Genomic DNA, 101,210 nt, shown 5'->3' with positions numbered 1-101,210 from the left:
CTTTATGGTACTCAGCGTTCTGTAATTGTCTTTATTTTTTTGTTTGTATGGATGGCAGCCCTGTCTCCCCCAGTGGGCAGAGCTGATCACCCCTGTGGGAAGAGGAGGCGGTGGGGAGGGGAGTTCCAGCGCAGAGTCCTCCAGGAACAATGCTCATCAGGGCAGTTCTGACTTGTGTGACCTGGCAACAGGGGTGGGAAGCGAGCTGCAGCAGAGGGTCCCCAAAGCAGGATTGGACGTCTGCCTTGACCCCGAGACCCAGGAGCAGAGGAGAGGCCTGGTGGACAGAGCCACCTAGGGTACCCACGAGGCCGCTTGCAAGGCAGCGGCAATACAGTCGCTCTGCGGGGACTCCCGGGGCTCCACCCCGCGCCCCTCCCGCTCGGCGCTCCCCCTTGTGGCCGCGAGGGGGCGCCGAGCAGCGCTCCTTCGGGGCCGACCGCCAGGCGCACGGGCGGGCTGCACCGGGATCTGAACGGGCTGCGGGCAACGGGCAGCGCCCCGGGTCTGCGGCCCCGCGGCTCTCAGCGGGCGCGGCGGGCGCTGCCCGTGGGCCGGGCCCGGGCTTCAGGCGTGCCGGGAGCCGGTGAGTGGTGGCGCGGCCAGGCGGGACACCTGGTGCTGCGGACAAGGGCGCGAGGTTCGCGGGCGCAAGGGAGGGGCTGCAAGCGGCGGTGGGGCGCGGGGTGCGGGAGAGGTCGGGATGCTTAGGTGAGGGGCGGCGATCTGGGCGTGGATGGCTGGCATCCAAGCAGCTGGCGGGGACGCTCTGGTCTGACCCAGGGCACAGGTGCGCGCACGGGTGACGGTGCGCGTGGCCGGCGGGCCGGCGGGGCCCGGAACCGCGGCGCGCTTGAGTGTGAGGCCCGCGCGGCGAGGGGTGGACCGTGGAGGGGCTGCGAGCTGCGTGGGAGTGTGCCCGGAGGGGCAGGGGTGCGCGTGGCGGGGTGAGCAGGGGCCGGGACGCTGGGACTGGAGATGCAAGGAGGAATAGCGGAGGGGACCAGCTTAGGGCACGCCCCCTAGCCCGTTGAGAGAGACGGGTTTCTGCCGTGAGTCCCCCGCCGCTCCACTCTGCGTGAAGAACGAGCTCCCTTCAGCCACTCGGGTGGCAGGAAAAGCCAGTCTTCACCCCGCACTGGACCTCAGTTTCCCCACCTATGAAATGGGGCGGCACAGCTTACTTGTAGGGAAGAAGGGAAAAGGGCCTTATCCTTGGAGGAAGAGGGTGTTGTCACAGAAGCTGGAATCGGATTTGAAAAATGTATCAGTGCTACCATCAGAGGGCCTTCAGGACGGTGGGAGCTGCTTGGGGGCTCTGGGTGTGTCCCCCTCGCTGTGAGAGCGTGCACGAACAAGTGACCACTTCGTTTCTTCTGTTTAGATTGGGATAAGGAGGGCTTCATGCTCAGCATGGAAAAGACCAACCTGGGGCGGAGGCGGTGAGGCTCCCCACCAGCTCTTACCTACTGCTTCCTGAGACTATGAGGCGGGTGTTCTGCTGAGAGAGAGGGTTCTTGGAAAGGTCTACCTGTCAGATAGATGCTGTATTTCCATTTCATAGCGGACATACTGAGGCTTAGAGAATTGACAAGATTTGTTCAGTCTCGGGGCCATGAAGTGGCAAAGGTGAGGGTCCAACCTACCGACCTGGGGAGCCCTGGGGTTTTCCATTCACTTGCCTAGAGTATTCATTGAGCACCTTCTGTGTGCTGCCTACTTTCTGCTCCAGTAAGTGCTCTCTCCAGCTGGTGTAGAAGGGAGGAGGCCATCCAATTACAATTATCAAAGGAGAATCCCACCAGATGTGATAGTACATACCTGTAATCCCAGCTATTGGGAAGCTCAGATGGCAGGATTGCAAGTTAAAAGTCAGCCTCCACAATTTAGCGAGACCCTGTCTCAAAAAATAAAAAGGGTTGGGAACATACTATAGTGATGCAGCCACATCAATGTTTATAGCAGCTCTATTCACAATAACTAAGCTATGGAACCAACCTAGGTGGCCTTCAGCAGATGAATGGGTAAAGAAAATGTGATACATACACACACACACACACACACACACACACACACATAATATATATATAATGGAATATTACTCAGCCATAAAGAAGGATGAAATTATGGCATTTGCTGGTAAATGCTGGAGACTATCATGCTAAATGAAATAAGCTAATCTCCCCCAAAACAAAGGCTGAATGTTCTCTCAGATAGGTGGATACTAACACACAATGGAAGAATGAAAGCTCTTTGGATTAAACAAAGGGGAATGAAGGGAAGGGGATAGGAATGGGAAAGATAGAATGAATTCCTGTGTTCATATATGAATACATGACCAGTGTAACTCCACACCATGTACCATAGCAAGAATTGGATCCTAATTAGGTCAAGTATGTATGTATAATATGTCAAAACGTACATCACTGTCAAGTATACCTAAAAAGAACAAATTTCTAAAAATTGCTGTGGATGTAGCTCAGTGGTAGATAGCTCTTAGGTTCAATTCCCAGAACCAAAAGAAAAAAATAAAAGGGAAATTGGAGGTCAATGTCAGAGAATAGTGCTAGGAAGAAAAACAATAAAATGAGGCAGATGGGGGCAGCTACTTAGCCTGTTCAGGGAAGATGTCCCTGAGCGGTGACCTCTGACCATGCTGTGAATGAAAGGATGGATCTCATGGGAAAAGTCTAAGGGAACAGCAGATTCAAGGTCCCTGAGGCAGGTACAGGTGGTGGACAGCAGGAGCTGAACCAAATAAAGCCAGTGAGAGGAGCTGGTGGAGTTTGGATTTACATCTAGGTGCAGGGGGCAGACCTCAGAAGGTTTGGAGGTTGATTATTGAAAGGGTGTTCCTAATGGCTGTGGAGAGGTCTCCAGGAGGCAGGAGAGGGAGGAGCCTACTGGAGTCAACCTGGCAGAGATGGGACTGGGTCGTATAATCATGAGATAGATAGATACTTGTGAGGAGGATCCAATAGGCTCTGAGATGTGCCATCCACCCTCTTGGGCCACAGCCACAAGGAGGCCTGGGTCCGGGAAGGACCTGCAGCATGAGTTCAAGCACTGCCCCACTCCCTGCATTCACCAGGGTGTATCACTGCCAGTCTCCCATCTCCCTATGCCCAGTGGGGGATGAAGTGTAGTTGATTTAATCACACTTTCCATTTATTAGATCCAGATTTTGAATCAGAGTTGGAAAAACATTTCCCAGCTCAACTTGAAGAAAGTCATTCATGTCTTCTAATACTTGTTTGATGTTTCAGTTAATGTACAGACCTAATCTAAACTTTTTCCAAATGTCTGTCCCTCTATTCCAACTCCCATTTATTAAAAAAATCCATCTTCTCTCTAGTGATTAAAAATGTACCTTTATCACATGCTAAACATCCAAAAGCACTGGGTGTGTTTCTAGTGTCTTTCACAGGTGTGTTTATTTGTGTGCTGGTAAAAGCATTACAGTGTGTGTGTGTGTGCGTGTGTGTACACGTGTGTGCGCATGGGTGCACTCCAAAACACGTGTGTATTTAAAGACAAGAAAGGCTTTATTCAAGACTATTGCAATAGCCTTGTTGTATTTTGATACCTGATTGGGTTGGTTTCTTACATTTATTTATTATTTCAAGAATTTCCTACCTGTTCCACTGTGTAGCTAGTATTTGCAAGGAATCATATTAAGTTTATGTTTCAGGAAAATGAACATCTTCATGAGGTTGTGTCGCCTCATCCAGAAACAGGAAAATGTCTTTATACGTGTTCAAGGCTACTTTGGGGAGTGATTTACGGCTTTCCTCTCATAGGTCTTTCACATTCCTTGTTAAGTTTACTCATGAGTATTTTGTCTTGTTTGCTGTAACTGTTTCTTAAGCTATGTCTTCTAGCTGGATATTGTTTCTATATGTGTAATTTTATGTCTTCCCACTTTACTAAATTTATTTATTGTTAATTTTATCATTGATTCTTAGATAGTTCAGGTATTCTGTCACCTGCAAATTCAAATAGTTTTTCTTTACTGCTTTTCATACATTCACTGCTTTATTTTGTCGAATTAAATTGGCCAATGTTTTCAATCAGTGTTAGAAATTGGATGGACCTTGTCCTTGACCTTAGTGAAGAAGGCCATTGGCACTTTCCCCATTTAGAAAGATGATGACTATAGAATGGGAAGAAATGGGTAGAGGGAGGGATGGATAGGTAAAATATTAAGGGAGTGTCTTAGTCCATTTTCTGCTCCTTTAAGAGAATACTAAAGACTTAATAATTTATAAACAATACTTTATTTGGCTTATGCTTCTAGAGATGAAGTCCAAGATCAAGGGTCATATCTTTTAATAACAACCCACTCTCAAGATGACTAACCCAGTGCCACAATAATGACATTAATCTATTGTTAGGCCGTACCTCAACACTGTCACATTGGGGATGAAGTTTCCAATACATGACTTTGGGGGACACATTCAAGCTATATCACAGAGTATCCATTGATTCCCATTTTAGTGGAAATATTTAATATTTGTGGAAGCAGTATATAGAAATGATCATGTCATCTCTCCTTAGCGCTATTAACGTAGTGAATAATATTAGTGGATTTCCTTGTGTCAGGTCTGGGACTAGAGGGAGGAAAACAATAAGAAAAATATAGTAAAAATACTAAGCTATTCTTGCATTCAGGAAGCCAAACCCACTTGAGCATGATTTATTCTGTTTCAGTATGATTATATTAGTTATCAGTTGCTACAGAACAGGTTATCATCAACTCAGTGGCTTGAAGCAGCACAAGTTTATTATCTCACACTTTCTATGGCTCAGGAGTCTACACAGGGCTCGGCAGGGTTTCTGCTGGTGTTAGACTAAGTTCCCACCAACCAGGGAAGAATTTGCTTTTCTACTCACTGTTTCTGTTGGCAGCATTTAGTTCTTTGAGGGTGTAGGACTGAGAGCTTAAATTTTTGCTGGCGGTTGGCTGGATGTCACTTTCAACTTTTGGAGGAAGTTCCTAGGGACCACCTCCAGTTCCTTGCCGGGTGGGCTTCCCCAGTGTGGCTGCTTACTTCATTAAACCAGCAAAGAGAAACTCTAGAGCAAATGTATTAGCAAATCAGTCACAATATAACACACCATCTTTCCTGCCCCCATCTCCCCTCCATTATGGATCAGCATCCACTTATCAGAGAGAACATTCAGCCTTTGGTTTTGGGGGTTTGGCTTACTTCCCTTAGTACAATATTCTCCATCTCCATCCATTTACCTGCAAGTGCCATAATTTTATTCCCTTTTAATGCCGAGTTATATTCCATTGTCTAACACTTTCTTCTGTGATTCTCTTCACTATTTTGTTTACTTGTTTTATGGCTGATTTCATTCATTTTATTAATGACCATTATTAAATTCTTAGTCAAATCTATTCTCCTTAAGAGATTTTCTAATTTAGTTTCTGGCTGATTCTGACTTTTCCTTATTTTCTTTGCCCAGTTCAGACAACTCTAATTTCACATTCACCTATTTTTTGTCCATTTTTGTTGAGGTTATGAATTTATAATTTAGGGGTTTTAATATGTACATATGTATGATTGTTTTCTTAGAGTGTCTTATTCAGGTTACCATAACAAAATACCATAGTATCTAGGTGGTTTGAAAATGACAGAAATTTTTTCCTCACAGTTTTGGAGATTGGGGTGTACAATATCAAGGCACCAGAATATTAGCCATCCAGTAAGGGCCCACTTTTTGGTTGATAGACCACATTCTTACTGCCACTTCCCATGAGGGAAGAGATCTCTGGGGTCTTTTTTAAAATAAAGACATGAATTTCATTAGTGAGGGCTTTCCTCTTAGACCTAATCACCTCTCAAAGGCCCCATCTTATCACATTGGCCATTAGGTCTCCACATATGAATTTTAGGGAACACAAACATTCAGTCTGTAGCACAAGGCAATTCAAGCCAGAGTTTGGGTTACATTTTTCCCTTTGTAAATTGGTTTATGGGGATTATGTTGGCTTTGTATGGATATTGTCTGTCATTGTCTGTTAACTTAGAAACATCTTTCATACCAGTGTGGTCTCTGGAGCCAGTTCTGAAGGTTGGAATTTTCTTTCCTCACTCACACCAGTTGGAAGCATGAAATGTCCTGTCTCTTCTTCACGCAGGGGCTGAGGGTGTGGGTGGTTACATTAGCTCTCTTGGTTGATCTGTATTGGCTTTTATCATAAAGAGATTTAGACTTAGGTGGCTGCTATTACCCTGGGGAATTAGAAATGTCACCAACCTTATTACTTGCAAAAGCTTCATAAAGTACTGTGTACTCTGTAAAAATTCATCAGTTTTTCACAATTGGAACATTTGCAATATCTTACTGCTCCTATTTTGGTAAACCATAAAAAAGTAAGTTGCAGGGATTGTAGTATCAGCAACATATTGAAATAACCTAGATATCATACTCAAGAAATTAAACATTAATTACAATTTTTTTCTCCTATACAGTTCATATTCAGCTTTTTTTCAGTTGCCCCTGAATGTCCTTTTGGGCCTTATTTTTAAAATGAAGAATCTAATCAGTGGTCAAACATTGTGTTGGCGTGTCATGTCTTTTAAATTCTTTTAATTTGCAATAATCCCTCCATTTTTTCCCCATCTTTCGAAAGCTCTGTATCAGTTTTCTCACATGATCTGGATCTGTTAGACTCTATGAAAAACAATAAAAGTTGTTTCAGGCCAAACTCACTTTAAGATTACCAAATGTGAGACTTGTTTAAAATTATAGAGTGTGTGTGATTACAGGGTGTGATACCAGTGCCTTCCCCTAGCTTGTGTCCCTCTGGGGTAGGTGATATCTATCAGCAAATGTGGAAAGTGGGTAAGGAGAGGAGAAGTGTTATACCTTCGCCTGAATAGCCACTGGGGAGGGCCTTGGGCCAAAGGCTGTACAAGAATGTTCTGTGATACCTTGGGGATTCTGCCTCAGTATCCCTTCCCACAACTTGAGTGTCCTTCCCAGTCCTCTTCCATATCACTGCATCCTCCCAGGGGACTGCCTCCTATTCCCCCACCTGTGGACCTGACCCTGTAGGTCCAGCTCTGCCTCACTGGGTTTCCCTTTCAGCAAAGGTACCTGCCGTGTTCATAACATGCAAGTCACCCTAAAGGATTCCATGAGCAATTAAATGTGGTAGAAAGCACCCAAGTCACTGCTCTGCTCAGAATGTGTACCCCCAAATTCACAGCTGAAGCTCAATCACCAAGATGATGGCATTAAGAGGTAGAGCTTTTAGGAAGTGATTAACTCATGAGGTTGGAACCCTCGTGAAAAAGGTTAGTGAACTTATAAAAGAGGTACAAGGAGTTGTTTGCACCTTCTTCCATGTGAGGAAGCAGCAACAATATACCATCTATGGAGCAGACCGTGAGGCCTCACCAGACATCAAATCTGCTGATCTTGATCTTAGACCTCCTGGCTCCAGAACTCTGGGAAATAAACTTCTATTATATATAAATTGTCCAGCCCAAGCATTTTGTGATAGCCCTAAGGACGGACTAGCACACACCACCTCCTCACTGCTGACTCCTATACTCCCAAGACACTAATGGGGCTAATAATGCCAAGGGTTGGAACAGAGCAGGTATCCACTGTGCATTCATTTCCTTCCCTTCTTGGGGGAGCCAACATGTGTCCCTCATTTTCAGAAATGATAACCTAGGAACCTGACATTCCTCAGCCCAGAAGAGTTCCCTGGGGCCAGAGTCTCCAGAAGGAAGCCCTTTCGTGTTCTGCAAAAAGATACTAGTGTCCTATTGACTTCCATGGTTTCCTTAGGGCATTAGTATCCGATACTCAGCTGCCAAGGATGCCCCAAACTACTGAGCCCATTAACTTGGCCAGGAAGAGCCCTGTCAACTTATCTGTGAGAGACCCATGAGTACAGGGTAGGGAGTGCTCAGTTTCACTATTTTTGAATAAAGCTAACACAGGCTCTAGTGTTACCAGATAAAGGCCTTTGCATCCTGCACCAAGGACCATTCTGACTGGCAAATTCCTGCTTTCCATACAATGATATGCTAAAGGCCAAGAAGTAGTGCAACTTCTTGGAATTAGTAAAATAATGCCCCTGCTGAGTAAATATTTACTTGGTTTATTCGTCGTTAGCCAGCTCTCTGGCACTGTGACAAAATACCTTAGAAAGGACCAAAGAGAGTTAGCAGGAGATTGGATATAGGGCTGGCCACAGGGACTCCACCAGTGAGAGGAATCTGCCTTGCCAGGGAAGGTTTGAGGAGAGCCTCACCTGCCTCAGCCTTGGGGCTACACACTTGGTTCTACTTTTTGGGTTGATGTTGGATCTTTGAAAGCCTTAAATTGTTTGGGTCTCATCATCCTGATGTTACTCAGAAATGCTTGTGGTTAAATGTTGCTTTGTAATACACAATAGTTATTATATGTATTATATATATATTTATTTATATATATATATATATTTATAATTTGTATTACACAATAGTTATTACAAGCAGGGTGGGCCAAGTTCTTTATGAACATTATCTCCTGAGACTGGACATAAACAAAACAGAGAACAAACAATAGAGGAAAAACCCTTTGGAAAAGGTGAATAATGTTGATGAACTGTTGCAAGACTGACTAATACAAAGAGAGAGAGCAAGAAACACGAGTGACCAATTTCACAATGAAAAAGGAGACGACATTGCAAATTCCACACACATGAAAAGGAGAGCAAGGGATTTTTATGAAGTCCCAATACATTTGATACTTTAGATAAAATGAACAAATACTTTGAAAGATACAACTTACCAAATTAACATAAGAAGAAATAGAAAACCTGAACAATACTATTTCCATTAAATAAATAGAGTTTATAATTACAAAACTTTCACAGACAGAAAGTCTCATGTCTGAGAGACTTCTCCAGTAGATTCTGTCAAATATTCCAGGAAGAAATACCAGGGAACACTCATTCAGTTAGTAGAAATTCATATGTCTGGCAATAACAAACATGAGAGAAGATGTGAGATAGAAACCCTTGTCATCTTTATGTGGGAGTGTGAGATAGTACAACCAGTTTGCAAAACCACTTTTAGAATTATCTAGTAAAGTCAATACTTGCCACACATCCTGTAAAAAAGCAGCTCCCCATCAGCAATATATGAGTGTACCTTCCCCCCCCCCCCCCCCCCGCATCCTCGCCAACAGTTATTGTTGTTTGTCTTCATAATAGCTGCCATTCTGCCTGGAGTGAGATGAAATCTTAGAGTAGTTTTGATTTGCATTTCTCTATTTGCCAGAGATGATGAGCATTTTTTCATATATTTGTTGACTGATTGTATATCCCCTTCTGAGAAGTGTCTGTTCAGGTCCTTGGCCCATTTATTGCTAGGGTTATTTGTTTTATCGGTGCTTAGCTTTTTGAGTTCTTTATATACCTTAGAGATTAGTGCTCTATCTGATGTGTGAGGGGTAAAGATTTGCTCCCAAGATGTGGGCTCTCAATTCACCTCACAGATTGTTTCTTTTGCAGAGAAGAAACTTTTTAGTTTGAATCCATTCCATTTATTGATTCTTGGTTTTAATTCTTGTGCTATAGGAGTCTTACTAAGGAAGTTGGGGCCTAATCCCACATTATGGAGATTAGGGCCTACTTTTTCTTCTATTAGATGCAGAGTCTCTAGTTTAATTCCTAGGTCTTTGATCCACTTGGAGTTGAGTTTTGTGCATGGTAAGAGATAGGGGTTTAATTTCATTTTGTTGCATATGGATTTCCAGTTTTTCCAGCACCATTTGTTGAAGTAGAAAGCAGTATGGAGATTTCTTGGAAAACTGGGAATGGAACTACTATTTGACCCAGCTATCCCTCTTCTTGGTCTATACTCAAAGGACTTAAAAACAGTATACTACAGGGACACAGCCACATCAATGTTTATAGCAGCACAATTCACAATAGCTAAACTGTGGAACCAACCTAGATGCCTTTCAGTAGATGAATGGATAAAAAAAAGTGGCATATATCACAATGGAATTTTATTCAGCAAAAACAGAGAATAAAATCATGGCATTTGCAGGTAAATGGATGGCATTGGAGAAGATAATGCTAAGTGAAGTTAGCCAATCCCAAAAAACCAAATGCCGAATGTTTTCTCTGATATAAGGAGGCTGACTGATAGTGGGGTAGGGAGGGGGAGCATGGGAAGAACAGACAGAGGGGAGGGAGGGAAAGGGAGGGGGCAGGGGTTAGCAATGATGGTGGAATGTGATGGAAATCATTACCTAAAGTACATGTATGAAGACACAAATTGGTGTTATCATACTTTATATATGACCAGGGATTATGAAAAATTGTGCCATATATGTGTAATAAGAATTGTAATACATTCTGCTGTGATTTATTTTTTAAAAAAAATCAATTAAAATTTTTTAAAAATAAAAGAGTAGTTTCACCCTGGGGTGTTCCTAAGAGAATTTTATGTACATGAGCTCTGGAACTCTGCTCTTGGTAAGAGAAACTGGAACCAACCTAAATTACATTGGAGGAAAATGGAAAAGGAAATGTGACACACTCACATCATGAACCATCACACCACAGAATCTCAGGGACATCATGAAAGTAAAAGAAAAATGTACACAGGATGATGTCATTTTCATAAAACACAAAAACAAGCAAGCTATATAACATGTTGTTTAGGGATACCTATTTCTGAAATAAAAATGTTTTGCAAATGAGTGTTTTTAAAGTTCCACAAAACAATGATTAAGTATGTGAAATGATGAATATTTTGATTAGTTTGATTTAGCCATTTCACAATATATACCTCTATTGAAACATCTTGTTACTCACCATGAATATATACACTTTTTATTGGTCACTATTATATAAAAGGTATATAATTATACCTTTTAATTTATTAAAAATAAATTTTAAATTGATTCCAGACAATGTGGATTGGGCTGAGGGAGCGGGGAGGAGGGAGGAGGAGGATACAGATAATTAATGGTATTCTAGAGCTTAATTGGCCGCACGGGCTCCAGGTATCTAATTTGTTATCATGCTTCTTGACATATATGCTGCCAGTCTTTTTATGTAGCGAATATTGCATAACAACCATTTTCAACAAGTACAGCCTTTGTCCAAAATGCTTGAGGCAGGAAGTGTTTCTGATTTCTGATTTCTTCAGATTTTGGAATATTTGCACATGTACATAATAAAATATCTTGGGCATGGCACCCAAGTCTAAACATGAAAATCATTTATGTTTTATATACAATTTACACACATAGGGATTTGGGGATTTCAGAATACAGATTCTCAATCTGTAATAAAAGACTGAGAGGACATTCCCCCCACCACCATCATCTCTCTATCCTCCTCTTGTTGGTCTGTTTTCCCTTGGGAGACCACTAATTAATCAAGCCACATAGTTATCAGGGCGCACAGTGACCCTGAGTTCATGTGTGTGAGGGCTGCAGTTGAGGTCAACTCAAAGGGACCTTTCAGAATGATGGGATGCTCAACTGCTCTTGAAGGTCAAACAGGAGTCAGGCAAAATGTATGTGGCTGGAGAAGGAGAGGAGGGATGAGCAAGTGTCAAGGCCCCAGCATGAGAGACTCTGGTGGCTCAGTGCTTGCCCTCTGAAGCCAGTCATGGACTACTCCATTGTCACCTTACTGCACAGATCCTTCTTTCTTTTCCTTTTCACTTAAAAGTTTTATTTTTAATTGACATATCAGAGGCTAAGGCAAGAGGATTGCAAGTTCAAAGCTAGCCTCAACAACTTAGTAAGGCCCTAAACAACTCATTGAGACCCTGTCTCTAAGAAAGAAAAAAAAAATATATATATATATGTGTGTGTGTGTGTGTGTGTGTGTGTGTGTGTATGTATATGTGTGTGTGTGTGAGTGTATATATATATTATGAGCTGGGGATGTGGCTCCATGCTTAAGCACTCCTGGTTCAATCCCCAGTACCCGCCTCCACGCAAAAAAGTACTTATTTATAGGGAATGGTGTTATAATTTCATACTTGTATATATGTATAATGATCAAATCAGGGTAATTTGCATTTCCATCTCCTCAAATATTATCATTTCTGATATGTTGGGAGCCATCAAACTTTAGTTATTTAGAAAAGTGTAAGTAATTGTTGTAGACTATAGTTACTGCAGTGTCATAGAACTACTTCCTTATCACCTCGCTGTATTTTGGCACCCAATGTCCACCCTCTCTTTTAACCAGCAACTTCCTAGTTTTCCTGGCAATCTACAGCAAACCTCATGCACCAGAAAGAAAGGTAGAGGAGCAAAGAGATGAGGCCAGAACAAAACAGGAACAGGCTGGGGGCACCCTTGGAGAGGAGGGTCACCCTGCACACTCAGCTACTGGACCCTGAACAGTTAGCGTGTGGATTGGGGACATTGGGTTGAATGAAACCCCAGAAATTAATCACATGCCAGGGGCCCTGTAGGGAGCTGCAATCTACTTATGACAAATTTCCACCAAAATGGTTTAACTTCCCAGTACTTTAATGTTTGACCATTCGTAGCACCCATCCGTCACCTGGGAAGTGGCCATATCCCCACCAGGGCTTTCCCCCAGCTTAGAACTTCTGACAAAGAGGCTGTTTTGACAAGCCCCTTAAGAATAAAAAACTGCACATTCAGTGTTTTTTGTGAACGTGTGCAAGGCAGATTGTGGAAAAGGCTTAAAGAGGCTAAGATGACAGAGCATGTGACAGCTGCTCCTGGGATGTGAATTGCAGGCCCCCAGTGGCCTGCGGTTTGAAAACAGATGTTTCTGCATGAACGCAGCCAAATTGTATTAGCACTTTGGATGATGAAAAGGGCTTTAAGTGCCTGCGTGTTGCAGTTCTGAAATGTTTGCTGGGGAAAATGTACTTCTATTTTGCAAACAGCGAGTATAAGAAGGAGGAACAAATTAGGTTATGGTGCCGTAACCAATTTCGTGAGTGGAGTCGTTGACAGATGCACATTTCATATAATAAACGTGATCAGTGATGCTGCCACTTACCTTAATGAGGAGAGAGAGAGAGAGAGACACGCAGAGCCCAGCACCCCTTCCTGCTGCTCTCTTCATCCCCAGCTCTGACAGGGAGGAGGGCCCAGCGCGACTGCCTCCCCAAAGCCCAAGGTCACCGGCAGGCCAGTAGGACTTTCAGGGAGAAAGTCACAAGCCTTTCTCTTTTTTTTCCCAACAAAAATTTTCTTATAGAAATTTTCAAAAACATGAAGAATGTAATGAACATGAACCATCCAATACCCATCTTCCAGCTCCCATGGCTGTTAATTCTCAGTTCATCTTCCATGATCTATACTCCCACCCTGTTAAGTTCTTAAAGCAAATCTAAGACATGAAATCAGTTTCTCTCATGACTTTGATTCGAGTCATGATTTTATTTGCATAACCGCCATGCCATTGGCACACCTCATTAAGTTAATAATAGTTCTTAATATTGTTGCCTTAGTCTGTTTTCTGTTTCTATAACAAAATATCTAAGACCAGGTGATTTACAAAGAATAGACGTTTATTTAACTCACACTTCTAGAGACTGGGAATCCAAGAGCATGGCACTGGCCTCTGCCCAACCACTGGTGAGGGCCTACTTGCTACATTATAACATGGTGGAGGGAATCACATGATGAGACAGAGCAAGCATGCTAGCTTGGGTCTCTTTTCCTCTTCTTCCACAAATGCCATCATGAGAACCCCACCCTCATGATCTCATCTAATCTTAATTATCTCCCCCCAGCAAAAGCCCCATTTACAAATATCACTAACATATGAATTTGAGAATTAAGTTTCCAACACATGAACTTCTGACAAACACATTCAAACCACAGCCATCATCAAATAATATTCAGTCCATAATCATATGCCCTCATTACTTAAAATCTATCTTTTTGCAGTTGTTTTTTACAAATCAGGAAAGATACAAATTCTACATGTTGCATTTACTTTTTTTTTTAGTTGTCAATGGACCTTTATTTTTATTTATTTAATATGCATTACTGAGAATTGAACCCAGTGCCCCACACATGCTAGGCAAACACTCTACACTGAGCCACAACCCCAACCCTCGTATTTACTTTTTATACCTCTTGAACTTTTTTTATTCTGTAACAGTCCTTCATCTCTCCTTTTTAAAATTTTCTTTCATTTGGTCTTCATTCCATTAATTTGCTAGATAAATGGGGACATTTGTCCTGCAGAGTATCCTTGTGTTCTGAATTTTGCTTTTTATATCCTTAGGATGTCATTTACCTTGTTTGTCTATCTCTTACTCTTCTCCAAAGTAGTATTTAGATCTATAGTAACACTGACAAAAGGTAAAATTAACAATTACAAAAGGTAAAATTAGCATTTTTTAACTGACTATATCCAAAATATTATCATTCCAATGTAGTGTAACCAATACAAAAGTTACTGAGGATTTATGCTACATTCTTCAAAACCAGATGTGTTTTTTTGTGTTTACAGCACATCTAAGTTCCAGTATTGTTTTCATCAGAAATGATTGATCTGAATTTAGATTTCATGGAAATTGCAATTCAAAAAATGCACTTAAAACTTTTTCAATAACTGAGCAGACATTGGGTTTTATAAACCTCTTTTTTAAAGTTATGTAGTCAATATATAATAAACACTCAAAACATATAGATATATGTAAACTCTTATAAAACATGACTATAAGTAAAATAATGCACATAATCCATCCAGTTGCTTTCACTTAGCATAATTATTTTAGAATATACAGTCATCCCCCATTATCCACAGAGGATATGTTCCAAGACCTTCAGTGGATGCCTGAAACTGAGGGTAGTATTGACAGTGTGAATATACTAGACAGAGGGATAATTCATGTCTTTGGCAAGAGAGAGTGGGACAGCACAAGATTTCATCAAACTACTCAAAATGGCCTACAAAGTAAAGTTTATGAACTACTTATTTCTGGAATTTTCTTTTTCATATTTTCATACCATATTGCCTATGGGTAACTAAATAGGAAAAAACAAAATTACACGTAAGGAGAGACTACTATGTCCATGTTGCTATATGTATCGAGAGTTTCTTCTTTTTCCTTGCTGAGCAGTATTTCCATTGTATGGATATACCACAGTTTGTTTATAGTGACAAGCATTATTTAAGATGGCTCCAAGATTCCTGCCTCATGTCTCACATATTATTCCCGTAAGTGTGACAGGTACCTCTGAATGTGATGAGATATTTGAGTGTCAGGTATATTACATGGCAGAAGGGAATTTACAGATGTAGTTAAGGTCATAAGGCAGTTGATTTTGAGTTAACAAGAAGGATGATTATTTCACATGGTCTTGACTAAATCAGGCAAATCATTAAATAAGAACAGCATCATTCCTAAAGTCAGACATACTTAGGCCTCAGAGAAATTCTCTTCTTGGTCTTGAAGAAGCAAACTGCCAGGTGTGGAGAAGGCTAGTGACCTCAGAACTGAGGGCCTTGGACTTACAACCATAAGGAAATAAATTCTGTCAACCAGTGAGCTTAGAGGGGACCCCAGAGCTCAGATAAGACAGAAACTCCTACTGATACCATGTGTCTTTGTCCATTTTCTGTTGCTACAACAGAATAACTAAGACTGAGCGATTTATAAAAAGCAGAGGTTTATTTGGATTCAGAGTTCTAGAAGCTGGGAAGTTCAGGATGGGACTCCATCATCTATTCAGCTTGTGGTAGGGCTGTATGCTACATCAACTCGAGGAAGATAGTGGAAGGGTCAATGTAGAAGACAAAATCTACGGCAGGAACTTACTTTATAAGAACCCGCTGTGTGGTAACTAACCCAGTTCCATAAAGGGTGGAACTCACTCCCTGAAGAAAGGCATTAGTCTACTTAATGATCTAATCATTTCTCAAAGACCCCACCATCTCTCAATGTTTTAGTCTGGGATCCAAGTTTCAACATGCACTTTGGAGGGAACAAACTACATCTAAAAAAAAAAAAAAAAAAAAAAAAAAACCATAGCATCATTACCAGTTTTTGAATGCCTGAGCAAAGAATTCAACTAGAATGTTCCAGAATCCTGGCCCAAAGGAAGAGAGAAATAATAAATTTTTCTTATTTTAAATCACTGTGTGGTAATGATAAGAAATGAGGGTTTGTATCCATTGCATCTGTTGATGGATACTTGGATTGTTTATGCTTTGTAACTATTATAAATAAAGTTGCTATAGAAATTTATATGCTAGTGGATATATGATTTTATTTTTCTTGGATAAATTCCTATAAGTGAAATGGCTAGGTAATATGGTAAATCCATATTTAACTTTTCAAAAAACTGCCAAATTCTTTTTGACAGTGGTTGATCATTATATGTTCCTCTAACAGCCTGTGAAAATTTCAATTGCTCTACATCATTGAGACATTTGATATTGTCAGTCTTTTATATTTTAGCCATTCTAATAGGTACATGGTGGCTTCAATTCTCATTTCCCTAATGGCTAATAATATTAAGAATCTTATGCTACCACATGTAAATCTTCTTTGATAAGTGCCAGTTCAAATACTTTGCACATTTTTCTTTTTTATTATTATTATTATTGTTGTTGTTGTTTTGAGAGTTCTTTACGTAGTCTGGGTAAAAGTTTTGTCACAAAGTGATTTATAAGTCCTCCTGCCCCACTATGTGGCTATCATTTCATTCTCTTCATAGAATGTGTGTGTGTGTGTGTGTGTGTGTGTGTGTGTGTGTGCACGCATGCTAGGGATTGAACCCAGGGGTGCTTAACCACTGAACCACATCCCCAGTACTTTTTTTTTTTTTTTAGTATTTTTATTAAGAGACAGGATCTCACTGAATTGCTTAGGGCCTCGCTAAGTTGCTGAGGCTGGCTTTGAATTCACGATCCTCCTGCCTCAGCCTCCTGAGCTGCTGGGATGACAAGTGTGCACCACCATGCCCAGCTTCATAGTGTCTTTTGAAGAGCACAAGTTCTTAATTTTGATAAAGTTGGGCATAGTGACCCATGCCTATGATAGTAGCTGTACTTGGGAGACTAAGGCAGGAGAGTCACAAATTCAAGATGAGGCTAGGTAATTTAACAAGACCCTGACTCAAAGTAAAATAAAAAGACTGGGGATATAGCCTAGTGATAGAGCACTTGCCTAGCATGAGCAAGACCCTTGGTTCAGTCCTAGTACCCTCATTCCCTGCCAAAAGCATTGACCTTAATTTTGATAAAGTCTACTTTGTCAATTTTTTAAACATCACCTGTGTTACAAAGATTATATCCTGTATTTTTTCTCTGGAAACTTTATTGCTTTCAGTTTTGCTGGTATGCCTATGATACATTTCTAGTTAATTTTTGTTTGGGGTAGGAAAAGTGGATTAGTATCAATTTTTTTTTTGCACAAGTTAATGAATTGTTCCAACATCATTTGTTGAAATCACCATCTTTCTACACCAAATTACATTTGTGTCTTCTTAAAATGTCTACTGATTATATATTTGTGGCTCTGTTTCTAGACTGCCTATTCAATTCATCTCTTTATATATCTTGATATGCTAACACCCTACTCTTTTGATGACTATAGGTTTAAAACAAGTCTTGAAGATAGGTAGTGCTTTACAAATGTTCCAACTTTGTTCTGCATTAAAAGTAGGTTTGGCTATTTCATTTCCTTTGTATTCTGAAATACAATTTACAATCGGTTTTTCAGTTAATAGTATATATAGATCCATTGGGGAGATTTGACATCTTAATAATACTGAATTTCTGATCCATGAACAGATATTTGTTTGGGTATTTAATCTCTCTCAATAAAGTTTATAGTTTTCCATGGACAGCTCTTATGTGTGCTTTCTTACATTTAGCCTTAACTAATACTTAGCTTCCAAATATTTGGGAGTTTCCTAGATATCTTTGTAAATGATATCTACTTTAACTCCTTTTGGTCAAAGAACGTATTTTCTAAAACTTGAATCTTTTTAAATGTACTGAGACGAGTTTTATGACCCAGAAGATGTTCTATATTATTAAAAGTGGCTAGAGTTTGGATGTTGAATTGCCCCAAAGGCGCAGTGTTAAAGGCTTGGTCCCCAGTTTGGTGCTGTTGGGAGATGATGGAAACTTGAAGAGGGGGAGCCTCCTAAGAGGAGGTCTTCCAGTCATTGGGGGTTTGCCTTGAAGAAGACAGTTCCACTATCTTCTTTCCACTTTCTTCTTTCTCCGTTTCTCTTAATCTACAGTTATATTCCTTGATCTGAAACCTATTCTGACGATGATATAGATATAATAATTATAATTATATATTATAATCATTGGGAGATTTGACATCTTAATAATACTGAATTTCTGATCCATGAACAGATATTTGTTTGGGTATTTAATTTCTCTCAATAAAGAGAAATTAAACTTTCTTTCCTATTCTCATTCATTTTAAATTTAAACTAGGGGTCTATGGTTCTTGCTTCTGTAGCCAATCTAAACATCTCTGCCTCTTAACTGTTGAGTTGTTTAGACTGTTTATATTTAATGAGATTATTGATATTGTTGAATTTAAAACAACAATATTAATATTTATATTTTATTTATTCCACATGTTATTTTATTCTTTATCTTATTTTTTTATTTCTTTTGGATTAATTAGGTATTTTAATGATTCTATTTTATCTCCTTTGTTGACTTGTTAGCTCTATGCTTTTGCTATGTTGTTTCAGCATTTGATTTAAGTGTCATAATACACTTTTTGTTTCTGCCTACAACATTAATACAGTCTTGGCAAAATAAAAGGCATATTTATTATTTAAAACTTTTCAAGTGTCCTGAACAGCTTATCTGGATTCTCCCCTCGAGGTCTCACAAATCTAGGTCTGGAGTCTCATCTGAGGCTAGGGTCTCCATCCAAGCTCATGACTGGTAGCAAATTTCATTTCCTTGCAGCTATAGAAATCATAGTGGTTTCTTTCCTCAAGATGTGAGTCCTTGGGCTCTAGATCTTCTTTTAAAGAGCTTACCTGTTAAGATCAGGCTCATCTAGGACAATCTCCTTCTGGATTAACTCAAGTCAAGTAATTAAGAGTATTAATTAAGTTTTCAGAATCCTTTCATTTTTGCCAGAGAACCTAATCATATTATGTTAATCATATTCACGGGTCCTGCCCACACTCAAGAAGAGGGAATTAAACAAAATGTTTACTCTAGGGGGTAAGAATTTGGGGACCATCTTAGAATTTTTCCCTCGTTAATATCATTAGTTTATCACTGCTGACCTTCCAGGGATCTTAGATTACTTCACATGTAGTGTGAAGTCCTATGCCAGTGCGCTTGCATTCTCCACTCTCAGCCCTGTGTCTGTCTCTTAGGGCTTCCCTAATAAAACACAACAAGCTGTGATGGCTTAAAAGAAGAGAAATCTATTCTCTGACAGTCCTGGAAACTAGAAACCCCAAATCAAGGTGTCTGCAGAGCCATGCTCCCTCTGAAATCAACAGAGGAAGCTATCCCTGCCTCTTCCTAGCTTCCAGTGGTTGCCAGAAATCCTTTGCTTTTGTTGACTTGAAGCTGCACAACTTCAGTCTCTGCCTCTGAATGTCATATAGTGTTCTCCTAGTGGGCCTGTGTCTTGAAAGGGACCTTTTCTCATAAGGCGCCAGTTATATTGGACTAGGGTCCACTCTGCTGTCCTCCAACATGGCCTCATCTTAATAAGTTGTATCTGCGATTACCTTATTTCCAAATAAGATCATGCTTTGCGATACTGGGGCTCAGGACTCCAGCATATCTTTTTTGGAAAGGGCATAATCCAACTCGTAATAATGCAATTATTGTCATATATTTTATTCCACATATAAGCCCCGCACCCCATACACACTACATTATTATTTTTTTTTTTTGCTTAAAATAGTCAATTGTATTTTAAAGATACAGGTTGAGTATCCCTTAACAACCTTTTCTAGGACAAAGAACTATTTCAGATTTTTTTTTTTTTGGATGTTGGAATATTTGCATTTCTATAATGAGACATCTTGGGGATGGGACCCAAACGTGAAATTCAGTGTTTCATATAAAACTTACACACATAGCCTGAAGATAATTTTATATGTTAAATAATTTTGTACATGAAACAAAGTTTTATGGAGTAGAATTTTCGTTTTGTGGCTTCCTGTTGATGCTCAAAAAGTTTCAGATTTTAGAACATCACAGATTTTTGGATTAAGAATGCTCAATCTGTATTTTGATAGTCTTTATATTTCCCCACGTAGCTGCCATTTTCAGTGTTCTTGATTCCTTTGTGTAGACCAGGGGTGGATGCAGCCTAGCAGGCTGGTCACATCTCCTGGGCTGATGCCTCCTGATTGTCAGTGATGGGAAGAACAGAGCAGGCACCCCAGCTCAGTGTTCAACCCCCAGGGGCCTGCCAGGCCCTCCTGGCAGGACTTCCCTTCCTCTGCCTTCTCATGCACTCGCCCACCTGGACACAACATGTTGAAACTTGAAATTTTGTCTGAACAATAATAGTTTGAGGTGTAGTGGTCTCTCTTCATGTTTTCTGGTGATTGAAATTAAGGGGTTAGTGAGTAGAAGAGGAAACCAGGTGATTTCTGGGCAGCTGGAAGTGTTCTGTTTCTCAGTCTGGGTGCTTTTGGCCTGAGTGTGTTTCCTTTGGAAGAACTCACTTTGCTGCGTCCTTCAAACCTATGTCTTTTCAGGATGTAGGTTATACTTCAATAAGAAGTTAAGTGCAAAACAACAACAAAGGCTAAAAGAGGAGTTAAGGGCACCAGGCACGTGGGTTTTGGTGTCCCTTGGGCAGGAGCCCAAGTGGTGATACTGCCCAGTGGCCAGTCTGGGCAGGGGCTTAGCTCCCATAAATTGGAGGCAGGGACCTGGAACTGGTGAATGAACTCTGCACACTGTAGCTTGGTGCCCATGCCAGTCCGACTCTGCAAACTGTACAGTGCAGTGCACCTGTCTGTTTGTCTTCTGACTACTTTTGGGTCTTGAAGTGCATATCAAAAAGCAGCTGTGGTGGGGTGCTGGCTTTAGAAAAGAGTAGCCTTGTGACTCTCATGTATCTGCAGCAGCAGTCAAGCCATTCTTCATGCCAACCCCTGCTTTGACAAATGACTTGCAATCAATCACCTCTACTCTCTGTCAAACTCAAATGTGCCCTGAATGCTTTGATGTGTTATTACCTCTGCAGACTAAAAAGTGGCTGGAGGGAGAGGAGTCTGTCTGCTGCCTTTTAGTGTAATTGCTGGCTGGCTTTCCCCAGAGCTGCAGACCAGTCACAGAAGAAGCAGGCTGCCTCCTTCTGGTGGCAGCCAGGGGACCCTGGTCTCACCAGGGGCATTAGTTGTTCCACCTCCATCTTCTTTCTTTCCTTTCCCTTCTTTCTTTCTTTCTTTTTTTTCTTTTTTTTTTTTTACCAATCTAAAAAACCCTTTCTGCTTTTCTGTTTATAAAAGTGATAGAAGCTCATTGCAGGGAGGCGGGGAGTCAGAAATACAGAAAGGGATAAAGGAGAAAACTAAACCCCTTCGCTTCCCCTCTTCCGGATGACAACTCCTCTTGTCGTGTAGTGTACCTGGACCTTTTCTGGGGGTGTGTGTGACATATAAATTTTTCTTTTGCAAAGATCTCTTCCCACTGAGCATGGCTTGTATTGTTTGGCTCTTCTCATTGAACAATTCATGGACATTCTTCCCCCAAATCTCTTGATTCCTTCGACAGCTGCGTGATATTTCTTGAAGAGAAGGACCAGCTTGCTTCCTGCATCCTGTGGCTGGGTACGTCTCGCTCTGGGCTACTCAGCAGCACAGTGACACCCCCTTGCCAGGTGTTGTATTCATCTTCGTGTCCTTTCTGGATTAGGTCCGCAAGGGCTTCTGCTTCAGGCCGTCCTCCAGAGTTGCTCTGCAGAGGGTCCCCAAAGCCACACCTGGGCTCACCCTTGTGCCCTCCTCTGTACTCCCAACCCACTGACCAGCCCGTCCATCATGAACCCTTCAGCCTTTTCTCCATGCTCCTGAAAGCCGCCCCCTCCCCAGAACTCACCCCTGAACCTCTTCTCCCTGTAGTCTCCTCTTGTCAGTCAAGTCGTCTTGGTAGGTCAAGCACAGACCCGAAGAGCCCAGTACGCCCTTGTCATCAGGGATCCCCACCTCCATCCACACCTGGCCTGTGGGTGTCCCCTTACCACTGTGTCCAGAATGCAGCCCCTTCTCCCACCCGCTTAATTCCAGTTTATTCCCTACCCACAACTCTCCCTCTGTTCTCAGCCTATTCTTCACTCCAGAGCCATTGTACGGTCTTGACCAAACCCACTGCATCCCTATCTGTGCCCCACAGCCTGTCCCTTGCCTTGCTCCAGCCATGCTGACCTTGCTCTCTTCTCAGCTTGCTCTCTCTTCTGGGCCTTGGCACCTCTGACCCCCACCACACACACACACACACACACACACACACACACCCTGCCTTGCTCCTGGGATGTTCTTCCCATGGCTGGTCCTTCCTGCTCCTGAATTTCAGACCAGAGAGCATCTCCATACACCACTCTGTGAGGTGGGGTCATTAGGCCCATTTGACAGAAGAGAATGTAAGGAAAGTGACCTCTCAAGGATCTCAGAGCCAACAAGGACTGAGCCCACATCTTCTCTCGTCAGCCTGTCTGAAGACAGTGTGGTTCTGCTGTGGTTTAAATATGGCCCTCCAAAATTTATGTTGAAACTTGATTCCCAGTGTCATGGTGTCACAGGATGGTAGGACCTTGAAGGGTGTCTGGGTTGTGAGGGCTCCACTCCCATGGGAGGATTAATGATGCTCTAATGGGACTGAGTAAACTCTCTTAGGACTGAATCAGTTACCACAGGAACAGGTGTTATTATAAAGCCAGGCAGGTTCTCGTGTTTTCTCTCTTTACATAGGCCTGCTTCCCCTCCTGCTTTTCCATCACAAGATGAAGCAGAACCAGGCTCTTGCCAGATAGTGGCACCATGCTCTCTGACTCCCCAGACTTTAAACCCATTAGCCAATATAAACCTATTTTCTTTATACACTATCTAGTCTAGGGTATTCTGTTATAGTAACAGAAAACAAACCACAATAACTTCCTACAGTCTACAGCTGATTCAGTATAACCCTGATGGCTGGTAATGGTACTTTCCAGAAATATGTCAGTTTCTGAAGCCTGGACTGTTAGGATTCTGTTCATTGCAAGTGCAGAGAACCAACTTAAACACACCTCAGAACAAAGGGAAGATCTACTTACTTCTGCAAATAAAAAGCCTAAGGGTGGACTCTGGGCATGACTAGATCTAGGACATGGTCTCAGTCTCTCTCACTCTTGACTCTGCTGTCTCTATGTGGGCTTCCTTCAGAAGAGGTCCCCAAGCAGCTTCACTCTTACTGTCTATCCTTCTTTTGACCTGAGCAGAAAAAGACACTCTGCTCCAACAATTCAAAATAAACACCCCAAGCACTAAGTCTGGTGGCCCACACAGATGACATACCTACCCATGAGTCTGTCCCAGAGGCTGGGAGGATGGAAGGCTCTGAGTAGCTGGGCCTGGATCCTGTGCCCATCGCAACCATCCTGACCAAGAAACGAGTGGCACTGGGGCTGTGTGTCCTCCTACCACAGGCAAAAGAGGAAGGACAAGTTGGTTCTGTTGTCAGAAGGAAAAACAGATGTGGGGCAGACAGAAGCCACAGAGGCTGTGACCCTGGGCCGCTGTGACAGGGGCAAGCCTTGGCATGGGACCAGAGGTAAACCTGGGTCTACCTCTGACAGGACGGAACCTGCCTCACCCCAGGCCCACTCTGCCTGTGTCCTGCTGCAGCCTGGCCAGAGGGATCTCGCAGACACACTTCTTGGAAAACCTCTGCTGGGACTGCTGCAGCTCAGAGGAAGTTAAAAGTGGAGCCAATTAACAGTCTTTTTCCTTGGGGAAGCTGCTAGAAGAGCAAAACATAAGCACTCAGTGAATTCAGCTTGAATAAGTGACTAAGGCCAGAAGGAGGAAGGAGGAAGGATCAGGCAGGGCTGCTGGGCCCGGGGTCTGGTGTGCAGATGGCTCTGCACGCTTCCTATTCTGGGAAGGAGGTTTCTAGAAATAGCTCCAGCCAGTCTGCCCCTCACTGCCAGTCAGGGAGCCCCTCCCTCTCCCTCAGAGGATCTCACTTCCCACCCTGGTCCCCTCACATACTGGCAAAGTTGTCATCTCTCGGAAGCCCTCTTCTCTGCACCCTCCTCCTCTGGGAGACCGGGTTAATCAAGGTGGGGCAGGCGTCAGAGGCCAAGCCTTGGACCACTCAAAAGCCAGAAGGGAACACAGATAGCACTGGCACCTGTCCAGCCCCAGCAGCTGGTATCACCAGAGCACTGATGTGACTGTATTCTCCACCATGGCAGAAGGCTACCCTCAGAAAGCCAGGGCCCTCTGTCACCTGTGCAGCACAGCTGACGGGCAGCACAAGAAGCATGTCCTCCCCGCCTCCCTGTGCTAGCAGGGACATGGGGTTGTGATAGATGGTGCCTGAGCTGCCTGGAGGCCTTTGCCGAGCCCAGAGTGGCCGGAAGTCATTATTCTGATGACAGGATTGATGGGCCTGGGTGAGGCAGAGTCTTTGCAAGATTAAAGTGGGCACTTAGCGTGGATAGATCAAGTGCCCTCCTGGGGCCACTCTGTCTGCTAGAAAGCCTGCAGGGAGAAGGAAGGTGGCTGGCCCCTCAGCCTTGGCCTTTGTCTCCAGAACCTGCCTGCTGCCTGGGACGGGGTGGCCACCGAGGCCCAGGGAAGTCCTAAAATCTACCCCACCCAACAACCATGTGTTTTTCCACCCCTTCTAGGCCAGCAAGGCTGCCTCTTGGGTTGGGCTGTTATACAACATTGTAACAAATGTTGTACAACATTTGTCACAATCTTTAGTCATTATTGTGAGTTTATTTTAATGCTTTTTTTTTAAAGCCTATAGTTGGCACATTAAACCCATGAGCTCACAGATATCATGGAAAGGATAGATGCTAATTTTAAAATGCGAATTGACACGAGGCAGGTAAGTGCTCAGGCCTGGGAAATAGTCTCTGTGGGGTGTTTGCAATGATTCTTTCAATAAGCCCTGACATGAGGGGTTTGTGGCCTGGAGGACCTAAGACAAACGCCAAGCTCTTGGCAGGACTCAGGGGGCCTGTACTTTTCCAGGCGTACCCCAGGGCACTCCACAGGGTTGATGTGCTGGGGTCCCAAACTTAAGACACTTTCTAGTTAAAGGATCTGTCCAGGTCGAGCCTCAGAACCATCAGGGCTGCAGGGAACTGGGGTGAGGCCCAGGCACTTGCATTTTCTGGGAGCTACTTCAGCATCTGGCCAGCCTCCCCAGGAGGCTGAGAGTGAAGACAGGTGTCCAGTGCCTGCATCTGATCAGGAAGGGCCTTCCCCCAAAGGTGGGAGGCTCCAGATCCAGGCAAGTCCCCCTTGGATTGGCCATAGCCAAGCAGCCTTTTAGAGAGAACATGTTTCAGGCCGTCTTCTCCTGATCTGATTGCCCTTGGGCATCTTTCAGGGGGTGTCTGGGAGATGCCACTTTGCTGAGTCCCCAGGGTTGAGTCCCATACAGCAGGGGCTGGCTTCTCAGGCCTGTGGTATGAGTATCCTGCTCTTACTCTGGACCTCTCCCTGTCTGAAGTCTCTCTTTGGAGAACCCCCAAGGCAGAAAAAGAGACCTGTCTCCAGGTATCCTCAAGCCTATCTTCAAACAATAATCAACGCCCAGTGTCAGTTTAAGTCCACAGGAGGAGGTGAGCAGTCTCATCAACCCATGTTCCAGGGGAGATGATGGAGTACAGGTCAGTCTCTCTATCCAAGCTTAAGTCTCCCCTTATGTCAAACACACATAAAAACAAAGCTACTTTGCAAGAGATTTTTGAATATTCTCATCATCAAGAAATGATAATGGCCAAGCACAGGGGCACACCCCTGTAATCCTAGCAGCTCCGGAGGCTGAGACAGGAGGATCATGAGTTCAAAGCCAGCCTCAGCAACAAGCGAGGCACTAAGCAACTCAGTGAGAACCTTCTCTAAACCCAATACAAAACAGGACTAGGAATGTGGCTCAATGGTCAAGTGCCCCTGAGTTCAATTCCCAGTACCCCCACCCCCCCAAAAAAGAAATGTAAATGTTTAAGGTGATGGATATGCCAACTACCTTCATTTGATCACTATACAATATACTCATGTATCAAAACATTACACTGCACTCCTAAATAGGTACAACTATTTTGTATGAATAAAAATAATAATAAACCTGGATGTGATGATACAAATCTGTAGTTTCAACACTTAGGAAGCTGATCACTTGAACTCAGGATCTCAAGACCAACATGGGTGACATAGTGAGATCTCATCTGAAAACAAATAACAACAATAACAAAATACACAGAGATGACAAAATGTAAAACTTATACTGTAAAAACTATAATTCATTGTTGAAAGAAATCCAAGAAGATGTAAAGAAACGGAAAGACATCAGACAAGTTGTTAAGAAAGCAATATTCCTCAAAATCGTTTATAATTTTAACACAGCCCTTGCTTTAAAGTCTTGGATGATTTCTTTGCAAATTTTAACAAGGTGATCTGTTCTATATGAAAATTCAAGGGTTCCAGAATAACTAGCATAATCTTAAATGAGAACAAATTGGAATAAAAAATTTGAAGACTCACTACAAAGCTACAGTAATCAAGACATGGTGGTTTTGCCATAGGATAGACATATACTCTAAAGGAATGCAACTGAGAATTCAGAAAAAAATCTAAGAATATACTAAAAATCATGGAGCTGTACATTTCAAATGGGGGGGATTACAATATTAGTTACATCTTAATAAGTCCATATTTTTTTAAAAAAATGCTTTGCAGCAAGTTGAGAGGAACCAGATTTGTGATCGTGTGTTTGTGTGCACACTGTCCGGGTTTTGGCTCTAAATAAAGGCCCCACTGTCCCAGAGGCTGTAGCCCAGGAAAGGGACTGAGCCCAGAATTCCGTATAAAGCCTCTGGGCTAGGGGTTCACACACGCACACATCTTCCTAGTTTTTTTGACAAGAGCCTTTTCTCTGTCTGCTCAACATTTCCGAGAGGAGTCAGAGAAAACAGTGTGTTTCTTTGTTATATCATAACGCTGATGACTTCATCATCCTTGTTCTTCCCAGAAAAGACGATGACGAATTTGTTAAAGTTCAACTGTGAGAGCCTCCTCTTATAGCAAGAATGAGAACTATCCAAAGCAGCTTCTTGCTTTTCAGAGTTATTTTCAGATATTTTCAGGTCCTGCTTGGTGTCACTCAGTGTTTGTCAAGCTCACCATGTGCTGGCACTTGATTTTTCTCTAATTCCCAGTCTCTGGGGCACCTGCCCTGGGTCACTCACAGGGAGGGACTTTCCAGACTCCTCCACAGCAGACACAAGAAGACTATGTATCCCCTACTTTCTGAGACCACTCATGTGTCCAGGTTCCCCACACGGATCACCTTTAATGAGAAAGTGCACAGGTTTTGACTCATTTCCCCAAATTTCCAAATTCAGGAGAGAAATGAAAAAAAATTCTTATTTCTCTGTTATTTAAGGTCTTCTAGACCCTTAACAGGCATCTTTGTATGAAAGAAAATGACCCCAGGAAGTCATGTCCAGATGGCCACTTCTACCTAAACACTTGTGGTCAGTATGAGAGTCTAGTCTCCAGTGTGTCCCGAGGCACTAAGACCCCAGCCTTCGTGCCTTCCTCGTTCCCCAAGCCTCAGGCAACCATGGAGAATTTAATAAGGAGGCAGGTACAGCAGGAGTGCAGGTGATGGAGACCGTGAACTAGTGACATCTCCAAGGGGTGCACCTCTCACTCAGCTCCAGTCAATGGACAGGACCAGGAACCAAATGCAGGACAATATGGCCATTTCTCCCGAACTTTCCAGGGAAGACAGACATACTGATTGTCATGAAAGCTGCCAGTGGGTAAATAATGTAAGAAAATTCACTTTTTAAAAGGGCATTGTGCAAACCAACCAGGACACCTAGGCCACTGCATGTCAACCTCACCTGGAGAGACCATCACCACGGGCTTGGCAGGTGTCTACCAGAACTGATGCAGGAAACCAAAGGGTAAACTGACTCACCCCTGCCCATGAGCAGCCAGCAAGCAAGAGAGTCAGCCAGGGAGCCCAGGACCCGGCAGGGGATGAGCATGCCTAGAGGGCTGTGCAAAGGGTACAGGAGCCCAGAAAAGGAACTCTAACAGCCAGGGGGAGGCAGGGGACAGGCTTCCCAAAGAAAAGGACATGAGCTGAACCTAGTAAGCCTCTGCCAGGCAGACTGGCAGGAAAGGGCCACCCAGGAAGGGGGAGGAGGCATGGAGGCAGGAAGAGTACAGAGGCCAGAAGAGAACATGGGCAGGTGGGACAGCTAAAAGCAGAGGCCCACACCAGGGAACTGGGCATGGGGAGGAAGGATTGGGTGGGCTCCAGCATAGGGGTGGTATCTTAGGCAGGGATTTTAGAGAAAAGAAGGGCATGGACCTGGCTCTGTGCTGACTGAGAGGCCCTGGTAGACAGCACCCCTGCCGTATGGCTTCAGGGGAGGGTGAGCAGAGTCGGTAAGCAGACAGCATCTGGGAGACACATATGTGGCCGACTCAGTGTCTGAACTGCTGGGGAGGCCTGCACCTCCGCTCTCCAAGCCTTTCCTTAGCCACCTCATCATCCCCAGGCCACGTCACACTCACCCAGGTCCTCAAGTCAGCTCAGCAGAGAAACCAGGTAGCACAAGCAGTAACGCAGGGACAGGAAACCCAGGCCAGGGAGGCTTCCCAGACGTGCCACATTAAGAGATAGAAAAGCAGGGTAGGGTGACCATCCAGCCACATGGGTGTAGGGAGGGCTTCAGTACCTGATGCAAGAACTCAGAACATCAGTGGTCACTTTTCCCCACTATGTCTCTCTCATCACAGAGATGGTGGCCCTGCTACGGCTCCTCAGTCCACCTTCAGGTGGAGTGGACAGGGCAGGGCCACACCAATGGATCACTGACCCTACTCTTGATCCCAAAAGATCTGATAGGCTTCAAAAGGTGAGGGGTCCATTTGCTAGCCAATCAGTGGAGAAGACACCGGCCTGCCCAGCAGGCCCACATTCTGTCCCTGGCCACAAAGCAGGCCCCTGGGCCTCCCAAGGCTTACCTCCGAAGACTACTCTTAGAAATGACTCCCACAGTCTGCTGAGGAAAAGCCAAGTATTTATTTTTTGCCAAATGTTCCCTGTTTTTGAAAGCGCCTGAGAGGTGTTTGTCAGGAGGTGTGGGTGACTCATGCAGACACTTGAAGACAGAGCTGGCTATTTTTGCCCCAGACTCTGAGGAGGTGGGGATGGGGGGGCAGGGTGCCCATCACAGGGATGTAGGTGCTCAGGATGACTCAAGGTGACCTACAGCAGAAAAGGCCCAAGGCCCAGACAGTGAGTGCTGATGCAATGAATCCCTTGTGGAACAGACATTCCAAAAGTTGGAAATATGGTTGCAGCTAAATCCATAGGCCCCAGAGGCAGGGTCTCAGGCACCTGGGGTTCTCATCAACTGCAGGGTCTCTGATCCTCTCACAGATTATGTTATGGTACCAGGGCTATGGGGAGAGAGTACTTCAGTCAGTGTTGACATACCCTTCCCGTCAGACTTCAGGGCCTGACCATGAGACCACTGCTTCAGCACCCTATCCCCTGCCCCTAGTAATGGCATCCACTTTTTCCAGGATTCCCCCAAATCTCTTTCAGCACTCACCCATTGGAAGCTGAGTGTCCCAGGCTTTTGCTGCTCAGAAGTCTCAAAGCCTGAGAATAGTTTCCCCTGCCCTCATACTCCACTGGGTCCTCTTCTCCAGGGTCCCATTCCTGGCTTGGGGAAAGGCCACAGGGTTCCTAGAATGGGGGAGCCATAGCCTGTCTCTTTTACAGTGTTGTACCCATACTCTGGAACTTCTGCCCTGTGCTGTCTCCCTGCACTCTAGGATTAAAAGGCACAATTATTGAGTGGCTCTTCGGTATCCCTTCTTTCTAGGCTCTCTCATTGGACAGGAGCTCCAGAGGGGATATCACACATACCACAACCTGTGCAGAGGCAGAGGCTTCCAGGCAAGGCAGCAGGCCAAAAACAGGGAGCTCAGCCTGGGGGACATATCCACAGTGGCCCTCAAGTTCTAACCTTGGCCCTAAGGACTGGGGGAACAGGAGAAGGATGTGGCCTCAAATGCCAGAGGAGCCACTTTGGCTGCAGCACAGAGAGGGTGTAAGATAGCGGGAGGCAGGTGGTCAGGTTAGCAAGGCATGTTGAGGTCTAAGAAGTTCTGGGGAGCCCCAGAGCAGGACAAAGGGTGAGGGGAAAAAAACAACTGGAGAGCTGGCTATGGATAGAGGCTCCAACTGCAGTCTTGGGAGCCATGGGAATCTTTGGAATTTATGATGGAGAGGGACCTGGGGTAGTCTGAGTTAGGAAGGTCGTGGCAGGGTGGTGAGCTTGGGCAAGGGCCGTGGCCCAGCAAACACCAGGAGGCTGTACCTGAGCAGAGCAGGCAGGATGGGAAGAACTGCACCTTTTAGCTGAGGGTGGAGGAGCTCAAAGAGAATCTCCACTGAGGACAGTTAGAACTTCCATCCCTGGGCACTTGTCACTTCACAGGTCTCAGTGGCAAATGTAATTTGTGCACAGTCTGATATTCATTCTCCGTGATAAATAAGGCGCTTGTTTTTGCCTCACCAAACAGGCCTGCTCCCCTCTCCCACAGCTGCTGCCCAGCTGGCCAATGATGTGGAAGCAGCCAGGACATTGCTGTCACACTTGGCTGCTAGCCAGGCACCCACTGAGCTTTCTCCTTGCTCCCCAGCTTTCTCCATCTGCTGCTGCCTCCAGTTCCCTCTCTCTGCCATTCTTTTACTCATTCATTCTTTGACCTAGCAAGCATTTGCTGAGCACTGTTCTAGGTGTCAGGGTGCAGCAATCATCAGGAGTAGGCAAGGCAGTCCCCAGAGGAACCCACAGACCCATGAGGAGTACATATAATTCAGACCTGGGTAAATGCCACCAGAAAAGTGAAACAAGGTCCATTGTAAAGGGGGACTAGACAGTAAGTGTGTGTTGACCAGAAGTCAGGAAGGCCTCCGAGGGAAGGTGAGGGGGCAGCCAGGGGAAGAACTGGGGAAAGGTGTTTCCAGTGGGAGAACCACAAGCCTGGAGCCCTGAGACAGGAATGAGCACCTCACCCTAAGCAAACGTGTCATATGTAATTCCTAATCCTAAGGATTGCAAGACATTATCCTTCATGCATGCAAGAAGACAGCAAAGGGAGAATTGGGGGACCAGGTCAGAAAAGTGGGCTTGGAGCTCAATCATGTAGGACCTTCTGGGACAGCAGAAGGGCTGGGGCAGGTCATGAGATGCAGCCAAAGATGGTGCTGAGCAAGTCCCAGGCCTGCGCTGGGCACATTTGCTCACAGCCTGTCCATACTTACACAGGGTTATTATTGTCCTTGTTTTGCATGGGGGAAACTGAGGCTCAGAAAGGAACCAGCCCATATTCAAATGTTTCTCATGTCCACCTGCCTCCCAATCTCCCTTTCCCAGCTGGCCAACCCTTGCCAGTTCTTACCTTATTGCCCCCAATGCTTACAAAACCCTTTGTTCGCTTTCTTCCTGGAATAGTCTCATCCAAAATGCATAAATGACCTGCACCCTGTTATGGCATTTTCAAAAGCTTCTCCTAGGAAGAGACACTGAAACTGACCTTCAAGGGGAACAAGGAAGAAGGGTGTTCTAAGAGGGGAAGCAGAGTAAAGCCTGTGTCTTCATCTGTTTTCTGTTTCTGTAATAAAACACTTGAGACCAAGTAATTTATAAGCATAGAGGTTTATCATTGTCCTAAAGGCCAAGAGCATGGTGCCAGCATCTGTAAGGGCCTCCTTGCTGCATCCCAACATGGTGAGGGCATCACATGGTGAGACAGAGCAAGCTTGCTAGCTCAAGTCTCTCTTCCTCTTCTTTTAAAGCCACTAATGCCTTCATGGGGGCCCCACCCTCATGACCTCTGAAATTACCAGGTTTCTGGATACAGAGTATCCATTCTGGAGGCCACAGAAGCCAACTGCATGTGGAAGGTGCTATAATTTGAATCTCGCTTATCCTCTCTAAAAGGCATGTTGAAATTTAATCCCTATTATGAGATGTTAAGAGGTGGGACCAGATGGGACCTTCAAGAGGTGATTAGGGTTTTGCCCTCATGAATGGATTAACCCATTGATGCAGTAATGGATGAATGGATTAATGGGTTATCTTGAGAGTATGTCTGCTATTAAGTCAGTTTGGGTAGTGGTCTCTTGTACGCTATCTAATTACCTCCCCAAATAGCTTTGGAGAATAAGTCTCAAATGCATGAAATTTGGGGAGACACCTTCAAACCGTAGCATCCTGACATAAAGGTGATGCATGTCCTGCTTGGGATGCAGCAAGCAGGTAGTTAGGCTGATGTCATCTTGTTCAGCATTTCTCATAAAATCAACATACTTATTAAAATTAATACATGTAAAATGAAATGTTACATTCCTACCTAAATCACCAGAATGACTTCTCATAAATAGAAAACAACCCATAAAAGTTAATGTAATGAACACAAATGTTCCTCATTTTAAAAAAGATAAAAATTATAACATAAATATGAACACCAGCATTCTGGTCTAGACTGGTGTAAGTACATTTCACTCTCTCCCACTGAATACAGCTAGAAATCTGACAGAATGCATGAACAGCTATGTGAGGACTTAAAAATGAAATATTAGGCAGATTGAGAAATAAAAGCAGAATTTGAAGTACCACCAACCTGGAAGTGACTCTATAATTTTTCCTAACCTCACATTGCCCAGACTGAACTCAGGATGCCTGAAACATGGAAGGGACATCAAGACTCACAGAGGCTTCCAAGAGAAACCCTCTGGTTGTGGCTCAAGGAAGGAGAAAGGGGTCCTCTTATTATTCAGAGAGAGTAGGGAAAAATCCATTTAAAAATTTGTTTCTGTGTTCCCTCACTCCCTAGCCACAAGCAGTCTCATGGGAGCATTGCACGGACCCTGTAAGAGCCTCAAACTCAGAGTGAAGCAAAACCTTCCCTTCTGAGTAGAGAACCTACTGTCCCAAAGAGGGTAGGGTGAACTCACTGTTTCTATTTCCCCCTATCCTCCTAGACTCAGGGAAGTGCACGCAGAACAGGGTAAGTAAAGCCCTACTTTTCTTGCTAAAAGACCAAAAGGAGAAGCCTCCGGAAACTGGAAAATACCATAGAGACTGCAGAGAGGGAGGAACTTGGAAAAGCAACCCTATGAAGTTGTTTATTAACTCCTAGCTTATCCTTAAGCTGCATGAACATGAATCTGACCCTAAACAGCACACCATAGGCTTTGATACCTGAAGTACAAAATAAACCGCTGTCCTGGTCTCACACTGGTCATTAGGTAGCACACATATTTCAATACCAATTTTCAACGGCATTGAAAATAACATTAAAACCATAAATAACCCCACAGAAGCCTGGTCAGAACTTTGAGCCTTATATTAACTAGACCAATTGCCTGCTAAATATTCTCCACAAGATTTAAATAAATACCCAAATTCCATAATCTAGTATTCAATATGTACAGAACATCATTCAAAACTGACATGTAAAAAAATTAGGAAAATCTTTGCTTATACAGGAAAATATAATGAACAGATACCAAACCAAGAAGAAGCAAATGAATTATTTGGGCTGGGGTTGTGGCTCAGTAGTAGAGCTCTTGTCTAGCATGTGTAAGGCACTGGGTTCAATCCTCAGCACCATGTAAATAAATAAAATAAAGGTATTGTGTCCATCTACAACTAAAAAAAAACATATTTTTAAAAATGTTGGGATTATTTGACAGAGATTTTAAAGTAGCTATTGTAAAAATCCTCCATCAAGTAAGGGGAAATGCTCTTGAAACAAATGGAAAGTTAGACAGTCTCAGCAAAGAAATAAGATATAAGGAAGAAACAAATGAACATTTTAGAACTGAAAGACACACTAACCAAAAATTTGAAACTCACATAGCACAGTGGCCCACGCTTGTAATCCCAGCGACTAGGAGACTGAGGCAGGTGGATCACAGGTTCAAAGCCAGCCTTAGCAACTTAGTGAGGCTCTAAACAACTCAGAGAAATCCTGTCTCAAAATAAAAGATTAAAAGGTTTCAGGATGTGGCTCAGTGGTCAAGCACCCCTGGATTCAATCCTTGGTACCAAAACAAATTAAAACCGTTTAGGCTCCAGAGCACAATGAAATTGACTGGGAGAAGGAGCAGGGATATCGATAATAGTTTAATAGAAATGATCCACTCTGAACAACAGAGAGACCATGAAAGAAAAGTTAATGGAGTTTCAGGCACCTGTGGGACAATAGCAAAAGATGGAACGTGTGTGTCACCAAAGTCCAAGAAGGGCAGGAGAAAGAGTGCCATAAAGAAAAAGGATTTGACGAAATGATAGCTGAAAATTTCCCAAAGACATGAACCCACATATTCAAGAACCCCAAAACAAGATGAATCCCAACCAGAATACAACACAAATTCATGACCAGGTACACCATAATCAAGCTGAAAACCAAAGGGGTAAAAAAATGTAAAGCAGGCAGTAAAAAATGATGTTTTACTTAAAAGGGAAGCATGAATCAAATGACTGTGGACTTCTCGTTATAAACCTTAGCAACCAGAAGTGGAACAACATTTTTAACTTCTAGCTAGCAACCTATAATTCTATAAAAATTACCTACTAAAATATCCTTCAGGATACATGCTCAGATGAAGCAAAACTAAGAGAATTTGTTGCCAACAGAACTGCTCGGAAAGCATTGCTGAAGAAGTTCTGACAGAAAGGAAATGAAACTCGAAGTCCACTTGCACACCAGGAATGAAGGAAGAGCAACAGAAATGGATAAATACCTGTGTAAATGGGAGAGTAGTCATCCCTGAATTCTTAAGATATGTCTGACAGTTGGAAACAAGATGACATTGTCAGGTGATGTTTTCAATAGATGTGGTTGTAACATAAAAGAGACCTACATATAAATAAGGGATGGTAAAACTTCCTACAGAGTGTTAAGTTTTCTATATTTCACTTGAAGTTGTGAAATATTTATTCTAGAATGTTTTTGTTTGTTTGGTACTGGAGACTTTATTTGTTTGTTTGGTACTGGAACACTTTACCACTGAGCTACATTTGCAAACCCTCCCCCACCTTTTTTTTTTTTTTTTAATTTTTAGACAGGGTCTCGCTGAATTGCTTAGGGCTTCACTAAGTTGCCAGGGCTGGCGTTGAGCCTGCAATCCTCAGCCTCCCAAGCTGTTGGAATTACAGGTGTGTGCCATAACACCTGGAAAAATATTTATTCTAAATAGACTGCAAAGCATTAAAGTATGTACATTGTAATGCCTAGTGCTACCATGAAAAAAAATACCAAAAAGATATAATTTTAAAACTGAATATAAAATGGAATAAAAAATCAAATAATTCAAAAGAAGGTAGAAGGAAGGAAACAGAATGAAAATAAGGTGAGAGAGAAAATAAAGAGGCAGCAAAAAGAAATAAAAAAGGAATCATTACTCTGATTTGAAAACTGCTCTAAAGAATAAGTCAACTAATAAAGAAAACTAGTAGCCTACATCCAAATACATCAACAGATATATTAATTGTAAATAGTATAAATATACTTATTAAAAGACAAAAGCGTCAGGAGAGGTTTATTGCTTGATTGATATTTTTATTTTTTATTAGAGATTTATAGTTGTACATAATAGTTGGGTTCATCACAATAAATAGGATAGTTTTTTTTAGAATGATTCATTTTTTTGTTGCCTAAAAAAAAAATTTCAAATAAATTGCATAGGTAATTTAAAAGAAACAGAATGGAAGAAGATATTAAAACATTCAAAATCATCATTATTGTGATCATCATCCTCATCCTAGGATGACTATTTTAACAATAGGCAAAGTAGACTTCAAGGCAAAGAATATTTCCAAAGATAAATATGAATAATTAATAGCAATCAAAGAGACATTTATGAAGAGGACATAATAATCCTAAATGTGCACATACCTAACAACAGAGCTTCAAAATAAATGAAGCAAAACAGACAGAATTAAATCAAAGTAGACAAATTCACAAATATAAAGACTTTAACACACCTCTCTCATTCTTAGAATTAATAGAAATCAGCTCTAAAGAATAAATCTACTAATAAATAAAACTAATAACCCCCATACAAATACATCAACAGATATATTAATTGTAAATAGTATAAATATACTTATTAAAAGACAAAAAAGCATCAGGATAGGTTTATTGGTTGATTGATATTTTTAGATAGAGAAGAACTGAACAGCAACAGCAACCAACTGGATCCAATTGACATTTACAGAACAGTCACCCCAAAAGAACAGCAGAGCACACATTCTTTTTAAGTGCATGTGAAATATTCACCAAAATAAAATCATATCTGGGAACATAAAATTCACTTTAACAATTATAAAAGCATCAAACGCATACAAATATTTTCTGACAAAAATGCACTTTGATTAAAAATCAAATATAGAGCAATAACAGAAAAATCTGCACACATTTACTTATAAGGATTCCTAAGTTTATAGGTAAGAAAGAGAGAAATTTGAAAATATTTTTAAATGAAAATGAAAATGCAGCATTTCAAAATTTGTAGGAAATATCTAAAAAAGTACCTAAAAAGATTAAATTCTTACATTAGAAAGGAAGAAAGTTCCCTAATCAGTAATTGAAATTGTTACTTTAAGAAACTAGAAAAAAAAAAAAAAACAAGACAGACCCAAAGCAAGGCAAATAAAGGAAACAATGAAGATCAGTATAGAAATTAATGACCCTTGGGCTGGGGTTGTGGCTCAGCGGTAGAGCACTTGCCTCACACGTGCAAAACCCTGGGTTCGATCCTCAGCACTACACAAATAAATAAATAAATAAATAAATGAAATAAAGATAGTGTGTCCAACTACAATAAATAAAAAAGAAAGAAAAAAAAAGAAATTAATGACCCTGAAATCAGGTCCTCTGCCTTCAGAATTGCTGACCCATCTGGTCAGTATTTGCCTCCCAAAAGATACACTGGGCAAGGCAGAGGGAGAACCCTCTCCCACCTACGGCCAATCCCTATTTTTCAGGGCCTCCCTGCAACTTTTTCTCCCACAAGCCTAGGAAGCATTTTTCTAATCTGGGGGCTATAAAGGAATTTTGTCTTTTTTCTTTTTAGTTGTACATGTTTAAGGTATATAACATGATGTGTTGGTAGACATAAATATAAGTGTATTGATTATTATCGTCAAACAAATTTATATATCCATCCTCTCACATAGTTCATTGTTGTTGTTTTAATGGTTAAGAGCACCTAAAATCTCCTGTCTTAGTCAATTTCCAGTATACAAAACAATCCTGTTAACTTTCCTGGAAGATCTTTGCCTTTATCCATAATGGTTTTCCCACACTTATAAAACTTGAAATCCCAAAAGAAGAGTTCAGTTTTTCTCTGTTCTTTGCAGCTACTTCCTCCCCAGTGCTCTTGGACAGGCTGGCTGTGTGAGAGGGGAAAAGGGAATGTTGGTGGGAAGCTGTCTCTATTTTCTTTATGCTATTAGTATTTTATTTTATTCATTGTCTCTATTTTAAGTGATGTTCCTCCTCCTCATTGCCCTTCAATATCCACAATTTTCCAGGGACATATCGAATGCTGGCATGTACCCCTTTCTCAATTTCCTGTCATTCCTCCTGTTGACACATTTCCTGAGTATTGCCACATTATGCTATGTTGTAAATACAGATGCTATAACCTGAATATCAGCAGAGCAAAGAAAATGCCTTCATGCCCTTGTAGGAAACATTTATGAATCTACACTAGGGATTTGCCTGGCCTGTATAGGCAGGCTCTTAAGCTGTGTAAAGATTGTTGCTGGTGTAGGACTCTTAGCACTACAGATGTTCTTCTACTCACTTTCCCCCCCACTTCTCTATCTAGAGGTTCATTTTGTATTTCTTAGCTTCCAAAACATTTTAAAATCTTTCTATCACATATAGGCATATTGTATATGACTAACTGAAATGAAGAGCAGTTTTTTTCTTCCAAGAGGCAAAGCCTGTGTGGGATGATGGGGATGCTGGAATTGGTATTGGGGTAGAAGTCTAGATATGAGCAGAGCGGAGGTCTCCTTACTTCAGGGAGACGAGTAGAGTGATCCCAGGTGGTGAAGCAATAGTCAAAGTACGTCACCAACAAAGGAGATTTGTCACCAGTGGGGAGTCTCCCCTTGCCCACAGCCTGAGAAAAACCCTTTGACTAAAAGAGCAACATACCCTGGTGCCCAGGAACAGAGGGTGATCAATCTGCAGGCCCCAGAGAACAACTGCACATGGAATGTGCTATGATTTGTATATAACTGGTTTGTCCTGTCTGAAACTCATGTTGAAGTTTTATGAGATATTAAGAGGTGAGACCTTTAAAAAGGGAGTGAGTCTCTGACCTCATGAATGGATTAGTCCATTTGTGCAATAATGAATGAATGGATTCATGGGCTAGTGGGTTATCTTGAGAGTGGGTTTTCTGTGAAAGTCAGTTGGGCTAGAACTCTCACATGCTCCCTTTCACCATGTGATGCCCTGCACCATCTTGGGACTCTGCCAGCAATAAGGGCATCGTTACCAGAGACAACCCCTTGGTCTTGTTCCAGAATCATGAGCCAAAATCAACCTCTTTTCTTTTTAACTTGCCCAGTCTGTGATGTTGTATTATTAGCCACAGAAAACAAAGACAGAAGGCAGTGCTTGCTCTATTGGACCATGGAGGCTTTGTTGTTCTGCCCTAGTTGGAGCCAAATGGCTTCTTTCAGTAAGGACCCTGGGTGGGAGTGAGAAGTGCTGACCTGAATCACCAAAAACAGAGATTCACATTAAACACTACAAGTTAGTAAGGAAATGGTATCCAGAGACACTTACACTGACATATCCCTGTCCACTCTCCATGGGTTACACATCTGTGTTCATAAGGGATTTTTAAAGCTCATTTTATTAGGCTGGGTAAGTCACAAAAGTCCAAGTTGTTATAATAATAATTTATTATTATTTAAATTTACAAATGTGCTTATAGACTCTTTTGTGTTTGATTTGTTTTTTTAATTAATGAAGGGGAAATATTGAAAGGACATTTCTCCATGTTAGTCTCCAAACAAGGCCCGGGATTTACTTTAATCGTATAACTTCCATCATCTGTTCAGGGGGAGGAAGGGATGCTGCACTCTTTGGTCAGGTTTACTTACACCCATCCTGCTTCTCTAGCTCCCCTACCCGGGGTCCCAGCCAATGAGGAGAAATGGTTCCTGGAAGTGAGGAAGCATCAGGAATTTGAAAATAACATCCCTTCAATATGGTTTGAGGAAACAATTAGGTGGTATATCTCAACTTCTATAAAAGAGATGGAATCTTTTGACCCGGTGCCTCTCCGTCTAGAAGTGTCTTGGGAAATAATTGAGAATGTGGTCCAGGGAAGAAGAGGATGTTTTCACTCTGTGGAAAGCTCTATTTTCAGTTGCCAATCTTCTGTGGGTCTTTGGTGCTGTTCACTTGTACTAGACAGGTCCCTTCAAGTCAGGCCCTGAGCTTCCAGAAACTGCTTCTGGAGGTGGGGAAACAGCAGGATCTGTCAGCTGGTAACCGAGGGCCATTTGGAGCCCAAAATAACTCAGCTCTGTGCTCCACTCCCCACCAAGTCTGTCAGGGGGCCTCCTAGAGGCAAAGCCAGGTGCATTCCCAGTCTTGGCAAGCACGGTTGCGAGCTCAGGAGTACATCCCAGTACCCTCATAGCATCCCTTCAGACACCAAGGAACAGGGAGGAGCCTTTCAGAGGACCCAAACTGCAATAAGATGTGCCTCAGCTTTAGGCTTTGCCAGAAGGGAAAGAGGAGGACCCCAGAGTTTTTTGGGCTCTGCACTGCTCAGAGCAGCTGTGTATGAACTGGCATGATCCAGGTCCAAGTGTGGGGAGTCGGGCTGGTCAAAGGTTCTGATGCAAAGTGTGAGGAGGGCTGAGCTGTGGGCTGGAGCTTCTCCTTCATGAGAATCCCAACAGGGCATGCTTAGGGAGCTCCGCAATCCCTGGAGACTGGGCCACTTTGGGGTTTCCTAGTATTCAAGTGGCCCTCCCCAGCTCCCAGCCCCTTATCCCAGCTCCCCTGTTGAATCTCCAGGCCATATCCGTTCTCTACTTAACCTTGACCAATTCTTCTTCACAGAACCATGTCCAGGAGTTGGACCTAGAGTTGGGAGCCCAGGCATCCAGGGACGTCCATCACCTACCAGTGACCTTGTCCACCCACATTACCTCTCAGGGGCCAGGTATGTTCCTCTGTGAAGTGAGCAATCATTCCCATATAGTTGTTTAAGTACTGAGTGATAGAAAACAGAAGACACATATGCATGATACAGAGTTTTTCTTTGAATTAAAACTCCTGGAGGTCAGAACCTGAATGGGGAAGTAAAGCAGGTGCTTCACCCAGGACCCTTGGAAATAGGCCTTAGTTCAGTTCCCTACCCCCTAATACAAAGAGGATGGTCCTTGTTCCTGAAAGAGCAGCAGAAGCTGTCCCAAGCAAAGATGCCAATGTGACTCCCTCAATGATGCCCTGAGCCATCAGATACATACCCAGGGGCACTACTGCCTTGGCCACTGTGATAAAGTAAGGAATTCAGGCCTCTTCTGAGAGCTTCTGGGGTCCCTGCAGAGAAAAATTATAACTGAATGGAGACTGAAACAGGAGCTCTGAGGAGGCCAAGCTGCTTGGATCTTTCTCATGGCAGGGGAAGGAAGAGGCCATAAGTTCCCGGTGCTTCCGGACATTTGTAAAGCTATGAGGCCAGCATCACACTCTACTACTGAGCTAAGCTCCCAGCCCTATTACAAAAATTTTACAAAGATATAATGGGGAAAAGGAAAGCAAATTATTGGGCAAGAATGTCTAAAATTCTACACATACTATGGCAAAAGCAGAATAGCTCTGATTTGGAGATGTGGGCTGTCCTATTTCTTTTTTGGTTACTATACCAGAATACCTGAGAATGGATAATTTATTAAAAATAAATTAGAGTTTTATTTTGGCTCATGGTTCTGGAAGCTGGGTAGTCTAAAATCGTGATTCTTACGCAGACCTCATGCCGTTTCAATTCCTGGTAGCAAGCCAAGGGGCAAATGGGTTTGTGTGGAAGAGGAGAAACCACATTCTATAAGGATTCACTCTCCAGGTAACCAATCCAATCCCATGAGAAAGGCATTAATACCTTTTAACTATCTAATCAGCCTAAATGCCCCACCTATCAGCATAGCCACTATGGCAATCAAGTTGCAGAGAGGATCAACAATATTCAGTCCAGAACATGAGACTACTATTACCTTCAAGGCCAGCTCAGCAGGGATAATTCCCAGTAGCTATTGATGCCTGGTTGCAGAAAGTCCAGCTAGCAGGCTAGATGAGCAGGATAGTGGGTTGTGTGGGTCACAGCCAGCATGGAAATTCTGGTGGACCAGGGGGGCAGAGGCAGCAAGTCTTTTGGGCACAGAGCCTCAGATAGCAGGTGGAACAGTTACCACCTGTATTGTAGTTCCAGCCCCTGGCAGGCAGTGAGTTCCCAAGGGGAGAGCTGACCTTGGGGGCCCAGCCTTCTCTATGGCAGGTGGTGTGATGTTTGCTTTGTCATTTGATCTCACTGGCTCTTCTCCCTGTTCCGAGCAGGTGAGGACACTTGTTAGAACTCAGGGGAGTGTCTTCCTGGCATGACGGTAGTCCTCACAGGGCCCTCCTCCTGCAGTATCCTTTGCCTCTGTCCCTTCCACCTGCTTAGCCCAGTGCCTACTCAGGAAAGTTTGCCTGGAGAATATGCCCTCTCTAGTCCCCAAGAAGTAATGAGAACAACATTGCCTTGACCAGCCACCTGCAGGATGGGGATTATAAATTGGCCACCTGGGAGCTAGAGATGTCATTTCTAAATGTACTTTTGAAATGCCTCACAGCATGGCCTCCAAGGTGGCTTTTTTAAAAAGCAGAATTATAGTGAGCCCTCTGTATCTGCAAATTCTGCATCCCTGGATCCCACCAACTACAGACAGAAAATATTTAGAAAAATATTGTGTCTGTTCAAAATACAAACGTTTTTCTTATTTTTCCCTAAATAATACAGTAAAATGACTGTTTACATAACACTTACATTGCATTATATATTATTAAAGGTGGCTATAATATATATCATATATATTAGAGATGGTTTAAAGTACACAAGAGGATAGGTGTAAGTGTTATATGCAAATACTACATCTCTTCTTTTTTCCAATATTGAAAATGGAACCATGGATGCTCTACCACTGAACTATATCCCCAGCCCTTTTTATTTTTTATTTTGAGATGGGGTCTTGCTAGGTTTCCAGGCTGGCCTCAACCTCACCAACCTCCAACCTCAGCCTCCTGAGTAACTTGAGTTATAGGTGTGCATCACTGCCCAGCCAATACTACATTTTTTTTTAAATAAAAGGAACTTGAGCATCTATGGATTCTAGTATCCACAGGGATCTTGGAACCACTTCCCATGGATATCAAGGGAAAACTGTACCGGCCACTCTGAAAGTCAGAATAGAAACATGAGAGTTGAGTCCTGGTGTCCCTTAAACCTGGAAGGTATAGGCATGTGATCAGCCCCTTGGGAGTCCAGCAAAGCCTGTGTTTTTTCATCACCACATCCCAGGCCACTCTCTAAAAGCCTCACACTGAGGAGAAGTGACAGAGCCTTTAGCACTTTCTTGCCCTGTGTTTTTGTATGGTTGGATGAAGATGAAAGGTTCATTCCTAGTACATACATCTCTGTCAAAAGCAGGGAAATGAAAAACCCAGCTCTCCTCTAGGCTGTGCCTTCATATCAGTCCCCAGCCCCATCAAACTCTTGTCCCTGTAGACCTCTTCCAGCCTCCCAGGCAGGAGTTAGGCTTAGGTCATCCTGTCCCAGAAACTTTGCCAGTGCCAGAGTCCAAGAGCAGAGTGGGCTCTGTGCCTGTCAGCACGACCTAGAGAAGGAAGCATCCCAGTTGGGCATTGGTGGAGGTCAGGATGCCCCCCATTTCAGGGAAAATTGTGGGGGTCCTTTCCCTTCCGTCCACCTGCTTCTCTGTGACCAAATCCCAGGCAACCCATGCTAGGTGTCCCCTTAACTGTTGCAGGAGCCTGAGGACCTCTGGCTGTGGACCTGATGCAGGATGAGGAGACCTACATGTACCTAGGCAATGGAAATAGATGTAGGCAGGGAAACTGAGGCAGAAGTACATGCCTAGACCAAAGGCAGGAAGGGGAAATCTGACACAGAAGCCATTCCAGCCCCCTCCCACACCTGGCCTGCCACAGGTTTGGCTCTTATGTCAGGTCTCCACCAGCTGGATCTTCCAGGAAGGCATCTTATTGGCCCAGACTTGGCTGGTGCCCACCTCTTGGCCAGGGGAGGATGGTGCCTCCACTGACTATCTCAGCAAGACAGTTGCTTTTTCATCAGAGAATGATATTATTTCCCAAAGCAAAAATCTAAAGGTCTAGCCAGAGAGAGAGAAAAAAACTGGATGCTAAGAAGGCAAATCCAACAGACAGAAGCTCTAGGAGGGGCGAATTTGGGTCCAATCTCAGGTCTAGGAAGGAAAAGAACTAGACCTTCGGAGGGGCTGCAGGAAGCTCAAGAATGACATGTGGTACTTGGTTCTGCAGTACTTATACTAAGGTTGAAATGATACAGAGATTAGCATGGCCCCTACACAAGGATGACAGGCAGATTAATGAAGCATTCCATGTAAAAAAAAAAATATGTGTGGGATAACCTTGGCACAGGGCCCTGGGGAACCAAACACCATGCTTGGGGAACTGGCCTGTCCCAGGATGGCTGTTGTAACCAAAAGGCCAGCTAATATGTACTCCTCTGTTCATGTCCAGGGCACATTCAGGAGTTTGACTGTGTCCTCTGAGCTCTGTGGCTTGGGGCCAGAAGCATCAATGGCTATGTGAGTGATTGGCAAGAACAAGGAGTGGACCTCAGAAACACCTGTCTATTCTCAAATCGCATCTCTGCCAGGTATACTTGGCATGTGAGCTGGCCACCTGCCTTTCACTCTCTAAGCCTCAGTTTCCTTACAGGTGAGGAGGGGGGCGGCTAGAGGATGATTTGGAGGTCAGGCAGAGAGGAATGGCCCTGTGAACTCTCCTGGGCCAGGTCCCCAAACATTAGCCCAGCTCCTCCCTCCCACTGGCCCCACTGCTTGAATGCCTGGCATGTTCGCCAGCCCTTCATCTCCATCTGCACTAATTTGTCTTCAACAACTCTTATCTGTATCATTGGAGTCACTTAAACATGACACATCTTTACTAAGCACGCTATGTTCTGGGCGCAGGGTCAGGCCTCTGGGGTGTAGCAGTGAGCAAGCCAGTCTCCTTTTAGAGAGCATAGCAAGATTAAAGCCAGTGTGGGGTCTTGGGGGATGGGGAGTTGGGATCCTGGGGAGTCACAAGGGGGCAGCCTGGACAAGACCATCGATGTGTGTTTGAGCTTGTCAAGGAATTCACCCTGGTCACAGGGGACCCTCGCCAGGGGTGGTCAAAAAGTAGACTTCGCAGCTCAGACCTTGGCTCAGCCACTTCAGTTTTGTGCCAGAGCAAGGCATTACCTCTCAGTAAATGTCCCCTTGGTATCCTTGTCACAGGGTGGGCATGTACCTCCAACCCTACTCAACACTCACACAGCCCCAAAATATGTTCAGGTCTTCCAGGGGTCTTTCATCCTGGAGGCTGTATCTGAGCACCGAGCTTTACATTCAGCTTGAATGAATGACACTAAAATAATAACAGGGCAAGCAGAGGGCATGTCAACGATGCATTTGTCAGTGCCCCATTACAGTCTTTGCCCGCATGAACATTATCATTTGTATCCTGTGCAATTTTCTCTCCTGCTGTTTTAATCTCATTATGCCATAACCATTTTCTTTGTTATTACTGGACGTTCATAACCATAATTTCCACAGCGAAAGAAAATCCACCGATGGGTGTGTGATTGTCTCCTTGTCTGTTCTTGTTCATCATCTTACAGCATTCTAGAATGAGTTCGCTGTTTATAATTAATACAAAGCAAATAATTTTTTCCAGAGCTTTTTTTCCTCTAGGTTAATCTCATGGAATAAATTGCCAAGAATTTGATGAGGGTGAAAAGAACATAAAGATCTTGGCATATCAATCTTGATACAATTTAAAGAGAGTGTGACACTGTACACCTCACCTCCAGTAATGTTTTCAGGGGCTACTCCAACATGCCTGCCAGCATTGGTTATTTTATTGTCTTATTTATTTCATGGATATTGCTATAGTTTGGATCTTAAGTATCCCCCAAAGGTCCACATATTAAAGATTTTTGTCCCCAGCATCGTGCTATTGGGAAGGAATAAAAATTTTTTTGATTATTATTATTTTTTTTCTTGCCAGGTATGGTGGCTCACACTTGTAATCCCAGCATCTCAGGAGGCTGAGGCAGGAGGATCATGAGTTCAAAACCAGCCTCTGCAAATTGGCGAGGCCCTAAACAACTTAGCAAGACTCTGTCTCAAAACAAAAAGGGCTGGGATGTGATTCAGTGGTTAAGCACTCTTGGGTTCAATCCGATGTAACCCCTCCCCCCCCAAAAAAGACTAAATACTATCCCATTTGTATAGATAGACTACATTTTATTTATCCATCAGTGGACACTTCAACTGCTTTATCATTGACTTCGGATTTTTTTAAGTGCTGTTGATCAAACCCAGAGCTTTGAGCATGGTAAGCGAGTATTCTACTACTGAGCCATATCCCCAGGCTTCATCACTGGCTTTTAAAATTACTCTCAGATGCCTGGTGTAGTGGTGCACATCTGTAATTTCAGCTACTTGGGAGGATGAAGCAGGAGGATCACAAGTTCAAGGTTGGCCTGGAAAACTTAGCAAGACCCTGTCTGAAAATTTAAAAAATAAAAATAAAAAGGGATGGGGAAGAGCATCCTAGACTTAGTCCCTAATATCAAAAAAATTAAAAAATTACTCCTGGATATTCAAACAATGGAATATTATGAGGCAGAAAAAAAATCTCCTGTCCTGCTATGGAAAGATCTCCCAAATGCATTGTTAATGGAAAGAGACCAACACAGGACAGTGTGGATTCTGTGCTATTTTTTTTGTATAATAAAGAGGGGGACTATATATATTTATATTTCCTTGTCCTTGTCCAAAACTAATGAAAGCAAGTACAAGAGGGGTTGGGCTGAGACATCCACCTCCACAGGCCTCTTTGGCTGTGTTTTTGCACAGGGGAACATGATGCACCCCACCATTCTGCATTCTCCCTGATCTCCAGTGGTGGCAGCTCTTATCTCATTTTCTCTTGAATAGTCTCCTGAGATCATCCAACCACAACCAGAGAGTTGCCACTCCTGAAAGAGCATGTGCCCCAGTGGGACAGTCTCTATACATAATTTTGCCTGTATATTGTCAGCTTTCCTTCACCAGCCCCATGAGGCTGTGCTTTGACCCCCAGTGCCTAGAACGGTGCCAGGAGTCCCTCCATGCATGTATGCAATACCCCTGACAAGCAGAAGAAACCCAGGCCTGGGACCAGCTGGAGACACAATGGGTATTTGGAGGTCAGAGGGCTCCCAGCAGCCCGTCCCCTCTTTAGACATCCCTGTGGGTCATGATGGTTTTGCAACTCTCAACCCCAGTCCCCAGGCTGATCTAGCTGCTCCAAAGCACAGCTGAGCCTGAGAACCATCCTTACCAACCCAACCCCATCCATTGTGCCCAGTGCCCTGCATAGAGCGCCCAGTTCCAGGCCAGCCCCCAAGGTATTTTGAGAGCTTCCAGGGTCACTTCTTGAAGGACTCTTACTCAGAAGAGCCCCTCTATGGCTCCTTCCACCATCTGCCCTGCTCTGCAGAGAAGTTCCCAGTTCACTTCTAGCCCCAGTACTGGCTGATCTATCTTTGAGAAAATTGGACTGGGATCTGGGGAAGGCTCGATGCTGCACTGGAAAGAAGTGTCAGGCAACTGGTGGGATGGAACAGAACTTGACAGCTGATGAGTTTTCTGTCCTGTGGAATTACTCAGGCACTGAGCTCTGAACGTGAGGCAGAGCCAGAGCACCCTGCAGAGCTGGCCACCACTCCCCGCTGAGCATCTGCAGCTCCCTATGTGCCCACATATGCATCAGCCACCCCACTGGGAAAGACAGGAGGTGATTTTGTGAAATGTTAGTTTCATCAGCTGAAAACTGAATGCTTACAGCTTAGCTGGGGAATGTGAAAATAAAGCTGTGATTGTCACCAGGGTCAGGACTGTGCAGAATGCCATCACACAGATGCCAAGCCCTCCCCATGCTGTAGCCCAGTCCCAGTTCCTCTCATAACCACAGGCCCATGGAACAGTCCTCTGAGGGGTTCCCTTTGTTCCCCTATATCATCTCTGACTTCCCATGTCCTTCTGTCTCTTCCTTTTGGGCAGAGTCACTCAGGGGCTAAAAGAGACAGAAATTAATTAGGGTCTGCTTTGGGGGCAGAAGAGACAGGGCAAGCAGGGGACACTGTGAGTCCTGTGGTGAGCTCACAGGACTCTGTGATTGAGAATGTAGGGGTGACCCCAACATCTAGGGTGGGGACTGGTGGAACTGTCACAGGCTTGCTCAAGACATGTCACCAACATGAAGGCCTCTTCCCTTTCAAGGAAGACCAGCCTACAGGAATGTGTGGAAGAAACACAGACTTCCTGAACATGGAATATAGGGAAGCCAGGTCACAGAGATACGCTCTGGTCTTTGTCTAAAGGAGGTTTGGACAAAGATGACAGCATAACAGCCACAGCTGACCTATCTCCAGGTCAGGTCCAGAAAAGCAGTGCCTCGGACTTCCGACAAGGCTAACAGGGAGAGTCCACTGATGCCAATCAGAGGCCAGGAATCACCCTGGGACAGGGGGACACTGAGGGAAGCAGAGAAGACCCAACTAAGAAGGGGGCATTTCAACCACGTCTAGGGGGATGGAAGAGAGAAGATGATAGGAAAGCCACCCTTCAGGGGGGACCATGTGTATGTTGGCTCAGAGTTGGAGAAAGCCTTGTAATAGAGTATGTGGCTGGTGCCAGCAGCATGTAATGGTAGGGTGGTAGGAAGTGATGCTGGACAGGTAAGCTGGTCTAAATCACAAAAATGCTGGGATGCCAGGCTACAGAGGGCAGTGGTTTTGAATGTACCTGAGAGAACCCCAACTTAAATAGGTATACATATGGAAAAGTCCACAGAGCAACTTCAGGCATAATAGAATCTCCAATGCTGTTTCCCACTTTCCTAGTCCTTAATAGTGACACCAGCTCAGGGGCCCCAGAGGAAAGAGAGCTTCCAAGTGCCAAAGAAGTTCTGGGGTTGTGCCTGAGCCCCCAAATTTTGATCAGGCTTTGAACCAATCTTTGCAGCCAGCAGCAGGAGAAAATATGCTGATGATACAAGACTTGTTAAAAGCAACCTTCAGGGAGAGAAACTGGAAATAGAAGTGTTTGGCTCCTGGGGGAGAGTTGAAGGGTTTAACAAGGAGAACAGATGCTGTACTATGAGGTAGGAGGGCCCTGGCAGCCTGCCCAGGAAGCGATCACTGGATTTAAGAGATCACACAGAGGTGAATATGGAAGGCAGAGTCCTTCCAGCCTGGAACCCAGGTGCACCCCAAATTTCTCCTTGCCATTGCAGGCAGGCATGCCCCGGACCCTGAGCACCTCCGACATGGTCACCCCAGGCAGACTCAGCCCACCCCCTACAGAGCCCACCGATGGCGAGCAGGCTGGGCAGCCCTTCCTGGATGGAGCACCATCCTCAGCCTCTTTGGACACCCTGATTCAGCACCTGGTACCCACAGCTGACTACTACCCAGAGGTGGGTGAGCCACCCAGGGGGAGGAAGGGGAGAAGGGAAGGAAGAAGGGAGGCTCTCTCCTTCACTTAGGAGTGCAGCAGGCAGCAGGGCTGGGAGTGACCTTGGGCCTGGCAAGGTGGAACAGGCTGGAAATATGTCCTCCCTCCATGCCCTCTTGTGCTTGTGCCATCTTTCTTGCAGAAAGCTTATATCTTCACCTTCCTACTGAGCTCTCGCCTCTTCATTGAGCCTCGGGAGCTCCTGGCCAGGGTCTGCCACCTCTGTATTGAGCAGCAGCAGCTGGACAAACCGGTACTGGACAAGGTGAGGGGCTGGAAGACCAGGGAGCCTCTGAAATCAACCTCTCGGGGAGGCAGTGATTGTCCCTATTCTCCTGACAAGAAGCCTATTGGGCTTTCTCACTTGTCTGAAGTCCAGGCCCTAAAAGGACAGGAGCCAAGGCCTTTTGTGCTATGCAGTTTTCCAGGGCTCTGTGGAAACCCTTGAGCTCACATTGAACCCAGTCTTGGGTTTCCAAAACCCAGTGAATAGTATTCCTGCTCTCTGTGAACTGGGATGGTCTTATGGCCTCCACTAGACTTCCTTCACCCAGTACGCTCGATTCCATGTCCCTGTTCTCTGGCGTCTGTTGATAGCCCAGCCTTCCCATGGTGCTTCACATCTTTCCTCTGTTACTGGCCTGATCCTGCCTACTGTCACTATTTATATGCATGTCAGTTAGGTTGTACTGTGATGATGACAAAAACGGCTTCAGCTGGCCTAAGGCAAGGGGTTCATTTAACTGCCAAGTCTCGGGTACTGCTGCCTCCAGAGGATTAAATGACAGCATTAAAACCTTATCTTCCTCATTCTGATCCTCTGCTGTGGTTTTTCTCTGGGTTTGCTGGCCTCATTCTAGCTCTTGCAGGTTCTCCTGAGTGGTACATGGCCTCTATCAGCAGGGACACCTTCTACTCTTTCCAATCTCAAGAACTAGCCCCTCTCTCCACAGGCCAGTAAAAGTCCCAATCTTATTGACCTCGCTTAGGTCACATGCCCACCTGTGAGCCACTTATTACATAAGATGGTGTTTTTTCTGCTCTGATTGGCCAGCGCTGACCTGGTTCCACCCCTGGGGCAAAGTCGGCTGTTCTAGAATACAGTGTGCCTGAATGAGGGGAAGGCTCCCAGGGAAAATTGAGATGCTGTCACCATAAAAAAAGGAGAAGGGATGCCAGGAAAGCAAAATCAAGAGATAGTCTGGCCCCAAAATATCTTTCTCCTCTTGCTCCCCCATAGTGCAGCCTAGGCCTCTCCCCTCCCATCCCAGTGCCCTATCCCTGTTGCCCCTCTGCTTGCCTTGCAGGCCCGTGTTCGGAAGTTTGGCCCCAAACTGCTCCAACTACTGGCCGAGTGGACAGAGACCTTCCCGCGGGACTTCCAGGAGGAATCAACCATTGGGCATCTGAAGGATGTGGTGGGCCGCATAGCCCCCTGTGATGAGGTGGGCAAGCCTGGGTAGAAGTCACTTTGCCTTCTCCGCACCCTCCTATCCAGGCCTGAACCTGTTTCCCGTGGCTTCCTAGGTCCCCTGATCTCCCAGCTTTGCACACTGCATGCTGTAAAACCAGCCCCTTTGTGACCCATCAAGGAATCAGGTACTGAGGGGCTATGAGCTAATCCAGGCCTCTGGTTCCAGGACTGGTTTCTTGACCTCTCTGTGCCCTGCTCTCATTGATGGCATCAGGTGGCCAAGAAGGGAAGACCTACTCATGGGTTCTTGTGGATGCATAGTCAGGCTGTTGGTCTGTGACCCACCAGGCCACCTGGCAGGGCCCATATCCTGGGCCTATGTCACAGAGGTCTCCCTCCTGCCTCTATGCTTAATCCATCTCAGGATTATGGGACATGGCTTAGGATGTAGAACAGAAAAAGGTTAGGGAAGAGTTGCTGATTGGATGGATGGGAAAAGGGGAGAGTGGTAGCAGGGAAGAGGGATGCTGGCTAACTTGGTGGACAGTTAGGTGCTTTTATGGATGGATATAGGGGAGGATAGGTAATTTGCATAGGCAGGTGGATTAATGGAGTGAATGAATGTGGAAAAATTGATGGAAGGAAGGGAGATGAAAAGGGGGGAAGGATATATGGGTAGGTGAATGGATAGATGGGGGGAAAGGTGAATGAAGGGGGTGAATGGGTAAACACAGAAAGGTAAGAGGAAGAATAGATTAGGACCTGTGGGTAAGTAACTGTAAAGGGGGAGGTGGGGGATAGCACATGAGTCAGGAAGAGATGGGTACAGGACTATGATAAGTGATGGTAAGTGGTGGATAGGTGGGTGGGTGCATGGGTAGATGGATGAGTGAGTGAGTGGGTGAAGTAGGAAGAATAGATGAGTAAACTGATGGATCTGTGGGTACAGTGGTAACTGTTTGAAAGGGAAGGTGGATGATAGCACATGGGTAGAGAAGGGATGGTGGAGAGATGGATGGAGCAGAGTAAGTGAGGCGGGAGCTCTATCTCCTGCTTCATCCCCACTCCCTCCAAGATTTCTTTGGCAGCAGTGAGATCTGAATCATATGATGAGACAGAGTTATTTGCCCTTATCTGACCTGCCTGACATTGTCTCAGGTGCTAGGGGACAAGCTGGTTTTCCTTGGGAAGCCATGGCCTCTTCACCATTCTGAGAGTATCAGGCCTATCCCCAAGGCTATGTGGTGTGGACCAGAATAGGAGTTCCCTGGTCTCTATCCCATACCCCCAGGCCTAAGCCAGGGACGCTTCCTTATGTCTTCACTGTCCCCAAGTCACTCTTCCACAGAAGGTATCCAATCTAAAGAGGATGTCCTCTCTGCACTGGTTCTCTATGCTGGATATTTACTGGTGGGTGGCAGGTTGTTCCCCTCCCAGCACCACACAGGCTAGGATGAGAAGAGCAATGAAGCAGATTGTGAGTCAGTCCCATAGGGCTCAGAGCCAGGGGATTTAGATCATATTACTTGAGCCCAGATCCAGTCTCAGAAACCACAGCTGTGTGGCTTTGGGCAAGGTACTTTGCCTCTCTGAGCTTCAGTTTTCTCATCAGTAAACCAGAGACATTCACCACTGCCACTATGCAACTTGGCAGCAAGGAGGTCTGAAGTTATTTCAGCACTTAGTAATTATGAGCTACAATGAGAGGCAAATTGTTCCTCAAATTCAGGCTTATGAGAATTATTCTTTAACTTCCATGAAACATTTCAAACATACCCAAGCATAAAGAAGAGTAATCATGAACGCCTCTGTACCCATCACTTATACTCAACAGTTATCAAAACTTTGACAAACTTGTTTCCTCTGGGCCCTCACACACTTCCACCTCTCTATAAATTAGTTGTAACCAAATCAAGACTATTATATCTTTTGCTCCAAAAACATTTGCTCATTATTGTTTTGTTTTGTTTTGTTTTGTGTATATGTGCTGGAAATCCAACTCAGGGCCTCCAGGGATGCCAAACACACACTCTACCACTGAGCTCCACCCCCAGCCCTAGCATTGTGTTTATAAAAGATTTCTCACACAGGGAAAGAATTAAATGAAATAAAGTGCTATGCACAAGGTCATGAAATGAGCATGGGTATTTTCAGAGCTACGTATCTTTGAGCAAATTACTTAACCTCTCTGAACCTTATGTTTCTTTCTATAAAAGGAAGAGTGATAATTCCTCCCTTGTGGGACTATGGGAACAAAGGGACCCAGGGTTGTAGAGGAGACAAAATGGTTGAGATGTCATAGAGGGTGAAACCAGAAAGCAAAGAGACATGATGAATGGTGTAGCCACTCAGGAGACACTGGCTGTGCGTTGGAAACTGGAGGGAAATGTCAGGGCTCACAAGTGACTGTGTCACCAGGGCTGGCCATGCTGCATGTAACTTAACCATCTTCCCACCACTCAGTGAGAACCTACAAGGCAGCATTTTATTACACTTTTGGTGCAGTGTTGCTGAGAGAGGCCATTCCTTCGGTGAGCAGGTTATTTCCCATATAACCAGTGGACACCTTCTGCGTCTGACCCCTATAGCTCTAGGAGTTTGGGTTAGGTTTAGGATTAGAGTTAAGATTGGGATTAACTGCCAGGGGTAGAGGGCAGAAGTGAGGCTAGTCAGGTTAAGTGGGCTCTTATCCTGTCCCCTGTATCCTGAGGCTTTGCCATAGCCACCCATGGCTGCTTCACAGAGAAGTAGTTCCACGGACCAGAGAGGACAGCCTCACCATCACCACAGCACCAGGCACCAACAAACCTCAGACATCAGCAGCACTCATTAAACCCTAAGAGCCTGCAAGGAACTGTTGAGGCCCAAAGCCACTCACAGCCCAGTAAGTCAGACACTGCGTCTACAAAATGTCACTGGGTTTGTGCATTTCAAAATAGCAGGAAGAAAAATTCACCTTTACTTTCTTAAATTACCTGACTATACCAACTATTCACTAGCCTATTGTTTTCTGAGACTTCTGGTCCCAGTTTGTCTAGTTGATGTTTCATCATTGCTGGGAGGCCATGAACTCGGCTCTCTTCTGCTAGCACCCAAATCCTTGGTTCATAGGGAATTGCATGTTTCTCTAGGAGTGACATTTCCTACAGGCTCATGAGCTCAGGGGCCTGTTCTATGGGTTATTGATCCAAACCCTTGGGGATATATGGATATTTCTCTTCCAGCCAGGCTATTGGTATCTTTCTTTAGAAATAGAGGTCTCTGAAGGGAAAAATTGATCACTTTCTCCTTGGGTGTAGAAGGGTAAGTTCCCCTTGGCCTACCCTGGAAGTAGGGCCATGGCATGGTCCAGAGCAGGAATCCATCTGTCTGAGCTGAATGATGAAGGGACTCTGTTGGTAGGTTATTGAGCACTCACTGCATTCACAGAACTGGGACAGACTCTGATAACATAGAGAAGACAACACAGAATTCCCTGCCTCTCTGGAACTGTCATTCTGGGGTTGTGGGGGAAGTGGGTAATAAACAAACCTGATTATCCCTGATAGTGATCCTATAAAAGAAGTCACATAGAGCGTTACAGAATACTGCCAGGGTAGAGGGCAGCAGTGAGGCTGATCAGGAAGTTCTCTCTGAGCTGGGCTTAAGATTTAGAAGGGGTCACCCTTAAAGCCAAGACAAAGGACAGTTATCCAGGGCAGGATCTGTTCCATGTCTTCCTTCCTCTCTTCCTTCCTTCCTCCACTCCCTGGAAGCACACACCCCACTCTGCCCAGCTGCCCAGACAGGGTGCTTTGAGCCCCACTGACCTCCCTGATATGTGCTCTTCTCAGTTCCCACCAGTAATCCTGGAGCTTTCTCCCCAAATGGCCTTCACTTGACCCCAGCTCCCACATGCCTGGGGTTGATCCTATTTTAGGTTGGGGGCAGGTCCCAGCACATTTGCTGGTATCTGGCCTTTTCTGTAGAGCCCTAATGGACCCTGTCCACCTCAAAGGTAAAGATGGGTATTCAGACTTGAGTACCCCTTCTTACCTTCCCCCCATGCCCCACCAGGCCTACCGGAAGAGGATGCATCAGCTCCTGCAGGCCCTACATCAGAAGCTTGCAGCTTTGGGCCAGGGATCTGAAGGCTTCATGGGTGCTGACAAGCCCATCTCCTACAGAACCAAGCCACCAGCCTCCATCCATAGGGAGCTCCTTGGCATCTGTAGCGATCCCTACACACTGGCCCAGCAGCTGACCCACGTGGAGCTGGTAAGCAGGCAATGCTTCTCTTTCCCCAGGGCAGGAAACAACTGGGAATCCTACCCAATTGATGGGCCACCACTCACCCCTCTGCCCTCCCTACTTGGTCTCAGGATAACCCTGGGTCAGGCCCTTCACAGCACAGACAGTCAGCATCTGAGACTATCCTGGAGCAGTCAGTTTCCCAACACTCCTGGGGCCCAGAACAGGAAGGCTGGAGGTGTCAGCCTCTGGCCTGTCTGAGGATTTAGCTCTAGAATGAAAGAACTGGATTCACATTTCAGCTCTGACACCACCTGTTGGGTGATCCTTCCAGAACTAGTGACTTCCCCATCCAGGGCTCACAGAGACTCATTGCTCCCTGTTCAGCTTTCCAGAGCAGCTCCACAAGCTTTTTACCTACTGGTAAAGGGAATGCCCAGCCCAGCCAAAGAAAGAGGAACAAGGGGAGTGGGTTTTTTCCTTTCTACACCTCCACCATTATGGCACTCTATACTCCATAGTGCTTACATGCACTTCCCATTGCCCTGCAGGGTTGAGAAATGTTACATGATTTGCCAGAGTTCACAAGCAGAAGGCACAGAGCAAGGGTTTAGTTCTGACCCAGATACTATGCCTGGCCACCAGGTCTCCCTCCCTCCCTTCCCCACCCAAAGAGCTGGTCATTTCAATAACCTGATTTTGAGCCTGGTACATTGCTTCCTTCACCCACTCCTCCATGGGAAAGGAGGGGATCTCTCTCCTCCAGGGATGGTGTTGAACTCTGTGACAACCCAAAACAGGATCTGTAAGCCCCCATGTGAAGGGTGACTGCAAACACATCCTCATGGTGCGGGGGGTGGGAAGAAGGTCAGGGAGTCAGGCAGGAGCACCCATCCTACCACACCCCCAGCAAGCCCTTCTTCCCCAAATCTTCCGTTTTTCGACCCTTCTCCCTTCTGATGCAGGAACGACTGCGACACATCGGACCTGAGGAGTTTGTCCAGGCTTTTGTGAACAAGGACCCTCTGGCCAGTACAAAGGTAGAAAGAAAGCTCTTGGACAAGCTGTCCCAGCAATGACCCTCCTCGCCCCCATCGTGTGGCGGCCACGGTAGGGGCGAACCCAGAGCGGGATGGAGGGGCTTTGGAGGAGTCCTACCCACTCACTCACGCACCTCCAGCTGAGACCTCGATAGTCCCGAGTCTTGGGGAAGCCTAGAAGGCTAGACCTGCCCTGGGTGGGGAGAAGGGAGGACCGCGGAGGGAACCCCCGCCGCGCTCCAGGACCGCGCGGACCCTAGCTGTGCGTTTCGATGGGCGCTGATGCCCTCCAGCGGCCAGTCGGGGAAGCGCGGGTGGTAGGTGCTGCGGGAAAAGGAAGGGAAGAAGGCGCTCAGGACACCGTCCCCCACACCTGGATTTTGAGCCAGTCCTTCCCTTCTAGGAGCCCAACCAGAGGGTCCCTGGTGCTTAACAACTGGCCAAATCCGAACCAAAACTGAAAACATTCTGTCTTGTACTCTCACACCTAATAAAAGAAGTACAAACTAAATACTGTAGTACGTGATTGCATTTTCACCCTTCAGATAAGCAAAGATCACATAGTAGGATAGACATATTGGGGATATGTAGGAAAGCGGCATTCTCCTACACCACTGGTAGCAGATGAAATTGTCCCAAGGCTTTAGAGAGCAAATAGGCAATCGTAGATCAACGATTTAAACGTCCTCCTTGCCGGGCGCAGTGGCGCCCGCCTGTAATCCCAGCAGCTCAGGAGGCTAAGGCGGGAGGATCTCGCATTCAAAGCCAGCCTCAGCAACTTAGTGAGGCCCTAAGCAACTCAGTGAGACCCTGTCTTTAAAGAAAATATAAAATTATAAGAGGGCTGGGATGTGGCTCAGTGGTTAAGTGCCCCTGGGTTCAATACCTGGTACAAAAAAAAAAAATGTCCTTCCTTTGGCTGGGGATGTAGCTGAGTTGTAGAACACTTGCCTAGCACACATGAAACCCTGGGTTAGATCCCCAGCACCAAATAAGTAAATGTACATCTTCCGTCCAACTTTCCACAGCTAGTAATTTATCTACACATTCATGTAACACAAAGATGAACATATACAAAGGTATTTGGGGTACATAGTATTTGTCATGGTCAAAGACTGGAAGCAAATAATTACCTTATCACCCGTGGACACTGACTTAAAAAGTATAGTACATCCATCAGTAGAATGCTTTCAAGTATGAAAAAAAATAAGGCTGCCCACAAGTATGCAGTCATCAAGATCCATCTATCCAATCACCAAGAGAAAGGGGTAGAGTGACAAACAGGGCATGTGACCATTTGTGTAACAACAAAAAAAAGAAGGCTTTGTGATACATCAAAGCTCACACGTGTGCAGAAATGACCTCTAAAATAGGGAGGACAACCATGGGACCATGGGACTGAGGGCATAGGAACAGGAAGGAGACTTGGCTACTTTTTGAGCGTGTGTGTGTGTGTGTGTGTGTGTGTGTGTGTGTGTGTGTGTTGTTTGGCCATTTACAAGTATTTCCTTTTTATTGTGAAATACATCAAGATTACACATGACATTTATTTATCCTACCCAATTTTAGATGAACAGTTGTCTTATTTCCTTCTTTTTGCTGTTATAAATTATATTGCTGTGAGCATTCTTACATGTGTTTCCCTGGATACACCAGTGAACATTTTCTATGGGGCACCACTTCTCTAATGTTTTGAGGTCAGGATCCCTTTATATTCTTAAAAATTATTGAAGACCCCAAAGAACTTTTGGTTAATTGATTACTTCTATCACTATCATATTAGCAATTAAAACTGATTACTTTTTCTTTCTTCTTCTTCTTCTTCTTTTTTTTTTTTTTTTTTTTTTTTTTGTAGTGCTGGTGATCAAACCCAGGACCTTGTACATGATAGTCATGTGCTCTACTACTGAGCCAGACTCCCAATCCAAAAACTGATTTCCTTTTAAAATATTTACTCACAAATACAATAACCCATTGCATGTTGACATAAGTAACATATTTTATTTAAAAAATTGCATTTTCTGCAACTGAAAATTCCTGAAAAGTGATGTTGTTTTATAAAATTTTTACAAATCTCTGTGATGTCTGACTTCATAGAAGACAGCTGATTTCTTTCATCTGCTTCTGTGTTCAGTCTCTTGACATATACTATTTTGGCTTAAGGAAATATAATCTCACACAGATATGTAGTTGGAAAATCGAGGAGTATTTGACAGCCTTTTCAGATAATTGTGAATATTCTTGTTAGATACCGCACTAAAACTCAGCCAGTAATAGTTTTTAAAGTTTAATTATAATGTGACATCTGAAAATATTATCAATGATCTTTCTGAATGCTATGACATCCATTACATCTTGCATCTTGAGGGTATGATTTTATAACATCATACATTGATCATTTAGAATATGAGGAAACATTGAGTTAGGCAGATCTTCCAAATGTTGGCACATTTTATTGTATAGTACTTTAAAATCACATTCATTAATATCAAGATAAAGGGGTAGAGTGATGAACAAGGTATGTATACACTCCTGATCTCATAATTTTAAAAAATATCTGGAACTGGGGTGTAACTTAGTGGTAGAATGTATGCTGAGCATGCGCGAGGTCCTGGGCTTGATCCCCAGCACCACCAAAAAAAAAAAAAAAAAAAAAAGTGTTGTTTAAAATGTGTCTTTAAAAAAAAAAAGATATGTAAATATTGAGAAGCTGTCAAGCCACAGAAGCAGATACATGTTTTACAAGTTCCCAATTTTCTCTTGAAATCTTGAATTCTATCACTGGCAACAAATACTGGGATCTGTTTTCCTTGAAGTGACAGGTTCATTTTGTTCATTTTTAAGAAAATTTCAGCCAAATACTGAAATCTGGAGAATGAGAGTTTGTCTCATAGAGTTCCTCTGTTAGTCTTTTTTTTTTTTTAAGTAAAAACAGAATTCAATGGAAACAATGGCCAATTCGGTGCATGGGTGAGCCAAGTCCTGCCCTCAAGATAACCCCACACTTGAGTATACAGCAAAAGTGCTCGGTACTGATGCCCCATTTTGTCACACTGAATAAGAAACATGTACTCACAGACTGAGACTGAATAGAACTTGAAAGTGTTGCCTCTTTAAGGACATCCATAAGTCACACTCCCCCGCCTTTTGCTGGGCAATTTTTCCCACCATTGCTTTTACACCATCAGGGCAGACCTCAACACAGTGGGGAAAAGAATATGATCAAATTATTATGAAAATACTTTTCCCCAGAAAGTATACCAGGGACCCCGAGAAGTCTGTGGACAACACATTGAGGACTATTGCTCTTCCACATACCTAGGGAGAAGAATTACTATGTCACAGGGTAGGCACGTGGGCAGCCTTTCCAGGTAATGCCAGGTGAGGTATCCACTTACCTCCCAGTAGGGAGGTATTCTTGTTCCACATCTTCAGTCACTTGAAATTGTCAGACTTTTAAGTTTGGAAAATGGAGTATCTTTTCACCTGTTCTGGCCATTTCCGTTTCCTCCTTTTGTTTATACCCCATCTCTGATTTTTAGCCTGTTTTTTACTGGTGAATTTTCTTAAAAAATTTAAGGAATTTTTTGGTTTTTGTTTTTACTTGAAATATGTCCTAGATACTAAACCTTTTATTTTTCTAGTTGTTTTCTTCACTTCTCATTCTCATTACCATGGCTTTTAATGAACAAGCATTCTTAAGCTCCACCTAAATTCACTAAACTTTTCCTTCAGGATCCTCTGATCTGTGTCAGTACACGTTGTCTTCTTCACTATAGCGTGACAATGAGTCTTCATGTCCAGTAAAGCAAATTCCCCAGGTTCTTCTTGAGGAATGGCGTGGCTATTTTGGGCCTTTTGCCTTTCCATTTAAATTTTAGAATCATCTGTCAAATTATATGAAAAGTCCTACCAAGATTTTGTTAGACTATATTAAATATGGATCAATTTGAGAAGAATTGACAGATTTATGTTATTGACTCTTTCAATCCATAAAAATAGTATGTACTTCTATTTCCTTAGGTTTATTACATATCTTTCAAATGGCTTAAAATTTTCTCCATAAAAGTGTTACACAGGTTTTATTAGACTTTTGCCCTAGGTGCCTTATGTATACTTTTACTACTGCATATGAAAAAAACCGATTTTCACAGATTATTTTAAAATGTGATTTTATATTTCTGGATGTTCAAAGAGAGTGCATATTCTCAAATAAATAAGCACAGGCTTCCATAATTACATATTATCTCAACTATGTAGTAATTGTATTTTCTTTTTAATTGATTTTATTATTTTTTAATACACAACAACAGTGGAATGTATTGCAATCCTTATTACACATATAGAGCACAATTTTTCGTATCTCTGTATATAAAGTATGTTCACATCAATTAATGCCATTATACATAAACTTTTTTTGCATTACAATTCTTAATACACATATATACCACAATTTTTCATATCTAGTAATTGTATTTTCTATCTGCTTATTTTAGGTATAAGAAATTAATTTGCTTTTTTAAATATGTTTTTTAGTTACTGATAGACCTTTATTTTAATCATCTATATGCATTGCTGAGAATCAAACCCAGTGCCTCACACATGCCAGGCAAGTATGCTATCACTAAGCCACAACTCCAGCCCCAAAATTAATTTACTCTTATGTATCAATTTTATATCTGACAATATTATAAAACCTTGCTAATTATATTAATGTGTCACCATTCTTTAGAGGATTTCTTGTAGGCAGGCACATCATCTGCAAATAATTAAGTTTTGTTTCCTCCTTTCAAAGGTTTATTCTTTTTATTTCCATAGTAGTCATAGAATAGAACTGACTTGAGGACTGGGGTTGTGGCTCAGTGGTAGAGTGCTTGCCTAGCACGTGCGAGTCCCTGGGTTCCATCCTCAGCACCATATAAAAATAAGTAAAAATGAAGTATTGTGTTCAACTACAACTAAAAAATAAATATTAAAAAAACTGAATTGATATGGACAGGAAAGGTAGATAGACTTTACTGTATCATTTTAAGTCTCTGAAATATTGAGAGTGTAAGTTGTTGCAGAATAACTCTGCCTGATCCAATAGAATTTGCTTTTCTTGCTTATTGTGCTAACCTGCACTTCTGTTACAAGGTCAAATAGAAGTGTTGATAGTTGACATCCTTCTTTTGTCCTGACTTTAATAGGAATGCTTTTAACCAGTCACAAAAGAGCATGATGTTTGTTATTGGATTTTTTTTTTTAGATCTGTGTTATCAGTTTAAGGAAGTACCCTGTTCCTTCCTAGTTTACTTAGAGTTCTTATATGAATGGTTATTGAATTTCATCAAATTCTTTTTCTGGACCCTACTACTCTTATGTTCTCTTCTCCTTTAAACTTTTAAGTGATTATTCATATTAGTTTTTTGAATTAACGTTGAATCAACCTTGCATTTCTAATATACAAAAAAACTGGATAAATGAAGCCATTATTTTTTTTCAAACATGGCTAGATTGGGTGTGCTAATGTTTTGGTTAGGATTTCTGCAATTGTATTCATGAGTGAAATTAATCTGTTATTTCCCTTTCTGACATTATTCTTGACTACTCTGTTTCTCTTTCCTTATTCTCTATTCTATATGAAATATTGGGGTACCTGTTCTTGGAGCATTTATAGAATTTACCACTGAGCCTCATTTGTTATTTGGGGTTTTATTCACTGATCCAAGGTTTTTCTTGTTTCTATGTTTATTCTAGTTGTTGTTTTAGTGGTTGTAGGACTGCTTATATTTTTATATCTCATAAGTCCATTTTATAATTTATATTCTTTCGAGAATTTGCCCATTTCCCCTAAGCTTTCACACTTATAGACATAAAGTTATACATAGAGAAATAAAAAGCTTTTGACTGTTGTTTCTGAATATTGCAGCTTTCTTTTACTATTGCATTTATTTCTTCTCCAAAATTTGGGGGGGAAGACTCTAAATAGTCTAAACAGGAAACAGGATACTTACAGTGTGAGGGCTGAAATAAGAAGGCAGAGTGTCCTTTAGTTCAGCCTCAACTGGAAACACTTATGAGTGATGAGTGACAAATATTTTGGCTCCTCTGCACATACGCATAAATGACCATGAAAACCACACAAGCTATTGGGATCACAAATAAAATTCAGGAAGTAGGCAAATTTGCAAGTATAAAATCCATGAACAATGAAGATCAAGTGTGTCTGTGTATATGGGTATGCACACACACATAATTTTGAAATACACCCTTAAATATATAGAAAAGAGATTGGAAAGCTACATACCAAATCATTGGTGTTTCCAGATGGTTTTGAGATTTTCACATTGTCCAGATTGTCTATAACCATGAACTGACTTCATGTTCTAATAAGTTACTGGCAGAGACTCAGCATGGGGTCCTGTGTGTCTCTTCTAGCCCTGTTTCAATGACAAGACTAACAACCTGGAGGCTTATGTGAAATGGTTCAACAGGCTGTGCTACCTTGTGGCAACTGAGATCTGCATGGTGAGTAGAAAGCCAGGGTGGGCATGACCTGGTATAGGCAAAAGTGGCCTGGGACCTGGAGGAGCCTATCAGGGAGGGAACTAGAAGGGCATCTTAAGCCCCAATAGTCTCCTGGCAGTTACATCTTGACTGAGTCCACCTGAGGATTGGCTAGGCACCAAGTGTCACCAAGCTTTCTTACAGTGACATTTCCCTCAGGGTAGAACCCAGGATGGACCCACTGAGCTCTGTCACCAAGGAAATCAGAATGTTTGCTCAAGGAGTGAGGAGTAGTCACAACTATGCCCAAGGGGCTCTACTGCCTCCATCCGTGCCTGTCTGTCTGCCCCAGGCAGCCTGGCCTGCAGTGAGGTTTGATTTGGCTTGCTCAGGATTGAGAAGTTATCCGATTCTTAAGAAATAGGAGAGTACATATAAAAAGTCCAGGTCACTGGCTTCCCCTGGAAAGCAAGGAATCTTGACAACATGGAGCTGGACATGCTTGTCACTGAGTTGAGGGTCCACCTGGCCATGCCTGCCCATCCTCTTTCTTATAGCAGAGGACTCATCCTCTGGACCCACACCTGAGGCCCCTGTTTGTCTCAAGAACAGGTTGGACAGACTCAGTCTATAAGGCCAGCTGGGCTCGCTGGAAGCAGGTGCTCAGAGAGCTTGGGGAACAGATGTGAATGAGTACAGGGGAGTCAGGATACACTGAGGGAGAAGCTGATCTGCAATGCCCACATAGACTGAGGTGGTTTTATCCCCCACCTGGTTTGAGATCAGTGTTACCCATGAGTTTGCCCTTTTGAAGGATAGGATCAATGATAGGTGGCTCTCCAAAGCCAACATCACATCTTAAAGGGGGCTTGTGGCATATCCCCACAGGGGCCAGAGCAAACTTCTTGGTGGCAATAGATAATTGCTGCATGTTTCATAGGCAAGTAAAGTCTACTTGTGGAAAAAAAAAATACAATATAGGGTATCACTGACCCAGCCCTCTTCCTACAGTCACACCATTGGTCTGGCAGTTAAAATGGGATTTTATCTTTGTGAAGCCTGGACTAAGCCCACATGGTCACCCAGGAGCCTACCCAGGATAGTACAGGATGGCTCAGGGGAAGGACACAGTTGGTTTCTGAGCCATGCAGTGGAGGGGCTCAGGGGACAGGGCCTCAGGATCTGCATGTGGCCCCTAGTGAGGGGAGAGCAAGCTCAGTGCCGGGAGGAAAGGGAAGGGGCAAGGCGTTCTGATTTGGGAAAAGAACAGGTGCTAGAGGTGGGCCTTGAGGAAGAGTGATCAAGCTGCTCCCAGAGGTGCCTCACAGCCCATCCTGTGCTGCAAGTCACTCCTGTACCCCGACAGGAGCTCTAGCAGGGCTCAGCTGTCTCCCTGGCAGTGGACTATGTCCTTGCTCTGCCTGTGAAGAGCTTTGAAACCTTAAGGTTCAGACAGTTCCCTGGACCTCAGCTGTGAAATAGATTTGAAGAAGGTGAAGAGGGCAGGGCAGGTGAGCAGGGTGTCTGATTAGGGCAGGGTAGAAACATATCACTAAGGCTCTGGTGCCCTGTCCCCAGCCAGCCAAGAAGAAGCAGAGGGCCCAGGTGATCGAGTTCTTCATTGACGTGGCCCGAGAGTGCTTCAACATTGGCAACTTCAACTCCCTGATGGCCATTATATGTGAGTGGGTTGCTCCAGGAGCCCCCCCCCCCATGGGAGGATCCTCAAAGAGGTTCAGGTCGGCACAGCCAGGCAGGTGGGGTCAAGCCCAGACCCTCTTCTGAGCAGCAGGTGGGTGTGGGCTTAGCAGTTTGCAGCCTGAGGCAGCCAGCAATCCCATGTCCCTGCCCCCAAAGGCCTGGAGAAAGCACCTCTTTTGAGGCAAACTCAGCCTCCTTAGGGTGCTTGGTGAGGGCTTGGCAACATATCCCCAGATCCAAAGAGAATGAGAAGGAACTAATTCCAGGATGGGGCCTGAATGTGGGAACATGGTCAGAGTTTATACACACACACACAAGCTGGACCCTCATTGTCCATTGCTACATGCCCATTGTCTCCCAAGCTGAGGCCACTGCAGACCTTAGCCGTACTTAGGACTCAGCCTAAATGGCTGGGCAACTGTAGCTATACACTGACCTCCCTGCTCATGAGCGTGAGGGGGACTGTCCAGGCCAGAGAAGCCCTCCCCAGCCCACCCCTCCCTCTTCCAGCTGGCATGAACATGAGCCCTGTCTCCAGACTGAAGAAGACTTGGGCCAAAGTGAAGACAGCCAAGTTTTTCATCCTGGAGGTAAACAAGGTTGCTGGGCTAAGGGGTTCAGCCAGCGGGCCCATGAAAAGAGGTGCCCAAATGCCTCCCTGTCTTCTTCCAGCACCAGATGGACCCAACAGGGAATTTCTGCAACTACAGGACAGCCTTGCGAGGGGCAGCCCACCGCTCCCTGACTGCTCACAGCAGCCGGGAGAAGGTAGGTGAGAATCCTTGATGGTCAAAGTCCAGGTGTGCTATATCAATGGGTTAGTCAGCTTTCTGTTACTATAACAAATAGCTAAGATAATCAACTTATAAAGAGAAAAGATTTATTTTGGCTCAGTTGTAGAGGTTTCCTTCTATGATAAGTTAGCCTATGATAAGTTTTGAGTCTATGGCAGTGGTGAAGGAAATCCACTCATCTCATGGCCAGGAGCCAAAGAGAGAGGACAAAGTGGGTAAAGCTTCACAGTCTCCTTCAAGGTCATGTCTCAGTGACCTAAAGACCTCCAGCCAGGCCCCACTTCCCACTACCACCTCCTCCCCCAGGGGTAAGCCTTTACCATAAGGACATTTGGAGGACCGTTGTGATCCAAACTACAGCAATCAGGGAATCTGGAGGTTGACTCAAAGATCACTGGGTCCAACCCCTGCCCTTCAGCAGCATCTGTGATAGATAGCCATGTCACCTTGCTTGCATGCTGTCCGTGTGGCCAACTTCGCCACCTCCAAAACAGGTCATGCCCCACCCCAAGAAGCCTTGAACTTCCTTGATAAGCGCTTCCTTGTGGGGCCAGACTTGGCCACCTCAGATCACATTCTCTTAAAGGGAACTACTTCCTCTTCTAGCTACCAGTCCTTTCACGGCCTGCGTGTCCCCCACCATTGTTTGCCTGAATGGACAGTCCCAAGCCTAACTTGCGATTCCAGTCCCCTCCCTGCTATGACCCTGAAGAGATCCATCTGTCAGAGTCCCTTCTGTTTCAGATCAAATTGTAGCTCTAAGCACAGAGGGTTTTACATCTGCCTTATTCTAAATGTAGTACCTCTATGTATGTGGCCTTAAATCACATTTTTGGTTTTGGCAATGACTATCCAAGCTTCTTGTTCACCCAAACTGCCTTTTCACAAGAAATGTCATATACATTTGCATTTGGGAGGGCCTTTGCTGATCCTGATCAATTTTATTTCTCCTCTAAATTCTCCGATTGGCCTCTGATACAGGATTCTGTACTGAGGTCCTAGGATTGCAACAATCATCTGGCTTAAAACTTGTCATCAAGTTTTAAGGAAGGAAACACCAAGACTCGTACCTTTCAAGTCTGGTCTCTTGCAGGAACGTTGGTGGAATCAGGTCCCTACTGTGGTTGGTGGAGGTCTTATCTCCATCCTGAGAGATAACTAAGGGGAAAAAAATGCTAGATGAAATTCTACATCACTCTGGAATTGTATTGGATGGATACCAGTGGTCAAGCTTATGAAGCAGGCTGAAAGATATGTGCTTGTGACACCCACCAGGACTTCCTGACCATCCACCCAGTGGGTCTTATAGCAGGGGTCACATGAGCAGACACTGACAACCCTGATGGCCATATGCTACCCAGCTGGTCCTTCTAGTACAGGCTGTGAGTTCTTCAGTGAATGAGTCCCAGGAGGGCTGATGGAATTTGGTGGAGCAGTGAGTGTGGCAAGACCTCCAACCCCAGGGCAAAGGAGCCTGTCTCCTAGAAGCCAGAAATCCAGGAAGTTGGGATAGCAAGGGCAAAAATTTAACTTCACTGAGCACCTACCATCTGCAGGCCACTTGATCTCTATCCCCTCCTCCATTCTATGGGATGGCTTCAGCATTGCCATTTCCCAGATTGGAAGACTGAGTCTCAAGGAGACCTCACTGTGCTATCACTTTGTTAGCTAAGCCAGGAATCAAACTCCAACCTCTCTGGCTCTGAATCTCATGGTCTTTGCATATCATTGTCTGCCTCCCTGTTCCCAGGACACAAGTGACCATATGTGACAGTCACAAGGTTCCTGGCTTACAGCCCAGGAGTTGGACCCTGAGGCAAAGGTATATCACATTGGATTTTGAGCTGTGGCTGCAGCCTCTAGTTTGCAGCACTGGCTGTCACCACTATTTTTCTTCCATCCGTGCTGAGGCAGGGTAGCCATGGAGCAGGGCAGACTTTATGTTCCTAAAATCTGGGGTGCTGGGATACTGTGCGTTTAGGTCTTGTGCTATAGGTGGATGACTTTAAAATGTGCATTTAGTTTTAACTGCATTCTCCTCTATCTTCCAGAGAGACCATAGGCTAGGCCCAGAGAAGAGGACTTTCTATGGGCTCTCCCTTCAGAAAACAGAGCAATAATGCTCTGCTCTTGGTCTCATCATAAGTGCATCAGGATGGATCTTTAGCATCAAGAAAGACAGGATGACAAATTACTAAATACTCTTTAGAAAAGAAAACAGGTCACAAAATTTTAGAATATTTGACTTATATATGTTTCAGGAATGTTTAATAGTGTACTTAGCATGGACCTCTGCTCCCAGTACACTTGAGAGAGAGGCCTGAGTCTGTAGCCTTCCAGATGGGGATGTTGTGAGGTTTCTACCAGCCCCTCCCAGCAGGTAATAGAAAAAAACATCCAAGGGTCACTGTGACTCTGCATCTTGCACCTAGCCCAACGCAGGGTAAATGGCACTGCATGCAGTGGGAGCTCCATCAGCACTGGTGCCTAATGGGCCTGGGAGGAAACGTAATCTGGCCCAGAGTTATGGGGCCTGTACGTCCTTTCTTAGTGGTTTTCATGTTGTCCCCATGATGCATATTAGTTAAAATTATCCTTTGTTATGATTTGGATCTTAAAAGTCTTCCAAAGGCTCTATATGCTAAAGGCTTGGTCACTTGGTCACCACCCATGGTGCTACTGGGAGATGGTGGGACCTTTAGAAATTGGGACCTAGTAGGAAAAAGCACATCATTGGGGGTGTGCCCTTGAAGGAAATATTGGACCCCCAGCCCATCCTTTCTTTTGCCTCACCATGTAGCCCCACCATGGTGTTCTGCCTCACCACAAGCCCCAAAACAACCGAGCCAGCTGATCATTGGTTGCAACCTCTGAAACCATAAGCCAAAATAAACCTTTTCTTCTTTCAAGTCATTTATCTCAGGCATTTTATCACAGTAACGGAAAAGTCTTATATAATTCATGAAGCCCCAAGGCTGGTTGGGCTTGCCCAGGAAGTCTCTCCTGTCATTGGCATTCAGGGGTGCATCTGAGGTCCCTGGGGCATGTGTCTACTGGCAAGGTTGCCTCTTGCCCTTGAGCCAACCCTATGGGGAGGCTGCCTGGGAGCTGACCCAAACCCTCTCCCTTCCAGATCGTCATTCCCTTCTTCAGCCTACTCATCAAAGACATCTATTTCCTGAACGAGGGATGTGCCAACCGCCTTCCCAATGGACATGTCAACTTTGAGGTAGGACCCAGGGATCTTGGAAGGGAATGCAACCAAGTGAGATCAGCCACTAAAAGTGCCCCCCAAAAAAGCCTGATGGACCCTCAATCATCAAACTAATGGGGGACCTTGAGGCAGACAGAGTGTAGTAGTTCTCAGGATCTCCCCACCCCCACATCCACCAGAGGGAGATTCTGAAGCCCATGCACATGAGGATAATGCACTCTGTGCCTGGGCTTATGCCTAACACCGGTGAAGCCAAATCATTTTTGCCCCTTGAGGAGCACGAGGGCAATAAGAAAAATGGCCCCATAGGCCCATGGTGACAACTGCAAGGTGCTGTGACAGGGCTACACAAACACACAGTGCTTAGGAAACAGGAAAGGACCCAAAGGAGCAGCAGGGGGGAGCTGTTAGGCAGAGGCCAGAGCGGGCAAAAGAGAAGAAAGAATTCTGCTCCCTTGACAGACACCACGGTCAGCTCAAGTGTCCCCTCCTCTAGGAAGCCCCTCACTGTGACCTCTTAAGGGCTCCTGCAGAGCAGCAGATGGCATCCCTCACTTTGTCCCAGCATCAAAGTCTCTGAGTACGTCAGAAGCAAGGCCAGGCTGATTGCTGTGTCCCAAGTAGGCCCATCTCACACACACGTGTGTCAGAGTGACTGGTGGGCTAGAGTACACTGGGCAGTAGCAGCAGGAGGTCACTGAGTCAGACTGACAGAGCATACCATGTGGTAGTGTTACCACCCACTCTGCAGGAAGAAAGGGACTCTTCTTCTCAAGAGCCAACTCTACCCTAGTGCTAGCCCCAGCAGGGACACAGATGGATGCAAAAGCCCTCAGCCTCCAACTCCCCAAGGGGCAGTAAGTCCTGGGCCAGTCACTTGCTCTTTATGAGCCTCAGTCTCTCCCTCTGTAACATGGGGCATCAACCACAACTATGGCTACACAGAGAGGCTAGGAAGAGGAGATGTGCAGCATGAGCCACCAAAGGCTCTGAGTGTCCCCTGCTGATGAGCACCAGAGCAGAGCACATGCCTGGGCCCTTCGGCCTGGAGCTGCCCTCTGCACAGACACCCCTGCAGACCATCACATGTTGCCCATAGCCTGCTCACCCCTGAGGCCAGCAGAGCCTGGGGAAAATCCAGTCCAATCTGGCAGATGGTCCAGTCCCAGCTGCTGCACCCCTGGGGATCAGCCCAGGCTTGAGGCCTCATGGATAAGATTGCAGGGGCCCTAGACAGCCTGAAGTGAGATTTTACTCTGCAGGTGACCCTGACACACAAACCATTGGTAGGATCTCCTGGTTTTGCCCTTCTTGAATTGGTCCTCAAAACCAAGTCAAGGGGTTGGGGTAAAATTGCAACTCATGTGACCACCACAGATTCAGAAAGCAGGTACTAGGAACCAGACATGGCTGCCAGGGCTGATCAAGGAGTATCATAGAGCTGGGATCCCCACGCAAGAGTGTCTTTGTGCTGCTATTTATTTAACATCCTTCTTAAAGTTGGCATAGTTTTTAAAATTAAATACACATTACAATGAGGCTTCCATATCCACAGATTCTGCATCTACAATCTTACCACCTGTAATCCTAGGAACTTGGGAGGCTAAAGCTAAGGTAGGAGGGTTGCAAGTTAGAGGCTAGCCTCAGCCACTTAGCAGGGCCCTAAGCTCCTCCTCAAATCCCTGAAATCACTAAAGGGTGAGAAGAGAGGGTTTCTCAGGGCTGGCCACTCACACTCACAGGGAACTTTAGGCACTGTGGGTACCTCCATTTTTGTGTCTCTGTGTGACCCTGGCAGAAATTTCTGGAACTGGCCAAGCAGGTTGGAGAGTTCATCACATGGAAACAAGTGGAATGTCCTTTCGAGCAAGACCCCAGCATCACCCATTACCTGTACACTGCCCCCATCTTCAGTGAGGACGGTAAGGTGACCCTGCAGCCTTCCTAACCCCCTCAGGCCATGGGACTCTTGGGTGGCCTCTTAGCCACCATGCAGGAACCTCTACTCTGAGCAGGAATGCACCATCCCCACCCTTACTGGCCCTCAAATGGAGCAGAGAAGACTGCATTACCCAGGATGGCCAACTGTCCCATCAGGAACTCAGGATAGAACCCAGGAGTCATGGGCTGGGGCCTCAGGACCCCCAGGCCCAGGCTTCTCCCTGGATACAGTTTGGACACTGTTGGGTATTATAAGTCTGAACCATCTGTCTATATTACCCCATTTTTCTCATTAGTAAAGTGGGAGTGAGGGTAAGAACTGGGGCTCACATGGGGATGGCTAAGCACTGACTGACTCTGGGTCTTTCCATGGCTGGTGCATGTGTATGTGTGTGTAAGTGTGTGCTGGTTTGGGTGTGTAATACACACTGGCATGATGTGAGTTGACTTTTCTGCAGAGTGCTATTAACGACTGTCTATCCCTTCCAGTAAACACACATTCCCATCTAATCACTTGTCACAAATCAGTTTGCTTGCAAATTTGCTAAGTAGTAAACCCTGAGATCACCCTTTCAGAAAGCAAAAGCTCTACAGAAGACAGCTGTCAGGTTGTCATCCGCTGTGGGGGCAGTGTGGCCCAATGCTTAGCAGCTCTCACCCTGGGATCTGCCCTCCACTCCAGCACACAGGAAACCTGGCTCATCTTCACCAGCAAGCAGGTTACAAAGGGACCAACAAACATCTGTGTCTGGGGAACATTTACTGCCCCACCAAAGGGGGGGAAAAAAGGAAAATTAGGGAGAAGTCCTTTTTTTTTAATGATTTTGCCTTTGGATACTTCCAACTTTGCCATTTTACTTTTCATATTTGGGACCCAGAACTTGCTGAAGGGAGTTCTACCTATATCTATAGCCTCCTACTATCTACCTCCATCAAGAAGCAGAGCAAGCTGGGTATGGTGGTACACACCTGTAATCCTAGGAGCTTGGGAGGCGGAGGCTAAGGCAGGAGGGTTGCAAGTTAGAGGCTAGCCTCAGTAACTTAGCAGGGCCCTAAGTAAATTAGTGAGACCCTGTCTCAAAATTTAAATTTTTTTTTAAAAGGATGGGGATATGACTCAGTGGTTAAGTACCAGGTGTTCAATCCCTTGTACTGCCCTCCCCCACCCTCCCACACACACAAAAAAGGGAAGCGATGGATAAACCAGCCCAGGCTGGTTCACACAGGGGTCTATATGAACTCAGGTATCACCTTCTCTAAGCCTCACCTGCTTCCTCTATCAAGTGGGGTAATGAGAGAACCTTCTTCCTGGGGCAATGATGAGAATTACTTGAGTTGGAAGATGTAAAGCCTACAAGTCTGTACTCAATCAATGCTAGTCTACAGTACTCCCCTCTATTCTCAGAGGATATGTTCTAATATCCCCAGTGGATACCTGAAACTGTGGATAAACCCAAATTCAATATGTACTATATTTTTTCCTATATATACATATACACAAATAAAATACCTTTTTCTCTATGGTCATAATTTTTGCATTCAAAGTGTGATGGCAAAACTAGCACAAATTTATTTTTCCTTGTTCACAATTTTACAGATGGAAGATTTGTTCCTACCACAGATCTTAGCAACCTCAGCATATGATTTTTTTTTCTTTTCTCGTTTAGTGGAGAACATTCCCCTTTGCACTTAAAGGAAGCACTTTACAACCTTTGGTATATTCAAATTACCAGCACCCCTACTCTTGTGATTTAAGGCCATTATTAAGTAAAATAAAGATTGCTTGAACACAAGCACTGTGATTCCATGAAAGTTGATCTGATAACCAAGAGAGCTACTTGTGTTAGTCAGCTTTTTGTTGCTATGACCAAATTGCCTAACAAGAACACCTTAGAGGAGGAAAACTTCCTTTTGACTTACAGTTTCAGCAGTTCATAGATGCCTGACTTCATTGCTTTAAGCCCAAGTTGAAGCAGAACATCATGGTGCAAGGGCATAGCAGAGGAAAACTGCTCACCTCATAGCCTTCAGGAAGCAGAGAGGGAACAGTGAGGATCCAGAGACAAAAATATAAACCCCAAAGGCATACCCTAGTGACCCACTTCCTCCAGCCACGCCCCACCTGCCTAAAGTTACCAGTTGGTCCATTCAAATGATTAATCCATCAAATAGATCAGTATACTGATTAGGCTGTGGCTCTCATAGTTGAATCATTTCACCTTCTTCATTAACACAGGAGTTTTGAGGGATACCTCATATGCAAACCATAATGCTGCTAAGTGACTAACAGGTGGGTAACATATATAACGTGGATACACTGGAAAAAGGAATGAGTCATGTACCAGGAAAAATGAAGTGGGATGGCGTGAGATGTTATGTTACTCAGAATGGCATGTAATTTGAAACTTATGAAATGTTTACTTCTAGAATTTTCCATTTAATGCTTTCAGACCATGGTTGACCATGAGTAACTGAAACTTCAAAAAAGAAAAACCAAAGAAAAGGAGGGACAATTGTATTAGCTTCCTATGGATACTAAAACAAATCACCACCAACTTGGTGGCTCAAAACAACCACAAACTTATCCTTGTGCAATTCTGGAGGTTGGATGTCTAAAATCAGTTTTAATGGGCTAAAATCAAATTATCAGCAGGTCTAATTTCTTCTGGAGGCTGTGGGGCTGGGGTGGGAAGGATCTATTTCCTGGCCTTTTTCTAGTGGCTGCCTGTATTTCTTGGCTTATGGCCCCTTCCTCTTTCTTCAGAGCACATCACTTCAATCTCTGCTTCCAACATTGTATCATCTTTTTTCACCTATAGTCAAATCTCCCTCTGTCTCCCTCTTATAGGGATTTGTGATTGCATTTAGGGACCAATCAGATGATCCAAGATAATCTCTCCATCCCCAAAATATTAATTTAATCACATCTACAAAGTTCCTTTTTGCCATACAACATCCTAGGGGTTAGGACCTGGGTTTCTCTGAGAGTAAATATTCATCCTCAACCAAATATACTAGTTATTATGATGATTATTGTCATTAGCCAATCACCTCATAGTGGAACTTGGGCAATGAAATGTGTCAAAAGTACATGAGAAGGGGTTGGCATTGTGGCTCAGGGAGTAGAGCGCTCACCTAGCACATGCAAGGCACTAGGTTCAATCCTCAGCATCACATTAAGAAAAAAAAGGTATATGAGAAGAGGGGCAGAGGTAAACAGTATTTCTTGAGACCCTGCATGTGCTTGGCAGTGAGTCAGTAGTGAATATATAAACAAAACCCCAGCACCATTGAAAAAAGTACTGAAGTTCTCAAAATTAGAAAAGACAAACCTACAGATTCAAAAGGTTGAATGAAGCACAAAAAGAAACCCACACTTAAGCACATCACAGTCAAACTTCTGAAAACTGAAGAAAAAAAATAAGAGAGAGAGGGGTGGGGGTGGGGGGAGGAAGGGGGAGAGAGAGAGGAAGGGAGGGAGAGCAGGAGGGAAAAACAAATTTTGAAAGAAAGACAATGGGGGAAAACAAGCTGAATGATATCAGATCTCTAATCAGAAACTATGGAGGCCAGAAGACAGCAGCCTATATTTCAAATGCTGAAAGAAAAGAACTGTCAACCTAGAATCCAGTATCCAGTGAAAATATCCTTCAGGAATTTACTATAGGCAAATCAAAATGAAATTCTAAAAGTTGTTGGTATAACAAATAGGAAGAGAAGAAAAATAAAACAGAAAAGCGAAACACACAAAAAAAAGCAGAAAACAAATAAATAATGAAATGGCAGACTTAAGCCCTAACATACCAATAATTACATTAAAGGCAAATGGTCTCAATACACTGAGAGAAAGACAGAAGTTGGATTAGTGGATTTAAAAAACTTCCAAGGAGAGAACTTTTAAAATACCAAACTATATGTTGTCTTTAAGAAGCTCAATTCAAATACAATGATGTAAGTATATTGAAAAACAAAAGAATGGGAAAATACTTACCATGCAAACATTAATCAAAGGAAAAACAGAATTGTCAATATTAATGTCAGATAAGTTATACCTCAGAAGAAAAATTTACCAGAAGCAGAGAAGGACATTATATAATAATGAAAGATCAATCCCTCAAGAAAACATAACAATCTTAAGTACGTATCTGACAAACAGCAGGGCTACAAAATTTGTGAAGTAAAGCTACTTGAAAGGAGAAATAAATTGAAAAGTAATTGGGACTTCAAGACCAACAAGACAGAAAATTAGCAAAGACAAAGGACTCAATAGCACCATTAAATAAGATCTAATCAACATTTTTAGAACACTCCATACTACTAAAGTAGGACACACATTTTTTTCAATTACCTACAGAATATAAACCAATATTTACTATATCCTGAGCCATAAAACAAAGCACAACCAATTTGAAGTAATTGAAATCATGAGTAGTATGTTCTGCAACCACATTGGAATCAAATTAGAAATCAGCAACATAAGACCACAGGAAAGTCGCCAAACACTTAGAAACTAAACAAAACACTTCTGTGTGGTGGCATTCACCACAATCCTCAGGAGGCTGAGGCAGGAGGATCACAAGTTCAAAGCCAGCCTCAGCAACTTAACAAGGCTCTAAGTAACTTAGCAAGACCCTGTTTCAAAATAGAAAATTAAAAAAAGACTAGGGATCTGGCTCAGTGGTTGAGTGCCTCTGGATTCACTCCCTGGTACCAAAATCAATCAATAAATAAATGTTTAAAAATAAAAATCACACTTCTAAATAATTCATAGGTCAAAAAAGACTCAAGGGGAAATAAAAAAGAAATTGAACTTAATGAAAATACAAACAGAATTTGTGGGGTACAGCTAAAGCAGGACTGAGAGGGAATTTCATAGCACTGATTATACACATTAGAAAAAAGGAAAAGTTTCAAATCAATAATCTAAATCCGAATCCAAATTTTTTTAAAAAGAGGAGCAAAATAAGCCCCAAGATAGCAGAAAAGAAGAAAAAGACAACACTATCTATGGCAAGTAGAACAGAATGGAACTCTCCAGTTTATTTTATTTAGCCAGTTGTCTTAGTTCAGGCTGATATAACAAAATACCTTAGGCTGGGTGCTTTAAAAATAATAGAGATTTATTTCGTACAGTTCTGGAGGCCAGGAAATTCAAACTTAAGGTGCCAGCAGATTCAGAGTCTAATGAGAGTTGGCTCTCTGCTTCCAAGATGGCATCTTCTTGCTGCATCCTCATGTAGAGAAGGATGGCAGAAAGTCAGTAAGGCTTAACTCACTCCCTCAAGCCCTTTAATAAGGTCAGTAATCCCATTCATGAAGATGGACCCCTCATGGCCTATTCATGGGGTTCCCCATCTTCATGCTCTTATATTGGAGGATTAAATTTCAACATGAATTTTGGAAGAACACAAACAGTCAAACCATAATAATTCATATTGACCTTATATTAAAACCAAAGAGAGTGTGAAAAATAAAATGTAGACCAAAATCTCCCATGAACATAGTTAGAAAAATCCTTAACAAAATATAGCAAGTAAAATTCAGAAATATATGAAAATAATCATGTATCATGACCAAAGCTCTTCAATGTTTGAAAGTCAATTGATGTGACCTATTATATTAAATATCTAAAGAAGAAAAATTACATGATTATATCAATCAACACAGAAAAGTGTTTGACAAAGTTCTACCTCTATTCATGGTAAATAAAAAATTATCAGGTAATAATAACAGAGCAGAATTTATCAACCTGATAAATTACATCTACAATTAACCTTATAACATCATATTTAATAGTGAAAGACTAAATGCTTTCCTACTAATTCTCACCAAACTCTGAATCTGCTGGCAGCTAAGATGAATAACAAGGCAAGGAATGTTCTGTTCCCTAGTTAGTCAACATAGTTAGTGTAATAAGGCAAGAAAAGAAAACAACAAATCATAAAGGGAAAAAAAATCACACTATCCATATTTGCAGATGATGATTTTTTTTTAAAAAATTCAAGGAATCTACAAAAAGTCCTAGAGCTGCCAGGCCTGGTGGCACACACCTGTAATCCCAGTAATTCAAAAGTCTGAGGAAAGATAATCTCAAATTCAAAGCCAGGCCCTAAATAACTTAATGAGATCCTGTCTCAAAATGAAAAGTAAAAAGCACTGAGGATATTTCTCAGTGGTTAGGCACTCCTGGGTTCAATCCCTGGTACCAAAATAATAACAACAATAACAAGGCTGTTGTTATATAGTACAGTAATCAAGATAGTGTCATACTTCGAGAGGAGACAGACATAAGGATCGATGCAGAAGAACAGAGAACCCAGAAACAGACCCATACAAATGTACCCAAGTGGTTTTTAACAGAAGTGCAGAAACAATTGAAAGAAACAATACCAAAAATAAAAAATAACTCAAAATGGATCACAGACAGAAATACAAAATGCAAAACTCTAAAACTTTTGGAAGTAGGGGCAAGAGAAAATTTTCAAGATACAGACTGTCCCCAACATAAATTGTTTGGCTTATGATTTTTGAACTTTACAGTGAGAAATCAGTGAGAACAATGTCACTCTGTGGAAATTGCCCTTCAAATTTTCAATTTGGATCTTTTCCTGGACTAGCAATATGCAATCCAATACTCTCTTGAAATGCTGAGCAGGGCAGTGAACCCCAGCTCCCAGTCAGCTCTGTGATCCTGAAGGAAAATATCCAAGACTCTACAGTGTGCTGAGTTGCTTAGCTATGATGGCCAGTAGATTAGGTGTTCAATGCACTTTAAAAAATACATATTTTTTAGTTTTCAATGGACTTTATTTGTTCATTTATATGTGGTGTTGAGAATCAAATTCAGTGCTTCACACATGCTAGGCAAGAGCTCTACCACTGGGCTACAACCCCAGCCCTCAAGGCACTTTTTACTTAAAATTATTTCACTTTTCAAAGGGCTTATTGGGATGTAATCCCATCAAAAGTTGAGGAGCGTCTGTATAGAGCTAGGTAGAACATTTTATAAAATTAAATATGTAAGTTATATGACCCAGTAATTGCAGTCTTGATCATTTTTTTATTCTAGACAGATAAATACTCAAGGTCAAATAAAAAGCAAAAATCTGTACACCAATGTTTATAGCAGCTTTATTTGTTATAGCCAAAAACTAGGAACAACCCAGATGTCCTTCAGTGGGTGAACGGTTAAACAAACTGTAATACATCCTTACCATTTCCTATGTAGCTACAAAAAAGAATGAACTATCAATACACACTATAAGATGGATAAATCTCCAGAGTTATGATAAGTGAAAAAAGACAATCCCAAAAGATAACATACTCTATGGCTCAATTTATATAACATTCTTGAAATGATAAAAGATCAGTGTTTCCAGGGCTTAAGGAAAGGGTGGGGCCAAGAAGAAAATAGTTGTGGCTATAAAAGGTCAACATGAGGGATACTTTGGAGGCAATGGAAATGTTCTGTATCAGTATCAATATTCCACTTGTGATATATACTGCACAGATGCTCCCCAGCTTACAAAGGAGTTACATCTCAATAAATTCCAGCATGCATTAGAAATATTCTTAAGTCAAAAATGCACTGAATACATCTAACCTACTAAACATAATAGCTCAGTCTAGCTTACCTTAGATGTGCTCAGAACACTAATATTAGCCCACATTGAGCATAATCATCTAACCCAAAGCTTGTTGTATAATAAAGTTTAGAATATCTTGGATAATTCATTGAATATGATGCACTATTGAGTATTGATTGTTCCCCTTGTGATCACCCAGCTAATTGCCTGGTATCTCAAATGAGATCTTCCCACCTATATCACTAGCCAGGGAAAAGATACAATTTGAAATTCAAAGTGCAGTTTCTATGAATGAGTATCGCTGTCACAGCAACATCGAGAAATAGTATAAACTATACTATACTATAGTTTTGCAAGTGGTTACTATTGGGGGAAAATTGGTAAAAGGTTCGCAGGATCTTGGCACATTATTTCTTACAACCACATGTGAATCTACAATTGTCTGCAAGCAAAAGTTCAATTTACAAATAAAAAGTAGACCCAGCTCTGAGTGTAGAACCAATTACCATCATCTACCGTAATTATATAATTTCACTTCCTTTTCTGCCTAGGTCTTTATTTGGCTTCTTACGAAAGTGAGAGCCCAGAGAACCAAACAGAAAAAGAAAGGTGGAAATCTCTAAGGTCAGTCTTTGTGCCAGGATGGGTATGGGGTGGGTGGAGGGAGGGGGTTGGGCTGCTTGGAAGAGGGCTAAAGGGCTTCTGAGATCCCTGATCATCAGTCTCCTGGGGCCTTGGCCAGACCATAGACAGGGAGAAGAATAAGCCCAAGTTCATAGGGATTGGGACAGAACTCAAGGGCTAGGATAAGTCCATGACCACTGGTAGCTGGTGATTGCCTCTTTGGGCAATCAAGATATGTGTCCCAGGGCCAGAAACTCCCAGTCCATATCTCTACTCCAGAAAGCAAAACACACATACCATATCCTGTTTATTCTGCATGTTAACACAGCAGAATGGAGATCAGAAATGAGTCACAGCAATGGGCTCGTGAGGACTGAGCCAAGGAGACTTGCCAAACATTCTCTGGCCACCTCCTCTCATGTGCTGTGAAGGTGTCCATGCTGGGGAGAAATCAGGGCTGGGACCCTCATCACTTTCTGGCATTTTTAAATCTACAGATCTTCTATTTTGGGGAAGACATGAGAAGCCCGGAGCTGAAGGAGGAGGAAGAGATGGAGCCAGCAGAGGCCATCCACAGCCCCGCCTCAAATGGCCCAGTTGGCGGAGGCAGAAGCAGCGCCTCACTACTTTGCAAATCAAGACCTTGTGGCCTTGGTACCCACCACAATAGCTGCATGGGTACAGGAAACCTACTGTAGGACTTCAGCCCTGGCAGACTAGACAGGGCCCCCAGACACATGGGTGGCATACGCCTTGGTGACTACCTGCCTTAAGGACGGTGGAGGCCACATTGTCAGTCAGTCTGTCCATCCTGGACAAGGACATGGTGCTACTCCCAGAGAATTGAGCGACTGCAATCGCATTATCTTACTGAGTGACATGCACCACAGAAGTCCACACAGTTTGTCACCAGTTGGTTGAGAGTCTCTGGAACTATAGCAGGCATCATGATATGATGTGAAATAAGCCTATACCCGGTCAGAGCCGACCAGTGGCCCCTGCCATTCTGCTGACAGACTGCTACCCTGTCCCTCCCAATGGGCTTGTCTCTGCAGCCCCATGCACCCTTCCCTTTCTGGATCCTGCTGATATCAGGATAACTTTCTGGTGACGACTGTGAAACAGCTTAGCAGGACACACGTGGGTCACAAAGTTGACAACGTGAACATTACAATCCTGTTGCATAGTTCCCTTGTAAACTTTAGAGTTGGTATAAACACATGTTCATAAATCCTGGATATCCATGTCCACTCTGAGTCACTGACTTCTGGATTTTAAGTAGCATTCAACCAAGATGCAGGGTTGTTTCTTAAATCAGCCCCAGGAATGTTGCCGCTGACATTCAAGAGTAGGAAGTGGTGGCCATTTCCTATCCATAGACCCCATGTCATGCTGACAAAGGCTGGTGCATATCAAGTGCTCAGTAAATCTGTGGTGAATGGATACCAACTGCCTGCATGTGTTCAAATGCCTCTTGTACAGAGAAGGTGGCAATAAAACCAATAGGGAACACCTTGCGGCTCCCCCACAGTCTTCACCCAGCCTGTATTTCTAGTCCCTCCTATACTGGACCAGGAAGCAAATGAGCAGTGGAGCAGCTGAGGCCTCACCTGGCCTGTGATGAGTTCACCTAGTCAGGAAGTTATGGAGTGCGATATGCACCCTCTTTGCAGGTTAAGGACTGCTGGGTGTGGGCACAGGTGTAGGAAGTAGATGGAGTGTTGAGATGCACTGTCCCACCCCACCTGGTTCCTGCCCATGTTAGGCCCCACAGTGGCTGGGACCCACTCAGAACAAGACTGGGACTGTGTTGGGGGACAGACAGGGAAAAGATAACCAGCAGCTATGAGTGCCTCACCCAACTCGGGAAACTGTACCTGGTGAACCAGGACTTCAGTAAGGCCCCAGGAGGACCCAGGAGCCAGAACCCTGGCGGAGTTGTGAGAGTGCTACATATTAGGGTTGCACACTACCAACCATCCCCCTTTTCCCCTGAGACCCCAGAAAGGGCAAGTAGAGTAGGCAGATAGGGGCAAAGCAGGAAACTAGTCTTGAGATGATCCCAGGCTCCTGCCCCTCCACACTCCATGTACTGCTCCCAATGGGGGCCTGAAATGGTGCTGTTGGGGCCAAACTCAAGAAGACTTGAAATTCCAGGAGCTATCTAGAGTCACCTCCTCATTTCCCTATCCCTACCCCAAACTGTCTCTCAGTTCCTGGCATCCCTTAGGCAACATTAGAAAAGACCCTCTTCGGACGGCAGCAGGAACTGTCCCTGCTTCCTGGCTGTGAAGAGTATTGCCTGTCAATATCTGGGGAGAGTTAGGCTGGGCTTAGCAGGTACAAGATCAATGCTCAGGACCTGGCTTCAACCAGAGGAGACCGTCTCCTGCTCCAGCTGTAGAAATAGAAGGTAGGGGGTTCTCCCCTCACCCCAAGAGCCAAGGCCATGCTGATGTCCTGGTTTTACCTCCTTACTCCTAAGTTAATTGGTTCAGGGGCCTATGAAGAGACTCTGAGCTTGGGAGTCCTGGGGGCAACTGGCCAAGATGCCCTCTCCCTGCCTCATGCAATTCCTCACCCAGGCCTAGCATCCTAGCTCTCTCTCCAAGTTTAGCCTCAAAATGCCTCCCACAGCCAGGCATCTCCACTCCTTTCTTAGAGGCCAAGGCTCCAACTTAGTTCTCCCTATCATTACCTGGCTGTGGAAAACCTGAAGAAAGGAGGTTGAGAAAACAGTCCAGTCTCACTGAGATTGAAATGTCATGGGCTAGCTGGAGAGGCAGGTCAAATCCTATCAGCATTTATGAAAGATAACTCGTGGCTTTACCAACCCCATTGCAAAAGAAACACAGAACTTTCCCGCTCCTCTGGCCTTGTACACACTGTGCTTTTTGTACTGCTGTTCCCCACTTTGTCAATCTAGTCAAAGCCACAGCCTCAGGCACAGGACTGTCTTCTAGAAACAATTCCTGATAGTGTTACGAAAATCATGCTCAGCAAGAGACCAAGCATCACTGGGAGAGTTGGAGAAGTCAGGTTTATTTATGCTGGTGGACCCAGATGAGCCAGTGCTCTGAAGTACTGGGCCTGGAGCTGAAGTTACATGGGGATTTTATAGGAAAATTTGACATCATTTCTTAACCATTACAACATTGGTGGGTTTGAATTCTTGACCTACAGGATAAGAAACCATGCACAGGGAATTAACTATAAGTAGTTCACAGGTGTAGAATAAACAGTAAAACACCTGTGAGTGATATTGTGAAGTGGCTTTCACCACAGACAGCAGTAACTCAAGATGACCTGAGTTTATCTCCCTACGAGAGATTTGTAAGAATTAAGTCAAGGAGGTTGTAGTTTGGATACCAGTTAATTGGCCTAGCAATTAAATGATGTAGCTACATTCCTAGAGAGTTCAGAAAGTTTCAAAGTATAGGAAGAAATGACCCTTTCTAAAAGGACCTGTTGAATCTCTGGACTGCTATTTACAAACCAATAGATAGGGACTTGTGGTTAATTAGGTCCCCCAAGAGATTGACAGAGGGGAGGGACAAAATTAACCCTTTCCCCAGACATTGGTTCTTTATCATAATAACACTCTTGTAATTTCATTTTGTAATCAGGCCTGGTATCTCTGCCACAATAGAAGCCCTCTCACCAATACCTGTCGGCCCCTCAGTGACATAGCACAGAATAGGCATCAGGGGAAGATGTAAAGGTGAGACCTAGACTCTCAGAGCTCACCTCCAATTGCAGGAGAGTCCAGAGCAGGAGAAGAGGCAGCCTATAGCCAGACCTGTAGAGACCACAGTGTTGAGGGGGCTCAGGCTGAGTATGTTTATGCTAAGGACCATCCAAGAGGATCTCAAAATTGCTCTCTACATCTCTGAGCAACTGCCAGGCCCTGGTAGAGCCAGGAAGAGTAAGGTCCCTCAGAGGACTCAACCAGAAGCCTCCCACCTATACCAGGGGGAGATCATTTTACCCCTTCTCCAGTTGCAGCCTTGGAGCCCAGAAAGGGGTGGGCCTTGCTCACAGCCACACGGTCTGTTCCTTAGCCACATCCAGAACTCATGGCCATTCCCTGCAAAGATGCTTCTGCCCTCCTGTCATTCTGGCTCCAGTCCTTATGGCTGGCCATAAGGGAGAGTCCACAGGGGCTCCATAAGGCAGAGCCTATAATGATGAGACAAGTGTCAACAGCACAAATGGTGCCCAAGAATGTGGTGCCAGGTGATGCAAACTGACACACAGCTCAGGTTTGGAGCTACCTAACTCAGCTCATGCAGCTGGCACCAGGGAAGGAGCATGGCTGTGTGTGGAAGGCTATCCTCCCACGTAATTTGAGTTACCTCCTTGGCTGGGCAAGAGGCGCTTAGGCACATCTTGTGTCTAGAGCTTTCCCCATCCTTCTCAGGTCCGAGAGATTGTCCATGCGGAGGCGTGTCTGGCCACTACCCGGAAGATCCAGTCATCGCCCCTGACCTTGGGATGCTGCCCCCCTTAATCTTCATTAGATGGGATTTTCCCCAGAATTTTTTGTTCCTCAATAAAAGTCCACTCCCTGGCGTGTTTTCTCTCTCTCTCTCTCTCTCTCTCTCTCTCTCTCTCTCTCTCTCTCTCTCTCTCTCTCTCTCTCTCTCTCTCTCTCTCTCGCCTCTTCAGTAAACCCCACTACCACAATAGGTGGCTGGAAGCTGGGGCTAGGAAGAGCCATCCTGGAGCTGATTTTAAAGGTAATTAGAGTCTTGTCTCTTTAATTCAAAACTCCCTAGCGGTTTCTCACATCTCGAACCTTCATTCATGAAGCCAGCACTGATCGCGCAGGCTAAATTTGGCTCCCTGAAGTGAGGCACAGGAGTCAAATCGACTAGGTTGAGTTAGAAAGCGCACTATAGATATGCAGAATTTGTGACAATTTTTAGGGTCACGGAGGTACCAGGCAGTTTTTGGAGCTAAGGGACGTTAAAAGAATTAATAATGGGAAATTCAACTTCTACCAATAAGGACATGTTTTTGTTTTTGTTTTTTTAATTTTTATTTATTTTTTTTAGTCATACATGACAGCAGAATGTATTTTGACATATAATACATACATGGAATGTACATACATCAATAATATTGTCTATTCTATTTTGCTGCCCTTCCTATCCTCCCTACTCCTCCCCTCATCTCGCATCCTTTCTCTCTATCCAATCTAATGTAACACACTTTTTTTTCTTTTTCTCATTACAACATCATATATGTATTCTGTATAACAATGAGGTTCTCCTCCCATCTTCTGTGCAACTCCCCTTCTCCCTCTTTTTCCCTCCCACCTCTCTTCCCTATTTAGTGGTAGTCTTCTTCTCATGCTCTTCCTCCCTATCCCATTTTGAGTCACCCCCCTTATATTAGAGAAGACATTCAGCATTTGTTTTTTAGGGATTGGCTAACTTCACTTAACATAATCTGCTCTAATGCCATCCATTTGCCTGCAAATGCCATGATTTTATTATTTTTTAGTGCTGAGTAATATTCCATTGTGTATAAATGCCACATTTTTTAATCCATTCATCTATTGAAGGGCATCTAGTTTGGTTCCACATTCTAGCTATTGTGAATTGTGCTGCTATAAACATTGATGTGGCTGTGTAAGGACATGTTTTGACCATTTTAGAAACAATAATTAATCAGAAGGGAAAGCAGGTCAAAAGGACCCAGCTGTTACAATTTTTAAAAATTGCTGGTGAATTCTGTGCTTGGTTTTGTGACCAAGATTCACCAAATTTACATACATGGGATAAATTAGGAAGAAAATTATATAAAGTTTGCCTTTCTAATGAATTGCCTGGCAATATTGAAAATATTCAAAAGGTTTGGACTGCATTAGAGATTTGCCTTTTTTATTACATGGGTCAAAGTCCTTGCCCCACCCCCAAGATCTATTTAAAGGTATTCAGAGAGCCATTAAGTCTATTCAAATGGAAAAATTGCCTGAGGCAAAGGAAACCTCTTTTCCTTTAACCAGACTAAAAACAAAAACAAATTCTATTCAAGCAAAAAACCTAGGTGCAAAGCCCAAAGCAAAAAACTTAGCTTTGCCTGAACCAAACTGGAGTAGTCTGGGGGAGAACCATAGAGAGGAAGATAGAGGGATAGAGAATCACTCTCTGGGAGAGGAAAATTCAGAGGAAATTCATAGAGAGACAGAAAGTTGTTGTCGTCATCGTCCTCCTTCTCCTCCTCCTCCTCCTCCTCCTCCTCCTCCTCCTCCTCATCCTCCTCATCCTCCTCCTCCTCCTTCTCGAGGCTTTGAAGATCAGAATCAAAATGTCGACAGAGAAGAGTTCACAGAGGAGTCTCAGTCTGAGGGAGAGGAGTCAGACAATGAAGTCCAGGAATTACCAGGGAATTTTAATTGATTATGCCTAAGGGGGCCTGCTCCAGCCATTCAAATTCGGCTGCTTCCTGTTAGAAGGACAAATTTTACCAGGTATTCTGAACTGGCAATGACCTTCCTTACTCTGCTACAGTGGGGAGTTAGAAAGGCACAGGAAGCTGGGGAAGACATTAGCGGGTTTCAATTTTTCCCAGTTTTTGAACAGGTTAACGATCAAGACCAGTGTGTTCGCATCCATGTGGTAATTCCACCTAGCAGGGAGTCAAAAAACTTCCGGTCAGCCTATCCCTGGCCAGAAAAACAGAGGAACCGGAAGAGAGGTCTCACAGCTTAACATCATCATGGCCGACCATGGGGAACTGCCATTACCAGTGCAAACCTCACACGTGATTCCTTTACAACCATCAATGGTAGTTGAATTGATTCCTGAGAAAAGGCCACAGCAAATCCCTACTGGGGTTTTCAGGCCACTCCCTAGAAAAAAATAGAGAGTTAATTTTGGGACAATTAATTTAAATTTAACAATTTAAAAGAGGCCATCGAGGTGATACCTGGAGTGGTGGATTCTTGTTTTGAGGGAGAATTAAATGTTACTGTAAAATCAAATTATGCCACCCAGCTTACTCCTAAAAATACCATAGCCAAATTAATAATTTTACCCTGTAATTCTGATGGACACCCACAAGTAAATTGGGCTTCCAAACCACCAGAGTGTACTGGTCTCAATTAGTGCAGCAGGAGCGCCCCCTACTGGAACTTAAAATGAATCATAAAAAGTTCAAAGGTGTAGCGGACAAATCAGTCCTGTCCAGTCATTTCTGGCCTAAGAATTGGCCCTTGCATATAGTGCCAGCTAACTTAGAAGGAATAGGACAGATCTCACAGCCTGCTCAGAGTGCTCAGTATCTCTGCTGGGAAGATCAAGATGGGAATAGTGGAGTTTTTAAAACTTATGTGTTAGAATCTTTATCAGTAAATCTGTGGGGAAGAGATATATTAAGCAAAATAAGGTTATTATTAATAACTCCAAATTCTATGAAATCATTTGAGGAAATTAATCAAGGGTTTCTTCCTAGAGATAATGAAAGAAATTATCAGAAAGAGTGTCTGCTTACAAACCAGTCTCCTCGACAGAGATTAGTAAATGTTCCAGACCAAAATTTTTACTAGGGGCCCTGAGTGTCTCCTGGATCCAAAAGACAGCAAAAAAAAAAAAAAAAAAAAAAAAAAAAAAAAAAAAAAAAAAAAAACACCTGGCTCATAGAAGAGCCTATATGGATTTCGTAGTGGCCCATCTCAGGGGAAAAACTTAAGATAATAAATGTGTTAGTTGAGGAACAACTTCAGGCTGGTCATATAGAATCAATGCTTACTTTGGAACACCCCCATATTTGTTATTAAGAAAAAGTTAGGTAATTAGAGATTACTATAAGATTTAAGGGCAATAAACCATGCAACTCAGCCTATGGGATCATTGCAGCCTGGAATTCCTTCTCCTACAACAATTCCTTTAAATTATAGCTTAATGGTGATAGATCTAAAAGATATTTTTTCTCAGTAAAGTTGCATCCTGAGGATTGTGAAAAATTTGCCTTCAGTGTCCCAGCAATTAATTTTAAAGAACCTGTTAAAAGATATTGCTGGAAAGTTTTGCCTCAAGGAATACGTAGTAGTCCAACTTTATGACAAAAATTTGTGGGTCAAGTGATAACTCCTATAAGAAATAACTTTCCAATATAATGATTCATATATTATTCATTTCATGAATGATATATTATTGGCTCATGCTAATCCAGAAGTACTTTCAGAAATTTTTACTCAGTTAGAGGCTTCACTTACAGCAATGGGTTTGTGCATTGCTCCTCAAAAGATACAAAAGATGCCTCCCTTTCAATATTTGGGTCAGATAATTCAAGGACGTACAATCCATCCTTGAAATCTACAGATAAAAGTTAAGGAGTTACGTACCCCTAATGATTTTAAAAAACTTTTAGGAGATATCAATTGGCTGAGGCCATCCTTAAAACTAACTACTTCTGATATAAGTCCTTTATTCCAGATATTACAAAGAGATCCTTCTTCAACTTCTCCTCGTCAACTGACAATAGAGGCTAGAGCAGCTTCAAAAAAGGTTGAAACTGCAATTAAAAATGCACAACTTACTAGAATTAATCCTCAAAAGTTGGTATATTTATTAATATTTCAAACTATTCATGCCCCTACAGGAGCTATATGACAAAGATTGGGAGTTATTGAGTAGATTCATTTAGCCCACTCTCCCCAAAAGACATTAATTCCTTTTCATGACTCTATTGCTCAATTAGTAATAAAAGATAGAAGGATAGTTTTACAACTAGTTGGATCTAGACCTGATATTATAATTATTCCATTTTATGTTCAACAAAATAATTGACTTTTTCAAGATTCTAATTTATGGAAAATAGCTTTTGCTGATTTTCCTGGTCAGATAGAAAGTCATTACCCTCGTGATAAAGTTATTCAATTTGCATCAATAACAACGCTTATTTTTCCAAAGATTGTATGTTCCCAGCCCATAGATGGAGCCCTAATGGTGTTCACTGATGGTTCAAGCTCAGGTAAAGCAGGTTTTCATAGCCAAGTTCACACAGAGGTAATACAAACCTCATATACTTCTACCCAAATAACAGAGCTACAAGCTCTCATTCATGCCTTAAATTACTTTGCAAATGAGCCTTTTAATATTTATTCAGACAGCTTATATGCAGTTGGAGTTACCAAAAATATTGAAACTTCAGTTATTAGATATACATCATCACAAGAGCTATTTAAATTATTTCGTAATCTACAAAAGGCAGTGCAAATACAAAAATAACCATGTTTCATAGGACATATACGAGCTCACACTAATCTTCCAGGACCTTTAACTTTAGGTAATGACAAAATTGATAAATTGGTAGCTGTTTGTCAACAGATGTCTCCATATGAGTGTGCATAAGCTTCACATTCTTTACAACATCAAAATGCTTCTAGTTTACATAAAAAAAATTTAATATTACCAGAGAACAATCTCGTCAAATCATAAGTCATTGCCCTAAGTGTATTATTCAAACTCCATCTCTGCCATCAGGGGTAAATCCCCATAGATTAAAACCAAATCAAATATGGCAAATGGATGTAACTCATATTCCTCAATTTGGTAAGCAATGTTATGTACATGTAATAGTTGATACACATTCCAGATTCATTTTTTGCCACAGCACATACAAAAGAAAATACTCAACATGTAATTTCTCATTGCCTAGCAGGTTTTGCTGTGTTAGGATGCCCTTTACAGATTAAAACAGATAATGCACCAGCTTATGTAAGCTTTTCTTTTCAACAATTTTGCCAAGAGTTTCAAATTGACCATAAAACAGGAATTCTTTATAACCCCCAAGGTCTAGCCTTTGTGGAACGAGCTCATTTATCTATTAAACTGTAATTACAAAAATTAAAAGGGGGAAATAGGTTTATGACTCCCCAAAATAGCCTCAATCATGTATTGTTTACTTTAAATTTTTAAAATTGTAACTCAGAAATTCACACTTCAGCTGAGAGACATATGTCTTCCACAGCAACAGGCCCTTTAGGCAAAGTTTTGTGGAAAGACTTACAGACTGGTCAATGGAAAGGCCCAAATCCAGTGATTATGTGGGGCAGAGGTCATGCTTGAATTTTTCCAGAAGGTGCTTTCCATCCTAACTGGGTTCCTGAACGTGCAATCAGACATGGAGGAGATAGAGCCGAGATTCAAGCGACTGAAAATTGACCCAAAGAAGCCTTCCCTCAAAAGGAAGAGATATCTATGAAATATGATATGTCAAGAGCTTTGTAATGTTTTGAACAACCAATTAAACAAATAAATAATTTTTTTTTTAAAAAAAAAGGAAGAGATATCAAAGAAGAATGAAGATGACCCAGCTGAAAAGCTGATCTCATGGGAAGACGTGAAAAAGCTGATAATACACGCTTCACGAATGATTCAACTTCTGGGGAGAAATAAGACCCCATTGATGATGGTAGCTACAGTGATTGCCCTTCTGGGCTCTCAGGTAAAAGGGAGTTAAGCAGACACTTACTGGACATATTTCCCAGATCCACCCCTGGTACACCCAGCTCTGTGGTCTGGAGAATCTATTCCAGTGTTTACTAATGACTCATTCATGATGGGAGGATTTACAGATACTCATATTACTCCCAATCATGTGACTAGATTTAATTATTCTGGCTACAGTGCCCATTACCTTTGTGTTGGTCCCATGATAAACATGCTGGCTATCTGAAAGTATCATTTGAGGAAAAGACAGCAATTGGGAGACTTAGACTGACTAATTATACTATTTATGGAGACTTAAAACCTTATACTAGATCAGTGATCAAAATGGGACTTTCCCATAACAAACCAGTCATTTCTGCAAAACCTCCACGAATACCTCATTGTCCTAATAGTTCTACAATTGAGTTTGGCACCTTTCCTAGATGGATAGATTGTATAAATACCTTTACAGTACAACATAAGGTGTCTAAAGATAGTGGGTATATTTTAGACTGGTCTCCAAAAATTGATAAAAGACAATTATGAAAAAGTTCTGCTATGACACCTACAGGATTTGTTAGGAATATTTTGACCTACAGTGAAGGTGGTATTCAAAAAGATGTTTGGCGCTTAATAGCGGCCTCAGAATTCTTACATTTTACCCACAAGCCTTTACCGAAATCTGTTGGCAAGAGCTGTAAGGAAGGTTCTTGCTATGGCTTACAAGCCTGTGTCCAATCACCTTACATTTTAATCATTGGAAATGTAAAAGTTAAATGGAGAGATGAAAGATATGTTGTAACATGTAACAAATGTAACCTAACCAATTGTATTACTAGATATAATAAAGGAAAAGGAGTGCTGGTACTTCATCAGCCCTCTTTTGTTTTATTTCCTGCTAATATTTCAGAGTCATGGTATGCTGATGCTGGTTTTCAAGTCTTACAGCAAATCCACACCCAGCTATCAAGACCTAGACGTGCCATTGGAATTATAATTGTGGGAGTTATAGCCTTGGTTTCTTTCATTGCACCCACAATCACAGCTTCGATAACTTTATCTCAAAATATTCAACATGCAAAATTTCTTAATAATTTAGCCCAAAATACTTCCAAAGCTCTGCACAATCAAGTAAATATTGATGAAAGGATTGAGACTAAGTTAAATGCCTTAGAGGCGACTGTTATAAATATAGGTAATGAAATTTTGGCTTTAAAGTTTAAAGAGAGGCTTAAATGCCATGCAAGTTATAAATATGTGTGTGTTACAGCTGCCAAGTACAATGCTTCTCTCTGGGATTGGGAGAAGGTTAAAAACCATTTGTTGGGTATTTGGCAAAATAATAATAATAGCTTAGATCTTTTGGAACTCCATCATCATATCCAAGATATTCAAAATAATAGAGCTGGTTTTTCAGATACTTCTTCTTCAGATAATCAAATATTAAAGGAATTAAATGGATTTAAACCTGGAAACATTCTTAAACTCTCGGCCTGGTACATTATTGCATTGTTCTCTTTGCTGTTAATTCTTTTTTGTGTTGTAATTATAGGGTGGCGAGTCTTCAGAGCAAAAGTGCAGAGACTCCAGAGAGTAAATCATCCCCTGCTTTTTAAAAGAAAAAAGGGGGAATATGTGGGAGGCCATCCTCACACGTGATTTGAGTAACCTCCCTGGCTGGGTGAGAGGCACTTAGACACATCTTTGTGTCCAGAGCTTTCATCACCCTTCTCAAGTCCAAGGGCTTGTCCATGTGGAAGCATGTCTGGCCACTACCCCGAAGACCCAATTGTCGCCCCTGACCTTGGGATGCTGTCCCCCTTAATCTTCATTGGTTGGGATTTTCCCCAGAATTTTTTGTTCCCCAATGAAAGTCCACTCCCTGGCGTGTTCTCTCTCTCGCGCGCGCGCTAGCTTCTTCAATAAACCTCGCTACCACAATAGGTGGCTGGAGGCTGGACTAGGAGGAGCCATCCTGGAGCTGGTTTAAAGGTAATTAGAGTCTTTACCTATTTAATTTAAAACTCCCTAGCAGTTTCTCACGTCTCGATCCTTCATTCATGAAGCCAGCACAGGTCACAGGCTAAAGCTGTGGTCTTGCCTTTGTAACCTAGTGCTCTATCTTAGTGCCTTCCAGAGTTGGAACTGGACTGGAGTTTTTCTCCAGGGCCCTGGGCATGGCTGGGGTCCAGAATCAACTCATTTTTACATGACCAATCCATGGATCCTCTGAAAACCACCCCCACATTGCTATTCAACAGGGACCCTCTACTCTATCAATTCCTTAGGACAAGGTGCATCTTAGTCTGTTCTGGAAAAATATCTTAGACTTGGTATTTTTAACAACAGAAACTTATTGCTCACAGTTCTGGAGGCTGGGAAGTTCAAGACCAAGGTACCAGCAAGTTCAACTTCAGATGAAAGTTTGTTACTCATGGATGAAACCTTCTGTGTTCTCATATGATAGAAAAGGCAAATGCACTCCCTTCCACTTCTTTAAGACATCTCCTTTTTATTTTCATTTATTTTTAATTTTTTAATATTTATCTTTTAGTTTTCGGCAGACACAACATCTTTGTTTGTATGTGGTGCTGAGGATCGAACCCGGGCCGCACGCACGCCAGGAGAGCGTGCTACAGCTTGAGCCACATCCCCAGCCCAAGACATCTCCTTTTTAATATTATCATATTGGGGATTAAGTTCAGTATATATATTTTGGAGACACAACAACATTCAGACCCTAGCAGGGCATCTTCATTGTGGTAAACAACTTATCTCAGGAACCTAGCCACTTCTAGTTCTCCATGCATTGCAATTTGCCATGTGAATTGGTACACAGTTATGGACATGAATTTGGCAGCGTATTAGCTTTTCATCAGTATACATAATAACAGAGGCAGCTAACTTATATTAAGTGAAGAGGTTTAATTATCTTACAATTCTGGAGGTTCAAAGGCATAGTACTGCATCCACACAGTTCTGGCAAGGACCCCCTTGGCTGTGTCACATCAGGGGGCCGTGGGTGTGTGTGTATGGGGTGGTGAGGAATCACATTTCAAACAATAAGCCAGAGAAAGGAATCTCCAATGATAACTACCAAGGAGTGAGAGAGGGCAGTGTCCAGAATTTCCCTAGGTGCTTCCCACTAGGCCCCACCTCTTAAAGGTTCTATGGTACCTCAAAATACTACCACCTTGGGTACCAAGTTTTCAACACATGAACCTTTGGAGGAATACACAGTAGCCAAACCATAGCAAGGAGTTTCCATCAAAATTATAAATATGTAATTGCTGTGATGTGGCTACTTCAGCTCTAGTACTCTATCTAACCACTATACTTGTCCATCTTCAAATAATTTCCTCAAAAGGCTATTCATTGCTATACCATTTGACAACAAAAGATTAAAAAAAACTCACATATCCATAAATAGGGACCTAGTTAAATATCCTCTGCAGCTATCATGAGGATGCTTTATGTACTGATACAAAAAGGTACCCATGACCCCATGATGGTTGTACTGGTCTACACTCTCACCAGCATCGTTCAGGAGTCCCTCACAAACCTTTGACAATACTTGGTATAAGGACTTTGTTCCTGAAGCAAGATAATGCCATCAAAATGAGAAATCAATCAAAGATGATGAGGATCAGCAATCATGGGATCCAACACAAGGAGAAGGAACAGGAAGTCCTATGGGGACAGCTACATGGTAGCAGGAGAACATCCAGAGTGAACTAGAGCAAGTAGGATGATAGGGACTCCTGGAAGACAAGGACTCCAGGAGAAGCCTGAACCGAGAGTTTCCTGGCAGGTGTGACCATCCTGTAACTCCAGATGGAGAATTTTTAAAGAGGAAGGATAAGAAGCAGTAGTAAAGCTGTTAGGATGAGCAATTAAGGAGAGTGGGGAAGGGAATACAAAGGGTAGCAGCTTCTGTTATAAGCCTTTAACACTATAAATTATTTCAAGTAATACTTCGATAAAATTTTAATCTTAAAAAGAATCTCTAAAAACCATATCCCAAAGTCAATTCAAGCATTTTTTCAACCCCCCAAAATTACAAAAATTTGGGACTGGGACTGTAGCTTAGTAGTAGGGCATTCACCTGACATGCACAAGGTCCTGAGTTCAAACATCAACAACACACACACACACACACACACACACACACACACACACAGTAATTCATGATGGAAGGTGAGACAAAGCTTCCAAGCCTGAGAAGGGCCTATGGCCTTGCAACAGAGCTATGTACCCAGAGTGAGGAGCAAGGAAATGGGAAAGGGAAAGTACAGGAACAGCAAAAGATAGATTTATCTCTTAAATATGGTCTCTCTCCAAAATAATATAATTCTAGTCACACAGTACCACCAGAGGAGAAAATGTCCTAGGGACAGGAGACTTGGAGGGGAGCACCATGTGAGGCTCCTCAGGTCAGTGGGGATGAAGAGTATTTCCTAGGAATCAGAAACAGAAATCTCATAGAGTTTGTAGGATCCCCTTCTGGAAGAGTAGCGTAAGGAGCTCCATTGACCAACTCTCCAAAAAATCAAGGGTAAATGGTGAAAATTAGTTTTTAAAATTTCCCTGGAAATTCTCTTAAGATCATAGAGCAAATGAAGAAAAATTAAGAAAGCCTACTAAAACTCAAAAAGCAGTGAATATTATTACATTTGAACCATGGCCACTTCCTTTCTAATGACAGAAACTCCACTCCAGGTGGGAACAGCTGAGAACACATAGCTCCCAGCCACTGGCTAACATACCTCTACAGGAGAGACTGGCTGCTGGCATTTATCACCCACCCCTCAGCTATGTGTTGCAAAGACTAAATCCTAATACAACCAAGAAGTCAGGCGCTCCCCTCCTCCTTTCAGTTCCCATTCAGAGAGTGGAGGCTCTGCTACTGGGGCCCTGATCAATCGCTCCCCAACTCATTCAGGGAAAAGAAAGTAAAACAGAGTGATAAAGAAGGACTGGGAGGTGGGCTGGGGTTGTAGCTCAGTGATAGAACACTTGCCTTGCACCTGAGACACTGGGTTTGATCCTCAGCACCCACATAAAATAAATAAATAAAATAAAGATATTGTGTCCATCTACAACTAAAAAATATATTTTAAGAAAAGGACTGGGAGGTGAGATATTAGAGAAATCTATTTGAGGTAAAGACACCTGAGTTATAAGAAGGGACCAAATAGAGGTTCAACTAGGGAAAAGAACACTGTAGGCAAAGGACTTCTGCCAAGTCCCTGAGGCAGAACAACTGCTATTGTCATTCATTCAGCCCACAAATAGTTGTTCAAAGTCCAGTCTGTCTCCTGCAAGAAATAAAATCAAGAATCAATAAATGGGATGGATTCAAACTTAAAATTTCTTCCTCAACAAAGGAAACAATCAATAATGCAAAGAGATAGCCCACAGAGTGGGAGAACATCTACTACATGTGCATCAGATAGAGCATTAATTTCCAGGATATATAAAGAACTCAAAAAACTTAACACCAAAAAGACAAATAACCCAGTCAATTAATGGGCTAAGGAACTGAACAGATACTTCTCAGAAGAAGATATACAATTGATCAGCAAATATATGAAAAAAATGTTCAATATCTCTAACAATTAGAGAAATGCAAATCAAAACTACTCTAAGATTTCATCTCATTTGAGTTAGAATGGCAATTATAAAGAATACAAACACAATAACTGTTGGCGAGGATGTGGGAGAAATGGTACACCCATACATTGCTGATGGCACTGCAAATTGGTGCAACCAATCTGGAAAGCAATATGGATATTTCTTAGAACACTTAGAATAGAACCATCATTCAACCCAGCTATCCCACTCCTCGGTCTAAACCCAAAGGACCTAAAAACAGCATACTATAGGGACACAGGCACATCATCAATGTTTATAGCAGCTCAATTCACAATAGCTAAATTGTGGAATCAATCTAGATGCTCCTCAATAGATTAATGGATAAAGAAACTATGGTATATATACACAGTGGAATATTACTCATCTTTAAAAGAGAGTAAATGATGGCATTTGCAGGTAAATGGATGGAGTTGGGGAATATCATGCTAAGCGAAGTGAGCCAATCCCCCAAAACCAAATGGCAAATGTTTTCTCTGATAAGTATATGCTGATACATAATGGAAGGGAGGGGCCATGGGAAGAAAGAAGGATCTTTGGTTTGGGTGAGTGACTGTGAGATAGAGAGGGAACATGGGGATAGGAAAGATGATGGAATGAGACAGACATCATTACCCTAGGTACTTGTATGATTGCACAAATGGTAGGACTCTGCATTGTGTACAACCAGAGAAATAAAAGTTGTACTCCATTTGTGTACCATGAAATGAAATGGCATTCTGCATTCATGTACAACTGAATTAGAATTTTTTTAAAAATTTAAAAATGTATTAAAAAAAGTTAACTACAAAAAAAGTCTAGTCTGTGCTAGGGACTGTTCACTAGGGATACAGCAGGGATAAAACCTCCTAGAAAGAATGTTGGTATAAGCAGAAGGGAGAAGAGCAAGAGGCTGCATTATACAGGGAGGTCAAAAAAGGCCTTACTGAGAAAGTGACATTTGAGCAAACAGGAAAGAGAAATGGTGGTGAAGGACAACGGAGATGTTGAAGGACCCAGACAGCAAGGGCCTAAGGCCATCTGTAGATGGGGACTGGACTGTGGGGTATACAGGGAGCTGCTAGAGGGTGGAAGAATATAAGTGACACAACTGGATCATTCTCAAAAGATCTAGATCACTCTGGCTGCTGTGGGTTCAATGCCTCCATCTTCCAAATTGGCAGCTAATATTATTTATCAGAGTTTTTTCTGAAAGAATTCTGTGTCATTAAATCACAGATATGATACCTGTGACAAGGAAAAGACTTAGACACGTTTAATTTTACAGAGCTCAATTGGGCAAAGAATGATGGATAAATCAGGCAGCCTTCAGAACTAGAACAGGTTCAAAGAACTCCTAGAGGCAACATAATCAGAGGGCACTCAGGACAGAAAATGGAAGTTAGGTTTGGAGACAGCTTAATTTGGGACAGTTCACTGTTTGCCTTATTTGAATCAGTTGGCTGACTGTGATTGTCATCTCCCGGATTTGCCTGAGAATCAGCTATTTATTTTTTTAATTGATTGTAATTTGTTACATATGACAGTAGAATGCATTTCAATTCATATTACACATATATAGCATAATTTTTCATATCTCTGGTTGTACACAACATAGAATCACACCATTCATGTCTTCATATATGTACTTTAAGTAATGATGTCCATCTCATTCCATTCCCTTTCCTACCCCCATGCCCCCTCTCTTCCTCTCCCTACCCTTTGGCCTATCTAGAGTTCATTGATTCCTTCTATGCTCCCCCCACATCCCAATTATGAATCAACATACTTATATCAGATTAAACATTTGGCATTTGGGGTTTAGGGATTGGTTTATTTCATTTAGCATTATATTCTCCCACTCCATCCATGCAAATGCCATGATTTTATTCTCTTTTAATGCTGAGTAATATTCCATTGTGTATATATATCACATTTTCTTTATTCATTCATCTATTGAAAGGCATCTAGATTGGTTAAACAGTTTAGCTATCTATCGTAAATTGTGCTGCTATACACATTGATGTGGCTGTGTCCCTGTAATATGCTGTTTTTAAGTCCTTTGGATATAGACCAAGGAGTGGGATAGCTGGGTCAAATGGTGGTTCCATCCCAGTTTTCCAAGGAATTGCCATACTGCTTTCCATATTGGCTGCACCAATTTGCAATCCCACCAGCAATGTATGAGTGTGCCTTTTTCCCCACATATAGCTCAGTTGCTTGGCTCACATGCACAAAGTCCTGGGTTCAATCCCCAGCACCACAAAAAAAATCAGTTGTTTATTATAAGAGTGTATCCCTAGCTAGGTTTTCAGGTAGTTTACATACTGAGTTAGGTTGAGGTTCATTATTACAGAGGACTCAAATACAGGGGCATCCTCCGGTCAAATTTCATTTAACATACTATTAGGGCTTGACAGTTCTGGGATTCCTTGGCCCTACAGTGGACATAAACTGGCCAAATTCTCAAATCCATCAGGTAAAGGAACCACCACTGTGACACTTTGGCAGAGGCAGTGTCCTGAGTCCCACCCCTAGGACTTAGGCTCAGGGATCTGGAATAGAACTGGGAGTCATTTTAGTGACCTGTGTCCCCAGGTGCTGCTCATATAGGTGGCCACAGACTCCATATTGAGAAAACAGCAGGCTGGACTTTGCAGAGCACAGTGTTAAAGCCACTTGCCATGGCAAAGTACAAACCAATGGACTCAGATCCCAGTTTAAAACCCCATTAGCCTGGCCACCGAGGTAGTTGCATATTAGTTAATTTGCTGAAAAACACTTAGAACTGGGAGATTATAAGCAACAATTTGAAAAGCTGCCCCATCTTCCAGCTCTGGCCACATCTCCTAACAGCAGTCATGCACATCTCCTGTGGGCTTCTCATAGATTCATGTGACCCACCCGGGTTGTGGTCTGTGGTATCTTAGTCTGTTCAGGCTTCTACAACAGGCTAAAATATGTACTTTAAGTAATAATGTCCATCTCATTCCATTCCCTTTCCTACCCCCATGCCCCCTCTCTTCCTCTCCCTCCCCTTTGGACTATCTAGAGTTCATAACATAAACAACATAAACTTGTTTCTCACAGTTCTGGAGGCTGGAAAGTCCAAGATCAAGGTGCCAAAAACTCAGTTTGTATTGAAGGTCCATTTCCTGGTTCACTGTGTCCTCATGTCACAGAATGAGGGACCTCTCTGAAGCCTCTTTTATGAGGGCACTAATCCCATTCATGAGGGCTCCACCTTCATGACCTAATCACTTCCCAGAGAACCTATTTCTGACGACCATCGGCCATGAATTTTCAGTAGAATAGAAGAAACCGAGATAGGTAGGAATGATATTAAAAAGGAAGGGAACAGAAACTGTAAGTTTAAGTCTGAGAAATTCCATGAATCTACCCATCTTTCCTCCCAAGGCTGTTTTTCTCCAGCTCTAAATTCTTACAAAGCCTTTGATTCTTAGAGTATTGTGAGTCCAGATGATTAACGCCTATGTGCATTGCTAGCTTATACAACATATTTTCTTTAGACTAAATAAAGCAAAGGGAGATATTGCTAGAGATTTATGGCATGGGTATTTCCAAACATCATAATTGGATGATTGGATGACATCAACCTAGAGATCCTGAGAGAACCAGACTACCATGACCTGCCCTGTGCTCCAGGAGAGAACTGAGGGCTGGGGAATGTAGCCTGGTGCTAGAATGCCAGCCTAGCATGAGCAAAGCCCAGGGTTCAACCCTCAGTATCAAACCAAAAAAAAAAAAAAAAAAAAACAAAGAGAACTGAGCTCACCAGACTGATGTTACCACCAGATCCTTCTCATGTTCACTATTTACATTTCCCTTAAAAAAAGAAGAGCCCAAGACCCCCAAAATTTCCCTCTCCCTTGAGTGAGTGTCCTGTTGCATTGCTTGCTTTCCTAAATAAATCTCTTTGCTTTCTTAAATAAATCTCTGTGTCTCTTTTGATACATCCTGAAATTCCTTTCTGAGGCAAAAATCAAGAAGGGATGAATTGAGGTCCTCTTCTACCTTCTGGGGACTTCCTAGGGCCCCTTTCTGGTGACATATTGAATGTGTCTCCCCAAAATCTATCTGTTAAAAAATCCTCATAGTATGTGGAGGTGATGCTTTAGGAAGTACTTAGGGTCAGATGAGGTCATGAGGTGGAGCTCCAAGATAGGATTAGTGGCTTTGCACACTTGCTTTCCTGCCATATGATGCCTCCTGCCATGACACAGAAGGAAGCTCTTCACCAGATGCCAACACCTTGATATCAGACTTCCCAGCCTCCAGAGTATGAAAAATAAACTTATTTTCCTTATGAAAATAAAGTACGATACATTAGTTTACTATAGTAACACAAAAATAGACTAAGACACTATCACATTATGAATCAGATTTCAATATACAAGTTGAGGGACAGGGGAACACAAGCATTCAATCTATAGCAGTTGAGTTTGGGACACTGAGGGGATCCTAAGGATGATGTCCACATGTTTTCAAATGGCATTCACCAAATAACCCTGTGTGATTTGATCTGGGCTTATTTTTCCACCCACTTAAAAAGTAAACTACTGGTTCTGGGGGTGTAGCTCAGTGACAGAGGACTTGTCTAACATGCACCAAGTCCTGGGTTCAATACCTAGTACTACAAGAAAAAAAAATTAAGCTACTACTAAAAGCTCCCAGAGAAGTCACTAAACAATCATGTTAATAAAGTATTAGCATAGTAGTAATTTATGTCTTTCTAATAGCCCCCTTTCAATTCACAAAACATGTTAACATATATTATCACTAATCCTCTCAATAACTTTATAAAGAAGAAATGTTGAATACAATCATTCCATTTTATAGATGTTAAGACTAAGCCTTAGAGAATCAAGTAAATCAGTTTCCTAGGGCTGCCACAACTAATTACCACAAATTCAGTGGCTTAAAGCAACAGATAATTATTATTTTGGTGTTCTGGAAGCCAGAACCTGGGTTCAATTCCTAGCACTGATAAAACTATTTTTTTCTTGGGTTGAGGCCATGGCTCAGTGGCAGAGTACTTATGTGGCATGTGTAAGGCACTGGGTTTGATCCTCAGCACCACATACAAAAGTAAGTAAACAAAATAAAGTCATGCTGTCCATCTATAACCACAAAAAAAAATTTAAGAAAAAAATTTTTTTCTTTAAATCTACTTTTTCCTTTCTTTTTTTTATATCCAGAATAAGCCGTCAGGTATATCAGGCATATTAGGTTAGGTTATATTAGATGAGGTTCCTTATAGCTGACTTCTGAGCAATGGAGTTAGGACTTTTGCTGGTTAAGCTGGAAGGAGTAAGTCAGGTCAGGTCCCAGACAATGCAGACTTCCTTTCTGTCCCTGGAATTGAACTTGCCCTTTATACATTCCAGAGAAGACTCAGGGCTGAGAGAGCATCCAGAAGGAATATGGGCTTTAAGAGGCCAGAAAGGAGGACAAATACTTTTATCTATGCCTCCCAGAGGACAAAAGGCCCAAGAGGAAGAGGGACTGACCTGAATTTTTGCCAATCAGTCCTGTTTGCGGGGAAGAGGGGAATTGGTCTCTTCCATTGAGATCAGCAGATACCTGCTTCTGCCCCATGCCAGGCATTTTGTCAGTGGTGAGACAAAGGCAGTGAGGAGTAGCCTCTAACCCTAGCCAGAGAAATGGGCCTGCATGACAGGATAAATTAAACTTTTACTCTGGCCACTGGGGCACTTACCTGGAGCTTGGAGAAGTCACACAACCTTGGGAATCCTCAGGAGAAGGTGTTTTCAGTTACTCTCTGAAGAAAAGAAAAAAGCCAGAAGGAGGCAGATGCACTATAAGCATAATAATGCCACAGTGGTGGTGGAGGCTGAATAGTGGCCCCCAAAGATGTTCCACATCCTCTTCCCAGGTATCCATAACTATTACCTAGAACGGCAGAAGGGACTTGAACAGGTATGATTAAGTTGAGTATCTGGAGATGGGAGGATGATCATGGATCAGCTGGATAAGCCCTAAATGTAACCACAGGTGTTTTTGTTTTAAATACTTTTTTAGTTGTAAATGGATTCAATACCTTTATTTTATTCATTTATTTACTTACTTACTTGTTAATATTGTGGTGTTGAGGATCAAACTCAGTGCCCCCACACGTGTTAGGCAAGCACTCTACCATTGAGCCACAACCCCAGCCCCACCACAGGTGTTTTTAAAAGAGACACAGAGGAAGATATGACTATATAAGAAGGAGATTCAATGATGGAAGCAGAGAGCAGAGTGATGTACTTTGAAGATGGAGGAAGGAGCATAGGTGACTATGGAAAAAGAAAAGAAAACAGACCCTCTCCTGGAGACTCCAAAAGGACTCAGCCCTGCTGACACCTTAATGTTAGCCCAGTAAGGCTGATCTGGGGCTCCTGACCTCCAGAATCATGAGAGGATACCTTTGTGTTGTTTCAGGCCACCGAGTTTGTGGTCATTTGTGACTGCAGCCATAGGAAAGAAATACAGGGAGTCACACAGCAGGAAGAATACGCGTGCAGCAGCCTGAGTAGAAGAAAACAAACTGTCGAGGGGCTGAGGATGTTTAACTCTAAGGGCTTTTAAAAGAAAAATCAACCGCAGATTTGCAGGTGCAAAACCCTGATGATTCCAGCAGCCCCTGCCCCCATGAGCAGGAAAGCAGAACCCATGTCAGCAGTGTCAGCTGTGGGAAAGAAGCAGATCCACTGGCTTCCCCACAGCTGCAGCCCAGGGTGGTGGTAGCACGTATCAGTCAAGACTGAGCCATCCTGGGGGGAGGAGAAGAAACTGGGCAATGAGGGAGGAAAGGGGCTCACTGGGGAACCCCGAGGAGGGCAGAAGCAGAGGGAGGCAGGAGGAATAAGGAGGTGGCTGGATACCCCTCACTGCAGTGCTCTCCACCCCAAGAAGCTTGGGCTGAGAAGGAAACCTTTCCT

General features: G+C 43.3%; 1 protein-coding gene and 1 non-coding gene across 8 annotated transcripts; both read left to right on the top strand.

Moving 5' to 3' along the window:
• The first annotated feature begins 427 nt into the window (after window positions 1-427).
• On the top strand, window positions 428-79,416 carry Rasgef1c (RasGEF domain family member 1C). 7 transcript variants are annotated; one of them, XM_021735986.2, is made up of 17 exons: window positions 428-586; window positions 40,387-40,489; window positions 41,298-41,392; window positions 44,107-44,245; window positions 48,919-49,101; window positions 49,282-49,404; window positions 50,447-50,584; window positions 54,610-54,810; window positions 55,749-55,823; window positions 62,244-62,333; window positions 63,891-63,993; window positions 64,524-64,603; window positions 64,686-64,781; window positions 67,941-68,036; window positions 69,820-69,943; window positions 78,100-78,172; window positions 78,670-79,416. In XM_021735986.2, the coding sequence occupies exons 5-17, from the start codon at window positions 48,925-48,927 to the stop codon at window positions 78,692-78,694; spliced, it is 1,401 nt and encodes a 466-aa protein (XP_021591661.1). In that variant the 5' UTR covers window positions 428-586; window positions 40,387-40,489; window positions 41,298-41,392; window positions 44,107-44,245; window positions 48,919-48,924; the 3' UTR covers window positions 78,695-79,416. The 7 variants fall into 7 exon arrangements, 6 of the variants coding, with proteins under 6 accessions (XP_021591661.1, XP_021591662.1, XP_040128340.1 ...); XR_005727956.2 differs by lacking the exons at window positions 41,298-41,392; window positions 44,107-44,245 and adding an exon at window positions 72,199-72,252; XM_021735987.2 differs by lacking the exon at window positions 41,298-41,392.
• On the top strand, window positions 43,869-43,972 carry LOC120885924 (U6 spliceosomal RNA). Its single transcript, XR_005728723.2, has one exon. It is a non-coding gene; the product is annotated as a U6 spliceosomal RNA (small nuclear RNA).
• Window positions 79,417-101,210: the final 21,794 nt, after the last annotated feature.

The sequence above is a fragment of the Ictidomys tridecemlineatus genome, chromosome 1, assembly GCF_052094955.1.
Source record: "Ictidomys tridecemlineatus isolate mIctTri1 chromosome 1, mIctTri1.hap1, whole genome shotgun sequence".
Taxonomy (NCBI): domain Eukaryota; kingdom Metazoa; phylum Chordata; class Mammalia; order Rodentia; family Sciuridae; genus Ictidomys; species Ictidomys tridecemlineatus.
This window is presented reverse-complemented; position numbering and strand designations above follow the sequence as displayed.

What these genes read in the sequence shown, in the direction of transcription:
- Rasgef1c (XM_005339338.4), top strand. Translation starts at nt 48,925, where the DNA reads ATGCCCCGGACCCTGAGCACCTCCGACATGGTCACCCCAGGCAGACTC. An exon ending in CCAAGTTTTTCATCCTGGAG is followed by an intron (nt 64,604 to 64,685) that starts GTAAACAAGGTT and finishes GTCTTCTTCCAG; the next exon opens with CACCAGATGGACCCAACAGG. An exon ending in CTCACAGCAGCCGGGAGAAG is followed by an intron (nt 64,782 to 67,940) that starts GTAGGTGAGAAT and finishes TCTCCCTTCCAG; the next exon opens with ATCGTCATTCCCTTCTTCAG.